Source organism: Daucus carota, chromosome 9 (genome assembly GCF_001625215.2).
Source record: "Daucus carota subsp. sativus chromosome 9, DH1 v3.0, whole genome shotgun sequence".
In the NCBI taxonomy this organism is placed as follows: domain Eukaryota; kingdom Viridiplantae; phylum Streptophyta; class Magnoliopsida; order Apiales; family Apiaceae; genus Daucus; species Daucus carota.
This window is the reverse complement of record NC_030389.2, coordinates 43,329,746-43,453,497: the sequence shown is the minus strand read 5'-3', so window position 1 is coordinate 43,453,497 and position 123,752 is coordinate 43,329,746. Positions and strand designations below refer to the sequence as shown.

The 123,752-nt window shown below is 34.4% G+C and overlaps 12 protein-coding genes, 1 long non-coding RNA gene and 1 other non-coding gene across 29 annotated transcripts in view; 5 read left to right on the top strand and 9 right to left on the bottom strand.

Moving 5' to 3' along the window:
- Positions 1 to 14,874: 14,874 nt before the first annotated feature.
- LOC135149250 (3-ketoacyl-CoA thiolase 2, peroxisomal-like) lies at positions 14,875 to 19,313 on the bottom strand. Of its 7 annotated transcripts, none has more exons than XM_064084376.1 (9): positions 19,207 to 19,313; positions 18,447 to 18,805; positions 18,080 to 18,181; positions 17,321 to 17,388; positions 17,163 to 17,240; positions 17,000 to 17,083; positions 16,692 to 16,901; positions 16,541 to 16,607; positions 14,875 to 15,237 (listed from the first exon to the last, which is right to left on the bottom strand). In XM_064084376.1, exons 3-7 carry the CDS (start codon positions 18,120 to 18,122, stop codon positions 16,806 to 16,808), a joined length of 369 nt encoding a protein of 122 aa, XP_063940446.1. In that variant the 5' UTR covers positions 18,123 to 18,181; positions 18,447 to 18,805; positions 19,207 to 19,313; the 3' UTR covers positions 14,875 to 15,237; positions 16,541 to 16,607; positions 16,692 to 16,805. The 7 variants fall into 7 exon arrangements, 4 of the variants coding, with proteins under 4 accessions (XP_063940446.1, XP_063940448.1, XP_063940447.1 ...); XM_064084378.1 differs by having other exon boundaries at positions 16,736 to 16,901; XM_064084377.1 differs by lacking the exon at positions 14,875 to 15,237 and adding an exon at positions 15,244 to 16,415.
- Positions 19,314 to 31,194: 11,881 nt separating this feature from the next.
- LOC108201693 (protein NLP6) lies at positions 31,195 to 32,827 on the bottom strand. Its single transcript, XM_017369978.2, has 3 exons — positions 32,050 to 32,827; positions 31,750 to 31,902; positions 31,195 to 31,616 (listed from the first exon to the last, which is right to left on the bottom strand). Exons 1-3 carry the CDS (start codon positions 32,432 to 32,434, stop codon positions 31,195 to 31,197), a joined length of 960 nt encoding a protein of 319 aa, XP_017225467.2. The 5' UTR covers positions 32,435 to 32,827.
- Positions 32,828 to 40,168: 7,341 nt separating this feature from the next.
- LOC108202367 (protein SIEVE ELEMENT OCCLUSION B-like) lies at positions 40,169 to 42,840 on the bottom strand. Its single transcript, XM_064084932.1, has 10 exons — positions 42,396 to 42,840; positions 42,086 to 42,297; positions 41,896 to 41,987; positions 41,760 to 41,811; positions 41,590 to 41,658; positions 41,334 to 41,490; positions 41,041 to 41,256; positions 40,736 to 40,965; positions 40,610 to 40,637; positions 40,169 to 40,488 (listed from the first exon to the last, which is right to left on the bottom strand). Exons 7-10 carry the CDS (start codon positions 41,080 to 41,082, stop codon positions 40,390 to 40,392), a joined length of 399 nt encoding a protein of 132 aa, XP_063941002.1. The 5' UTR covers positions 41,083 to 41,256; positions 41,334 to 41,490; positions 41,590 to 41,658; positions 41,760 to 41,811; positions 41,896 to 41,987; positions 42,086 to 42,297; positions 42,396 to 42,840; the 3' UTR covers positions 40,169 to 40,389.
- A 1,222-nt stretch (positions 42,841 to 44,062) lies between these two features.
- LOC108200956 (protein NLP7) lies at positions 44,063 to 47,392 on the top strand. 2 transcript variants are annotated; one of them, XM_064083952.1, is made up of 5 exons: positions 44,063 to 44,638; positions 44,724 to 44,777; positions 44,868 to 45,708; positions 46,308 to 46,565; positions 46,694 to 46,903. In XM_064083952.1, exons 1-5 carry the CDS (start codon positions 44,129 to 44,131, stop codon positions 46,762 to 46,764), a joined length of 1,734 nt encoding a protein of 577 aa, XP_063940022.1. In that variant the 5' UTR covers positions 44,063 to 44,128; the 3' UTR covers positions 46,765 to 46,903. The 2 variants fall into 2 exon arrangements, with proteins under 2 accessions (XP_063940022.1, XP_017224724.2); XM_017369235.2 differs by having other exon boundaries at positions 44,064 to 44,638; positions 46,690 to 47,392.
- A 1,628-nt stretch (positions 47,393 to 49,020) lies between these two features.
- On the bottom strand, positions 49,021 to 52,020 carry LOC108202187 (protein NLP3). Of its 2 annotated transcripts, none has more exons than XM_017370571.2 (6): positions 51,366 to 52,020; positions 51,224 to 51,280; positions 50,539 to 51,133; positions 50,256 to 50,435; positions 49,780 to 50,118; positions 49,021 to 49,643 (listed from the first exon to the last, which is right to left on the bottom strand). In XM_017370571.2, the coding sequence occupies exons 1-6, from the start codon at positions 51,879 to 51,881 to the stop codon at positions 49,159 to 49,161; spliced, it is 2,172 nt and encodes a 723-aa protein (XP_017226060.2). In that variant the 5' UTR covers positions 51,882 to 52,020; the 3' UTR covers positions 49,021 to 49,158. The 2 variants fall into 2 exon arrangements, with proteins under 2 accessions (XP_017226060.2, XP_063940269.1); XM_064084199.1 differs by having other exon boundaries at positions 50,256 to 50,432.
- Positions 52,021 to 57,346: 5,326 nt separating this feature from the next.
- On the top strand, positions 57,347 to 59,779 carry LOC135149727 (uncharacterized). The gene is made up of 2 exons (XR_010287909.1): positions 57,347 to 58,809; positions 59,070 to 59,779. It is a non-coding gene; the product is annotated as an uncharacterized LOC135149727 (long non-coding RNA).
- A 5,055-nt stretch (positions 59,780 to 64,834) lies between these two features.
- Positions 64,835 to 67,967, bottom strand: LOC108202211 (protein NLP7). Of its 2 annotated transcripts, none has more exons than XM_017370605.2 (5): positions 67,341 to 67,967; positions 66,801 to 66,854; positions 65,923 to 66,715; positions 65,621 to 65,776; positions 64,835 to 65,516 (listed from the first exon to the last, which is right to left on the bottom strand). In XM_017370605.2, the coding sequence occupies exons 1-5, from the start codon at positions 67,875 to 67,877 to the stop codon at positions 65,044 to 65,046; spliced, it is 2,013 nt and encodes a 670-aa protein (XP_017226094.1). In that variant the 5' UTR covers positions 67,878 to 67,967; the 3' UTR covers positions 64,835 to 65,043. The 2 variants fall into 2 exon arrangements, with proteins under 2 accessions (XP_017226094.1, XP_017226093.1); XM_017370604.2 differs by having other exon boundaries at positions 65,621 to 65,779; positions 67,341 to 67,966.
- Positions 67,968 to 68,506: 539 nt separating this feature from the next.
- On the bottom strand, positions 68,507 to 71,625 carry LOC108202167 (protein NLP7). Its single transcript, XM_017370551.2, has 5 exons — positions 70,957 to 71,625; positions 70,417 to 70,470; positions 69,539 to 70,331; positions 69,239 to 69,397; positions 68,507 to 69,134 (listed from the first exon to the last, which is right to left on the bottom strand). Exons 1-5 carry the CDS (start codon positions 71,491 to 71,493, stop codon positions 68,662 to 68,664), a joined length of 2,016 nt encoding a protein of 671 aa, XP_017226040.1. The 5' UTR covers positions 71,494 to 71,625; the 3' UTR covers positions 68,507 to 68,661.
- Positions 71,626 to 86,963: 15,338 nt separating this feature from the next.
- LOC108201689 (ethylene-responsive transcription factor ERF057) lies at positions 86,964 to 89,025 on the top strand. Of its 2 annotated transcripts, XM_064085547.1 has the most exons (3): positions 86,964 to 87,421; positions 87,951 to 88,055; positions 88,316 to 89,025. In XM_064085547.1, exons 1-2 carry the CDS (start codon positions 87,007 to 87,009, stop codon positions 87,968 to 87,970), a joined length of 435 nt encoding a protein of 144 aa, XP_063941617.1. In that variant the 5' UTR covers positions 86,964 to 87,006; the 3' UTR covers positions 87,971 to 88,055; positions 88,316 to 89,025. The 2 variants fall into 2 exon arrangements, 1 of the variants encoding a protein (XP_063941617.1); XR_010287908.1 differs by having other exon boundaries at positions 86,964 to 88,055; positions 88,320 to 89,025.
- Positions 89,026 to 91,486: 2,461 nt separating this feature from the next.
- LOC135149726 (protein NLP7-like) lies at positions 91,487 to 92,163 on the bottom strand. The gene is made up of 2 exons (XM_064085546.1): positions 92,064 to 92,163; positions 91,487 to 91,959 (listed from the first exon to the last, which is right to left on the bottom strand). The coding sequence occupies exons 1-2, from the start codon at positions 92,128 to 92,130 to the stop codon at positions 91,487 to 91,489; spliced, it is 540 nt and encodes a 179-aa protein (XP_063941616.1). The 5' UTR covers positions 92,131 to 92,163.
- Positions 92,164 to 98,414: 6,251 nt separating this feature from the next.
- On the top strand, positions 98,415 to 101,531 carry LOC108203139 (omega-hydroxypalmitate O-feruloyl transferase). 4 transcript variants are annotated; one of them, XM_017371898.2, is made up of 4 exons: positions 98,415 to 98,677; positions 98,982 to 99,050; positions 100,198 to 100,611; positions 100,822 to 101,531. In XM_017371898.2, the coding sequence occupies exons 3-4, from the start codon at positions 100,569 to 100,571 to the stop codon at positions 101,244 to 101,246; spliced, it is 468 nt and encodes a 155-aa protein (XP_017227387.1). In that variant the 5' UTR covers positions 98,415 to 98,677; positions 98,982 to 99,050; positions 100,198 to 100,568; the 3' UTR covers positions 101,247 to 101,531. The 4 variants fall into 4 exon arrangements, with proteins under 4 accessions (XP_017227387.1, XP_063940643.1, XP_017227388.1 ...); XM_064084573.1 differs by having other exon boundaries at positions 100,097 to 100,611; XM_017371899.2 differs by lacking the exon at positions 98,982 to 99,050.
- A 6,455-nt stretch (positions 101,532 to 107,986) lies between these two features.
- On the top strand, positions 107,987 to 114,411 carry LOC108200421 (uncharacterized). Of its 2 annotated transcripts, none has more exons than XM_017368560.2 (4): positions 107,987 to 108,707; positions 111,349 to 111,702; positions 113,242 to 113,526; positions 113,649 to 114,411. In XM_017368560.2, the coding sequence occupies exons 1-4, from the start codon at positions 108,197 to 108,199 to the stop codon at positions 114,089 to 114,091; spliced, it is 1,593 nt and encodes a 530-aa protein (XP_017224049.1). In that variant the 5' UTR covers positions 107,987 to 108,196; the 3' UTR covers positions 114,092 to 114,411. The 2 variants fall into 2 exon arrangements, with proteins under 2 accessions (XP_017224049.1, XP_017224048.1); XM_017368559.2 differs by having other exon boundaries at positions 108,012 to 108,707; positions 113,233 to 113,526.
- A 792-nt stretch (positions 114,412 to 115,203) lies between these two features.
- On the bottom strand, positions 115,204 to 118,923 carry LOC108201687 (uncharacterized). 2 transcript variants are annotated; one of them, XM_064084109.1, is made up of 7 exons: positions 118,605 to 118,923; positions 117,821 to 118,487; positions 117,608 to 117,719; positions 116,658 to 116,870; positions 116,232 to 116,507; positions 115,987 to 116,082; positions 115,204 to 115,895 (listed from the first exon to the last, which is right to left on the bottom strand). In XM_064084109.1, exons 4-7 carry the CDS (start codon positions 116,848 to 116,850, stop codon positions 115,450 to 115,452), a joined length of 1,011 nt encoding a protein of 336 aa, XP_063940179.1. In that variant the 5' UTR covers positions 116,851 to 116,870; positions 117,608 to 117,719; positions 117,821 to 118,487; positions 118,605 to 118,923; the 3' UTR covers positions 115,204 to 115,449. The 2 variants fall into 2 exon arrangements, with proteins under 2 accessions (XP_063940179.1, XP_063940180.1); XM_064084110.1 differs by lacking the exon at positions 118,605 to 118,923 and having other exon boundaries at positions 117,821 to 118,573.
- Positions 118,924 to 119,541: 618 nt separating this feature from the next.
- The window catches only part of LOC108201849 (plant-specific TFIIB-related protein PTF2), a 4,263-nt gene continuing 52 nt past the window's right edge, over positions 119,542 to 123,752 (bottom strand). Inside the window, exons 1-2 of the transcript XR_010287313.1 lie at positions 123,657 to 123,752; positions 119,542 to 122,401 (exon numbers count right to left, since the gene is read on the bottom strand). The exon at positions 123,657 to 123,752 is cut by the window's right edge and continues 52 nt beyond it. This is a non-coding gene — a transcript (plant-specific TFIIB-related protein PTF2). The remainder of the gene's footprint in view (positions 122,402 to 123,656) is intronic.

Here is a 123,752-nt window from a genome sequence, read left to right as displayed (position 1 = left end):
TCATCAAACTTCAGCCATACTTCTATTTGAAGCTGTTATATTTCTTTCCGGGGTATGTGTGTTGCTTTTCCCATTTGAAACCAGTGGATGCGAATTGACAGATTGTGTTCCTCCAGAAAAAGATAGCACACAGGCAACGTAATGCCAACTTCTGTAGTTTTATATAGAGAATCAGTAGTCTTTTGCACACATTGCTTCCCATATTTTGAATTGGAAGGAACCATACACACCACACCTACACATATACACCTTAGTCTCTTTTTGCCATGATACATCAATGTGGTTTGTACCAAGTATAGATGTAGCAGAAATTTCTTTGTAAAGTACCTTAGTTGCTTTTACGATATGCATTCATCACAATCTATAGGTTTATAACTTTGATACTCTTTGTTTAAGAAAAATATTTGAAAGAACATAGACCGCATTCATGTCTTGCCTTTGTAAGAATAACAATATCTGCATCTTTTACCGAGTCTTCTTGTGTGTTGGCTGTTTAAGTTTCGCTAGAGGCATCCATGAAGAACGAAAGTCTCTAATAACCTGAGTCACACTACATATGGTTGTTTCATAATCTTCTTATTATTGAATTCATTTTCATGCATTATAAACTGGTTTTCAAAATCGAGGCTTCAGAAAGAGTATATTTCATCACAGATCATTATCACTAATAATTCCTAGCATATTATTAGTTATAATACCAATTACAAGATAACGATATACTCCGCCCATCAATTGATCATAGTTGATCAGTATTACTGTAACTAACAATCTATACGTGTCAAACTTCTCCAACTCTAATATCCTCAAACTCCAAATCCAATGCATATCAACTCGCTTTTAAATCAAACCTGAAAATTGTAAGTAATGAGATATACAGCCCAGCAAGCAGCAAGCAATTAATCGATCCAACTATCCGGGCCAAGTAAGAAGTATACATATATGATAGAACGTATTTTTTTTATACAATAACAATATACGTAACAAATACTTTCAAAACACTTTCATATTCTTATTCGATACAACAATCACATGTAGAACAATAACTTAGAACTCATGATTTATACCACGATCACTACAACCCGGTGATAACGGTCCTTAATTTTGTGAAAACTGTCACTACAACCAGGTGACTCGTTCCTTATTCTTATTCTTGTTTTAACAAACCATTGAATATATCAGAGTTCCAAAATCTACACCGCACATATACGAGAACACAAAACAATTCAAAAAATAATCACTTAGCCCAAATTTATACAATCACATATAAACATATAACACAACATTTCAAAAACACCAGAAAGATCAATCAGAAACTTACCTCAACCCCGAAATCTAATAATTCACATCATTCTAAATCATATATGCAATCCTTGGAAACCAACCAAAATTATCTTTTCCAAAACTCCAAAGCCTCCATGATACACATCTGCCCATACACATTACATGTTTCCGAAAAAGCATGGTTCATCAAAAATGGAGTTATAAGGAATTAGAAATTAAATAAAACATCTACTGATCCAGAATTAAAAGAGAAAAACGGAAATTAAATAAGTTTTGTAATTTTGAGAACAGTTTGAAACATAATCTAAAGAAAAATTGTGAACAAAAGTCGTAGGAAATTGAGAGACTTTTCTGAAACATCAAGAATCATCAAATTCCGATAAAAATTGAATTTACTACGAATTTTACAAGACAACGGACTTGTTTGAATAAAAATCCTACGAATTTTTATTGTAAATCCTAATCATAATCCAACGAATTTTACTAAGACAACGGACTTGTTTGAATAAAAATTCTACGAATTTTTATTGTAAATCCTAATCATAATCCAATTTAATCTTTTTTCATTATTACCGATCAATTAATATTATTCTAGAAAATTACACGACATTACAATTACAATGTTTTTACCTAAAAAGAAAAACAAATAAGAGAGTACCACCATTTTCTTGAACCTGGATAACTCTTAATAGGCAGGGCTATACATTCATGTATCTGCTAGTCACAACTAATCTCAATCCAATCATCTGCCTCATCTTGATAGTCAAGACTGAAACTTTTTTATTCAAGGACACCCAATTCTCCAACTCTTCAATCCCTGAAGAACTAGGTAGTTGAAACCTTACGGTACGAATCACACTATTCATTACTATTTACTTACTATCTTGCAATTTATTGAATTTATTTTATCATGTGTTGTTAATTTAATCCTTGACAAATTCTTTTTTTCTAATATTGTTTCTTGTATTTCGGTAAATCTCATCATCGAAAAATTCTTTTTCATCCACATAATTTTTCGCATCAGTAAATCTTTGCAACCATAAATCTTCTTTTCAATAAAAAAAATTTTGTGCATCGATAAATCTCCTCCCCAACAATTTTTTTCTCCAACAATTTTTTATTTATATCGGTAAATCTCTGAGCCACAAAAAAATTTGTTTCGTTCTTCAAAATTTTCCTTGTGTTGGTAAGTTTCATCCTCAACAAATTCTTCTTATTCAACCAAAAATTTTCTTTTTATGTCGGTGGATTTTCTTCTCGCAAATTTTTTTCTTAGTGTGGCGAAATGGTGGATGCCGAACATTTTATTCATGGGAGCATTATAATTTTTTTGACCGTAAGTATAACAATAATTGTGTAAATGTAATAATTAAAACAGAATGATAAGAATTGAAAGTTTAAAATTAGAAGAAAAAAAACTGAAAACGAAACAGTATAACTAAAACAGAACGATAATGATTAAGATATACCCAATGACAAAGTTTTGGTCGATCTATTCTATTTTCTAAAATATGGTGTCTACACTAGTTATAATTTTCTGTAAGGGAAATTTGTATACAAAATAAAAAAAAAAATTACTACTTTATTTTTATGTTTTATGGGGACATGTGACCCCATGGCCCTATACATGCATCCGCCACGGACTCTTCTTATCTTTTTCTCATAAAGCTCATGCACAAACAAATATTTTCGAACCGACACCGATGTGCTAAGTTTTCAGACTCACTATCACTGAATTGAATTGATGTAGCAAGTTACAAAAATCGTCATCAAAGGTCCAATATTGAGTAAGAGGAAATGAAATCTTTAACCAACCCGGTTTGCATATTCCTGCAACTAACTGATAGGAAAACATTAATATATAATATAAAATAGATTTTTATTATCACTCAACTATTTACTCCTTTAGAAACCTACCACTTAACTTGAGTTCTAATTTTTTTATTTTCTTAGTCACTAACATTAGTTTTGTTTTATATTTTATCTCATTATGTTAAGTTTGACTTATTTTTGTTAGGTATCTTATTCACGCAAACCAGAAAATGAAGAACATGCTACTTAGATTTTGAGCAACCCTGAAGTTGGCGTCGTTCTGGTCATCGAAAATCGTTGGCCAAATCGATTTATGTTTAAATCGTCCCTGATTTTATGATTTTCCGGTACAAATCACTCCATACAAACTTAATAAATCATATCTAGTAACTATAATAACAACTTTTTGACGATTCAGTCGAGTTCAACGAAAAAATTGACAAGCTTAAAATCCAGCAATAACAATATTGATTCAAAACTCAATAAAAATTTGATACATATGAAACCAACAGACTCTATTACACCAATTTATACTAAAAATAATCACTCAATCAGCCAGAAATACGAAAGACACAAGGAGACAAAATATCACAAAATAAATCCATGCAAGCTCAAAATCCAACGATCCGTGTTTTTATAACTTCAAATCATGTAAAGATTAACCAAAATGAAACTTTTACTTAGGTTGAACTTGAAATTTACTCTTACTGATAAAATCAGGTAGAGGGTTTCACAAGATTTGGTTCCATAAATTCTGAATTTGGAATCCAAATTCATCTTCCAAACTCTACTTTGAACTTCAAAAACACTTGATAATTTTTTTTAAAATATAGGTGTTATGGGTTTAATGTTTAGACAAAATTAATGAAATGATTTAAAATGAAAAAGAAACGTAAAGTTTTTTTTAGTAAAGAAATGTAACGTTAATGTCCAAAACTATAAAAATGTAATCTGATGGTAGGTTTCTGAAAAAAATAAGTAATTGAGTGATAAAAAAAACCGATTTCCCCAAATCAAACAATTTGTTTTGTAAGATAAAAGAAGACTATCATGTACAAGTCTTATATAGGTAGTTAGGTCTTATATAGGTATCTCATCCTGTGAAGTAACAATTGATTGGTCAAGTTATAAACAAAATTTGAGTTTAAATTCAAAAGAGAGGAATTGAATTCAGTGAAAGACCTGAATATGTACAAAATATATCGAGTCTTTGAACTTCCTGTTGCGAGTGCAAACTATTTCTATAACCCTGACTCTGTCCATATATAGAGAGGGAAACAGAGAGAAGAACGAATGCCGAAAGTGAGAGCAAAATCTCATGGTGGGTATTCTTCTTCAGAGTAATATTTGATATTAGGACTCATCTCTGCCATCACGTTAAATAGATTGGTGTATATGATGAAACAAAGAAGTCAAAGGTGCAGTTTCTCTATGCACCTAGAATAATCGCGAGGGAATTGTGGGATTGGATGATGACATGATGTTAAATTCTGCCAAGATTTCTTCAGCATGGGATATCTACCAGCAGTTATTAATCGACTTTGGTGTGTCTTATAGCAAAAGTTAGACAACATCAGGAAATGATGAAGTTGAGGCCTATATCATTGTGTAATGTTTTTTTCCGTATTCTGTCAAAAATACTAGCCAATAGATTAGAAGTTTATTTACTGATATCGGATAAATAGAGCGTTTTGTTCAAGGACAGTTATTTACTGATAATGCGTTAACAGCATTTGAAATCAACCACTATATTTAAAGATGAACTCAAGGAGCACAGGGAATTGCAGGATTAAAAAGCAATGTCTCAAAGGCCTATGATAGACTCGAGTGGAGTTCTGTTGAAAATATGTTAAGAAAATTTGGGTTCAATGACAAATGGATAGAGAGAGTTATGGCCTGTGTTAGAAGTTTCATTTATAGTTTTACGTTATGGCCTGTATTAGAAGTAAGCCGATGTTAAAGGCTGGGAAGATCACGTTGCTAAAATCTACATCTCAATCCATTCCAAATTTCTGGATGAATTTATTCGTGCTTCCAGTTGATGTTTCTGACCGGATACAAAAGCAAATGAACAGATTTTGGTGGGGAAATGGAGGTAGCAATAAGGGTACTAGGTAGTTATTATGGGATATACTCTACACTGCAAAGGAAGGCGGGGGCTTTTGAGAACTGCAAAAATTTGATATCGATATGTTACAAAACAGAGATAGCGCTTACAAAAGTTTGATGAAGGTGATTAATTTCCTATGGAGAGCTTTTAGATCCTTCTTACCATTAGCTACGGCCTTGACAGATAAAAGAGTTCAGATCGATGTGAAATGTGCATGGTGTTTGGGTAGTAACGAAGATACACTCCATGTATCATTTGATTGTCCATTTGTGACATCTATGTGGTTAATGCAGCGAATATTTGATAGCTGTACGAGAGATGGATTGTATTGAGTATTTTAAACACTTTGATGATGTAATAGTTGAATTTGTTGCGGACGAGGTAGCTCACTTGCTGTCTAGGCTACTCGTTCTATGTCAGATATGGAGGATGGGTAGGCACTGCTCCTGAGATTATTTCTGATTCTATTGTATTTGGTTTGATTTAATGAAAGCAAGTACTCTTACCTTCAAATAAAATTCCTAATTTAATTTGACATGTTAAATTACAAACAAAAAAAAGAGACTATATTCTGGGGTACTAGAATTGACTAAACAAGATTCACAGGAGCTCTGTGGTACACTGGAAGAGTATCTATGTAGTTCAAATAGTCTCTGTGTAAATTATGGAAATTGCAGGCTCCTCTGTTTCCACGTAACTTTCTATTCTGGATCCACCTAAGAACAGACCTTGCTGAAAAAAAGCAGGGGAAAATCAGATAAACAATGAGCGACGTCCTTGAGCTTGTGGATGGCGAGAAAATGACAAAGGCTAAAGATGCAAGTGAAATGAAGCCAAACAATCTGAGGATGTGGTGTAGTACTGTTGCAAAAGCTGCACTATTATGAGTAGAGCGAAAGTATTGTTCCAAGTCGCATACCAAGCAGAACACGAGGAAACTTGCTATCGCGAAAACCATGGCTCTCGGGTGATCTTGGAATGCAGAATCAGTTCTTGCTTGGTACTTGAGTTGCAAGGCACTGAGGAGGACTGTCACAGCTATCCCCAAAATGCCAACAATCGCGTGATTATTATTTTCTCGGGCTCGTGTGGGGGCTATGTTGATGAATGCAACATTGAGTTGCGTAGAATAGTTGGTGAATATGAATTGGTGAGGAGGAGACATCTGAAAATAGAAACAATAGAATAGGAAGGGAAAAAAAAGGAAGGAAGAGTTGATTTGCAGTTCTGTTTGAAGTACCAGGAGCTTTGCTTCATTTATATACTTGTTTTGCTGACTAAAGTCACTAAACACGCGGAAAAATATTGTATTGCATCTCTGATCTGCTTGTCCCTGTCTGGTTTCTATTAACAAATGCCTCAGGGAATAAATATATTTCAGGAGGTTCATTAAAACCCAAAAATGTAAGGGTTCAAAAAGGTTCAGCTCATGCAAACAACACAAGAAAAAGACAACCACCCACCACTCCACCAGGGACGGACAGGGATATATATAATCTCTGGGGTAGCAGTCCACAGCAATCGATTGCTGCTGTAGACGAATTAAGTAACACTCAATTTCTGGACCGTTGGATGCATATCCAGCGGCGAGGATTATATTAAAATTTTAATATGTCCAGCGCTGGACGGGATTCTCATGTTCAGCCTTAAAAAAGCGCTGGATATGCATCCAACGGGCCAAAAAATAAAACTGTTAGTTTTTTAACCAGTTCCTGGCATACGGCTGCCAGGGATCTGGACCCTACTCTCTGACTCCATTTTACATACTCTTTTATTTCTTATGATTATGATACTAAAATTTGAATTATGTGTAAAAGTGAAACTGTGAAAGGGAATGAGACCAAGGGAGTATACTAGCTCAAATCATCCGATGAAAATTCCTTATAAAAAAAAAATCATCTGAGGAAATTTAATGAATACGTGACATAATTTGAAATTTATTATTTATATCTATTCGATAAGAATGAGCAACTTATAAACACATCTCAGTATGGTTGGAGGCACTTATATATAATATTTCTTTTAAAATTTAGTTTTGTATAAATAGGATCCATGTTTTTTTTTAGACAAAATAAAAAAAATTAAAAATAATATTTATAAAAACCTCTTCTGAGTATATTGAAATGTGTGAAAAAGATCATATTATTCTTAATTATATTCTTAATGATTCAGTATTATTGATTGTCCATAATATTTTACACAAGTAATTCTTTGATAATATATCCAAAATTTATCAAATATTACCAATTAATTTTTTTGATAAAAAATATTGCCAAATTATTGATTATATTTTCTTTTCGAGATTTATATTTATGATATTTTTATATTATAGAAGACAGTAGAAACAATATATATTATTAATAGATTTGATTTCTACAAAAGACCACAAATTGTATCTATGACAGACCGCAAATAATTTTAAAAGATTTTAAAATCATGATTCCCTAATTGATCTTCCATGATAATTTTAAATATTAACCATGTCTTTCAAATTATTTTAAGATATAAATTAAAATATTCTTTCAATTATATGAAATTATGTTTCTGAATTTGTTTTGAGATAGAAATAAAAATATTGTTTAATTTTTTTCTAAAATTGTTGATGTGTGAATTTAAAAATAGTAAAAGGGAGTTAAGTTCTATGTAGTCCACATATTTACTGTAGTACCGTAGACCACATATGTTCTGCAACTATACAATGACATAAAAAACATTGCAAAATGTATGAAACTTGTTATTTTGTGAAATACATTCTATAAATATCACTATTTCATGAAAAATAATGAAAATCATCTATGTTCGACAAGTAGAACACATATGTTTAGTAATATGTAAATATGTTCTGCAAACTTAACATGTTTTGCAGAATAATGTGTTTTTCACTATTTAACTTGTAGAATGTTTAGAACTGTCAAAATTTTTAACAAAATAATGATGTTTATAGAACTTGATTTGCAAAATAACACATTTTGTAATGTTTTTATGTTATTCCATAGTTGCAGAACATACGTGATCTACGGTACTACAGTAAATATGTGGACTACATGAACTTTGTTTTAATAGAAGGACATACTAATTAAGAAATAAATTATATCAATATTAGATCGTGTAAGACGACGCCCAGGGAAATTAGAGGAAAAACAGCCGTGCCCAGTTTGCGGGCAATGCTTCGGAAGTTTACAAAAGGGATAATGTTGAACAAAAATTAAAATCGGAAGTACTAGATTAAAAATCAAACAAATTATATAAATAACAATTAACTTAAAAAAGAGTAAAGAATGTAAAGGGTCATTATATTTTAGATCGATAAATACTTCATGTACAAAATCTTTTACAAAATGAAGTGTCTTAAGTTTTGATTAAATTGAGATTTTGTATATGAATGAATAACATCAATTAAAATATCTCAACTCAATTATTATGTTATTTTAGTACAAAATTTTATAATAATTTTAATACATATCCGTGTAAACTTTACTGAACTAGGAAAGTTCGGAAAGTACAAATAATCGACAGGAATGTCCCAAAATGAAAGGGGTAAAAATTTGGTTCACGCAGAATTATTAAATTACCGCGGCAATCAAAGACAATTCTCAGAAAAGGATTATCATTAAAGAACTTGATTACTTGAATAAAACAGAACAATACAGGGGAATTAAAAACTTCGAAGCCAGAAATTATAGTACAGTACAACAAGAACACATGAAATCTGTTGCTTTCAAATTGGGTTATATATCAAACTGACTACCTATTGCGTAAAAATATCTCATTTTACCCATCCATCTCCTCGGAGACTCGTTTAAGCCACTATAAACAAAATATATATCATTTTACCCACGTTACTATTCAAACCTTTTTACTTAATCATTTATTAAAAATTAACCGTTTGTTTTTTTTACTACAAAACCACTTCGAGTACCTTCATAATTGTCTTTAGTATTTATCAAAATAATTTGGGAATTAATAAAGCAACATAGCTATCTATTAAAAAAAATTAGTTATAAATATATATATTTATGTGATCACCCTGACTATGTTGCTTTAGAAATTCCAAAATTATTTTGATAAATATTAGAGACAATTATGAATGTACTCGAAGTGGTTTTGTAGCAAAAAAATAAAAGATTGATTTTTGATAAATGATTAAGTAAAAAAGTATGAATAGCGATGTGGGTAAAATGATATATATTTGGTTTACAGTGGCTTAAACGAGTCCACGATGAGATGAGTGGTTAAAATGAGATATTTTGACGTAATGAGTGGCCTATTTGATATATAACCCCTTTCAAATTTATGGCAACTTACATGACTGTAAATCATGTGCAACATTGCAGATACACTGGAATACAATCTCTGTTTCTGGGTATATTTTGGCCTAGGATCCCCTGAAGCATCAACATGGCCAAAAAACTCAAGGAGAACATCGTATAAACAACGAGGGACGGCATAATTGAGCTTGTGGAAGTCGAGAATATAACGGAACTTAAAGATGCTAGTGAAATTAAGCCCATTAGTCGAACAATGTGGTGCAGTAATGCTCTAAAAGTTGATGAAAGGCTAGTGCATGAGTTGAAGATTTTGCATGCCAAGCAGGAAGCAAGAAAACTTGCTATAGCGATAGCCATGGTTTTCGGGTGATCTTGAAATGGGGAGCCGCGGGTTGATTGGTACTTGAGCTTCAAGGCGGCTATGAGGACGGAGACAGCTACGCCAATTCTAGCAAGTATAGAATGAGTATCATCATATACTCGAGGTTGCAGGGGTGGTCTGATGATGAATGCATTGTGAACTAGAGTATAATAGCTCAATATGAATTGGGGCAAAAATGAAGACATCGGAGAAGTATGGAAATGAAAAGAAGAGGAGTTGAGTTAAGGAATGAACGAGAATGCTCTCAAATTTATAGGGCAGCTGGAAAGCAGGGATACGCCAATCCCTTGAAGTATCGCGCACTCGATACGCACCGGTGCGGGGGTGCGTCTCGGTGCGCCGCGGTGCGTACGCGGTGCGCCAGGTGGCGTATCCACGCGAAGCACGCGAAGCCAGGTGGCGTATCCACGCGAAGCCAGGTGGCGTATCCACGCGAAGCTCCGATCTCTTCTCTTCCGCAGCGGCTTCTCTTTCTCTTCTCTTTCTCTTCTCTTCCTCCTATCTCTTTCTCCGCCGTAGCACCTTCGCCGACGGCTTTGAGTTGTTTTTGATTCTGCGACTTCTGCCTTGAGTTGTGGACTGGTGTTGTGGCTTATCGTTTTTGTTTGTTAAACAATAGATGTTGATGTGTTTGAGTTGAATGTTATAATATTAACTGGGTGCTGGGTAGTGGAATCTGCCTAACTAATAAGAGCATCTCCAATAGCTTCTTTATATTGCCTTTTAAATTGAAATTTGAGGAGAATGTCATTTTTGCTTGCTCCAACAAGCTCTTAGTTGCTCTTAAATTCACTAAATTTCTCCTCTCTCTCCTCACATTTAAGAGCTACTAGTCACTCTTAACTATTATTTTATAATAAACTTGTAAGCACACATTCTCTCTCCATCCACTTTCTTTTGTACTTTTATGTACATAACTTACTTTTAATAATATAAAATAAAATAAGGAGTGAATATAAGGAGTATTGTTGGAGTTGAACCCATTTTAAATCACTAAGAGCCAATAATTTATATTATATTTAAGAGTGTGTTAGGAGACTATTGGAGATGCTCTAAGACATTAATTACTAAGTACTCTAAGTGATGGTGGGTGTCATGTGCATAAGTTTATTCATTATTTCATTTAGAGGCAGTGGCAGTGCGTACTTGACTTATTTTGTTTAATTTAAATGTTAGTTTTTGCTTTTGCAAAATAAATATATTTATAAATTATATTTTAATTTTTTTTTATATTTGTCGTATCCCCCGCAGCCGTATCCCCATTTTTTGATTTTGGCGAATTCCCGTATCCCCGCACCGCGCACCGGCGCACCCGCACCCGCACCCGCACTCTTGCTTCCTAGTAGGGCAGGGAAGATTTGTACATGACAATGAAGATTCAACAATTCAGCAGTTCAGAAGTTCAAGATTAGTGATTCCTACACAGGTGGGGAAACATTACTCGAAGAAGACATGTCTGGCTTTGATTATTAAAGTCGACAAAAATTTTATTTTGCGATCACAAAAGTTTAAAAAAATTAAGGAAGCATTTGACTAGTGCTCATCATATAGTACCACAGAAATGTGTTGTATAGTAAGCATTGTAACAACTTGTCCACCTAGTTCAAGTGTTCAAGAGTGCAAGAGATCTGATACACTAGTAATCTGTAGGACTCTGGAAAGAGGTGGGCAGGAATCAGGCCCGATCCTGATCCTGAACTTTTCGGGATCTTAGGCCAAAAAATAAATTGAGGACCTTATATTTTTTTTGAAAATATTCAAAATCATCAAATATTTACTCACAAATATTAAAAAAATACAAACAATTTATAAGTCATGATCTAATAACAATCTAGCAATTCATTAGAAATGAGTTCTAAGAGTGTTTTAAGATACAAATCGTTGATGATATCATCGGGAATTAATATTTTCTTGAAGTCCTTTTTTGATTGATAGAATTGCAAGACCATTCAATCATTCTCATGACATTGAGAATTTCAAATAGATTTTTATCTCATTAACTTTGAATAACTTCTTTTCACCAGAAATGAAATGAAGAGCAACTGAGTTAACGAATGAATGAGGATTCGTATTTGTAAGGCCGGGGAGTTCAGAGGATCTCCGTCAGTATATCCGTGGGTTCCCTGAATATATTATAAACAATTCAATTTTTTGTAAGTTATTAGATTATAATGATGTGCAACTCCAACAAACATCTCTATTTGGTGTTCCCTATTTTTATTAAAATTTTAAATTTTAAATTTATTAGTCAGGTAAATAGGATGTGAAAGAATGTAAACGGTGGGAATTCAATGAGGAATTGCTAATTTTTGAGGATGTTAAGATTCTACTGGAGTTGTGTTTTTTATTATATTTCGAAAAATTATAGCTTGAACATTAAATAACTAATCTATTGATTGAGTTTATGGACGTGACTTATGACTTAACATGACATATTTGATAAGCTGGAAGTTTAAAATGAGCCTGTTTGTCCCGGCTTAAAGCTGTTTCCAACTTTGAGCTGAAAAATGTCTGTTTGTTTAATAAGTTAGAAGTCGGCTCAAAGTCAGAAATAAACCAGCAACTGACTTAAGTTGGAGATATTTTTTCAGTGGCATAATTTTTTCAATTTTTTTTTGATAAAAATGACTCTAAGTCATAAATTATTCACAAATCATTTTTTTATTATATTTTTAATAACCCAAAAGTCATTAATAAGTCAAAATTATCCAAACAGATAATTTTAAACTCCCAATTTATCACATAAGTCATAAGTTCAGTCAAACGGGCTCAATGTCTGTTGGAGTAATTTTGACTTATTAACGACTTATGGGTTATTAAAAATATAATATTGAAAATAAAAGTGTTTGATGAGTAAGTTATGACTTATGGGTAACTTTTATAAAAAAAAGTTCAAAAAAATCAAGTCACTAAAAAAAGTATTTCAAACTAAATTCTGAATTTAAGTCAGCTTCTGGCTTATTTCTGAATTTAAGCCGGCTTCTGACTTATTACACAAACAGACATTTTTCAGTTTAAAGTTTGGAAACAGCTTTAAGCAGGAACAATGACAAACAGGCTCTTGTACATGACTATGACTATGAGGATTGAGTTGGTGATTTTTAGAAAATCCAAACAGTTCAACAATTCAGCAGTTCAAAATTCACTTAGATTTGTCGTGGTCCCACCCTGTGATTCCTACACAGATGGTTACGAAAGTAGTCTAGAAATTTTCTTGTGGGAAGAGATATGTCTGGCTTTGATTATTAAAGTTGACAGAATTTTTTTTTGCGACGACAAAAGTTAAGAAATTTGACTAGTGCTTGTCATATAGTACTACAGAAGGTGTTATATAGTTAGTATTGAAACAAGTTGTCCAACTAGTTCAAGTGTTCAAGAGTGCAAGAGATCTGATAGACTTCAACGATGACCAAATAAACAAACTTCTTGTTTTTTAATGCAAGTTAGCGACATTGATACTGCAAAGATGGAGAAAATTGTACAAAGGGAGGAAATTTAGATCACCTCTGGCCTGAGGATGAGGACTGAGGAGCCTCTCTGTGGGCTTACAACAGACTTTGAATCAAAAAGTTTCAGTGTGCATACAATCGGAAGTGATTAATAGCTTCACAACATGCACTAACACTGATAAATTTCTCATTACCAGAAGCCAAAAAAAAAAACTCTGCATTTATATTTAAATTGATGAGTATTTCTTTTTTGCAAGATTATCTTTTGGAAATGGAAGAAAGACATAAGTCTCAAGAAGCAAAGCCTTAAATTAGTACAGAGGTATGCATACAGAAGTACTGAAATTAAGGAGATATGTATACTGCACACAATTGTACAAAATCATCACCAAGTCATCAAAGAAATGAATAGTTCGAACACAAATTTCCTTATAGAAAATAAAGAGAGCTGGTGGCATATGTTATCAAGGTTCATAGCGGTTATATTTAGTTTGCTGATCCTGAGCTGGTGGCATATGTTATCAAGGTTATACATGTAGTTGCACAAGCAATTAAAAGTTAAAGCCTCTCAGTCACATTATCTTCTAATTCTGCAAATCCTGATAAGCCGGGTACTTCAGACCTAATGGTCACACACGCTGATATGTGTGGCCTTTACGGACATTATCTTCTAATTCTGCAAATCCTGATAAGCCGGGTACTTCAGACCTAATGGTCACACACGCTGATATGTGTGGCCTTCACAGTAATCATATTGAAGTCCAGGCTTTTATGGGGAACAACTGAATATATTGCTGGAGACATATTATCTACATTTCCTAACAAATTTAACAGTAAATACTTAGAAACATTTTTATAGCCCTCTTAAGAACTCTGAAGAATGTACCTTCGTGTAAAACACAATTATTTATCAATTTAAATTATAAAAATTTAAAACTCCAAGCAAACAGTCGTGTCCCACTTTAAGTTTTAAACTAGCGTAGAAGCCCGTGCGAGGCACGGGCACTGTTATATAACTGAATATATTTCTGATCAGAAGTTTTGTTCATTTCGATTGTATATTAGTTTTGTGTCAACCTTCTCCTGTATGAAACTATTTGCAAAGAGGGATCATCAATTCATGTCACCATATTGCCGATATTTGTAAAGAGTGTCAAAAAAACAACTCTACTTTAGCATCAAATTAGGTATGTGCATATATTGTATAACACATACATATAGTCAGATTTTGGTGCGGATACATTTCATGTAAATATGAATAACTTATAGCCCAACAGACCTTGTAAAATTTGTTAGTCAAGAACTAAACAAAGAGAAACATACCTAAATACTCAAGAACTGGTAATTCTTTCTGCATAGCAGTACTTCTCTGCAACACACTTACCTGGCTAGAATTTCCTATATAATATCATTGATGAATTGATGAGTAGTGACATAAATTAATATTCCAAAAATAGGTCATGTTTAAGATTCTTAGTTGGGCTAGGCATTCTGTAAAAACCGAACCGAACCGAATTTAAATTCAGTTAACCAAAACCGAAATAGAACAAAAATGCAACCGAACACCAAACCGAAATTAATTCGGTTTTAAAACCGAACCGAAATTCATATTTCGATTCTTACCGAAAACCGAAGTTCAAAACCGAAATTTGACCAAATCTTGAATTACAGAAACAAACACAGAAATTACTTTACAAGTCATGAATACAAATTACTTTACAAGTCATGAATACGATTACTGAATCAGAAAGTTTAAATACATCTTGGCATCACAGTTGCACAGTCTTGTATCTTGCTGAGTGTTAATATTAAGTGTTAATTGCTAATGCTAATGGCTTATGGCTGACTGCAGAAGTGCCCTGATTGCTGAATGCTTGGAGTCTTTGACTGGATGGAGACATACAAGCTATTGGCGCTCCTCTCTGACTGGTGCTGCTGCAAAATGACAAAGGAATACAATAACATATATATGTATTTAAGTGGTGGACCGATAACTACATGGCAAGCTCAGATCATACAGTAACTTAACTTAAATCATTTACAACTTATGGAGTGATGGTGCATGGTTATGCGACTGAGTGCCTGACTGATACTATCCGAAGAAACATGTCAAGTCTTTTTAAAACACTAATGGCCTGAACAATTGCAGGGATGGGAAGATTGAACTTAGCCAACAATATTGTGCAGGGTTTGTCTAGTGTGTGCCCATGGGCACACATTATATATACACTAAATTTGATGAGTTTGGTGGATTTTAGTTGGTGGACTTTGGTGTAAATGCAGGGGGGCCATCCTTATTTATGATTAGATGACCAATAAAAATGCATCAAAATCATAGGAGTTAGTGCTTATTGTGTGCCCATGGGCACACCATAGAAAAACCGTAAAACAAATGGAATCCACGACTCTGTATCATTTCCAGTAAACAAAAAAGAGAAGCTCTTCTGTCCATGTACAATTAATAACAACTGAATTTAAAAAGTATCAAGCATCCTGAATTTTCTAGAATTGAAGTGGACGATGATCAATCACTAGTTCAGAACTATACAACTGCAAGTGCCTCTCAGCAACAGGATGCTATTTCTGATGGAAAGAAAATGAATCCAAATGATTCCCAAAGAAAAGCAAGTTCAAACTCATGGCCAGATACTCAATTATGCTTATTCTCAACTTGAAAGAGAGAAAGCTATCCAGCAGCAAAACAAGAACATGACCTTCTCAGGACGGATTAACATGGCTACCAATACAGAAACAATAAAACGACCCAAGGCATAAGGTTAGAGAACCATATACCAGAAGTACCTCTACTTTGTTCAAACAATATCATGCAGCTTCAAACTGCAAGCTCGATCAAATAATTATTGTACAACTTATGCAGCCTGGGCAGATAATTTTGAAATGCCAACTCAAACTTAATATGTACAGCACAATTACCTCCCAAAGACCTCTAACAATTACAGTAAACAAAAAAAGATACAGAAAATAAAAAGTGTAAAACTGAGAAAACATAGCAGTGAAGTGTAGATTGATTAACCAAACTAATGATACAGTCTTATATATTTTTCAGAGTACCCATCTAATCTACTGCATCATATAGCTTCAAACTGCAAGTGCTAACAGTGGCCAAGGAATAAGTAGTTTGAAGGGTCAGAAAGACAGAATATATCACAGCTTCACATAATCATTTGTATCCAGATTACAAGTAATCAGAAAAAACAAAAACAAATTAAATACTTACGGTGGATGACTTGTTCCAGTCGCTGAAGCTGCTGCAGAACTTGCATCCATGTTCATTTTCTCTAGTGCTGAAAAAAGGAAATACCACTAAATATTCTTAATAAATATAAAGGTGAGCAGTGCAAAAATAATCAAATAATAAATAAATATACCTTCATCTAGTTGTTTCATTTCTTCAGTTATTCAGTTCGGTTACCGGTTAACCAAACCAAATGCTCTCCCCTAGTTACCAGCAGTCGTCGTCCCGTCTTTCTTAAATGAGGGCTTTAGTTCCCAAGATCTGCCACATCTATGTTTGCCCGAATCACATCATCCACAGAGATTGTAACAGGTTTTTCATCCCTATTTTTTATGTCCACGATCTATTAAAACAAAGCATATAGTGAAAACCACAAATTTATATAAACTGCGATGCAGAAAGTACTATGCAGTTGCGGAAACTACAATTGAAGAGGATCACTTTGGTGTGTACATGTACTATCTCATCCTTAAACCTTCCTAAAGCAGCAGCAGCAGCCGCCGAAGCCTTCTTGTGTAAATCAACCTAATGAAGTACATAAAAAAAAGAGGTAACATAATAGAAATATTACTGTAATGTTGAACAGTCAGATCCAGAAAACAACTGCAGCTTGATCCTGATCCAATCTTGTAACTCCATCACGACTTGCAACAGCCATTGGTAGAAGACAGTTTTGCGCCACCTAGTGAATTTAACAGGACTGGTTTTTAGTGAACTGCACATTTTAAAATAACACAAATTTGAGAGAAATATATATTTCACCCTTGAATTGACTGTTCCATCCCAACGCATGGAGTTTATTGTCATGGATTCTAACCCAACACCAATCCCTATTCAAATCATAACATTCAGAGATGTTCGAAAATATAAAGGTTTACATCATAGGCACCAATAAAGATATAAAATAAAATGTCACGCTACCAATGTCATAAAATCCAGCTTTGATAGCTGCAGATCGGATGAACACTGTCTATTTACTGTTTTAATTGGCAAAGTTTCTGCGGAGCCCGGAATTTTATAATAATTAGCAATATTCGGAAAAATTACTTCAACAAATGGAACCCACACAAATGGAGCAGAAGCAAGGATCTCCAATTTTGATCAGGCATACATTTTTTATACGTTATTAATGGAAAATATTGGTTGTTTCAATCTACCTTCAATTGGATAATCATTTTGATCCTTCCTGATTACTATTAGTCTTAGGTGATTTATTTTGGCCCAAACAAGTGTCTTGGTTAATCTTAAATCTTAATGGCTTATCCAGTATGTGATATCAATTAACGACCTCCAGCCTATACTGATCTTTTGTACCACTGTGACTCCTGTGGTACTTGCTATCCCTACCACTCCCTGCTCTACAGTTTGCCGTTTAATTCAGCTTTTATTTTAAAATAAAAATTAATTTGGGAATAGCAGTAATACATAATGAATCAATGCCATGAAAGCTGAAGTCTAATATCATAATTTATATATATTATCACTTCTGAGTGTAACCGAGCAGGTGAAAATTAGATTTACCGTATGTTAAGTGTAATTGATCCTTCTCTAAATATGATGACATCACAGCTGCAGTTTCTGCACTATTGGCATTCCCGTCCTCTCTCCAATCCAGCAGCTTCACTATGATATAAGAATGACGAAGTTTGGTGAGATCTTTCAGATAAATAAATAAAAAGGCACAAAAAGTAATCGTACAAAACAATAGCTAGTTTCAATTTGTCTCAACCACAATGAAAGCCAATTCTCTAAAAAAGAGAACTGATGGATCCAATAGTATTAGAGTAGCTAAAACATATCACAAAGAGAATGTGAGAATGGTAATAAAACACAAGTTAGATAACCAAAAAAAATCACAAATAGATTCTTGAAATGTAACATCTGTTACCTGCAACGTCTGTTTCCTCATAAGTTACCCTATATACAGTACCAGAGCTTTATAGTATTGATTGAAGGAACCTGTTCAAGTGCTTCTCCAACTGAACATCAAATCCTTGAGATCAACTTTGTCTACGCAGAAGATCATCATCTCCTTGCCACTAAGACTTCTTGTCGCTCTATGTATCTTTTAGGCAAAGTTTAGCTCTTCCCCCTATTAAATCAAACCCCAAAGCCACATCTCCATATTCAATTTTCTTATCCTCGCCCTTTTTTTTCCTCTATAAACTTATATTCTTTTTACCAATCAGATGCAAACAAAGCAGCAGCATTCTAGTACAATCAATAGTATAGCATTCAACCCCTATCCTGTGGAAATACTTAGATCATTATATTTGAAGAAGTAAAAATACAGATTAGATCAATCAATTAAACAATACAAAGATATTGACTACCTGATCTTACATACCAATTCTAAAAACTTAAACTTTATCTAACAAAACCTTCAAATTCAACTCAGCTAAAGTCCTTTCACAACAACTATATTTTTGAATTATTTACATTTACGCTCACCAGTGACCACAACATTCTCAAAACAACAAAATTATTTTCATAAAGAAAATCCGCATATACCACTACGAATTTTAACCTTTAGGGCCATTTCGCAAGATTTCAAATGAGAAATAATTGAACAAACATCGGGTCCTAAAGATATATACATAGATATAGATACACGTCACTAAGATAGATTGGAAAGGAGAGAAGATTACCTTTCTAATTGGGTTTGAGACTCTGATATTTAGCTGCGGAAAAAATTTCAGTACATATTATACACACAAGCAGCGGAACTGAAGAGGCGAAACTCAAGAGGCAGGGAGCATATCTAATTAACAACGGGTATGGCAAAGCACGTAATTTTCAAACAAATAAGGGTATTCATGTAATTTCATAGGGATTTTTTTGGCTCAAAATGCCCCTCGTCGCACTATAATATATAGAAGTAGATGTCTGCAATTTTCTATCTCTGTGGCACTTTTCTGCTTCCTTTGGTATAACTTTCTATCTCAGGGCATTATTACAGGTCTTCTCTTTGGAGCTGGTTTATGCATCACAGCAACGTTCACAGTCATCTATATATAAGCTCCCCGGAAGCAAGTCATTATAGAAATTGTATCAGGTTGCAAAAACATTCAAGTTCAATCTTAATCACCGTACCTTCAATGATCAGTGATAGTTTGTGCATGTGCTATTATATGCCTCATGGCAGTTAAACAAACAGGGGTTGGAGCGGCTAGCTGGGTAGGAAGAAATAGAGGAATCTTGTTCTCCCTTGGGGCAATAGAACTGATACATTCCTGCACGTCCTCATCACAACCAGTCATAATCAATTCATTGTCATTTATTAGTACAGTCGACAGAATGGGTCGTAAGTTCTCACTGTTGGCAATGTTCTTTCTCTGTTTCACCTCTTTACTACCATTGGTATTTAATCAACCGCAAGGCATTACAACAGGTCTTCTCTTTGGAGCTCGTATATGCATCACAGCTAACTTTACAGTGGTCTATATATATGCTCCAGAAGTAAGTCATGATAAAATTGTACTAGCTAGTTCTCATAAGATATGCAAGTTCAATCTAAATCTCCGAAACTTCTGTAGTTTTATATAGAGAATCAACAGTCTTTTGTACACATTTACACCTTAGTCTCTTTTTGCCATGATACATCAATCCGTTAGTTTGTACCAAGTATAGATGTAGCAGAAATTTCTTTGTAAAGTACCTTAGTTGCTTTTACGATATGCATTCATCACAATCTAAAGGTTTATAACTTCGATACTCGTTGTTTAAGAAAAATCTTTGCAAGAACATAGACCGTGTGAATAACAATATCTGCGTCTTTTACGAGTCTTATTGTGTGTTGGGCTGTTGGCTGTGTAACTTTCACTAGAGGCATCCATGAAGAACGAAAGTCTCTAATGACCTTAGCCACTCTACATATGTTTGTTTCATAATCTTGTTATTATTACATGAATTCATTTTCATGCATTATAAACTGGTTTTCAAAATTGAAGCTTCAGAAAGAGTATATTTCATCACGGATCATTATCACTAATCATTCCTCGCATATTATTAGTTATAATACCAATTACAAGATAACTATATATTCCGCCCATCAATTGATCATAGTTGATGAGTATTACAATGTTTTTACCCAAAAAGGAAGACAAAAAGAGAGGAAAAAGGAAAACAAAGAAGAGAGGAGCACCATCTTTCTTCAACCTGGATAAACTATTGATAGGCAGGGCCAAGCTTCATTCTGATAGTTGGTTTCTTAAATAATCTCGAAACTCTCATACATTCCTGTACGTCCTCGTCACAAATAATGTCAATACAATCATCCTCGTCATCTTGATACCGAAGACTGAAACTTTTTCTATCCAAGTGCAGCCTCTCAATCACACTATTCTCCAACTCTTCAAGCCCTGATGAACTAGGTAGTTCAAACTTTATGGTATGAACGTCATATGTGACCTTTACCGTCATCATATTAAAGTCTCGGCTTGAATGAGTAACAAGCATTTTAGATTTCTTCAATTGTTTTGATGCAGAGGTCATAGGTTCAACGTCTTCATCATCACCAAGTGACACTTCTATCAGATTATCTACAGTAAAGCCACCAATGAAACATAACTCAGCTTCCATTTTAGCCGAGTGCAAAAAACAAATACATTATACACATTTATTTCTTTATTTAAAAAGTATATAATCCAAGTTTCTACCGTATTATGCTTACCTCTCTCAGCAGCCAATGTCTTCCTCTTTGTTTTGAAGTATTCTTCGGATCTCCTGAGCTGGTGGGAAGCTTCATTTAATGTTCTTACTGACGTTTCCCCTACCGCAGCCTCTTCATAGGAATTTGAATTGCTACTTTCATCAGGACATTTTTCAAACCATTTTGAAGTGCGAGTAAACTCTGAGCCCTCATAGTGAGGAAGAGAACTTTGGGGGTGACCAATTTCAAATGCCGTGGGTTCAGTTTGGATAGAAGAGTTGATAACCTCAAATGATAACACTGGTCCCAGTTTTTCTCTTTCTCTTGGAGCAAGTTTAGTATTTAGAAGAGATTCCCTAACTGTTGTCCATATAGAATTCAACCAGTTGTGAGGATAATCATTATCCGTTTCCTGAGAAGGCAGATAGAACTCGAGTACATAAACTCTTTCTTTTTCATCATCATCATCTTCATCTTTGAACATAATGCTGATATAAATTGTAAAACAAGCAATTGACCCCCAATTTCGTGCATAATGTGCCAACGGGTACTCAGTGATGCTTAATGCTGATATATTCTTGCAGAAAAAAGCTCCATGTGATCCATTTAATGCTGATATATTCTTGCAGAAAAAAGCTCCATGTGATCCATTTCTGTGGCCAAGTAGGCAATCAAAGTTCTTGCGCAAACAAACATCTTTGAACAAAAACCAAGGTGCTAACTTTTCGGAATCACTATCACTGAATTGACTGAATTGACGTGGAATCTTTGCCTCACCGCCTCCAACAAACGATCCAACACCGGGTTTGCATATTGTTGCAACAACTGATAGGAAAATATGAATAAATGATAAAGTCAAACAATTTGATTTGTAAGAAAAAAGAAGAATATCATGTACAAGTCTTACTTGGCGGTCTCTGAAGTTACATCTCAAGCCGCTCCAATCCTGCAAAGAAACAATTGAGTGGGCAAGTTATAAACCAAATTTGAGTTGAGAATCAAAAGAGAGGTAATGGATTCAACGAGAGACCTCTAAAGAGATTTACAGAATGTGTCGAGTGTTACAATGTCCTGGTTGCGGGTGGAAACTATTTCCATAATCCCATCTCCGATAAAGAAACAGAAAGAAGCACGAATGCCGCAAGAGAGAGCAAAATCTCGATGAGGGTATTCTTCTTCAGAGTAATATTTGATGTTAGGACTCATCTCTAAGCTGCGACTCAAGAATACGCGCTCAATCATAATAGGAAAATTGTCAAAGTGAGCCCAGTAACGTATAAGTGCTCTTTGATCTTTTTTATCACAGCCAATAAAACGAGATCTGTTGGTATCAACCGTAAAGTCATAGTGATTTTGATCCCATATTGGCACCCAGAAGAGAACTAGTGATTGCCGCAAACCCCAAGAATTGACAACCTCTTCATCGCTATCAATCTCACTTTCTTCCGCCATTCTGCTCAATAAAACATTAACAACGTGATACTTTTCACGAATTATGGTACAAACTACAAAGGTAGTAATCAAAACACCAGAATTTTCGTAGTCAAGGGCCCAAATACGTATATATGCATGGGTTTTCATTCGCTCGATTCAATCCGATTTTGTTTTGGAAAATTTTTTGAGTAGGCAGGGAATGTTTTAGGACCGTTTAGTTAGGGTAACTGACAAATGGAAAGGGAAACAACATGTTTCATTCCTTTTTTTTATTGTTTGTTTTATGAAATCCGTCCTTCTTTTTCTCTTGTTTTGGTTTAGGTTTACCATTCTGATCCATTCCCCTCCTCTTATTTCTTTTCCCTTTCAAAAATCATTAAGAGGCCGTTTGGTTCGTTCCGGATAAACGGAATGGAATCCAGAAAGGAAAATGCAGAGAAATAAAAGGAATGATCCTGAATTATTTTACCTGTTTGGTTTTGTTGCAGAAACGGAATGAAAATTTGTTTGATTAATTTTATATTCGATTTTTTTAATATTATATAATTTCAAAAGAGTTAAATGTATTCATATCTATAACAAGATAATTTATTTACATTCTAATAAATTAATATGATTTATTTAACCATACTATTAATTTCTTAAAATAAATTAACATGTGAATTATGTCACAATTATATTTAATTTAAAAAACTAAATTAAAATTATTTTTAATTCTTAAAATTACTTTATATGATAATCTTTTATTTTAATTGTTTAAAATATAAATTATAACTCAAAATAGAAAAAAAGTGAGGAAAGGGAATCCAAATACCAAGTTGGGGTGGGGAATGAGCTAAGAGCATTATTGGGTAAACCCACTACTAAAAAGGGTTAATAGGCAAAAAGATCACTGAACTCATGGCCAACTTGCAATTTGGTCACTGAACTCAAAAAGTTTGCAAATGGATCACAAAACTAGATTTAACTTGCAGTCAACTCACTGAACTAATAAAAGGTTGCATTTAGGTCACAGCGCCGTTAAATATGAGTTGACTTTAACGGAATCCGTTAAAAAAATAAAAAAAATCAGTTTTTTAAAAAATTATTAAAACTTAAAAAAAATCTGAAAAATTTGAAAAAACTTTAAAAAATATGAAAAAATGTAAAAACTTTAAAAAAAATCCAAAAATTTTGAAAAAATTTAAAAAATCTCGAAACTCAAAAAATATACCTAATATTTGAAATTAAAAAAATTTCAGAATTTTTTCTAAATTTCCATATATTTTTTGAAGTTTTAAAATTTCAAAAAATTTAGATTTTTTTGAAGTTCTTACATTTTTTCCATATTTTTATAAACTTACATATTTTTTTAAAATTTTCAGATTTTTTTTAAGTTTTCAAAATTTTTCAAAGAAAAATGAAATTTCATATTTGTTTTCAAAGTTTTTTATTATTATTTTTTATATTTTTTAACGGATTCCGTTAAAGTCAACTCATACTTAACGGCGCTGTGACCTAAATGCAACCTTTTATTAGTTCAGTGAGTTGACTGCAAGTTAAATCTAGTTCTGTGATCTATTTGCAAACTTTTTGAGTTCAGTGACCCAATTGCAAGTTGGCCATGAGTTCAGTGATCTTTTTGCCTATTAACCCCCTACTAAAAAAGAGGAAAGGGAATAATGATTTTTACTAAACAAACACGTACAAAGAGAATCAATCAGGCTGATTACCTTTCCCTTTCCTGAATACCCCCAACCAAACGGCCCCTAACATTAAAAAGAAATATGTAAAATATTTTTGAAGATCAAAAATATTTTTGAATTTAGTTTTTACATATTAAAATTAATTTATATGTCAAGATATTTATAAAATTAATGAAATTTTTAAATAATAAATATATCAAATTATAAATGCATATATATTTGACACTTTTGATATTATTTAATATCTAAAAATCAAATATAAGAATAATCATAAAAATTTTCATTTCGTTTCCGGATCAAAACCAAACAGGTAATACAATTCAGCATCATTCCTTTCCTTTCTCTTCGTTTACACATCTAAATTCATTCCGTTTCCTTAACTCGAACCAAACGGTCCTTTAATATGATTTGATTTGATGTTAAAAATATGAGATAATTTTATTCTATTAATATATTACGAGTTAATAAATTATTTTTTTATTAAAAGTATATTATATAATATAAAATATTATCTTTTATCGAAAATAAATTTTCAAATTCTCCCGAGAATTTCCATTTCCCGTTCAGAGATGAGTATCGGAGAGAAAAATAAAATTATATAAAAATTATTATATATCATAATAAACTTTTGCTTTGTGAGCAAAATATATTCCGTAAAATAGACCATAGATATGTATAATCTACATGGCACTTGCAATGACTCGAACACACCCAATATCTTTGGCATTAGTGCTTCATTTCTTTGGTTCTTCTTCTATACATTAAACTAGCATACAAGCCCGTGCGAGGCACGGGGCTCTAGTTTTTGCTGTATTTTAAATAATATTCATATATCATTATATTGTTCTTGTACGGACCTTGAGTTTGTATTATGTTTTAAATAATATCCGTGTGTCATCATATTGTTTCGAGCGTAACTATTACGTTTTACTTTTTGACAAAATATGTAAACATGAAAAATATAATATATGCAACCTAATAGCATTAATAGTAATAATAAGTACTATTCCCTTCATTCCATTTTATATGACCCTTATTCTTTTTTGAGACATATCTAAAATAATGAACTTACTATACTTACTATTTTTAAACACTATTTATCACTATTACACACACTACATCTCTATTTTATACTCTTTTATATTAAATAAACACTATTACACTCACTACTTACCACCACTATTTCAAATCTATTATTAAATTTTGATATATTCCACCACTTTACCCACTTTCCAACTAAATTTACTCTTTTTTACTACTTTTTTCTTAATCTTCGTGAAAGTCAAATAAGGTCACTTAAAATAGGACGAAGGGAGTATATTTTTAAAAAAAATTATAGATCAAAAACTACATTTGAACTGATATTTCTATATTCAAATTCGTTAGGATATAGAGACCATTATCATATTATCTATGTTCAAAATTATATTCGAAATTAATACTGAAATTTTAAATTTTAAATATATAATACCTCATTAAAAGTATCTGTAATTTATTGTTGAAATTATTAAATTATTTCAACTAATATACCATGATTTTGATGAAAACCTATTTTTGATATGGGAATTACGATATCCTAAATCATGATTAAATGAAGATGTGTGGTCCGCGTTGCCCTACATTTATTTCTTCTTTTTTGAGCGTACGTTTGCATAATTGTTAAAGTGATACATGATGGAGCAGATCATCAACACATTCTTTTTAGCACATGTTGCACACATTTTGTATAAATAAAAATTGAAACATATGTTGTACGTAAAAAGACACGTACCTTATTTTATTATAAAAGCATCAATTGAACTACTAACCGTATAATTGCACCCCAAAAATTTCTGGCACCTTTGATGTGTCTTATCCTTTTATTTTTCATATCAATTATATAGTACTTCAATGTATTATATTTTTATTGTTAATTTAAAAATATTAGATGAATATTACTTTGATACAGTATGTTATAACATTATCTCGTTATAAAATTTTACTTTTCTATAATTAGTTTCTTAAGCTTGTCTATTAAGACTTTTAATGATTTTTCATGTAATCGTTATAAAACATATCTCAAACAAATGATTTTATGGAATTTCAAATAGCAAAAAGAGAGTAGATATGAGTTAGGCATCATGAAGTTCATAAGACCATAAAATATTTAGTTCAATTAGTGTATATTTACTTTTTTAACTTTGTGCAAACTCACATTTTTAATATTTTGATACTCGTATTTATTAGGAGTGATCAATGTGGCATATCATGTTCAATTGTTAAAGATCAAGTTATATATTCGATATTTTGAATCATGAAAAAACTATTCTTGTTCTAGTCCCGTTTAATCAGATATTAGTTTCACCGTATCGCGTCAGATTATCCGGTTCAGAATTAATTATATTTTATTAGTTTAATTTGTAAATGATTAATTTAACTGTAGTTTGAATCATTTTATTGAACTGGTATGTTATATATTGGATGATGGCATATTAAAAATTATAGTTTTAAGACTTTAATATATATAACTTATTTCTCTGTGTTATTTTATTTAACAAAGTAAAATTTATAACTCAAATCTTTTTAGTAGTTCTCGTAAACGCGTTTTATTATTATGTGGTTGACTTTTGATTAACAATATAAAATTTCCTTAAATTCACCTTCATATCACAAGTTATAGTATTTCAAATACATATATCATCAAAATTATATCATTTAGATATATTTTCCGACACCAAATTTGATGTATTGTCACTATCATTATATCTATAATTTTTTTAAAAAAAGATTTAGTTACACATCAAATTTTGAATTCATAAGTTTAAAATAAAAAAATATTCTACATAGGAATATTCTTTCAGTCACCTTATTTCGTGTTCTCCAAAATATTTTAATCTCTTTATAAATTGCCTTTTATAATAAAAGAAATTAATATGACATAGCCCATGTTGAAAGCCCATCAATTTTTCCTTTCAAAGATGCTCGCTTAAACCTCAGTTTTTGTGCTTATTTCTCACATTCATGACTTAAAATTTCTATAATCTGAATCATGGCACGAACCCGATTATTCATATTATTTTTAATTTTTAATTTATTTATGTAAATAATTAATTTATAGATATTAATCTATCATGTAAACAATATATGAGACTTAACTGAAATAATAACTCATCTCAAATAAATAAGATATCGAGACGAATATAAATACAAAAGTTTTAAAGTATGTGATTAATGCTTTTGAATAATAAACTAATTGTTTTTGTAGCTCAAGTGGTTTGAGTGATGTATTTGTATTGGAGAGGTCTCGAGTTCAAGCCTCATGAATAACATCTTTTTTTAATATATATGAGAAGATGTTAGGTTCGGAGTTAGGCTCAGGTTCGGAGCTAGGTAATTTATTTGCTCAGGAGGGAGGCTTGACACGAACCTGTTGGGCTACTATATATATAAGTAGATTAACGTGTTTAATTGTTTTCCTCTGCACAATTATCCACATTTCCTAACAAATCAATCATCAATCAATATATATAAAGGAGGATGCGAGCGTCTCTAGGATTGCTCGATTCAGTCTTCTAAATTTTCTTGAATTTCGGAGAGAAAATATAATTATAATTCAAAAAATCAGGTCCAAGAATTCTAAAAGTAATACAATTCTTTTCTTATTTAATTCTAAAGATGATACAGTACTTTTCTTATTTGGTATTTCTTATTAAATTCTAAAGATGATACAATAGTATTATTTCTTATAGAATTCTAACGATGATACAATTCTTTTCTTATTTAGTAATCCTAAAAGAAATAAGATTATATTTATTCAAACTAATAATAATAGATAAAATACAATTTATATTAAGTTATGTAAAGTAATATATGCAATTCTTATTTTCGATAATATATAATATATTGAAGATATGTTTAACGGGAACACGATTGAAAATAACTTTTATGGAATTATAATATTATTTCGTATCAAAATTTATAAAAAAGATTATTTATTAGTATTGTGTTTAAGGGAAGACGGCCCAAATTAATTTTTACCTAAATAATAATATTTTTTTATTAGTATTATGTTTGACGGGAAAGTAGCTAAAACAATATTTTATCTAAATTTATAAAAAATTCATAACGCCGCCGCGAAAAATTATGCTTTTCTTAAATTTCGTAATCCAAAAAGAAATAAGATTATGTTTAAAAAATTAGATTCAAAGATTCCAAAAATTAATACAGTTCTTTTCTTTTTGGATTCTAAAGATAATACAATTTTTTTCTTACTTAGAAATCCTAAGTTGGATTATATTTATTTAAACTAACAATCATATATAAAATACTATTTATATTTAAGATTTGTAGAGTAATACGTACAATTTTTATTTTCAATTTAGTCTCATAATTTTTTTTTTAAATAATAGGAATCATAAAATAAAAATAATTAACAAAAAAAATAGGATATATAAAATAGGAAATATATATTGATTTTATAATAATGTAAATGATTTTTTATTAGTGTTGCGTTTGACGAGCACGGGAGGCTGCCCAAACCAATTTTTATTTAAATAATAATAAATTTTGTAGTATTATGTTTGACGGGAAAGTGGCTAATATAATTTTTTTATTTATGTTATAATATTTGTTTTTTAAAACGGTACCACAGTTCAAAATAATTTTTATCCAATTATAATTGTAATTTAAAAAATCAACTTGAAGGATTCCAAAAGTTAATATAATTCCTTTTTTTTTCGGATTCTAGAGGTAATACAATTTTTTTATTATCTAGGAACGCCAAAAGAAATATGATTATATTTATTTAAACTAATAATCATAGATAAAATACAATTTATATTTAAGATTTGTAAGGTAATACGTACAATTTTTATTTCCGATTTAGTCTTATAATTTTCTTAAATTTTGAATAGAAAATAAAAGATTGTAAAGATAATAATCATTAAAAAACTAATACCAAAAATATTAGAACCATAAAAGAATAATAATTTTAAACTAATAAATAGGAGTCAAAAAATAAAAATAATTAACATATAAAATAATACATATAAAATAGGAATCATATATTGATTTTATTATAATGTTGATTAGTATTGTGTTTGACGGGCACGGGAGGCGGCCCAAACTAATTTTTATCTAAATAATAATAAATTTTCTATTAGTATTATGTTTGACAGGAAAGTGGCAAAAATAATTTTTTATCTATGTTATAGTATATATTTTTGTTAAAACGGGACCACAGTTCAAAATACTTTTTGTCCAATTATAATCTTTAATTTTATCATAATTAGAATAATTTTTATTAGTATGTGTTTGGCAGTAAGGCGACTCAAACTAATATCTAAATTATAATGTTTTGTTATTGGTATTGTGTTTGATAAGAGAGCGGTTCAAACTAATTTTTATCTAAATTATAGTATTTAATTTTATCATAAAAATAATAATTATGGATTAATATTGTCTTTGACGGGAAGGAGGTTCAAACTAATTTTATTATTAGTATTGTGTTTGACATGATGACCACTTAAACAAATTTTTATACCAATTATAATATTTTTCATTTGTGATATGTTTAACGGAAAGATGACTCAAAATAATTTCTATGTTATTATAATACTTATTCATATCAAAATTTATCACGCCGCCGCGAATCGCGGCTTTTTTCACTAGTTTAACAGTAAATACTCTGAAACATTTTCATAGCCAGCCTAAGAAATCTGAAAAATGTACCAGGTAGTATTCCCCATGGTTCATCATCAATTAACATTCTCTTGCTAGCTCGCCACCGTGCAATACCAACACTTCTACATCTGCGGTTGAATTAGATGGACGGACTACAACAATGAAGACGATGAATCAATACACAGTTGTGACTGTAAAACATAAACAGAGTTGATAGTATTTTATGAATTAAGCTGAAAGTTAGAATATAACAATGCTGCATCTTTAAGTGGTATTCCAGTAGGTTCCAGTAAAGATGGTGTAGCTGCTGGTTGAGACCTGCAAAACAATGCCTCACCGAGATTGGTGGGCGTCAAAGCACCTACAGTGGGAGATTAACCGGAGAAAAGAAGCTATAATTGGAAAAGAGAGTAAAGTGGCGGAGAGAGTGTTTACGATAATGTATGGCTGTATAGTGTATATGCATCACAGCAACCTTTTACCTTTACAGTGGTCTATATAGATGCTCCAGAAGTAAGTAATGATAAAATTGTACTAGTTCTCATAAGATATGCAAGTAACAAATTCAATCTTAATCACTGAACATTCACGTAATGCCAACTTCTCTAATTTTATATAGAGAATTAGTAGTCTTTTTGCACACATTGCTTCCCATATTTTGAATGGGAAGGAACACCTACACTACACATTTATTTTACGACAGGTTAATAAATTGTACTAACGAGAAATCAGTTCTTAAATTTGTACTAAAGAGAAATCTTTGCAAGAACGTAGAGCATCAACAAGTCTTCTCGTGTATTGGCTTCTATGAACTAAGCTATATGTGTATCCTTCACTAGAGGCATCCAGGAAGAACAAAAGTCTCTAATGACCTGAGTCACGCTAAATATGCATGCTTGTTTCATAATCTTGTGATTAGATGAATTCATAATTTTGCATTATTAACTGGTTTTCCAAATTTTGAGGCTTCAAAAAGAGATATTTCGCTTCAAAAAGAGATATTTCATATCACTTAATTTTCCTCGCATATTAGTAGTTATAATACCTATTACAAGATAACTATATATTCCACCCATCAATTGATCATCATCGTTGATCAGTACTAAAAAATTTGAACCAAAATATCGTTGATCAGTACTTAAATGTTGTTACCCAAAAAGAAAAACAAAGAAAGGAGCGCCATCTTCCTTCAACCTGGATAACTGTTAATAGGCGGGACCAAGCTTCATTTTGATAGTTGGCTTCTTAAGTGATCTCGAGACTTTCATACATTCTTGTACGTCCTCGTCACAAGTAATGTCAATCCAATCATCCTCGTCATCTTGATACTTGATACTGAAACTTTTTCTATCCAATTGCAGCCTCTTAATCACACTATTCTCCAACTCTTCAAGCCCTGATGAACTAGGTAGTTCAAACCTTATGGTACGAGCATCATATGTGACCTTTACGGTCATCATATTAATGTCCTGACTTATATCAGTAGCAACGCATCTATTTGGCAAGCTAGACGTGGCTAATGAAAAGTCTTTTGCCTCCGATTTACCATCTGTCTTTTGACTCTTGCCAGATTCCCAGCATTCAATATGAACATCTCTACATATGCGCTTGACTGTTGATTGACTCACTAAAACAATGATAACTTCAATAAGATACTAAGTCATACCAATGCAATAAACGTAAACAGTTATTAAATCATTTATAAATATTATAAGAAGCTGGAATATGTTTGTGTAAGAACAAGGTAGAATAAAACTTACAACCAAAGCTCTTTGCTGCATCTTTTAGTGGTCTTCCAAAATGCTTATTAACATTCTCTACAGTACAAGGTATTTTAGATTTCTTCAATTGTTCTGATTCAGGGGTCACAGGTTCAACATCTTCATCATCAGATGACACTTCTACCAGATTATCTATTATAAAGCCACCAAAGTAACATAACTCAGCTCCCAATTTCATCGAGGACAAAAGACATTTACATTATGCACATTTATTTGTTAAAAAAAAAATACCTAATCCAAGTTTCTACTGTATCCCTTTAAACAGATAGTCATGCTTACCTCTCTCAGCAGTCACTTTTTTCCCATTTGTGTTGAAGTATTCTTCAGATCCCCTAGGCTGGGAAGCTTCATTTAATATTCTTATTGACGTTTCCCCTACTGCAGCCTCTTCATAAGATTTTGAATTGCTAATTTGATTAGGACCTTTTTCAAACAATTCTAAAGTGTGAGTAAACTCTGAGCCTTCATTGTGAGGAAGAGAACTTTGGGGGTGACCAACTTCAAATGACTTGGGTTGAGAGTGGGTCGAAGAGTTGATAACCTTGACTAGTAACACTTGTCCTGGTTTTTCTCTCTCTCTTGCAGCGAGCTTACAATTTGGAAGAGATTCCCTAACTTTTGTCCATATACAATTCAACAAAGTTTGAGGGTAATCATTATCCATTTCTTGAGAAGGCAGAAAGAACTCGAGTGCATATTCTCTTCCATATTCTTTTTCTTCTTCTAAAACAAGCAAGTAGATCGTAAAACAAGCAATTGATCCCAAGTTTTTTGCATAATGTGCCAAGTGATATTTAGTAATGCTTAATGCTGATATATTGCTGCAGAAAAAGGCTCCAGCTGATCGATTTGAGACGCCAAGTAGGCGATTGAAGCCCTTGCACAAACAAGCATCTTTGAACTGACACCATGGCGCCAAATTTTCAAAATCCCTACCACTGAATTGATTTAGCGAGTAGTAAAAACCGCCTTTACAGGTCCAGTATTGAGTAAGAGGTAAATGAAAAGTTTGACACACTTCCTCCAATACACGACCCAATACCGGGTTTTCATATTTTTGCAACTGATAGAAAAATACGAAAATATAAAAATCAAACAATTTGTTTCCTAAGAAAAAAAGAAGAATACCATGTACAAGTCTTACATCACTGTCCCGGAAGCTAAAATCCAAGCTGCGCCAATCCTGCAAACCAACGATTAATTGGCCAAGTTATAAACCAAATTTGAGTTCAAAATCAAAAGAGAGGAATCAGATTTATTGAAATACCTTAAAAGATGTACAAAATGACTCGAGTATTCCAACGTCCTGGTTGCGAGTCGAAACTATCTCCATAACCCCAACTCTCCCCGGAGAACAAAGAGGGAAACAGAAAAAAGCACGAATGCCGCAAGTGAGAGCAAAATCTCGGTGTGGGTATTCATCTTTAGAGTAAAAACTAATGTCAGGACTCATCTCTGCCCTCCGGTTCTCGAATACGCGCTCAATTACTCCCTCAGTGCTGCAAATGGGCTCTACTATAATAGCAGAACTGGCGAAGCGAGTCCGGTATCGTAAAAGGGTTCTTTCATCTTCTTCATCACAGCCAATCATGCGAGATATGCTGGCATCAACCGTGAGCTCACTGTGTTCATCCTTGCAGCTTAGCGCCCAGAAGAGAAGCAATGAGTGCCGCAAACCCCGGGAATCGACAAGCTCCACGTCTCTATTAATCTCTCTTTCTTCCCCCATTCTACTCAGTTTACTGCCGCTTCGTTTCCTTTTTCGTGTCGTCTCTTATATATTCACTAGGATGGTGCCCGCTGCCGCGAGCTAAAATGTGAAAATAATTTGTTTTTTCATTTCAATTTTTTGTTAATATAAAATTTTGCAAGAAAAAAAAATATGTTACCATTTTTTTTTTTAAAAGATTTTATAACACATTCTTCAAACATTTATGTTGTTAGAGGCTATAGATTTTGCACCCACCATACACACCATAAAGTTAAAGTTTAAGGTTAGTATTTTTTGTTATTAGGTTGAAAAATATAATATAGTAGAAAAATCTCTATTTCCCAGGATCACAGGGGTGACAATTATAAAACATTAGCTTCTACCAATTGTCATAAATTAATATTATTTTTAGATAACATATAATTCATTTTAAATTATAAGAAATTAAGTTTAACGAATACAGAACTTCTGTCAAAGTTATAAATAAATTGGATATGTAACCGTTTTCAAATTTGATTCGTTTAATGTGTTATGTTAAGAAAAACTTATTAATTTTTTTATGAATAAAATATAATATTATTCAATATTTTGGTCCACACATAGATGTAATGTTTATTGAAATTACGTTACTTTTGTAAGTAAATGAAAGACCGTTCACACAGAATAGATATGTAAAGATTTGATGGCCTTAGATACGTAAAGATTTTGTTAGCATGGATATTTTTTTTACACGTTGGGTATTAATCCCTTTACTGGAAAACAATTGTTTAGATTAATATATGACATGCAATAACCTTTAATGTCGAATAAGCATAAAAAATTGTAGCCTTGTCGCAGCAAAAGATGTTTAAAGTTGCACACAATGTCGCCAAAAGTTTAATACAAATCGTTGTCACGATCATGCACTTAATGACTGCACGCTTTTCACTTGAAACTGGCAAAAGATAGTAAACTCATTGCACTGCTGACTCTTTGCAGACCCCGTCAATACTGGTCTCTCAGCAAGCATTTACATGAAGTGAAATGTTCAATTCTAAGTTCCAAGGTCAAAGGTTGCTATGCAAACTAAATAGACTTATGACATGGTTTTGATCTGTGTTTTGAATAAGGAAATATGAGCCCTTTTGGGTAAATACTAATGACATGGTATTGATATGTTTTGAGCTACCGTTAAAAAGTCTTGTACTAATGAAATTATTTGACTACTATGATTGTGCCCACTACCGCGAGCTTAAATTTTCAAATAATTTTGTTTTGTTAATTCATTTTTCAATAACGTTGGCAAGGTTTTTTTAGATGTTTTGTAAACTGTTAAAAATAAAGTTTTCTTGTTTACTTTTAGCCGCAGGGCCGTTCTATACTTTCTGAGGGCCGTGGGCGTAAAAAGAAAATGAGCTCTAATTTTTTTTGCTTCACTAAATTTGATAAAATATGACCTTGTAGTAATGTAAACTCAAATTTTAGTCAACTTCCGTAAGAAAATAACTATAAAACAATAGATGTAAGAAAAAAGATTAAACAAATGTTTGATGACATTTATCTGTTAGTGCATGATTGATAGTACCATTAGTTTAGTTACGTACATAGTCAATTAGGATAGAATAGCCTTATATATACTAATAACAATACATAAATTATACAAATTTTGGGCCTCTAAACTTTTTGGGCCCTAGGCGTCGCCCTGTTTGCCCTCCCTCTGGGCCGGCCTGCTTTTAGGAAGAGCTTTTTTGTATTATACATTCAATTTTGTGTAATTCATACATGATTTCAATTTGTGTAATATCTTGCCTTATTTTTTTGTAAAGGCCTGTTTTAAGATGTTACACTACTCACTTTCACGCTATATATTAGTATATTGTTATAATTGAGCCTTTCATTTCATCTAATTTTTTTTCTAATTAGATATAATTTTTCATCTAATTAGAAAAAAATACATATAAATTGCAGTTAAAATATAGTCAATTTGATTAATTAAAAGTCAAAAGGGACATCTACTTTGAGACGGGGAATAACCTCAAACTCCTAGAAAGATTGTTACTGTCAGCAACTCCAAAATGTTTCACTTCAAATTCTATAATGGTTATGAAATTCATGTTTTGTTCACTCGGCAAATTGAGAAGATTTCTGGGAATTCTTACTTCATAGGATGATTTTAGTCAAAAAGAGATTGAAATACTTTGTCTTCCACTACATTGTTTCCCGCTCACATAAATCATAATGTATAATTTTTCAAAGTTGAAATTCAAAATAAAATTCATATTTATATATCTCACAAAAAAGTAAAGTTAATATAATAAAATAATATTTTCACAATATTTATCATGATTATATAGAATTATATATATATTTCAAAAAAAATTTATAAGATCATTAAGATGGTATATACCGTACATTTTTATAGACACACTATGTTCTTAAATATTTGTCTTTTGACTTTTGTTAAAGCGTTTTGACTATATAGTTAAAAATATTATTTTTGAATTTTTTTTGAACAAAAATATTATATCAATACTTTTATTGACAAAAAGATATACTTGATAATAACTTCTTTAGCTATGTAGTCAAAGAACCAAAAATGTGTGCTAAAAAATCAAAAGGATAACATAACTACATACTATTTTTTTTAACTAACACATGAATTTTGTTCTCGTTATATTAGAATACATAAGCTAAAATTCTTTTCCAAGATCATCATTTCCTGAATCTATAACTTGATAGTTAACTTAAAGAAGTATTTATTGTTTATAAGTAAAAAATTATTTATGAATAAATAATAACTTTTATTTTAGGTGTTACTTTTTTAATATTTATAAATTATCGGATATAAAAATCTTAGACTCATCCCAGTTTAAATAATCACAAACAAAACCCAAAGTGATCACAACCAAAGAACTAAAAACTTGGGGACAAAACTACATTATAAAGACTAAATTATACAACTAATTCAGCTGATAAAGATAGTGCGGTAACAACTAAGCAACTATTAAAACTGAACATACCTGATTTATATAGAGGGTTGGTACTGATTGGAATGAGACCTAATATGTGGAATATCACCTCATTGACCTTCGATCAAAGTTTAAACTTTGTAAAGTTCTTCTAAAATTATATGGAAAAAATTGCCATGTCTCAGACATGATATTTTAAAATTTGTGCCATGCGTCCCCCCTGGTGGGCGGTGGCAATGCCGCTTTTCAGTTAGTTTTACTACTTGCATAACATATTCTAGTTTTACTACTTGCATAACATATTCTGTTACCACATTGGTCTCTTGACCTTTTTTGCAACAGCCTGAAGTAAGTAACAAAAAGATCTGATAAATTAGAGAACAGAACTACTGACCTAAAACTTGACGAATTCAAAAATGCCTCGACGGACTTATGATTTAGTATCTTAATCTGAGGCATCCAAATGGTGTAAATCATCCCATGCTAGCTATATACCATCACCACCTGCAAGGCTGCAGCAACTTGGGAGCCCAAACTGTGGACCGAACAAACACCATCACCATGCCAAAACTTTATATATAAGAAGAGATACTGGTATTATATCAAGTTTGGTATTTAGCATCACTAAACATGGGCAGAAAAACAATGACGCATATGCAAGTTTAAGCTAAATGCATACACTAACTAAAATTGTCTACAAAAACTGAAGATCTACTTTACAAAGCTAACCATTTATTTGAGCTAGTACTTGTCAAAAAATGATGCATGATGTCCAGTTTTTCCTCCCATTAAAACTGCAAATGAGAAATTAATTACTAAAAGTACCAAACAAAGACACCAATAATAATTTCAAAGTATCCTTAATCACATTGGACATCTGGGCTAGCTCTGTCTACTATAAAACTTTAAAAATTAACCGAGGTAAAAAGATAAACTTCAGCTGCAAATCCTCTAAGTCAGTCCTGGGATTTCACTGCATTCTTGCTGCAGCATCTAAACTTCATTGTGGATATAACAAAGGCAAAAGCTTTCTCTTTTATTTTCTTTTAACAGGTTATCACTTTATGGTTCTTTATCACTGACGGATGTTTAAAAACATGTCACATTTAAACTGATAAAATCTATTAGCCTATCAACTCTATTAGATAAGGCCTGCAGTTAAAGAATAAAAGAAATAACCACAAAAAGAATTAAATATACCTAAAATGGCAATACTGGGATTTGAATCCGAAATTGAATTTGAAATTCGGAAATAAGCAAGAATGGTTGGAGAGAGAGTACAATTTCTTTTGAATATTAGAATGAAATGGAATGGGTGTTTTTTGGGGGAAGCAGCAGCTTCTCTTAGAAGCTCAACAAAATGAGTAAATGTAGTGTAGTCAACACCGTATAAATCTCTTGAGTCAAGTGGTTGTAAACAGAAATAAGCAAGAATGTAGAGGGACATTTTGTAGCCAAAAAGGCAAAAGTTCCTTAAACTCAGCTCGAAAAGTCTCCCTGCAGCAAGCACAAGTTAGACTTGAACCATACACATCAAAAGAACAGTAAACAGAAAGCTGGATTGCAATGCTGAAAAATCACGTACATGAAAATGAAAAAAGCAGTATGCCACATTAAATGTAGAAGTAACAATATGAGGATATCTAGAAAACATCATAATTTATGATGATAATTTTCTTGTACAACTGGAGTGAATTCCTTAACTGTATGCCACATTAAAAGACACGAAAGATTGAAAATGGAATTTCAGTCTGCCTTCAGCGTCATGAGTTTTTGCACCATGTTTTTCATCAAGAACCCTGCCAAGCCGTAGAGTCATGACAATAATTGGACTAACCATCGGTGAAAAAGTAGGTGGGAACACCTGAATGGTTTCTATGTCTTCCCGGAGAAATAAGAATTTCGTCTTATGTCCAAAAAGATCAGAATGAAATCTGATTATTCTTGCAGACAAAAACAGACGACCCTGCATAAAAATGTACAATTGTGTTGCCAATAAATTATAAGAATCATCCATAGAAGAAAACAGAAAATATGAAATGTGCATCATTCATCTTATATAAACAATGGCATACACATTTAGCATTATACATGTCTGGGTATTACTATACAGTCAATGCATCAGTCAACAAATCATTGCATCATCTTCTTACACTTAAACAGAGCAACGCGACTTGTGGCAAAAAAAAAAAAAACAGAGCAACGCGACTACTTCACAATACCTGCAGAGGCATTTTTCGTTTCAATTGACATGTGAAGTCATTGATTAGAAATGCTTCTGTTGGGAGTGTGAATAGTTTTTTTTGAAATGCCAAATTTGTTTGAGGAGACCACAATCTCATCTATTCAATACATGAAGAAAATTAATAGCATAGGCTAATAAAGATGAACATAGTCCTTAATATCTGAAATTTATAGCAGAATATATATATATATATACAGCTCTTCACCTTCTTCCCCACTTCTCTTCCCATCTTACTTAGATAATCTTTAACTACGTCACTACCCCTTGTATCATTCAAGAAAATTCTTGTTTGCAGTTTTGGCTGACATGCCTGAGCCAACTTCCCTTCAACAGGAACCCACACATCAGTTAGTTCTGATATCTTACTCTTTACAAAATTAATTTCAGCATGTCCCAGGGATTTGGATTCATCAAACGGCCCATAGAAATCATAAACATCCGCTCATTCATCGCATCAAATTCAAATACTTCTGCAAAATCACATGGTCCAGCAAAACATCATATTAAAGAAAAAGGTAAATGTCAACCAAATGTAGAATTAAAAACGAAAATTTGCCGAAATTAAAAATGATTTATGCCTTGACATGTATATATTAGGATACTTATAAAATGAACTTGCAAACAGAGTTATCTTGTTAAGTAACAAACACTAATTGTTTGCTAACAATTTAAGTAACACGAAAATATTTGTCAATTAGTAGAGGAATGACTTACGTGACCAAAATCTCCCAGATTAACAACCAAAGCTCCTTCCATAGGCTTAACCGTAATCGAAGTTTTGCCACCATCCCGAGTGGCCTGTAGTTCATAAACCGGCTCCTGAAGCAAAAGGGTAATTGCAGCTGTATCTGTATGTCTTCTGCATCCAAGTGTCAAGTCAGGTTTAGGACACGTGGGATATTAGTTACTGTAATTAACACTTTTTGTTCCATATTCACGCAAGCCTTTGCAATAGTCTCTTTTTCAAGGCCCCTTAGCCTCTGATAACACTTCCAGTAACTTGGTACCTAGCTCCTGTAACTTTTCAATGTATTCTTCTGTGATGGACCTCCATCACTCAAGCTTATCAGGCCATCGGGAGTTGTCCAGACTCCCGACCACTGATTGGGTACGTGAAGTAAGTTACAAACTCACGCCAATCCCCTACCCTGTCACCCTGCATTGTATTGGTTACTTTAATATATCATACTGCAATACTACTATCTAACAATAATTCCTGAGAATGAGCAGTTGATCAAAAGATCAAGATTTTTAGTTCGATTTAATGGTTGCTAGTGTTACTTATCAAACACATTATGTGCAGTTAAAGAGAGCTCAGACAGTCAGACTAAAAATAATTTTTTGTTCATTTGTGGAGTTGGGAAGCTCAGCTGACGGTGCAGACTAAGCTAGTGTGAGTATCATTAATTTAAGCTCAGTCGAGGCTGCAATCACAGTTTATCCTCCTCTGGTTCTGTCATTAATGTGGAACACTGAAATGAGAACTCAAAAGCATTTGCGAACCTAAGAACTTGATTTAAATTAGGAACCTTAACGTGTAATATCTCAATGGTTCTAACAATTAGCTATTACCTATATCACATGTACAAATCAAAGTCTATGATACATTACATTAATTGTATAGTAAATCATAAATGTAGCCCTGTGAACGTAATCATCACAGATACAGTTAAAGAAATAACTGGAATTTGTAGCCCCCTCTGGGACGCTCGTTTTCATCCTGGAATCAGGAGTTTTTCTCCTGACAATTGACATAACTTTGGCACGATGTCTTGCAAGCATTTTATTTTTTCGTTAATTTCCCCCCTTCGGACCTGTATCATATCACTTTCGTCGTCATTAATCAGATCAAGAAGTAGCGCAAATTGGCAACAGACAATAATGTTATAGACCAAAACCAAGGGGAAAAAGTGAAATGTTCTGGAATTTTCTTACCCAGGTCTCTGTTGCCGAGGCCATGTACCTAATCAATCAAACATCAACATTAAAATTTTGACCGATTTAACATGCATGACCAAATTGCAACATATATAATTAATAAAAAAAGCAGAAAAGATATACTCATGACTACTGCCAGGAAGATCAATAACCATAGATGCACAAGCCACAATGCTTATGATGGTCCAGTACACGGCTATTGGGATATGAGCACTGGAAATGACCATCTCTGGAGTGTCCAGGTTAATGTACTGAGATCGGAGGCTCTTAATATCCACAATGCACTTTGTTAGATCAAGCACTGCCTTGATCAGGTTACCAAGTGACTCAAACTTTGGTTTCCAAGATTTGGCCTGTTCCATTATATCTGGAAGTTGTTTGAGGTGTGCTACTCCGTAGATTTATACTGTTCAGAATTAGTAACTAACCAACTTGATGAGATAAGCTATTATCATGTGTATCAGCTTCATGATCTTCCACAGCAAACAACGCTTGATTGACAGTTGTATCCATAGTTGAGAGTCTAGGCTTAACTTTCCGAAAAACGGGGGGTTTGGCCCTCCCTAACAATGGCTGCAATGGAGTGGAGGTGGTTGGCTGCAATGTCCCATCCTTGTTCCAAGACTTCCTTTTGTTACCTTTCCCTGTGAACAACATAGATTCTAATCGTCTTAAATATTCTCCAGCAATACTTATATTCGAAATTGTACAGAATACTCACCATTCAAATCATGTTTAATAATTTGGAATATTTCCTGGAGTGAAGAGCTTTCCGAGAAATTAGGATAACAACAACCACAGTAATACAAAAAAAATACCAGGCGGTAGACAATCAGCAACTGTACAGTGAGTTTGCAATGCAGAAACATGAGAATGTGCTGCAAAATTATATATATCGGATTGAACATGAGTTACTGTTAAACTGCATCAGCAAATAGGACCTCCTTTATAAAGTAGCAACATGTTTAAGAAATTACGATCTGTGTTTTCGGATGAAAGGAGTGCTTGGGTTGGACGATGCACGTTGGCAGAAACATGATTAACATCTGCAAAAATGATGCAATGGGAATGAAAATGAGGTTCTGTAAAATTGCATCACCCATAAAAGGACCTCATTTATAAAGTAGCAACGTGTTTTAGAAATTACACTTGGTGTTTTCGGATGAAAACTTTCCAAGGCTTGGACGATGCACGTTTGCCTACCAAAAAGAGACATTTTTTTTCAGGTCAGAATAATACAATTTTAACAGCATAAATTTGAAGACAAAAATAAGGGGGGAAACCTTGTCAATTAAATTAAAAGACAGAGGAGATCCTGCTACACAATGACTGCATGCAGCAGCTAATTTTTTCTTAGTAGAGACAGGTTTGTTGACTGTCAAGTTTAAAAGAACATAGAGGGAAGAAAGTGTTGAACGAAAAGAACGAAAGATTGAAAATTATGGACTTCTTTGAAAAACAATTATATCATACCTATACCATGAACACTATGCGGAACAGTCCCTTGCGGGTTGAATTAAAATTTCTGTGAAAAACAAAGTTACTGTAAAAAAACGAAAAAAAGTACTCAATATCCCACATATACTTCAAACCTGGTTCTGATTTGCTGCAAAAGATCTTAAGAAGTTACCCCCCCCCCCCCCCCAAGTTTGTAACATCACCCAAAGCTTTCCTTGCTGATTTACCTGATGAGAGAAAAACCAAATTAGTGTGTAATTATAACAAACACTTGGCAGACGTTGTAAAATGAGTAAATCAAAAAAGACATGACTAAATAAATTACCCTTTCGAGGTTGGTTCGAGGAAACCGCAACAGAAGGTAGAGCACATCCATCCTCAAATTGAAGATTCTAATTTAAACAAACGCAAATGATGAAGAAAAGAGTACTTGAGGGGAGCATCATCCCGAACAAAAAATATAAAAACAACTTGGCAAACGATAAACATAAAGGACCTAACCTCAGCCATGAAGATGCAGAGCGCGAGAAGAAAAGCAAATTGTTGTGGATGAATTGGATTGTTTTTGATAAAAGAGGAAAAAAGAAGCTCTGGTATTCAAATTCAAATTCAAACCATGTATCTAACAGATTTGAAGTACATACCAGTGATAAAAAGAGGAATATAAGCTTTGTCCGTGAGTATGATCCGTTGTCCATCAGTTTCACCCGCCATTTTGATGTATATATTAGACCGCATTGTACAATACGCATCTGCTCTGCACGTGGACTACTCTACTGCAGCATGCTCACGTGTAAAAAAACAACTTTTAATGGCAGGATGGTGTAAAAAAAAAAGGGGTGAGGGGCATTGGTGGTCAAAAGCCATGCAAAATGGGAGGAGTAACTATCTATTTATAGATTTTGTGTCCCTTGTGTTCATTGCAAATCATATTATAAATAAATCTATTCTTTATATTTAAATAACAACTTTTAAAGTCTAATACTTTAAAATCTCGTTGATTTCGGAGATTTTAAAAAACATAAAATACATTGAACAATTTCACAAAATTCATCTATTTTATGAAGTTAAAATAAATCCATCATTCATATTCTGGTTTAACATTTAAGTAATCCCAAGTTATATCATCGTATTTTAACGCATAATTTAAAATTATGATTGAATATCGCTAGATTTTGTAATATATAAAAATTTTAAATCTCAAATAAATACCCAATTCTATTTTATTTTCTAAAATCCGAGTTGAATACCCTTGTATTTCATGACTTCCCTTGAATGTATTAACTAAATTTGTCGTTATAATTTTAAGTTAATTTTATAAATAAAAATATGTGTTAATAAAAAAATTAAGGAAATAAATAATTTATATTGAATGAAACAAACAAAATATTAATTAAGGTACTTTTCTAGTGACTTAATTTTTTTAAAAAAAATTTACCCCTAAATCATAAGTTACCCATAATTAATTTTATTTTTATATTTTTAATAACTTTTAAATTATTAATAAATCAAAATTACCGAATCACATATTTTAAACTCTCAATTTATCACATAAATCACGTTAAATCATAAATTATAAACTCAACCAAGATAAGTCATAAATTATAAATTCAACCAAACACCTTCTACTCTTCTAGATGAAACCCGTCACTAGACCTGTGGAACCCGTCACCGCTTTGTTGAAGGTGGGAACGAAACAACTTCGTGTAATTTTGTGGAGGAAAGCTTTGAACAAAATGTTCTACGGTTAATATGAAACACCTCTTCTATATTCATATTAAAAAATTATATTTTTTTATTTAAAAGATCGGTGGCTAAACCGGCCCAAAGAGTCAAAGACTGTATATATGGTAGCGGTCCACAGCCATTAATGGCAGTGGAGCAGTTAAATAACATGTAGTAAAAAATGTTAAAAAAATATGATCCTGACCGCTGGATATCTGACGGCCCAAATCTGTGAGTTTTTTAAATAGTCCTGACATATAACTACCAGGACCCGGACCCATCATTATATCAAAGAAGTCCAAATGCAGAACTAGTTGCCGATCGGTTGATAATATGCAAGCCACCATGGCTGCAAATTCTGCTTATTGCACACAGATCTGGAGCAGACAAAAGTTAGATAATGTCTTGATTCAGATTTGGGAGGCAAGCCGCGAAAAACATCAAGAGGGACGAGAATACTGGGAGCTCAAGGCAAAGAACGAACCATTTTATGTTCTTTCTAGTGATGACGAGGGATTTTCATCGTACAGGATTCACTCTCTAGCTTCTACGGTTACCATAAAAGAAGACGGAGAAGATGACGACGAAGAAACAAGTGTTATTGCCCACGTATTTATGAGTAATAGGCCTGAAATGAGTCCTAAAATTGAATTTTACTCTGTGAATGAGTATTCGCATAAGGATTTTGCGTTGACTTGTGGGATTCGAGCTTCTCTTTGTTTACCTCTCTTTAAAACTGTTAACTTCTCAGGCCGCCCTGATGGGGTTATGGAACTTGTCTCCACTTGTGACCAGGATCTCGAAAAAGTCAAGCTATCTACTCACTTATCCTACTTCTTGAAGGTCTGTGCTTTCCAGTTCCTCTGTTTGGCTTCAGAGTAATGTAGTTCATCACAGTTTCATGTCTAAGTTTCGTTTTTCTTTGCAGAAACTAGGAATGTATTCGTTAGGTGACAATATATACCGCTTCATAAGGACGAATGTGAGCACGGGTTTTGACATGTTAATTCTTTCTTAGGAAAAATATGTTATGGTATAACTGCTGAATTATGTACCATGATTGTGCTAACAGACCCGAAAACATGCAATGCTGGAAATGGATCACTTGTTGGAGGTGATATGTCAAACATTCCGCTTACCTCTTGCTCAATACTGGGTAATTAAAGATGCTAACTTAGGAGGCCTTGAAGTAATGTATCAATCAAGTCACAGAGATTTTGAAAATATAATACCCTGGTGTCAGTTTAAAGATGCTTGTTTGCGGATGGGGTCACATGTAGGTGAAGGTCCTGTTGGCAAGACGTATCTATCCCAAAAATCCTTGTTCTGCAGGGATATAACGGAACTCACTATTACTAATCACCCCTTGGCACATTATGCACAGAACTGCGGGTCAATTGCTTGTTTCACAATATGCTTGTGGAGCCTTTCACCACAATACAGAGAATGTGTACTCGAGTTCTTTCTGCCCTCACAAGAAATGGATAGTTATTACCCTCAAACCTTGTTGAACTCTCTATTGACAACAATGAAGGAAAATCTTCTATTTGATATGGTTGCTTCAGAGGGACAGTTAGGGGAAGTGTTATTAGTTGAGGTTATCAACTCTTCCGGGTATGAACCAGAGACTTTTAAAATAGGTCAGCCTGTGTGTTCGCTTGCAGACCATGAAGATTATGTATTCCAACAAGGTACTGGCAGTTCACAATTGTTGTTTGAAGATGGTACGGTGCAAGATGAGCATGTTCGGGACATAGAGAAGTCCAACGATGTCACTGTTTCATATTTAGATGCAGTGGTCGGAGATATGACAATAGCCACACCTGATATAGTGGAAATAGATAATTCTGCTCTGGAAATCATGCTGGAAGATGCGATAAAGCAGAAAGAGCACACTGTGGTTCCAGAGAGAGGTAACATAACCCTTTCTTTTACAGATCAAACAACATACATGTTGAGGGAGTGTTTGTTTTAGCTTATACTGATAACATAATTTAGTATCTATAAACTATAATCCTCTGTTCTTCAGTTCTAATCTTTTCAAATATTCTTATGATAGTTTCGGACTTAGTTCAAGTTCATTAATAGTACTCCCTCCGTTTCAATTTACATGTCCACTTCTAAGAAAATTTTTTGTTTCAAATTAGTTGTCCACTTCAACTTTCAATGCAAAATCATATTTTAAAATCAATTCTACTCCACATATCTCTTATTTATATTTCCTAGATCAATCTCATTCCACATATTATGGTCATTTAATGCAATTAGTTTGTGAACATCCACTTTTGTTAAACTATGTGATTTTTTGAAAGTGGACATCTAATTTCAAACGGAGGGAGTACAATCAATTTTATTGATTATACTTTATCTCGTTTTATCCTGAGACATGTCGCTAAACACAAAAGGTGCGAGACTTAGTTCAAGTTCACTGAGAGTAAACTAAAGATATTTAACCCTTGTTTTGACTGAAAGTAGAAGCTGGAATTTTGTTTCATTGGTGGCTTCTTTATAGATGACCTAGTGGAACAATCACCTGAAGACAGTGGATATGCTATGACCCCTGGAACTGATCAGCCTTCGAGGCTGGAAGATCTTCTTCAAAAACAAAACGAAGGGATTATGGTGGGCTTGGAAGAAGATGATACAACCGTCCAATTCAAAGAGGATACTTCCGAAAGAGAGAAGCAATTGGGAAGTAAAGATATCACGTTTGAGGGAATTAGTGAGCTTTTCGGAAGACCATTAGAAGATGCAGCAAAGAGCTTTGGTGGTAGGTGTTTCTCTTTCATGTTCTTGCACTTCTTGCAGCTTACATTATTCAGAAACAAAAAAGTTATCTACTATTGAAACATTATTATTGCTGTGCATCTTATTTAGAATGTTCAATATGTTAGTTAGTCGATCGACACTCAAACGCAAGTGTAGAGGTCTTGGTATTAAAGACTGGCGACGAGGCAAGCAAAGCATAAAAGGAAACATGTCATCTGATCTTAGGAGAAGATTAAATGACGATGAACAAGCTGGAAAAAACTTTCATTCGGGTTTGCCTTCCGGGGAAAAAGCACCTGCTGTTGATCATATAAGCCAAACATTGAATGAGGTGACTGTAAGGGCAATGTACAATGGTGTGACTATAAGGTTTGATTTATCTGATTCATCAGGGATTGCAGAGCTAGAAAATAATGTGATCGAGAGGCTGCACTTGGAGAGGGAGAGTTTCAGTATCAAGTACCGAGATGATGAGGACATTTGGATATTGATTGCTTGTGACAAGGACGTGCGGAAATGCATCGAAATCTCACGGTCATTAAAGAGAACATCAATCACGCTGTTGGTTGATCCTCCGATCAATCATCGTAAACAATAGAAGTACATGGTTAAGGACGTCGGAAATGTAATGAAACCTCACGATCATTGCATATTTGTACGACGACTTGCTTGTCGACGGATCCCACCATTATTCTCACTTTTGTTATTTTTAATTAATTCACTCGCATGTTTCTACATTATTTATTCAGGGTCTCCGTGTCCAGCCCATTTGATAACTAATGACCGGGACGGAGGAAGTAACTAATTAAGACTTTGATATTTGTGGTTTATGTGATCTTCAATTTCGTTGCACTGCTAAAGATTTGTATCAGTTAATCAAAGTAATTACAACTTGACAAAGCTTACAACTCAAAAATTCCATACTACATAATGGTTAACCCGAATACCAACACATGGGTTTGAGATTCTGATTCTTATTAACTAGGCTCATTAATCATGAACCAAAAGCCCCCTGATTTAAGATGACATGCTGAATTGTAAACCAAAAACAACTAGGGAACCAGAAGTGACTAAACAAGATTCGCAGGAGCTCTGTGGTACACCGGAAGAGTATCTATGTAGCTCAAATAGTCACTATCCACAAAGTGCGGGTCTGAATTATGAAAATTGCAGGCTCCTCTGTTTCCACGTAACTTTCTATTCTGGATCCAGTGTAGAACCAACCTTGCTGAAAAAAACCCGGGGAAAATCAGATAAACAATGAGCGACGTCCTTGAGCTTGTGGATGGCGAGAAAATGACAAAGGCTAAAGATGCAAGTGAAATGAAACCGAACAATCTGAGGATTTGGTGTAGTACTGTGGCAAAAGCTGCACTATTATGAGTAGAGCGAAAGTATTGTTCCAAGTCGCATACCAAGCAGAAAACAAGGAAACTTGCTATAGCGAAAACCATGGCTCTCGGGTGATCCTGGAATGCAGAATCAGTTCCTGCTTGGTACTTGAGTTGCAAGGCGCTGAGGAGGACTGTAACAGCTATTCCCAAAATGCCAACAATCGCGTGATTATTATTTTCTCGGGCTCGTGTGGGGGCTATGTTGATGAATGCAACATTGAGTTGCATAGAATAGTTGGTGAATATGAATTGGTGAGGAGGAGACATCTGAAAATAGAAACAGTAACTTAAGAAGAAAAAAGAGGAAGAGTTGATTTGTAGGTTTGTTGAAGTACCATGAGCTTTCCTACATTTATATACTTGTTTATGAAAGTCCCTGTCTAGTTTCTGTTAACAAAGGCCTCGGGGACTAAATATATTTGAAGAGGTTCATCGAAAACAAAAAATGAAAGGGTTCAAAAAGGTTCTCAGTTCATACAAGGACCACACAAGAAAAAGCCAAACCACCAAAGACCGACAAGCTATATACTCTCTGGTCCCTTTTACATATTTTTTTATTTTTAGGATTAGTTTAATTTAAGGTATTAAAAGAGATAGTTTGGATTATTAATTTTTTAAATTTTTATCTATAATCTTATTTAATAAAAAGATTCAAGATATAACAATCAAAAATAATTTTTAATATAATTTAAATTAGAGGACTCGTGCATGATGAGCTGGTCTGCATTAGTGTCAAACCATTGTTAAATAGCGTAATGTATAATTTATTCCCAACTATAAATTACACAATTTAATTTAACGGTTTTTCTTATTGTGTACTGCTTTATTTAGTTAGGTTCAAGATTTTAATTAACGGATATTTTTATTTTTATGCATGCGTGACAGCGGGAGGGTCATGATTATTAATTAGATTAAAATTAATAAAAATCCACCTCATCACTTAAAAAGTGGTTTGTCAGTGTCAGCATACTAAAAAATCCGATCAGTTAATTACACTTCATCGGAAACTGCTAAATATTTACCACGCCGAGTGAGAATTCTACGCAAATTTACCTGCGACGATTTATGGATAAACGCTAATGCATCTTCACGTTCATGTAGGCTAAATTACAACAAAGACAGGATTGAAATTACAGTACTGACATACGGAGACAGAGAACCATGAGTTCTTTAGTGTTAGGAGCAAGGTGACATCTGTATTCACTGTGCCTGGGGATTAACACGCGGATCCAGCGACATCTTAATTGTTGTATTGTTTGATGATTTTGATATTTCCACGCATTCCTGCAAGTCTTCGTCGCAGGCAATTGATATCCAGTCACCCTCATCATCTTGATACTTCATGACGAAACTTTCTCTCTCCAAGTGCAGCCTCTCGTTGATATCATCTTCTAATTCTGCAATTGTAAAACCAGGTAGTTCAAATCTTATGGTAGCATCGTAGTATGTTGCCTCTACAATCATCTTCTTCGGGTCTTGCCTTTTATCCGCAGTAGCAACCTTGTTCAGGCATTTATCCTGCATGGAAGAAATGCCTGAACAAGTAAAGTTTCTTCTACTCGGTTCCTTAGCATTCAATCTTTCTCTGAGCTTGGAGGAAATATTGTCATCCGTACTTCTCCTTCCATATTGCCATCTTTTGATACCAAGATCTCTACATTTGCGTTTAAATGTAGATCGACTAACTAGAATAGTGAAAATTGAGATTAGATATTGTATTTAAAAAATTAGTCATTTGTCTGCCACGTCATTTGAGAAAAAAGATGGGAACACAATTTGGAATCAAATAAACTAAAATAAGCATGGTAGAACCGAACTTACTCCCAAATCTCTTTGCTACATCGTCTAGTGGCCTTCCAAGATGCTGACTAAGACTCTCATAACTGAATTTCTTTTCTGCTTGTTTCTCTGTTTCTAATTCATCCTGTAAGCTTGTTTTGCTCACAAATTGGATTGGTCTATCAACATTTTCTGCTCCCACAATAATCCCTTTGTTCTTTATTCGGGAAAAATCTTCTGACAGGATCAGTTTCTGAACTGAAGTATCGACTGTCACTTTTTCTACTTCGACTTCTTGATGAGGTAGTGATATCCTAGTTTGTGAACTAGAACCAGCTGCAGTTGTCTTATCATGTCCAACGTCTTCGAGCAGTTCATCTACTGTGAATCCACCAAGAAAACAAAAATCCGTCTTCCATTTTGGTGGAGTGCAAAAAAGTTTTAAATATTACAAGGACTTGTATATTTGGTATAGTATGCACTTTGATGTTTTTCCTGCACAACTGAGGTTGTATTACCTCTTCTAGCAGCCACAGTGTATTCTCTGTTCCTTATAGCCTCTTCCAGAGTAATCTCCAGGCTGAAATGATTGATCTCCATAGTGTTTGCCTCATCAATAATTTCTTTAGACCTATTAGGTTTAGGAGTGAGAGACTGAGGTTCTATTCGCTTAACAGGTGATTCTTCCAATTCATCTACTGCAAAGCAACAAAATAATTAGTTGGGCTGATATATTTACCAACTAAAAAACAGAAGAAGGCTGGAAAATGTCGAGCTAAACAAATAGGTTAGAGGACTAACAATTGATTACTGCAACGGCATTCTTGTGTGTTTGTTTAAATATTTCCCTGGTTGAAGAAGAGTTGATAACTTCTAATGTTGGCACTTGTCCCAATTCTTCTCCTAAATCAAATGTATAATATGGAAGATGCTCCTTCACTGTTGTCAATAGAGTGTTCGACATGGTTTGAGGGTAATAATTAGACAGTTCTTGAGAAGGCAGAAAGAACTCTAGTACACATTCTTCAAATGGTGGGAAAAAGCTACGCAAGAATATTGTAAAACAAGCAATTGATACACAGCTTCGTGCATAGTGTGCCAAGGGGTAGTTAGTAATGTTGAATTCTGTTATATTCCTGCAAGAAAAGGATTTACGGAATAGACATGTTTTGCCAACAAGGCCTTCACCTATGTTCAAGTGCGTCTGCAAACAAGCATCTTTGAACCTACACAAGGGTGCTAACTCTTCGGAATCTAGATTACTTTTCTGAGACATTACGCTGAGGGCTCCTGAGTTAGGGTTGGTCAGGACCCAGAATTGAGCAAGACGCAAAGGGAATTTTTGACACACCAGTGTCAAGACATGGTCCATTTGCCAGAGTGCAGGATTTAGGTCCTGATACAAAAAGTATATATATGTAGTCAAACAATTGTCTGAACATCTTTGAAGTGTACTAAAAGCTTTTCATGTCAAAGTCTTACTTACATTTTTTCTTAAAAAGTTGAATAATATATAGTCTCTTGATGTATACATCCTCATTTTCTGCAAGTAAAGAATGAAATTGGCATGTAATGAAGAATATTACATTGCTTCAAACACAAAGGAGGAAATGGATTGAATCACACACCTGTACAAAGAAGCATGACTCAAAATACTGCTTGAAGTTTTCAAGATCTTGCTCACAAGTGGAGACAAGTTCAACAACACCCCGGGGGTGGCCAGAACAATCAGCAGTTTTAAATAGAGGGAAACACAAAGAAGGCTGAATCCCACAACTTATAGCAAACTCTCTATGTGGGTATTCATGTAAAGAGTAAAAAGATATGTGAGGAGTCATCTCAGGCCTTTTATACCTGAATACGCGACTAATTACTCCCTCTTGCTGCTTACTCTGTATTATGTAGTCATCTTCTTCATCATCAAGTTGTATTCTATGAGTACAAGAAATGGAGTGCATCCGGTACAATGATAGGCCTCCGACTTCATATGGAAGAATTTCAAATGAATTTTCCGGTATGGTAAGCTCACAGTATCTTCGACCCCCTTCAATAGCCTCGGTGCTTGCTTCCCAGAACTGAATCAGTATGTTCCTTGTAGCCGCATCATTAGCAGTTACCTCATCATGACCGAAATTGATGATCATAATGCTTTGCAGAGCCAAAAGAAATTGATTTGGAGATTCTGCAACTCTTCTTGATATAGAGTTTTATAGGAGTATTAGAACATTTGGACTTGTTCTAAAGTGCGACCTTTCGGCCTAGCAATGTAAAAGGTTCACCAGCATGACATCTTTGTCCTACATACTAATTTATGCAGAATAATGCAACATTGCACAGTGTGCATGGAATTTCTTTTCTTATTTCTCAAGGACAAATTAACCCAAAAAGGGGTGCAACTCAAATATATGAATATCCTGTCTTAGCCGGACTCTTTATTTGGAATTGAGTACCCGTGTCAGACACTAAATACTCTAAGCAGACATTGATAAAGATATTCTATTATATATTTTGGAGGTAAAAAATTGTAAAATCTTCGAATTATTACACGTTGAACACTTTTAACCAAGTCCGAATAACTTAAATATCATCAAAATTATTTATTTATCAAGTATTTAACACAGAGTAAAAATTGACAATCCTCATATTCAAATATTTATAATCCAATTTGTCCTGATTAGGGGATTTTTCTAAAGGAAAAGTTCTACCGGAGGTCATGCATGACCTAAGGTGACTCTTTTTCTCGGAAGACAAAACAACAAATAAAGGAGCTTTATTAAAAGAAAACAGTTCAAAGACCTTAATTTTTATGTCATACAGTGATACAGAACAGGTCAAAATTTTGATGGAAAAGATTCACTACACCTTAACACCAACAAAAGGTGTTCTGGTGTTCAAAAAGCAACATGTCTTGCTTAAAAGGTTCAAGACTTCAAATGACGAATATAAAAACTTTGAATAGCCACTAAGGATGAGCACATGTGATTCGATATGGTTCGATTCATGGACTTAAAAGGTTCAAAGTTCAAAAGATCAGTTGACGGGTGCTGAGATAGGAACACCTTATTGATAATTTGAGTAGTGTTACGTGCACATAATTGTGTACGGAAAATTTGTACATAATGATGTGACAGTTGATAGTTGATGTGGTGGGGTGGTGAGTTTTGATTGAGATGGTTGATGTAAATTCATGCAGTCATTCCAATTAAAACCCACCACATGTACAAAATTTTGTACATAGTTATGTATATCAAGCATTTTTTCTATAATTTTGTCATATAAATTATTATAAATAATCATGTTTAAGTTTAGGAACGAATCTAGAAATTTATTGTTTATATAGTTTGTGTACGGCCAGAGACACAAAATACAGGTTCAGATTTCTACATTTAACTCTTCCACATAAACATAAGAGAATTAGGGTAATAGTAAAGCCTCAAATAACAATTTTGAACTCCTGCTCATGGCGAAAGAACAACTCTGTTCTGCTTCAATTTATTTTACAACTATTCAAACACCATTCAATCATCCATTCTTCTGATCCCAAATTCAGTGCTTCCATGGTCCGATTCATGCGTAGTAGATGTGACTAAAGAACATTCACAGAAGCTCTACGGTACACAAATAGTCACTATAAACAAAATGTGGGGGTGTAAGTGGATCACGACCATGTTGAGAAACAGGCCATCTAAAACTTTAAGGTGTTAGAGGAAGGTCTCAAATGGATTTTATGTTAAATTTCAACATAAACTGTGAAAATTGCGGGCTCCTCTGTTTCTATCTAACTTTCTATTCTGAATCCAGTGCAAAACCGACCTTACTGCAAAAAAGCATAAGAAAATCATATAAAAAATGAGGGACGAAGTCGAGCTTGTGGATGTCGAGAAAATGACAGAGGCCAACGATGCTAGTGAAAGGAAACCAAGCAATCTGAGCAAGTGATGCAATACTATTGCAAAAGCTGAGTTACGACGAGTGGAGCCAAAGTATTGTTCCAAGTCGCATACCAAGCAGAAAAGAAGGAAACTGGCTATAGAGATCGCCATCGCTTTAGGGTGGTCTTGGAATGCAGAATCGGTTCCTGCTTGGTACTTGAGTTGCAAGGCTGTGAGTAGGACTGAAAGAGCTATCCCGAAAATGCCAACAATAGCATGGCTGCCATTTTCGCGTGCTTGTAAGGGTGTTATGTTGATGAATACAACATTAAGTTGCGTAGAATAGTTGCTGAAAATGAATTGTTGAGTTGGAGAAGACATCTGAATATTTATTGAATGAAGAGGAAAAATAGATTGAGAGTTAATTTGAAGTTTTGAGCTCTCCTTGCTTCAATATATAGAGGCAGGGGATTTAACACGCAGAAAAATAAAATATTGTATTATTCGTCTGTCCTTGTCAAGTCTCCGATAACTAAGTAGTTGACTAGTTGGGGTGAGGGTTTGAAATTGTTCTAAAAGGTTCATCTAAAAACAAAAAAGAGAAGGTTTAAAAGGTTCATCAGATTATGCAAGTAGAACTGTAGAAGTGTAGAACAAACAGAAAGGCGTCCCATATGTATTATGCATAGTCACAGATTAGAAGTTCAAACATTGTGTGACCCTATTATATACGATCATATTTCTTTGATCAGATTTTCTAGCGTGTGCTCTTCAATGTACATTAACAATCACTTTTTGATTAAATGAACGATTTCTATTGACTAAAATTTCATTAATAATAATGGCTTCTAAATGCACAAAAATGCATGCACTAAAATCATGACCAATAAAAGCCTCTACTCAGCAAAAAGTAGTTGGTAATGTGTATCCATAAGCACCATTTCGACAAAAAACCCTTCTTTGATTAGATCTATGTGTTTGGTTGGTTTGTATTTGGGGGAGGATTGTAGACTACGATGAGTGAAAATAAAATGTAATATTATGTTGTTTTCGGTTGGAATAAATGAATTTGAAAAAAAAGTAAATGAAATTTAGATTATATTTTCATTTCTTCCCCCTTCCTAGCGTCGTATTAGAGTTCACATCTCTATTTTGAAAGGAATGACATATTCCCTCATATATTCAGTTTGGTCTCAAATTTGATGACAACATTGCACTCATTGCTTAATTCATTGCATTCCATTCTGTTCTATATGACTAAATAGAACATTAGAAGTATGAGAAAATTTTTGTTAAAAATGAGCGAGTGTAAATTTATTTTGATGAAATTCGCTATAGCAGAGATTGGACCATTTATTCTTAAACTAGAGGTTTCACTTTTAATGTAGGATTAAGATTGGAATGGTAAAAAAAATTAAATATTTAATCTAAATTTGAATTTCGTTTCACTAATTTCACTTTTATCCATTCGAATCAAATATAACATTAGAGTTTCTTATACTGATATAAAATGATCACCTAAATAAATTTTGCGATCTCTAAGTTGCGCTCCAACAAATTGGATCGGATGTTATTGTTGGTTATTTTTGAAAAATAGCCTTTCATATTATTATAAACATATTATTTTAATATGACGATAAATAATATAAAATATTATTAAAAATCTTGTTCAACATATATAACCGAAGAAATGGTTGTCTAAAATTATTAATAAAGGTTTACCGCGCGGGAATGCTAAATATTTTACATATTTTCCAAAAAAAAAAAAAAGTTAGGTTGACAATGCTAATATGGGTCATGTTCAAAAGAAAGATAAGCATAGAACACTTACCTTATCTTTAGTATTAGGTACGCAAATGCAACAGAATTTAAGTATAGCTAATAGTTAACATATATGAAAAAGTAAAAAAAAAGTTTGTAATTTTGTACCAGAATCTTCCCCTATTTAAATATTCCAAATTTAATTAAAGTCTAAATCCATATTTAAATAAAGTTTAAATTCATATTCTTAAGGGAAAATAGATTTTTTTTGTCACCTGACTTATTATGTTTTTAAAAACATACCACTCAATTAATTTTTTTTCTTTTTAGTCACCGATGTTAGGTTCAGATTTGATTATTAGCATTATATTAATTCTTTGTACTATTATTTAAATATAATGGTAGTCTTTAATATTTTGATGATTTGTTATATGTCTATCTTTATACATGGTACTTTTATGTACCCAAGATCGTTTATCTTGGATGATAAGAATTTGACACGCATTTTACGGTTTCTAAAAGATGTAGTCTCATAAATTATTTTGTATTTTCTTCCGAATAAAAATTTAGTGTTTGAATTTTTATACATAAAAAGAAAATCTCATAAATCATCGAAGATTAAGTTTTCCTCTCTAGATTTTATCTCATCATTCTATGTTATTATTGCTATATATAAAGATATAAGCATATGTCATATTATCAAAATATCATATACTATCACTGTGTATTAAAAATGCTACAAAAATTATCACAATGCTAATAATCATATCTAAATCTACTTAAGTGACTAAAAACAAATCCAAATCTAACTTTAGTGACTAAAACGAAAAAAAATTAGTTGAGTGACAAGTTTTTAAAAACAAAATAACTTGGGTGACAAAAAAAATCGGGTTAAATGGCGTTTTGGTCACTCAACTGATCGGAAACTTGCAATTGGGTCATCCAACTCAAAAAGCTGTCAGTCACATCATTATACTCTTAAAAATTTTCATTCAGGTCATTGGCCGTTACACTCCGTTAAAAATTTGACGGAAAGCTGACAAAGTATCGTGACTTGGCTTAAATAAATCCACTGTGGCATGTACAGTCAGGTGAAGTTACATTTTGGTCACTCAACTGACTACAAATTTGCAATCGGGTCATCAAACTCAAAAAACTTTCATTTATGTCACTTATCATAATATTCGTTAAAAATAGAAAAAAGAAGGAATTAAAAACTATCAGCACCTTTTTTTTCTCTCTTGAAAATTTTGAAACTTATTAACAAATGAAACAAATACACATACATAAAAACTTAATCTTTTTTTATTTGTTCTCGTATATATCTTGAGGTCATTTTGGAAAAATTTATTAAATTCTTGATGGACTACAATGACCTAAAGATATTATAAAATGACAATAAATTTATAAGTGTGAAGTTTTTCCAAAATGATCATAAGATATATAAAATGATAAGAGATAAACAAAGATTAAGTTTTTGCGGGTGTAACTATTGATTTCATGTATGTGTATTTGTTTCTTTTGTTAATAAGTTTCAAAATTTTCAAGAGAGAAAAAAAAGTGTTGCATGATAACTTTTAATTTTTTTTTTTTCAATTTCTAACGGAAATTATGATAAATGACCTAAATGAAATTTTTTTGTGTTTGATGACCCGATTGCAAGTTTGTAGTCATTTGAGTGACCAAAATGCCACTTCAACTGACTGTACATGCCACAATGGATTTATTTAAGTCAAGTCACGACGCTTAATCAGCTTTCTGTCAAATTTTTAACGGAGTGTAACGGCCAGTGACCTGAATGAAAATTTTTAAGAGTATAATGATGTGACTGACAGTTTTTTGAGTTGGATGACCCAATTGCAAGTTTCCGGTCAGTTGAGTGACCAAAACGTCATTTAACCCGAAAAAAATCTATTTTTCTAAATATTTTTCCAATTCTTAAACACATTATTCTATGAAATTCAAGGTTTCTACGCAAGGTACACTCCGTATTAAGTAATTTCACAGTCCGATTTCCGTTTGTGGCGCTAGTTACATACTATATGGGGTGGGGTCGGATTGCGATTTGCGAAGCCCAATTTTTTCGCAATTAAAGCTCATACCTTGTACGCCTTTTCAGTTTTCAATGTGTCCCCTTTGAGAATTTGTTGAAGAAGTTGAGTTTCGATCCATTTTCTTAAAATTCCAATCGATCCCTTCGATCAAACAATTACTCGACTAGATTGTTGTGTGGCTGATCTGATTGGTTGAATCAACCGCATCTGTCAAATCAACGGAAGCCATGGATGATGATTATAGTTTTATGGTTAAAGCTTTGAACCAAGTGATAGGCAATTCAGGGGAACCAACGTTGACAAGCTCTGCACGAAATAGCAGATACATGGGTGTGAGTAGGACTAGGAGTGAGTACTTTGGGGGCCCATGGGTAGCCAAGATTCGTGATGTCTGTCTTGACACCTATGACACGGAAGAGGAAGCTGCTTTGGCGTTTGATCATGCGGCATTTAGGTTAAGAGGTCGAAATGCTAAGCTTAATTTCCCCAATTGTAGTTCTAAAGGTGAATTAATGTCTCCTGACTGTCCTTTATCAACATTTGAAAAGCTTTTTAAAGGTTGGTCGGATGCTAAGGATTCTGGCAGTGTGTCGTGTTCGGGTGGTTTGGGCAGTTGGCAGAGTAACAAGGAAGAATCTGACATATTTCAATCCCAAGGTGGAGCTCATGCCTTCCAACATTATCCAAATGTGGAACTTGATTGGGATGCTATAATGCACCAAGACCGTGTTGCAGTGGAAAACCAAGGTATTACAAGCCTTGTTTCGGTCTACAGAATGATATTTATAAACATTTCTAGTATGTTATGTTCCCTGTTCAGTATTTTTGATTTACTACTTGAGGACCCAAATATATGATTTATAATTTATTTCCTGTAAATTAGTCTAGTGGTTGAAAAGCAGATGGTGGATGCAATCATCAGCTGGGTGATTACAAAACCTACGAAAAATGTGCAGATAAAATAAATAATGTAATTCTGAACAGTGGTGTGTTTTACTTGATTTTGTATGACGATAATCTAATTGACTCTCTTATCAGTTCAATCTTTGGAGATGTCAAGCTACTTGTCATCTTTCCATAATTGCAAGTCATGGAATAATTTAATTTTAACACTAAAGAGGCAGCACATGATTTTATCCTTTCTCATAATATTGCACGCACTTGAATGCTGCGTGTCAAATGCAATGGTGGAAGGTATGTTTCAACATCAGTCAAGCGAAACATTTTTTTTGTGATGATACCAATATATAGATTATGCTACTTTTCCGACTATATAACAGCTTGTCAGCTCATACCATAAGCAGAAGTTGGTTTTTGTTTAATTTGGTTACTTATTAGTGAGCTTTTCGGAAGACCATTAGAAGATGCAGCAAAGAGCTTTGGTGGTAGGTGTTGCTCTTTCATGTTCTTGCACTTCTTTCAGCTTACATTGTTCAGAAACAAAAAAGTTATCTACTATTGAAACATTATTATAGCTGTGCATCTTATTTAGAATGTTCAACCCAATTAAATCGGGTTACTCATTTTTAAATCCAATTATCTATCGGGTAAAAAAAGATCGGATTGGTTCGGGTGAAATATGATCGGTTTGGGTTGGTTCGGTCGGTTTCACCGATCCGTGTACACCCCTAGTTCAATATGTTAGTTAGTCGATCGACACTCAAACGCAAGTGTAGAGGTCTTGGTATTAAAGACTGGCGACGAGGCAAGCAAAGCATAAAAGGAAACATGTCATCTAATCTTAGGAGAAGATCAAGGGACGATGAACAAGCTGAAAAAAACTTTCATTCGGGTTTGCCTCCCGGAGAAAAAGCACCTGCTGTTGATCATATAAGCCAAACCTTGAATGAGGTGACTGTAAGGGCAATGTACAATGGTGTGACTATAAGGTTTGATTTATCTGATTCATCAGGGATTGCAGAGCTAGAAAATAATGTGATCGAGAGGTTGCACTTGGAGAGGGAGAGTTTCAGTATCAAGTACCAAGATGATGAGGTCATTTGGATATTGATCGCTTGTGACAAGGACGTGCGGAAATGCATCGAAATCTCACGGTCATTAAAGAGAACATCAATCACGCTGTTGGTTGATCCTCCGATCAATCATCATAAACAATAGAAGTACATGGTTAAGGACGTCGGAAATGTAATGAAATCTCACGATCATTGCATATTTGTGCGACGACTTGCTTGTCGATGGATCCCACCATTATTCTCACTTTTGTTGTTTTTAATTATATTCACTCAGCATGTTTCTACATTATTTATTCAGTGTTTGGTCGCCGTGTCCAGCCCATTTGTTAACTAATGACCTGGACGGAGGAAGTAACTAATTAAGACTTTGATATTTGTGGTTTATGTGATCTTCAATTTCGCTGCACTGCTAAAGATTTGTATCAGTTAATCAAAGTAATTACAACTTGACAAAGCCTACAACTCAAAAATTCCATACCACAAAATGGTTAACCCAAATACCAACACATGGGTTTGAGGTTCTGATTCTTGTTAACCGAGCTCATTAATCACGAACCAAAAGCCCCCTCATTTAACGTGACATGCTGAATTGTAAACCAAAAACAACTAGGGAACCAGAAGTGACTAAACAAGATTCGCAGGAGCTCTGCGGTACACTGGAAGAGTATCTATGTAGTTCAAATAGTCACTATCCACAAAGTTCGGGTGTGAATTATCAAAATTGCAGGCTCCTCTGTTTCCACGTAACTTTCTATTCTGGATCCAGTGTAGAACCGACCTTGCTGAAAAAAACCCAGGGAAAATCAGATAAACAATGAGCGACGTCCCTGAGCTTGTGGATGGCGAGAAAATGACGAAGGCTAAAGATGCAAGTGAAACGAAACCAGACAATCTGAGGATGTGGTGCAGTACTGTTGCAAAAGCTGCAGTATTATGAGTAGAGCGAAAGTATTGTTCCAAGTCGCAAACCAAGCAGAAAGCAAGGAAACTAGCTATAGCGAAAACCATGGCTCTCGGGTGATCCTGGAATGCAGAATCGGTTCCTGATTGGTACTTGAGTTGCAAGGCGCTGAGGAGGACTGTAACAGCTATCCCCAAAATGCCAACAATCGCGTGATTATTATTTTCTCGGGCTCGTGTGGGGGCTATGTTGATGAATGCAACATTGAGTTGCATAGCATAGTTGCTGAATATGAATTGGTGAGGAGGAGACATCTGAAAATAGAAACAATAGAATAGGAAGGGGAATAAAAGGAAGGAAGAGTTGATTTGCAGTTCTGTTTGAAGTACCAGGAGCTTTGCTTCATTTATATACTACTTGTTTTAGGGACTATATACGCGGAAAAATATTGTATTGCGTCTCTGATCTGCTTGTCCCTGTCTGGTTTCTATTAACAAAGTCCTCAGGGAATAAATATATTTCAGGAGGTTCATTGAAACCCAAAAATGTAAGGGTTCAAAAAGGTTCAGCTCATGCAAACAACAACACACGAAAAGGACAAACCACCCACCACTCCACCAGGGATATTTCTCTCTGACCCCATTTTACATACTTTTTGATTTCTTACAATACTAAAAGAGATTTTGTGAATACTTTCAAATAAAAATATATAATCTTTGTTTAATTAAAGAATTTCAGAAATAATAATCAAATTTTATTTTATATAATTTGAATTGTGTGTAAAAGCGAAAGGAAATGAGACCAAGGGAGTATAGTAGCTCAAATCATTTGATGAGTTCTTTAAGAAAAAAAAATAATCAGATGAAACTGAATGAATACATTATATGATTCAAAATGTAGCTCAAATCATCTGATGAAGTTCCTTAAGAAAAAAAAATAATCAGATGAAACTGAATGAATACATTATATGATTCAAAATTTATTATTTATATCCTTTCGATAAGAATGAGACACTTATGCACCCATCTCAATATGGTTGGGACTTGAGAGAGACACTTATAAATAATATTTTTAAAAAATTTTTGTTTTGTATAAAAGTATAGGATCCATATTTCTAGATAAAATAGAAAAAATGAAATATATAATTTTTAAATACCTCTTTTGAGTATAGTGGAAAAAAATCAGATATTCTTGCGGGAACGGAGTGAGTATAATTTAATTTAACATTATTTTATTAATGATTTAGTATTATTTAGTGTCCATAATTTTTGCACAAGTAATTCTTTGGTAATATATTCAAATTTATCAAATATTACCAACTAATTGACTATATTTTCTTTTTGATATTTAGATTTTACGATATTTTATATTATAAAATGATAGTGGAAACAATATATATTTTATCATATATAGCAAATAATTTATTTATATTAATAGATTTGATTTCTATGAAAGAATATAAATTTATTATGATAATGGATAATGTTTTGACATTAATAAATTGTTGTTATTTTGAATTTTATAAATAATTTCAAATTATTTTAATGTACTAAGTTCGGTAGAAATTTTGTTACAAAATTTAAAAATTCAATATAAAACATTATAACATTTGTTATAATTATAAATCAAGATTCTATCATATTATAATGAAAGTTTTTTGTAGGATCTCTATAAATTTTAGTTCACGTCGTTAGAAAATTTTTCAACATTTTCAAATAGATATACTTTTATATCTATTTACAAAAAAAATTAACATTATAAAATTTGTTAGAATTATAAATCAATATTCTACCATATTCTAATGATGAATTTCTTGCAGGATCTTTATAAATTTTTGCTCACGTCCTTACAAAATCCTTCAACATTTTCAAGTAGCATTTATATTTATTTACAAAAATAAATTTTGTAAGTTTTGTATACGAAATTCATCTACATATTAAAATTTATTTTATCATCTAAATTTACGTTTCTCACGACTAATTTCTTATACCGTACGTGAACATAAAACATGACATACATATACTATTACTGATTAAAAAAAGAGTAAATCACACTTTGCACTTGTAACTTTGGGGTGTTTTGCGATTTGGTCTCATTGTTTAAAATTTTACAGATTGCACTCATAAGTTTTTAATTTGTAGCGCTTTGCACTCACTTAACACTTTCCATCCAGACCTCTGTTAAATCTAACGGAAAGGAGGGATAGTTTGGGAAAGAACATGCATAAGTGAGGGATATGTGTATTATTCAAAAAATGAGATTTAAATAAAGATTGGTCAAATTTGTATGCGCTGGTTGTCCATTCTTACAGCAAACCACGGGGCAAACAGCAATGAAATAAATTTCCATGATTCTCGAATATCACGTGAGTGTAAATTATAGGATCGTTAGCTAAATTTTATGTGTTTTTATATTTTATTGGTTAAATTTTCAAATTTTCAAACACCTTTATATGATAAAATAGATTTTGAACATTTAATAAATTTGTTTAGTTTTATATATTTTTATTAAATATATGTATTTAATAGATTTTATATATAGGGATATGTAAGAATAAATATAATTTGATGAGAATGTTTTTTTTAAATATAATAAAAATATCTATTTAACATGTTTTATTAGAAAGTATCCATTTAACATGTCTTATTTGAAAGCATCCATTTAGCATGTTGAATCAGTTTTTCATAAATTTTAACAAATATTTAAAGTATCCATTTGTTTCTTTATTTAAATGTGAACACATATTATTAGTTTGAATAATATTTATTATATAGTATAATAAGATATTCATTTATTTACGAATTTGTTTAGAAAAATATTATGATACTGCCGCAATTTGAGGATGTATTAGTGATTTTGGTAATTACTATGATAGTGCTGGAGCACCTATTTTTTGATACATTACCTAAATGTGAGTCTATAAAAGGGTCGTAATTGTTTCTTATATAATTTTATAATGCGTGGTTCGGCATCTTCACATTTATTAAATGTTCAAATTAAATTTATTTTAACAAAAAAAATACATATTATTCTTACATATCTTTATATTCAAAATAAAATAAATATTAAAATATATTTTATAAAATTCTTATAATAGGTGTCTCTGGAATTATTGAACATGTTAGATATGTTGCATATATTATGGCAGGTTTCATATATTTGATTGGCTGTGGGACTCTAATTTAGGTTAAGTCGGTTAGCTTGCTAAACTAATGTAAGGCCCTCTGTTGCATCCATGTTTTCCCAAACTGCCCCTGCCTTCTGTTAGATTTAACGGTGGTTTGGATGGAAAATGTTAAGTGGGTGCAAAGCGTTACAGAATAAAAACTTATGAGTGCAACCTGCAAAATTTTAAACAATGAGACCAAATCGCAAAACACCCCAAAGTTACAGGTGCAAAATGTGATTTACTCTTAAAAAAAAAAAGAAGAGAGACCCGAGGCATATACATAGCCACATAGGTGGACCCGGACATGTGTGAAAGGTTCACCAAGTTTCAACAAGTTATTCATGTACAGCTTAGAGCATCTCTAGCAGTGTTTTCCTTATAAATATTATAAAATATTGAATTCTAGTGATTTAGGACAAGATTTTGTATTTCAACTCCAACAATGATCCTTATAATCCATTCTTTATTATTATTATAATAATAAATTTGGAAAGAGATTGATAAAAGATGGAAGGAAGAGAGAGAAAATAAGTTACAATAAGAGAGAGAAATGATTTTTTTATTAAAGAAATCAAATAAGGCATGGCTAGTGGTGCCTTATTAATAAGGCATGGAAGGAGGATCCTAGTGATTTAAGGTACCTCTAAGACACTGCTGGAGCACTAATTTATGTCACATTCCTTATAATTGGACTTAGGACATGAAATAGTTAGTCATTATTTAACCCACTAAACTTCTCTGCCCGGTCAATGATAAAGTGTTTTAAGAAAACAGGCATTAACAATTCGTCTATTACTGAGGTATAAAGAAGTACTGCCTCCTTATTGAAATACAGAGACGAGAAAGCTTAAAAAAAATAATTTTTTGCTTAAAGCGAAGAAAAATAATTGAAAAAACATAGAAATTTTAATAGAATAATTAGTATTCTCATCTTTCTACTAAAAGCGATTCTACTCATTTACATGTCAAAAAAAGTATAAGCCAAAACAACTTCCACTAAACAAACCGGTGCATCATGCGTGTGAATTTTTAAACACACATTTCTAAATCTTTAATTATACTTAAAATTATAATTTTTAAACAAAATTGAATAAAATATATGATTAATAATTCAAATAAAACAAATTTCAAAAATAATAATTTTACTGTCAAAAATTTAGAAATATGTGCCAAAAAATCGACTTTATATCAAGATGAATTGTACTCCCTCCGTCCCCTTTTACATGTCCATTTTGACTTTTGACTAGTCAAATTGACTATATTTTGTCAGATAATCAAGAAAAATAATAAAAATTATATCATTAGAAAGTATATTTAGTCTACTTTAATATGCAACTTTCATATCTTAAAAAATAATGAGTAGATAATTTGTAATATTTGGTCAAAAATTAGTTAATTTAACTTCTCGAAGAAAAGCATGGACATGTAAAAAGGGACGGAGGGAGTATTATCGTGATCTACATTCCGCCCCACGAAGACAGCAAGCAAATTGTCACAGAAACTCAAGTTTAAGCACATTTTTGTTGGAAAGGGAAAAATAAAAGGGTAGAGAGTACTGAGTAGTACTCATAGGCTTTCAAAGTGCATTGCGATTAAGAGGCGGATCAAGCAACAATTTGATAGTCGTTTCCTTCAAAGATCTCGAGATTTCAATACATTCTCGCACATCCTTGTCACAAGCAATCAAAACCAAATCACCCTCCTCATCTTGATACTTGATGGTGAAATTATTTCTCCCCAAATGCAGCCTCTCAATCACATTATTTTCCAACTCTGCAATTCCTGATAAATCAGGTAGTTTAAACCTTATTGTAACATCCTTATAAGTTGCCTTTACAGTCATCTTATTCAAGTCTTGGCTAGAATGCGCAACAACTGTTTCATTCACAGCTGCCATGCTGGTACTACCAAAATTTCTTCTACCTGGTTGCTCCTGATTTATTCCTTTTCCGAGCCTAGATGAAAAGTTACCCTTCATTCTTCTCTTCCCGGATTGCCACCTCTTGATACCGAGCCCTCTACATATGCGCTTGAATGTGGATCGGCTAACTAAAATGTTTAATATTAAAATGAATACACAACAATGCTTAGGCAATGAATGTTTTAGGAATAATGTAAGTTGAAAGATAGAAGTACAGTAGAATATAACCTACCTCCAAAGCTCTTTGCTGCATCATTGAGTGGTCTTCCGAAATGCTTACTAACATTCTCGAGGTTCATATCTTCTTTATTATTTAAAGCATAGTTCACATCTTCATTAGTGAGAGCATAAGCAATATTTTCAAGAGGTGATTCTTGAACACTTTCATCTGCTGCAAAGCCAATGTAGTCGAGTACAGATAATTAAGGTGTACATTTCATACATATTGATCTAGTGAAGAAATGTCGGACAAATTACACAAAGTTAGAAAAACTAAAACAAAATGATCTTAACAAATAAGTAAAAAAGACAAACCGTGAATGGTCTCTGGGACAATATTGGGTCTACTTGTTGAGGTTTCCCCAGAGGCAATTTCTTCGTAAGAATTTATGGTTGAGTTACTCTCTTCTATGTTCATAACATTCCCATCTTGCACAGCACCGTCTTTAAACAACGAAGGCAAAACGAAAGGGAATTGATGGGATGCATCCCCTTCATTATTTAATCCTTCCTGAGGAGGAAGAGAGCTCTGGGGTTCACCTATTTTCAAATACTCAGGCTTATCATGTGTAGAAGATTTTATGACTTCAACTGATAGCACTTGTCCTAGTTGTTCTCCGGAAGCAACCATATAATCCGGAAGATGTTCCTTCATTGTTTCCATTAGAGAGTTCAGCAAGGTTCGGGGGTCATAACTATCCATCTCCTGAGAAGGTAGAAAAAGTTCTAGTACATATTCTCTATACCAGGGCTTAAAGCTGCACAAGCATATAGTAAAACAAGGAATTGGCCTGCAGTTTGGTGCATAGTGTGCTAAAGGGTAATTAGTAATGCTCAATTCTTTTATATCCCTGCAGAGGAAGGATTTGTGGGATAGATATGACTTGCCAACAAGGCCTTCATCTATATACAAACCTATATTCTTGCAAGCGTTTTTGAATTGAAGCCAGGGAGTTACATTGGGGAAGTCAATGTTGCCTTCTTGATTCACTACGCCCAGATCTCGGACATTAACGTCCCCAACCTCCCAGTACTGAGCAAGAGGTAGAGGGTATTTCTGACACACCACCGTTAACAAGTGATCCATTTCCACATTGCGCCTTAAATACTGAAATTAAACAGTAGATATATAATTAAACTGACGTCTAACGAATTCGTTTTGCAAGAAAACTTCATCAGCTTAAAAGACTTACATGCCTTCTTGGGTCACAGTATAATTGGTCGATCATCAAATTCATTTTGGTTCCCTGTAAGGAAAAAAGAAATTTGGCCTATAAAGAACTACATTATAATGGATCAAAAAGGGGAATGGTACCCAAAGTGCTAGGGGGACTAAAATGATTCTCAAATGTAACTGTATTCTTTCAATTACCCTGTTTGGATATTCTAATCCGTACTTTTAAGAGTTGCGACAGCCTACTTAAAAACATTATTTTTGAAAAAAAATGAGCTGTATATCAATGGGGTGTTGTCCTCATTATCACAATATCCATCATTAATCATTAATGTCTAAAATATCATTATCCTAAAAAACGCTACATCATTCAGCGTTTCCGATATTTACCAAAAACGCAATGCTACACGATCTAGCGTACTAGATTATCCATCGTTACTGACTGATATATATTTGGGGTCATTTTCCCCAACTATGTTATTTTGGCATTATCCGTGTGTTATTTTCTTATAATTAATGGGGCTGACCGGAAAGGTTTCAAGGAATCTAATTTACTTACTCGGAAAACAAAAGCTTCGTAGTATCTGCAATAGTTCCTGAAGCTTTTGAGTTGATCGGTAGAAGTAGAGACAAATTCAAGAACTCCACCAGGGGACTCATAAGAAAAGATATCTTGGTAAATCGGTACACACAGAGAAGATCGAATCCCACAACTTAAAGCAAAATCTCTATGCGGGTACTCTTGTAAAGAGTAACAAGAAATGTCAGGACTCATTTCAGGCCTTTGGTTCTTGAATACACGGCTAATAACACCTTCTTGCTTCTGACCCTCTACTTCATTGACTTCATCCGGCATAATCGTATGAGCAACCGAGTGCATCCTGTACGATGCAAGTCCTCCATCATCATCATCGGAAACAATATAGAATGGTTCATTTTGAGTTGAAAGCTCGCAGTAATCTTCGCCCTCTTCATTGGTCTTGTAGCTTAAAACCCACATCTGTATCAGCGACTTGCTCACATATTCTGGTTTTCTAAGGCGTGCATAGTTACTACATTCCTTGTCTCTGTCGCGAATAATAAAACCTATAACCATGGTGAATTGCAATATACAAATATACTGATTCAGGAACTCTGCAATTTTTCTTGGTTTCGAGTTTATCTGTTGCAATATATAGGCTTATTCAATCCTAGACCATCTTTCCTTGCAATTCAATAGCTTTAGGTAACATGCATTTGCTTCCAAAGAAAATAATAAATAGGTAAGTTGCCATTTTTTAATTATACACCCTCCACGCCGAAGGCCTTTATCTGTGTAGTTGCCCAGTAATCTCTCCAGTCTCCACTGGTCCTCCTTTATATAATATTCCATCTGTCCCCCTCAATCTTCAATATACTTGTATAAAGCAGAAGCTACGGCGTTTGGGTGGCGTAACTGCGATAACTTTATTCAATTTTTCAAATCTTTCTAGAATTTCTGTAATATAAAAATCACAAATTAATTTTTTAATTTTGTATATATTGAAAGATAATTTCAAAACTATCTTTTTCGGTATTCGAAGAAAGTTTCAAAATTATCATTTTTGGTTTCGAAATTATTTGAAGAAGAAAGTTTCAAAACTACATTTTCCGGTATTGAAAGAAAGTTTCAAAATTAATTTTTTTCCGTTTCAAAATTGTTGGAAGGCGGTTTCAAATCACAACTCAATATGTGTGTGACTTGTATTTCAAAAACAGAGGGATACTGTATACTGTGATGTACACTGCGAGTCTGCGACCACACGAAGACAGCAAGCGAATTGTCACAAAACTTCAAGTTTAAGCACATTTTTGTTGGAAAAGCCAAAAAATAAAAGGGAGAGAGTAGTACTCATATGCTTTCAAAGTGCATTGTGATTAAGAGGCAGATCAAGCAACAATTTGATTGTCGTTTCCTTCAAAGATCTTGAGATTTCAATACATTCTCGGGCATCCTTGTCACAGGCAATTAAAACCAAATCACCGTCCTCATCTTGATACTTGATGGTGAAATTATTTCTCTCCAAGTGCAGCCTCTCAATCACATTATTTTCCAACTCTGCAATTCCTGGTAAATCAGGTAGTTTAAACCTTATTGTAATATCCTTGTAAGTTGCCTTTACAATCATCTTATTCAAGTCTTGGCTAGGATGAGCAACAACTGTATCATTCACTGCTGCCATGCTGGTACTACCAAAATTTCTTCTACCTGGTTGCTCCTGATTTATTCCTTTTCCGAGCCTAGATGAAAAGTTACCATTCATTCTTCTCTTCCCGGATTGCCACCTCTTGATACCGAGCCCTCTACATATGCGCTTGAATGTGGATCGGCTAACTAAAATGTTCAATATCAAAATAAATACACAACAATGCTTAGGCAATGAATGTTTTGGGAATAATGTAAGTTGAAAGATAGAAGTACAGTAGAATATAACCTACCTCCAAAGCTCTTTGCTGCATCATTGAGTGGTCTTCCGAAATGCTTACTAACATTCTCGAGGTTCATGTCTTCTTTATTATTTAGAGCATAGTTCACATCTTCATTAGTGAGAGCATAAGCAATATTATTAACAGGTGATTCTTGAACACTTTCATCTGCTGCAAAGCCAATGTAGTCGAGTACAGATAATTAAGGTGTACAATTCATACATATTAATCTAGTGAAGAAATGCCGAACAAATTACACAGTTAGAAACACTAAAACTAAATGATCTTAACAAATAAGTGAAAAAGACAAACCGTGAATGGTGTCTGCGACGATATTGGGTCTACTTGTTGAGGTTTCCCCAGTGGCAATTTCTTCGTAAGAATTCATAGTTGAGTCGGTCTCTTCTATGTTCTGAACATTCCCATCTTGCACAGCTCCGCCTTTAAACAACGAATGCAAACTTAAAGGGAATTGATGGGATGCATTCCCTTCATTTCTTGACCCTTCCTGAGGAGGAAGAGAGCTCTGGGGTTCACCTATTTTCAAATACTCGGGCTTATCATGTGCAGAAGATTTTATGACTTCAACTGATAACACTTGTCCTAGTTTTTCTCCAGAAGCAACCATATAATCCGGAAGATGTTCCTTCATTGTTTCCATTAGAGAGTTCAACAAGGTTCGAGGGTCATAACTATCCATCTCCTGAGAGGGTAGAAAAAGTTCTAGTACATATTCTCTGTACCGCGGCTTAAAGCTGCACAAGCATATAGTAAAACAAGGAATTGGCCTGCAGTTTGGTGCATAGTGTGCTAAAGGGTAAGTAGTAATGCTGAATTCTTTTATATCCCTGCAGAGGAAGGATTTGTGGGACAGATATGACTTGCCAACAAGGCCTTGATCTATATACAAACCTATATTTTTGCAAGCGTTTTTGAATTGAAGCCAGGGAGTTACGTTGGGGAAGTCAATGTTGCTTTCTTGATTCACTACGCCTAGATCTCGGACATTAACATCCCTGACCTCCCAGTACTGAGCAAGAGGTATAGGGTATTTCTGACACACCACCGTTAACAAGTGATCCATTTCCACATTGCGCCTTAAATACTGAAATTAAACCGTAGATATATAATTAAACTGACGTCTAACGAATTCGTTTTGCAAGAAAACTTCATCAGCTCAAAAGACTTACAAGCCTTCTTGGGTCACAGTATATCTGGTCGATCATCAAATACATTTTGGTTCCCTGTAAGAAAAAAAGAAATTTGGCCTATAAAGAAATACAGTATTATGGATCAAAAAGGGGAATGGTACCCAAAGTGCTAGGGGGACTAAAATGATTCTCAAATGTAACTGTATTCTTTCAATTACCCTGTTTGGAGATTCTAATCCGTACTTTTAAGAGTTGCGACAGCCTACTTAAAATTATTATTTTTGAAAAAAAAAAAGCTATATATCAATAGGGTGTTGTCCTCATTATCACAATATTCATCATTAATCATTAATGTCTAAAATATCATTATCCTATAAAACGCTACATCATTCAGCGTTTCCGATATATACCAAAAACGCAGCGCTACACGATCTAGCCTACTAGATTATCCATCGTTACTAACTTATATATATTTGGGGTCATTTTTCCCAACTATGTTATTTGGGCATTATCCGTGTGTTATTTTCTTATAACTAATGGGGCTGACCGGAAAGGTTTCAAGGAGTCTAATTTACTTACTCGGAAAACAAAAGCTTCGTAGTATCTGCAAGAGTTCCTGAAGTTTTCGAGTTGATCGGCAGAAGTAGAGACAAATTCAAGAACTCCACCAGGGCACTCATAAGAATAGATATATTGGTATATCGGTACACACAGAGAAGATCGAATCCCACAACTTAAAGCAAAATCTCTATGCGGGTACTCTTGTAAAGAGTAACAAGAAATGTCAGGACTCATTTCAGGCCTTTTGTTCCTCAGTACACGGCTAATAACACCTTCTTGCTTCTGACCCTCTACTTTATTGACTTCATCCGGCATAATCTTATGAGTAACCGAGTGCATCCTGTACGATGCAAGTCCTCCATCATCATCATCGGAAACAATATAGAATGGTTCATTTTGAGTTGAAAGCTCGCAGTAATCTTCGCCCTCTTCATTGGTCTTGTAGCTTAAAACCCACATCTGTATCAGCGACTTGCTCACATATTCTGGTTTTCTAAGGCGTGCATAGTTACTACATTCCTCGTCTCTGTCGCGAATAATAAAACCTATAACCATGGTGAATTGCAATATACAAATATACTGATTCAGGAACTCTGCAATTTTTCTTGGTTTCAAGTTTATCTGTTGCGATATATAGGCTTATTCATTTGTAGACCATCTTTCCTTGCAATTCAATAGCTTTAGGTAACATGCATTTGCTTCAAAAGAAAATAATAAATAGGTAAGTTGACATTTTTTATTGTACACCCTCCACGCCGAAGGCCTCTTTATCTGTGTAGTTGCCCAGTAATCTCTCCACTGGTCCTCCTTTATATAATAAAAGTAATCATAATAATAACAATAGTAAAATAGGGTTGCGTTTAAGAGAAAACCAATTATTAAAATAGAACCATAGAACCACTAAAGTTCTGCTATGGAAACCTCGTTGTGGGTGTTCAAAAATAACTTTAAGATATAATATATAAGCACGACACTTTTTGCATGTGCTGTAGAACCTTATTAATACGAGAAGGTTCCCAATAAAATAATATATAGTCCCAAATATTAAAATTGAAAGTAAACGGAATAGGGTATCTAATCACTGATTAGAGGGAACGAATATAGAAAATCAATTCAATATTCCTTCAATGTTAGATTTGGAGCGCTTGTGTTGTCTTGTTACGTAAATAACACTGTAGCCCGTGCCAGGCACGGACATGTTTTCATTCTCATAGATGTCGTGTGACGCACATTTATTTTTACATCATGATTGGCCTTGCTGTTGAGGGTTGCATATATGTGTACACATCATAGGATGAACAAGTGTGATTTGATATGGTTCAATACGTGTGTTTAAGAGGTTTAAAAGTTCAGCATTTCAGTGCCCGCCTTGCCGGATACTGAAATAGAAGTGTTTTGGCATGCGTATGTTAACATATAAGTTATTGTCTGTATATCGCGTGTACTGCCACAGTCCACAGATACAAGCAAACTTCAGATTTTTAACACTGAACTCTTCTACACAAACATAAGAGGATTACTCTAATCAGGGACAGAACCAGAAATATTTTCCGGGGGGCGAAATTTTACTAAAAAAATTTTAAGGACAAAATACTACAAAATCATGAGTTTTGGGGATACTACAAATTATGAATTTTAATCATATAAATTGATTATATATAAGGGCTCGGGGAAGGTTTTGGGGGGACCAAGACCACCCCATACCCCCCTTCCCTCCGTCCCTGACTGTAATAGTAAAGCCTCGAATAACAATTTTGAACTCCTGTTGAGCAGGGTGAAAGAACAACTTTGTTCTGCTTCAATTTATTCTACAACTATATATTCAAATACCATTCAATCATCCATTCTCTTGATCCCAAATTCAGTGCTTCCATTCCATAGTCCGATTCATGCATAGTAAATGTGGGGGTGTAAGTGGATAACAGAGCTATGATACCATGTTGGAAACCGATCCATCTGAAATCTTAGGTTGTGTTCACTTGGAGTGAATGGAATGAAGGGAGAATGGAATGAATTTTGTACTAAAAAATGGTGTTGATCAAAGAAAATGTATACAACTTTCATTCCTTCAATCATTCCATTCATACTATTTTAACTATAATTCTAACCCACATGTTTTGGAAGGAATGCTCATTCCATTTCTACATCATGTTTTCTTACAATCTTTCTCACAAGAAATTTGAATACATTCATGTTTTGTCACTATTATCTCATACTTTCTTCCTTCTCCTTAAAACTTCTATATAACTTTTCATTCCATTCTCCCCTCATTCCATTCCATCCAAGTGAACACAGCCTTAAGGTGTTAGAAGAAGGCCCCAAATGGATCTTATACTATATTTCAATATAAACTGTGAAAATTGCAGGCTCCTCTGTTTCTATCTAACTTTCTATTCTGAATCCAATGCAAAACCGACCTTACTGCAAAAAAGCATAAGAAAATCATATAAAAAATGAGTGACGAAGTCGAGCTTGTGGATGTCGAAAAAATGACAGAGGCCAACGATGCTAGTGAAAGGAAACCAAGCAATCTGAGCAAGTGATGCAATACTATTGCAAAAGCTGAGTTACAACGAGTGGGGCCAAAGTATTGTTCCAAGTCGCATACCAAGCAGAAAAGAAGGAAACTTGCTATAGCGATCGCCATCGCTATAGGGTGGTCTTGGAATGCAGAATCTGTTCCTGCTTGGTACTTGAGTTGCAAGGCTGTGAGGAGGACTGAAACAGCTATGCCGAAAATGCCAACAATAGAATGGTTGCCATTTTCGCGTGCTTGTGAGGGTGTTATGTTGATGAATGCGACATTAAGTTGCGTAGAATAGTTGCTGAAAATGAATTGTTGAGCTGGAGAAGACATCTGGTATTTATTGAATGAAGAAGAAAAAATAGAATGAGAGTTAATTTGAAGTTTTGAGCTCTCCTTGCTTCAATAATTATAGCTCATACTCTTATACTTTTCAACATGTGGCCTTTGAGAATTTGTTGAAGAAGCTGAATTTCGATCCATTTCCTTGAAAATCCAATCGATCCATTCGATCATACAATTAGTTGACTAGAGAGTTGTGTGGCTGATCTGATTGGTTGAATCAATCGCATCTGTCAAATCAACGGAAGCCATGGATGAAGATGTGAGTATTATGGTTAAAGCTTTGAACCTAGTGATAGGCAATTCAGGGGAACTGTTAGGAATCAATAATTTTTGATGATAACATAAACATTTTTTAACATGTCTTACTTAGAATCTTTATCAAATTTCAGTTGTAATTGTTACATTTCTTGTCTTTGGGAATTATCAACGGATGGGTAGAATAGGATGGCTAATTGTAAATATCCAATGCCATGTAATTTTATCTAAGTGAAGGATATTCAACTGATGAGATGTAACTGTTCAACTGATGAAGACTGGATGATGTTTCAACTGATGAAAATCAAGCATTCAACTGAAGACAAAGTGTTCGACGGATGATGCTGAGGAATTTAACTGATGAGACTGGAACAGCATTCAACTGATGGAGTTTGTAATTCATTCAACTGATGAGCCAGGCATTCAACTGATAAAGTCAAGAGCAGTTGAAAGCAACCAGAACTTTCAACTGATGAAGCAAAGAGCAGTTGAAAGTGACTAGAGCTTAAGTCTGACAAATCACATGGATCGAATTACACTAAAATAGACATGGAAGCCTAATTAGGAAAATAAAGAAGAAGCAGAAACATACTTATCTCATGCAGTGCAATCTGGATCAAATCAAGGTGATGGTCAAAGATGAAGACATCTCAGAAAGCATGCATAAGACAAAGTTGTGCAGCATTGTTTTTAGATTAGAGTGCATTTTGTAATCTAGCTAAAAGCTTTGTAAAACTTGGAGTATATAACCAAGTTAGTAGCATCAGTTGAACTTGTTCAAATTACTTGAGAGAAAAATCTGAGAGTTAGAACTTGTTTGAGTGATGAACCAGCAGCTGTGCGAATTGTAAAACAATCCACAGATTCTTCTATATAAAATCTCACGGGTGGATCATTCAATCCACCCGTATTTTTAATACTTGGTGTTTTTCTGTTTATTGTGTTCTTAGTGTATTGTTCTTGAATCTTTTAAATTTGTAAAAGATTGTATTCAACCCCCCCCCCCCCCCTTCTACAATCTTTCTCATAGTTGGTGTAAAATAACAATTGGTATCAGAGCGAGGTTCCCAACAAACAGGGAAAAAGATCAACACTGCTAGAGAAAGATGGGAAAGAAGGATGCTGGAGTGAAGATTCCTGTCCTTGACAAAGACAACTATTTTCACTGGAAAGTGAGAATGCATCTGCATCTGTTGTCCATTGATGAAAGCTATGTGAACTGTATTGAAAAAGGACCTCATGTCCCCATGAAGGTCTGCACAAGTATTGGAGCTGATGGTGAAGACATGGTAGGTAAGATGATCCCAAAACCTATCCATGAATATTCTCAAGAAGATACTGAAGAAGTGCACAAGGACAAGAAAACCATGAATCTTCTGTTCAATGGTTTGGATCAAGAAATGATTGATAGTGTTATTAGCTGCACAAGTGCCAAAGAAGTTTGGGACACCATCAGAACCATCTGTGAAGGGAATGAGCAAGTGAGAGAGAACAAGATGCAGCTTCTGATTCAACAATATGAGTCATTCCATTTCAAGGCTGGTGAAAGTTTGAGTGATACATTTAACAGATTTCAAAAACTGTTAAATGGTCTAAAGCTCTTTGGTAGAGTATATCAAGTTAAGGATTCAAACTTGAAATTCTTAAGAGCTCTTCCTAAAGAATGGAAGCCCATGACAGTCTCTCTCAAAAATACACAAGAGTTTAAAGACTATACTCTAGAGAGACTGTATGGAACCTTAAAAACTTATGAGCTTGAAATGGAGCAAGATGAAGAGATTGAGAAAAGCCAAAAGAAAGGGCATTCATCTGTGGCTCTATTTGCATCTCTGGAGGATACTGTCAAGGACAAGGGAAAGTCTCAAGTTGAAGAAACTGAGAAGTTGGTCAAAGAGGAGAGCTCAGAGTCAAGCAAAGGAAGAAGAAAGGAGAAAGAAGTAGCTGATTCTGGTGAAGAAAGTGATGGAATTGATGAACATCTAGCCTTCCTGTCAAGAAGATTCTCCAAACTAAAATTCAAAAAGAATTTTAATTCTGCAAAATCTTTTAAAGGCAATCCCAAGTCTGATAGAAGCATGGTAGACAGATCAAAATTCAAGTGCTTCAACTGTGGGAATGCAGGTCACTTTGCAAATGAGTGCAGAAAGCCTAAAGTTGAGAAGAAGTCAAGTGAAAACATTGACTACAAAAAGAAATATTATGAACTTCTCAAACAAAAGGAAAGAGCATTCATCACAAAGGATGATTGGGCAGCTGGAGATGATTCTGATGAAGAGGAGGAGTTTGTCAATCTAGCTCTAATGGCCAACTCCACAGATCAAGAAGAGAACACTGGAAGCAGTAGTCAGGTATTCACTACAAACTTAGTTGAGTTAACTAAGGATGAATGCAATGCTACTATTAATGAAATGTCTACAGAATTATATCATTTGCATGTTTCTTTAAAATCTCTTACTAAGGAAAATAGTAGAATTAAGGAAGCTAACACCTTTCTTAGTGATAGAAACAGTGCCTTAGAAGCTCAATTTATTGAGTTTGAGAAGCTGAAAATTGAGTGTCAGACAGCCAAGGATGATCTCTTGGTTGTTCTGAAAAGAGAAGAGATCATAAGAAAGCAGCTTGATAAGGAACAAGAGATTATTGCCAAATGGAAATCTGGTAGGGATGTTTCCACCAATATCATCAACATGCAAGGTAGAGAGACCTTTGTAGAGAATGAGTGGAAGAGGAATAAGAAAGTGCTTGAGAAATCTGGGAGCAGTTCAGGTGATGAGAATACTGATGATGATCATCAGTTGAAGAACAAAGTCTCAACTGATGAGAGTCATCAGTTGAACAAAAGCTCATCAGTTGACAAGAGTGTTCTCAAGAAGCTTAACAAGAAATATGGTCCTGTTAAAAAGAATTTTGTTAAAGGTGAGAATAGTTCTTCTGAGACCAGTGATAGTGTTAATAACACTCTTCATTCTAGTAACAAGAACAAGAAGAAGTTGGATACTAGTGAGCATAAATCTGAGGAGACTAAAAAGAAGAAAGGAAATAGAAATGGCAAAATAGGAGTTAACAAGCACACCAATTACACTCCCAATGCTAGTGCTCTTAGGAAAACCTGCAGTAAGTGTGGTAGTGTAAATCATTTATCTGCTAATTGTAAAACTGTGGTTGCTCCTAATTTATCTTTGCCTATTCCTATGACATCTGTTCCTCACATGAATTTATCTGCTATGAATATGATGCCTGGTTTATTGCCTCACAATCCTTACTCTCAGCCTAACATGCCATATATGTTCACTCCTTACTTCAATGCCTTTAACATGCCTCAATTTCATTCAAATTTGCATGGAATGAACAATTTATGCATGTCTCAAAGGCCTGTGTTTGAAAACAGAGTTGATGTTCCAATTTCTCAACCAAAACCAAAGATTGAACCAATTCAATCCAAGGAAAAGGTTGAGAAAGTGGAAAAGGCTGCTAAGACTAACAAATCTGGACCCAAAGCAATTTGGGTACCAAAATCAACTTGATCTGTTTGTGAAATGTGTGCAGGGAAACCACAAGAAGAATTTGTGGTACTTGGATAGTGGATGCTCCAGGCACACATGACTGGTGATTCCTCCCTGCTCACAAAGTTTGTGGAGAAAGCTGGCCCTAGCATTACCTTTGGAGATGACAGCAAAGGATATACTATGGGATATGGCTTGATTGCAAAAGAGAATGTCATCATTGATGAAGTTGCATTGGTGTCTGGTCTTAAGCACAACTTGCTTAGCATCAATCAGCTCTGTGACAAAGGTTACAAAGTTAATTTCACTCCTGCAGCCTGTGTTGTCACCAAAGAAGATGACAACAGTGTGGTTCTGATTGGACAAAGGAAAGGAAATGTGTATGTAGCTGACTTCAATTCTGTAAAGTCTGAATCTATCACTTGCCTTCTCAGCAAAGCAAGCTCAGATGACAGTTGGCTATGGCATAAGAGATTGTCTCATCTAAATTTCAAAACCCTGAATGAGTTAGTAAAGAAGGACTTGGTAAGAGGTCTACCCAAGCTGGAATTCTCCAAAGATGGATTATGTGGAGCCTGTCAGCTAGGAAAGCAAAAGAGAAGCTCTTTCAAAAGCAAAACTCTTTCATCAATTGTGAAGCCCCTTCAGCTCTTGCATATGGATTTGTTTGGACTAGTCAACATCATGTCTATTTCAAAGAAGAAATATTGCCTAGTGATTGTTGATGATTTTTCAAAATTCACTTGGACTTTCTTCCTGCATTCTAAGGATGAAGCTGGGAAAATCATCATCAATCATATCAAGGCATTAAACAACAATCCAGATGTCAAAGTTGGAAGGATAAGAAGTGACAATGGAACAGAATTCAAGAACTCTGTGATGAAAGAATTTTGTGAAGAAGAGGAAATTATTCATGAGTTCTCTGCACCAAGAACTCCACAACAAAATGGTGTTGTTGAAAGGAAGAATAGAACTCTTATTGAGGCTGCAAGAACCATGATTAATGAAGCTCAACTTCCAACCTATTTTTGGGCTGAAGCTGTGAACACTGCTTGTTTCACTCAAAACATTTCACTAATTACCAAACCTCATAATCTAACTCCCTTTCAACTCTTCAAAGGAAAGAAGCCAACAATTAGCTTTCTTCATGTATTTGGATGCAAGTGTTATGTTCTAAGAAATCAAGGTGAAAATCTTGGAAAATTTGAGGCCAAGGCAGATGAAGCTATTTTTGTTGGATACTCTGATGGAAAATCATTTAGAGTATATAATCTGAGAACCAACATTGTTATGGAATCAATCCATGTGGTTTTTGATGATAAGAAGATTCAAGGATTCTCAGATGAAGGATTTCATGATAATCTCAGATTTGAAAATGAAGGTGAAGGTGATCTGTATGACAGTGATGATGATGATGACATTATTCAAAATGTTGGAATTAATCCTGGAATTAATATTCCAACTGATGACCCTCTGGTGCAAGAAACAACTGCAATTGGAAATTCAACTGAAGCATCAGTTGAAACTACATTGGAGGGATCAGTTGAAACACCTCAAGGATCATCAGTTGAAAGAATGTCTCAAAGTTTCAATCAGTCTAGAAATAATGAGATGTCAAATTTAGGGGGAGCTTTCCAACATGGAAACCTGAACTTCAATAATGAAGCCACATCATCAAGACAATCACTTCCACCACAAAGAAAGTGGACAAGGGATCACCCTTTTGAGCTAATTATTGGAGATGCAAATGCATCTGTACAAACAAGAAGAGCAACTCAAGATGAGTGTTTGTACAGTGCATTCCTTTCACAGGATGAACCTAAAGTCATAGAAGATGCTCTCAAAGATGCTGATTGGGTTCTTGCTATGCAAGAAGAATTAAATCAATTTGAGAGAAACAATGTATGGAAGCTGGTACCCAAACCTAAAAACAGAACTATTGTAGGAACAAGGTGGGTATTCAGAAACAAGGTGGATGAGAATGGAGTTGTCACCAGAAACAAGGCAAGGCTTGTTGCTAAAGGATACTCTCAATCTGAAGGAATTGATTTTGATGAGACCTTTGCACCAGTTGCAAGACTGGAAGCAATAAGAATCTTCCTGGCCTATGCTGCTCATGCAAACTTTAAAGTTTATCAAATGGATGTCAAGAGTGCTTTTCTAAATGGTGAACTGGAAGAGGAGGTATATGTCTGTCAGCCTCCTGGTTTTGAAGATCCAGAATTTCCAGAGTATGTTTACTTTTTATTAAAAGCACTCTATGGACTAAAGCAAGCACCAAGGGCATGGTATGACACTCTGTCTCAATTCTTGTTAGACAATCATTTTTCCAGAGGAACTGTGGATAAAACACTATTTTACAGAAATGTAAATGGTGCCTTTATTCTGGTTCAAATTTATGTAGATGATATAATCTTTGGTTCTACAGATGAGAAACTTTGCAAGAAGTTTGCTAATCTAATGAAAAGTCAGTATGAAATGAGCATGATGGGAGAGCTCACCTACTTTCTTGGTTTACAAGTTAAACAAGTAAAGGAAGGTATATTCATAAATCAAACTAAGTACATTTATGATCTACTTAAAAAGTTTGATTTATTGGATTGCAAAGAAGCTAAAACTCCCATGCCAACAGCCACCAAATTAGAGTTAAGTCCTAATGAGAAATCTGTGGACATCTCTAATTATAGAGGCATGGTTGGTTCTCTTTTATATTTGACAGCTAGTAGACCAGATATTATGTTTTCTACATGCCTCTGTGCTAGATTTCAATCTGATCCTAAAGAATCACATCTTATTGCTATAAAAAGAATATTCAGATATCTTAAGGGAACACCAAATCTTGGTATTTGGTACCCTAAAGACTCTGGATTTGATCTTATTGGATATTCAGATGCTGATTTTGCAGGATGCAAAATTGATAGAAAAAGTACAACAGGCACCTGTCAATTTCTTGGTGACAGATTGATTTCTTGGTTTAGCAAAAAGCAAAACTCTGTATCAACCTCTACAGCTGAGGCTGAGTACATTGCAGCTGGAAGCTGTTGTGCACAATTATTGTGGATGAGAAATCAATTACTTGATTATGGATTAAATCTCTCAAAAATCCCAATATTTTGTGACAACACCAGTGCTATTGCTATAACTGAAAATCCAGTACAACACTCAAGAACCAAGCACATTGACATCAAATACCACTTCATAAGAGAACATGTGATGGCTGGTACTGTTGAAATGCATTTTGTTCCAAGTGAAGAACAGATTGCAGATATTTTCACAAAGCCTCTTGATGAATCCACATTCACAAGGTTGGTAAGTAAATTAGGTATGTTAAATTTCTCCTAATTTAGAGTGAATTTTTCTGTAATTTGGCAGCCAGAATTTGATTAATTTTGATTTATCAAAATTGAATTAGTTATAATTCTGGATAAAGTCTATAATATTTCAACTGATGAACTAGTGAAATTGTTTCAACTGATGTTTGAAACAATATCCTCTTGTTTTGTTTTTCATTCAACTGATGACACCAGTTGAAGACGCTTTCAACTGATCTTCATCAGTTGACTAGGAAGTTTAAAGAGGCGCTTATTTCATCCGTTGAAAGTATTATCAGATCTGAGCCGTTGAAATTTCTTTTGTCTCTCTCCTACTTTATACACACGATCGTGTGTGTAATTTTTGTAGAGATAAATAAGAGTAATTTCTTCTCAACGGTAATTTCTCAGCCAATCACAGCAATTTTCTGAGAAAGTATTTAAGTGTTTTAATCTATTTTCATTTCTTTTCATCTCACTCTTTTGAATTCTCAAAGCTCTCTTCTCTCTCTGTGCAAAAACAAGTTCTAATTTCTCTTCAAGCTTTCTCTGTAACTGCAATGGCACCAATGAAGAAGTATACTGCACCAAGTGGGTTTATTTATGAGAAGAACAACTTTGCGTCATTTGTGGATACCAAGGCTGTGGAGGAGAAGGAGTATCACAGGATGATGGAGTTCATCAAGTCAAGCCAGCTCTCTTATGCAATGACTGAAGCTCCTACCATCTACCATGCAATAGTGGAGGAGATGTGGACCTCTGCAGAGTTTAATAGTGAGAATGAAACTCTAACTTTCTCTATTAAAAATGAAACTCATTCTGTTAATGCTGATATTATGAAAGCATGCTTTAAGATTCCTGAAGATACTGTTTTATCTTTGCCTAGTGATGTTCAATTGGTTAATTTACTTTATGCCATGAATTATGTTTTACCAACTGATGCCTTAGGTAAAATAGAAAGAAGGGGTCTTAGGAGAGAATGGAGTTATTTATGTGATGCATTTATTAAAGCATTTTCTGGTAAAATTAGTAATTTCAATGCTCTTACTTCCCAGATTTTACAAATGCTTTACATGTACCTGACTAATGAATATTTCAACTTTGGTGGTTTGATGATCCAAGAAATTGGGGAGAAACTAGGTGATAAAACTGATAGACCTAGGAATATTTATTATGTCAGATTTCTTATGATGCTAGCTAATCATCTCAATGATAAGCTAGTTATTACTAACAAGGAAGCCAAGCTTCCCAGTTTTGTGCAGGAAAAGAGAGTCTTTAAAGACCTCTTTAGGATGAATTTATACCCCTCCTTGGAGGTGGTGTACCTGCCAACAATGGAGGCTGGAAAGCACAAAGAGGTACATGGCTTTCCTACTACTCTTTCTCAACCCTCACCTTCTTTGCTTTCTGCCATCAGGGCTGTTGAAGAGGCCCATCAACAGTCCACACAAGTGGCAAAACCTTCTAAAAACAAGTCTTCTAAACCAACCTCAGATGCCTCCCAAAAGACATCTGTTATAAAATCCAAGAAACACAAACCTGAGGGGAGTGTGATTGGAGGTTGTGAGGGGGAGGGAAAAGGTGAACATAAAAGAAGCCCTAAGAATAAGGATGGAGAGATGTGTGTTGACCAGCCTGACCACTCTGCAGTCTCCCAAAAGACTGTAGATGTTAATATGGAATTAAACTCATCCCTAGCAGCATCCTCCCAAAAGGATGTTGCTATTGAAAATAGTCCTCAACCAGGGACACAGTCAAAAAGGGGGAGGGACACCACTTCTTCACCAATAAAAGCTTATGGGAGAAAGAAGCTGAGAAGTGAAAAACTGAAGCACTCTGCACACACACAGACATCCATTCTGGATTTTATGCCTTTAACTTCTCAAAGTCAGATTGATGTGACTCCAATAAATGTGGAGTCACAGCCCCCTTCTTCATCTCAACCAATCACTCATATTTATGATCTTACCATCTCTACTCCTCAAACACAATCCCCAACCTCTTCTGTGGATGTGGAATTAATTCACACCACACTTGTAAATTCTCCATCTTTGGATTTCATGGAGAAGCCCCCATCTGAGATTGATCATCATCATTTTGATGATTTGTTGGATCTTTCTCTTCCATTTCCTTCTTCTGTGACAGTGTGTTCTGTGGATTTTCCTTTAAAATCAATCACCACAGACTCAACTATCACAGCCTCTAAACCTATTTCTTCATTTTCTTCAACTGATCTCCCTCATCAGTTGACAAGTGTTTGTCCTTCAACTGATCTGCTTAACAGCTCTCATCAGTTGAATGCCTCCTCTACTAATGTTTCAACTGATGTCTCTCATCAGTTGACAGCTGCTGCTACTTCAATTACTTTACCTCTTTCTACAGCAGTTGATCACATGGTAGCACAAACACTTTTAGGATTGAGTGGAGTGAGCTATGGAGTGGAGAGGCAGCCTAGTGAGCTGGCAAAAGGAGAGGGTGTGGAGAGTCTGGCATTTTCTTCTAGCCAGGAAAAAGGAGAGGATAAGAGTGACCCTTTAGTAAGGGTAAGTGAGGGAGAGGTGAGTTGTGTGGTGAGCCAAGGGGAGCCCTTGATGCAAGAAAAGAGAGAAATTGAGAGAAATGCAGGTGTCAATGAAGGGTTTAGTGAACAAGAGTTTCAAGCTGAATACAGATCCATATTGGATAGTGTTTCACTAGACCCTGAGACTTTTACTCATGGGATGTCCTCTATTCAAGAATTTGCCAGATTGGACAATCAAGCAGCTGAGAGGCACCTCAATCTGATTCACACTACATCTTCTATGCTTAGAGCAAAGGAGGCATTTACAGCTCTGTCTGCCAATGCTGGAGATGATTTTCATTATGATGATAGTGATGAAGACCTCAATGATGCTCTTGAGGAATCCCTTGTTGCACAACCTTCAACTTCTCTTCCTTCATGGCTCTCCATGCAGTCTGCCAATGCAACTGTTGTTAGCATGGAGCTGGAAAGGCAAGTCTCCACCATTCTTCAATCACAACCTGGAAGCTCATCATCCTCTCCAGCCATCTCTGCCACCATTGCCAGTCAAGCTCTGGACAATCTCAAGCTTCACAAATATCAATCTCTCCATTTTCAGCATGAGATAGAGCATCTCAATTCTCTTATTGCCTCTGTCAAGACTGATCTGACCAAGCAAATTGATGAAAAGCTTCCAGCTAAGGTCAAATCAGCTCTTTCTGCATCTGAGCAAAAACAACTCCAATTGGAAAAGCAAGTGGAAGCTCTGGAAGGAAATGTCTATATATTAAATTCTAGAATGGATGAGATGTTGCAGCATCAAAGAATTCAGACTGGACTTCTTCAACATCTTCTACTTGCCTCTGGTGTTTCACTTCCCAGTCCAACCCCTACACTTGCTGCTAACAGAAAGGGGGAGAAAGAATTACCAACTCCTGCAGAATTGATCAGTCAAATTCCTCCTCCTTTCCACACTGAAAGGGAAAAGCAGAAGATTGCAAGGATGAAAGAATTGGACTCTATTGCAAAGAGAGTGGCTCAACTGGGCAAGAAATCATCTACATCTTCTACAGCCACCACAGCTCAAATTTCTTTTCCAACCACAACCACAATTCTCAGGGTGATTACAACTGAGATTGTCATCCCTTCCAAGACAGAAAAGGGTGAGCCATCATTTTATAATGAGTTCAAGCCCATTTTGTTTCCAAACAATTGTGGTTACTCCAAGCCTGGAAAAGACTCAAGCTCAATCTACTTTCCACTAGCCAGGCCTGACAAATTGAGTACAAGCTTTTGGGCCAAGAGATCAAAAGTTACAAAGACTGTGCAGATGTGGCTTTAAAAGCTCATTTTGCCATCATCTACAGAGAAGGCCAGAAGCTGTTTATTGGAACTGGCCATCCTCACTACTCATTTGCAAAAGCCGAAGAGGTGGCCAGAGAATGTGAAAAAGAGGAGTTTGAATCCCAACTCTCTTTGAATCAAATAGAGGTTGATGAAAGGTATGCTATTGAGCTGGAAGAGGAGTTGGCAGCTGAGCTTCTAAATGAGAAAAGATTGCCTCTTGAATCTTCTCCAAAGAAAAAGAGAGTCAAATCTAAGACTAAGATGCCTGAGGCAGCCAAGAGAAGAGAAGAAGTGCCAGAAAAGCCTATCTCAAAGCCTTCTTCTCCAATCAAGGATACCACAGTAGTACATCCAGATGTCAACTTCCATGATGAGCCAATAATGCCAAAGGAGGAGCCAATTGACTTGGAAGATATCCCAATTCCAGCTTTTCTTGTTCAAGAATCTTCTAAGCCAAAGAAGAAAGTCAAGTCTGTGGCTAAGAGGATGGCTAACCCTCCTAAACCTCCAAAAGAACCTGAAAATCCTGATGACTATCTCATCATTGCTAACATTGAAGAAATTTCTGAGTTGGATCTGGAGCTGGATGGTCTTCAAGAAGTAAGAGGAATAGAAGCAACTTCAAAGTTACCTGAAAGATTGGTATTCTCTTACAAAAACAAGGGTGATGTCATCTGGCCTCTTCACAGAGTTCTAAATTCTGAGGGATTCAGTTCTCTAACAAAAATATATGGATCTATGAAGAGGACTGGAGGATTTACACCACCTGCAAAGCAAATGGTACTAAAGAGAATCCTTGAGATCAGGAAGGAATGGAACTCAGATGCTAGTCTACAAAGAAGGCTGAAAATTCCCTACACTGGAAAGAAAATTCATCATGAACCTACTCCAGTCATGGAATTTAGGGACAATCAAGGTGTTAGGAGATTTTTCAGACCTAAAGATCAACTCAAGGTTGCTAGCTTGAATACTCTGAAGACTCTCCAATCCAAGCTCAACAGACAAGATAGTGATGAAGAATGGTTGTACAGGATCTTTCAGAAGCAGATTAATATTCTTGAAGAAAAACTTAAGTCCAGAAGAAGAAGATCTTCTAGGAACAAGTAACTGCTCAGTCTAGAGGAGCATAATCATCTGTAATCTTTTCTAACTCTTGTATTTAAATTCTGCATTTTATTTTATTAATGTTTTGTTATCATCAAGTGTAGAATTTATGTCTGCATCTTCTCCAGTCATAAATTGGGGGAGATTGTTAGGAATCAATAATTTTTGATGATAACATAAACATTTTGTAACATGTCTTACTTAGAATCTTTATCAAATTTCAGTTGTAATTGTTACATTTCTTGTCTTTGGGAATTATCAACGGATGGGTAGAATAGGATGGCTAATTGTAAATATCCAATGCCATGTAATTTTATCTAAGTGAAGGATATTCAACTGATGAGATGTAACTGTTCAACTGACGAAGACTGGATGATGTTTCAACTGATGAAAATCAAGCATTCAACTGAAGACAAAGTGTTCGACGGATGATGCTGAGGAATTCAACTGATGAGACTGGAACAGCATTCAACTGATGGAGTTTGTAATTCATTCAACTGATGAGCCAGGCATTCAACTGATAAAGTCAAGAGCAGTTGAAAGCAACCAGAACTTTCAACTGATGAAGCAAAGAGCAGTTGAAAGTGACTAGAGCTTAAGTCTGACAAATCACATGGATCGAATTACACTAAAATAGACATGGAAGCCTAATTAGGAAAATAAAGAAGAAGCAGAAACATACTTATCTCATGCAGTGCAATCTGGATCAAATCAAGGTGATGGTCAAAGATGAAGACATCTCAGAAAGCATGCATAAGACAAAGTTGTGCAGCATTGTTTTTAGATTAGAGTGCATTTTGAAATCTAGCTAAAAGCTTTGTAAAACTTGGAGTATATAACCAAGTTAGTAGCATCAGTTGAACTTGTTCAAATTACTTGAGAGAAAAATCTGAGAGTTAGAACTTGTTTGAGTGATGAACCAGCAGCTGTGCGAATTGTAAAACAATCCACAGATTCTTCTATATAAAATCTCACGGGTGGATCATTCAATCCACCCGTATTTTTAATACTTGGTGTTTTTCTGTTTATTGTGTTCTTAGTGTATTGTTCTTGAATCTTTTAAATTTGTAAAAGATTGTATTCAACCCCCCCCCTTCTACAATCTTTCTCATAGTTGGTGTAAAATAACAGGAACCATGGATACCACGGTCGACAAGCTCTGCACCAAAAAGCAAATACATGAGTGTGAGTAGGAGTGAGTTCTATGGGGGGCCATGGGTAGCCAAGATTCGTGATGTCTATCTAGGCACCTATGACACGGAAGAGGAAGCTGCTTTGGCGTTTGATCATGCGGCATTTAGGTTAAGAGGTCGAAATGCTAAACTGAATCTCCCCAATTGTAGTTCTAAAGGTGAATTAATGTCTCCTGACCGTCCTTTATCAACATTTGAAAAGCTTTTCAAAGGTTGGTCGGATGCTAAGGATTCTGGCAGTGTGTCGTGTTCGGGTGGTTTGGGCAGTTTGCAGAGTAACAAGGAAGAATCTGACATATTTCAATCCCAAGGTGGAGCTCATGCCTTCCAACATTATCCAAATGTGGAACTTGATTGGGATGCTATAATGCACCAAGACCGTGTTGCGGTGGAAAACCAAGGTATTACAAGCCTTGTTTCGGTCTACAGAATGATATTTATAAACATTTCTAGTATGTTATGTTCCCTGTTCAGTATTTTTGATTTACTACTTGAGGACCCAAATATATGATTTATAATTTATTTCCTGTAAATTAGTCTAGTGGTTGAAAAGCAGATGGTGGATGCAATCATCAGCTGGGTGATTACAAAACCTACGAAAAATGTGCAGATAAGAAAAATAATGTGATTCTGAACAATGGTGTGTTTTACTTGATTCTGTATGACGATAATCTAATTGACTCTCTTATCAGTTCAATCTTTGGAGATGCCTAGCTACTTGTCATCTTTCCATAATTGCAAGTCATGGAATAATTTAGTTTTAACACTAAAGAGGCACCACATGATTTTATCCTTTTTCATAATATTGCACGCACTTGAATGCTTCGTGTCAGATACAATGGTGAAAGATATGTTTCAACATCAGTCAAGTGAAACATTTTTGTGTGATGCCAATATATAGATTATCCTACTTTTCCGACTATATAACAGCTTTTCAGCTCATACCATAAGCAGAAGTTGGTTTTTGTTTAATTTGGTTACTTATTAGTGAGCTTTTCGGAAGACCATTAGAAGATGCAGCAAAGAGCTTTGGTGGTAGGTGTTGCTCTTTCATGTTCTTGCACTTCTTTCAGCTTACATTGTTCAGAAACAAAAAAGTTATCTACTGTTGAAACATTATTATAGCTGTGCATCTTATTTAGAATGTTCAACCCAATTAAATCGGGTTACTCATTTTTAAATCCAATTATCTATCGGGTAAAAAAAGATCGGATTGGTTCGGGTGAAATATGATCGGTTTGGGTTGGTTCGGTCGGTTTCACCGATCCGTGTACACCCCTAGTTCAATATGTTAGTTAGTCGATCGACACTCAAACGCAAGTGTAGAGGTCTTGGTATTAAAGACTGGCGACGAGGCAAGCAAAGCATAAAAGGAAACATGTCATCTAATCTTAGGAGAATATTAAGTGACGATGAACAAGCTGGAAAAAACTTTTATTCGGGTTTGCCTCCCGGGGAAAAAGCACCTGCTGTTGATCAGATAAGCCAAACCTTGAATGAGGTGACTGTAAGGGCAATGTACAATGGTGTGACTATAAGGTTTGATTTATCTGATTCATCAGGGATTGCAGAATTAGAAAATAATGTGATCGAGAGGCTTCACTTGGACAGGGAGAGTTTCAGTATCAAGTACCAAGATGATGAGGACATTTGGATCTTGATCGCTTGTGACAAGGACGTACGGAAATGCATCGAAATCTCACGATCATTAAAGAAAACATCAATCACGCTGTTGGTTGATCCTCCGATCAATCATCATAAACAATAGAAGTACATGGTTAAGGACGTCGGAAATGTAATGAAATCTCACGATCATTGCATATTTGTGCGACGACTTGCTTGTCGATGGATCCCACCATTATTCTCACTTTTGTTGTTTTTAATTATATTCACTCAGCATGTTTCTACATTATTTATTCAGTGTTTGGTCGCCGTGTCCAGCCCATTTGTTAACTAATGACCTGGACGGAGGAAGTAACTAATTAAGACTTTGATATTTGTGGTTTATGTGATCTTCAATTTCGCTGCACTGCTAAAGATTTGTATCAGTTAATCAAAGTAATTACAACTTGACAAAGCCTACAACTCAAAAATTCCATACCACAAAATGGTTAACCCAAATACCAACACATGGGTTTGAGGTTCTGATTCTTGTTAACCGAGCTCATTAATCACCAACCAAAAGCCCCCTCATTTAACGTGACATGCTGAATTGTAAACCAAAAACAACTAGGGAACCAGAAGTGACTAAACAAGATTCTCAGGAGCTCTGCGGTACACTGAAAGAGTATCTATGTAGTTCAAATAGTCACTGTGTAAATTATGGAAATTGCAGGCTCCTCCGTTTCCACGTAACTTTCTATTCTGGATCCAGTGAAGAACCGACCTTGCTGAAAAAAACCCGGGGAAAATCAGATAAACAATGAGCGACGTCCTTGAGCTTGTGGATGGCGAGAAAATGACAAAGGCCAAAGATGCAAGTGAAATGAAACCAGACAATCTGAGGATGTGGTGTAGTACTGTTGCAAAAGCTGCACTATTATGAGTAGAGCGAAAGTATTGTTCCAAGTCGCATACCAAGCAGAAAACAAGGAAACTTGCTATAGCGAAAACCATGGCTCTGGGGTGATCTTGGAATGCAGAATCAGTTCCTGCTTGGTACTTGAGTTGCAAGGCGCTGAGGAGGACTGTAACAGCTATTCCCAAAATGCCAACAATCGCGTGATTATTATTTTCTCGGGCTCGTGTGGGGGCTATGTTGATTAATGCAACATTGAATTGCATAGAATAGTTGGTGAGTATGAATTGGTGAGGAGGAGACATCTGAAAATAGAAACAATAGAATAGGAAGGGAAAAAAAAAGGAAGGAAGAGTTGATTTGCAGTTCTGTTGAAGTACCAGGATCTCTGCTTCATTTATATACTTGTTTTGCTGACTAAACACGCGGAAAAGACACACACAAGAAAAAGACAAAGTACCCACCAGGGGTGGTGGGATATTATATACTCTCTGGCCCCATTTTTACAGACTTTTTGATTTCTTACACTTACTTTTTGATGCTAAAAGAGATTTTGTGAATACTTTTAAATAATAATATATAATCTTTGTTTAATTTATTAATATTAATAGATTTGATTTCTACGAAAGAATATAAATTTGTTATGATAATGGATTATGTTTTGACATTAATAAATTGTTGTTATTTTGAATTTTATAAATAATTTCAAATTATTTTAATGTACTAAGTTCGGTAGAAATTTTGTTACAAAATTTAAAATTTCAATATAAAACATTATAAAATTTGTTAGAATTATAAATCAAGATTCTATCATATACTAATGATGAGTTTCTTGTAGGATCTCCATAAATTTTAGCTCACGTCGTTAGAAAATCCTTCAACATTTTCAAATAGCATTTATATCTATTTACAAAAAAAAATTAACATTACAAAATTTGTTAGAATTATAAATCAAGATTCTATCATATTCTAATAATGAGTTTCTTGTAGGATCTCTATAAATTTTAGCTCACATCGTTAGAAAATCCTTTAACATTTTCAAATAGCATTTATATTTATTTACAAAAATAAATTTTGTAAGTCTTATATACGTTTATATTATTATCTAAATTTTACGTCTCTCACAACTAATTTCTTTTACCGTAAACATGACATATATACTGATTAAATAAAAGAGAGAGACCCGGGGCATATACATAGCCACATAGGTGGACCCGGACATGTGTGAAAGGTTCACCAAGGATCACACGAATAGGAAGGTTCAACAAGTTATTCATGTACTACAGCTTAGAGACTAGGAAGTTTCTGTGGTTAGTCATTATTTAACCCACTAAACTTCTCTGCCCGGTCAATGATAAAGTGTTTTTAGAAAACAGGCATTAACAATTCGTCTATTACTGAGGTATAACGAAGTACTGCCTCCTTGTTGAAATACAGCGACCGTGCGGAGAAGTTTAAAAAAAGTAATTTTTTGCTTAAAACAAAGAAAAATATTTGAAAAAAAATAGAAATTCTAATAGAATAATAAGAATTCTCATCTTTTTAAAAGTGATTCTACTAATTTACAGGTCAAAAAAAGTATAAGCCAAAACAACTTCCACTAAACAAACCGGTGCATAATGCGTGTGAACTTTTTGACACACATTTCTAAATCTTTAATTATACTTAAAATTATAATTTTTTAAACAAAATTGAATAAAATATATGATTAATAATTCAAATAAAACAAATTTCAAAAATAATAATTTTACTGTCAAAAGATTTAGAAATATATACCAAAAAATGGACTTTATATCGAGACTTTATATCAAGATGAATTGTATTACCGTGATCTACATTCCGCCACACGAAGACAGCAAGCAAATTGTCACAGAAACTCAAGTTTAAGCACATTTTTGTTGGAAAAGGGAAAAAATGGAAGAGAGTACTGAGTAGTACTCATATGCTTTCAAAGTGCATTGTGATTAAGAGGCAGATCAAGCAACAATTTGACTGTCGTTTCCTTCAAAGATCTCGAGATTTCAATACATTCTCGCACATCCTTGTCACAGGCAATCAAAACCAAGTCACCCTCCTCGTCTTGATACTTGATGGTGAAATTATTTCTCTTCAAATGCAGCCTCTCAATCACATTATTTTCCAACTCTGCAATTCCTGATAAATCAGGTAGTTTAAACCTTATTGCAACATCCTTATAAGTTGCCTTTACAATCATCTTATTCAAGTCTTGGCTAGAATGCACAACAACTGTTTCATTCACAGCTGCCATGCTGGTGCTACCAAAATTTCTTCTACCTGGTTGCTCCTGATTTATTCCTTTTCCGAGCCTAGATGAAAAGTTACCATTCATTCTTCTCTTCCCGGATTGCCACCTCTTGATACCGAGCCCTCTACATATGCGCTTGAATGTGGATCGGCTAACTAAAATGTTCAATATCAAAATAAATACACAACAATGCTTAGGCAATGAATGTTTTGGGAATAATGTAAGTTGAAAGATAGAAGTACAGTAGAATATAACCTACCTCCAAAGCTCTTTGCTGCATCATTGAGTGGTCTTCCGAAATGCTTACTAACATTCTCGAGGTTCATGTCGTCTTTATTATTTAGAGCATAGTTCACATCTTCATTAGTGAGAGCATAAGCAATATTATTAACAGGTGATTCTTGAACACTTTCATCTGCTGCAAAGCCAATGTAGTCGAGTACAGATAATTAAGGTGTACAATTCATACATATTAATCTAGTGAAGAAATGCCGAACAAATTACACAGTTAGAAACACTAAAACTAAATTTCTTCGTAAGAATTCATGGTTGAGTCGGTCTCTTCTATGTTCTTGCACTTCTTTCAGCTTTCATTATTCAAAAAAAAGTTATTTTCTGTTGAACCATTATTATAGCTGTGCATCTTATTTAGAATGTTCAATATGTTAGTTAGTCGATCGACACTCAAACGCAAGTGTAGAGGTCTTGGTATTAATGACTGGCGACGAGGCAAGAAAAGCATAAAAGGAAACATGTCATCTAATCTTAGGAGAAGATCAAGTGACGATGAACAAGCTGGAAAAAACTTTCATTCGGGTTTGCCTCCCGGGGAAAAAGCACCTGCTGTTGATCAGATAAGCCAAACCTTGAATGAGGTGACTGTAAGGGCAATGTTCAATGGTGTGACTATAAGGTTTGATTTATCTGATTCATCAGGGATTGCAGAGTTAGAAAATAATGTGATCGAGAGGCTGCACTTGGAGAGGGAGAGTTTCAGTATTAAGTACCGAGATGATGAGGACATTTGGATCTTGATCGCTTGTGACAAGGACGTGCGGAAATGCATCGAAATCTCACGATCATTGAAGAAAACATCAATCATGTTGTTGGTTGAGCCTCCGATCAATCATCGTAAACAATAGAAGTACATGGTTCAAGGACGTCGGAAATGTAACGAAATCTCACGATCATTGCATATTTGTGCGACGAGTTGCTTGTCGACGGATCCCACCATTATTCTCACTTATGTTATTTTTAATTATATTCACTGGCATGTTTCCACATTATTTATTCAGTGTTTGGTCTCCGTGTCCAGCCCATTTGATAACTAATGACCGCGACGGAGGAAGTAACTAATTAAGACTTTGATATTTGTGGTTTATGTGATCTTCAATTTCGTTGCACTGCTAAAGATTTGTATCAGTTAATCAAAGTAATTACAACTTGACAAAGCCTACAACTCAAAAATTCCGTACCACAAAATGGTTAACCCAAATACCAACACATGAGTTTGAGGTTCTGATTCTTGTTAACCGGGCTCATTAATCATGAGCCAAAAGCCCCCTGATTTAAGCTGACATGCTGAATTGTAAACCAAAAACAACTAGGGGACCAGAAGTGACTAAACAAGATTCTCAGGAGCTCTGCGGTACACTGGAAGAGTATCTACGTAGTTCAAATAGTCCCTATCCACAAGGTGCGGGTGTGAATTATCAAAATTGCAGGCTCCTCTGTTTCCACGTAAATTTCTATTCTGGATCCAGTGAATAACCGACCTTGCTGAAAAAAACCCGGGGAAAATCAGATAAACAATGAGCGACGTCCTTGAGCTTGTGGATGGCGAGAAAATGACAAAGGCTAAAGAGGCTAGTGAAATAAAACCAAACAATCTGAGGATGTGGTGCAGTACTGTTGCAAAAGCTGCATTATTTATGAGTAGAGCGAAAGTATTGTTCCAAGTCGCATACCAAGCAGAAAACAAGGAAACTAGCTATAGCGAAAACCATGGCTCTCGGGTGATCCTGGAATGCAGAACCGGTTCCTGCTTGGTACTTGAGTTGCAAGGCGCTGAGGAGGACTGTAACAGCTATCCCCAAAATGCCAACAATCGCGTGATTATTATTTTCTCGGGCTCGTGTGGGGGCTATGTTGATGAATGCAACATTGAGTTGCATAGAATAGTTGCTGAGTATGAATTGGTGAGGAGACATCTGAAAATAGAAACAGTAACTTAAGAAGAAAAAAGAGGCAGAGTTGATTTGCAGGTTTGTTGAAGTACCATGAGCTTTCCTACATTTATATACTTGTTTATGAAAAATACTGTATTGCATCTGTCATCCAAGTCCCTGTCTAGTTTCTGTTAACTAAGGGGCCGTTTGAGTAAGCTTAAAAGAAGTGACTTTTCGCTTAAACTAGAGAAGTGGAGCAGAAGTGAGAAGTAAATAAGTGAATAAAATATTTGGAAAAGAAGCAGAAGCTGTTACACAAACGGGTCAAGAAAAGCAAAAGCCAGAAGCTGCTTCTACTGAATATATTTGAAGAGGTTCATGGAAAACAAAAAATGAAAGGGTTCAAAAAGGTTCTCAGTTCATGCAAGGACCACACAAGAAAAAGCCAAACCACCAAAGACCGACAAGCTATATACTCTCTGGTCCCTTTTACATATTTTTTGATTTTTACAATTAGTTTAATTTAAGGTATTAAAAGAGATAGTTTGGATTATTATTTTTTAAATTTTTATCTATAATCTTATTTAATAAAAATATTCAAGATATAACAATCAAAAATAATTTTTAATATAATTTAAATTAGAGGACTCGTGAATGATGAGCTGGCCTGCATTAGTGTCAAACCATTGTTAAATAGCGTAATGTATAATTTATTCCCAACTATAAATTACACAATTTAATTTAATGGTTTTTCTTATTGTGTACTGCTTTATTTAGTTAGGTTCAAGATTTTGATTAACGGATATTTTTATGCATGCGTGACAGCGAGAGGGTCATGATTATTAATAAGATTAAAATTAATAAAAATCCACCTCATCACTTAAAAAGTGGTTTGTCAGTGTGTCAGCACACTAAAAAATCGGATCAGTTAATTACACTTCATCATAAACGGCTAAATATTTACCACGCCTAAAGAATTCCACTCAAATTTACCTGCGACGATTGATGGATAAACACTAATGCATCTACACGTTGATGTAGGTTAAATTACAACATAGACAGGATTGAAATTACAGTACTGATATACGGAGACAGAGGAGACAGAGAACCGTGACTTCTTTAGTGTTAGGAGCAAGGTGACATCTGTATTCACTGTGCCTGGGGATTAATACGTGGATCCAGCGACATCTTAATTGTTGTATTGTTTGATGATTTTGATATTTCCACGCATTCCTGCAAGTCCTCGTCGCAGGCAATTGATATCCAGTCACCCTCATCATCTTCATACTTGATGACGAAACTTTGCCTCTCCAAGTGCAGCCTCTCGTTGATATTATCTTCTAATTCTGCAATTGTAAAACCAGGTAGTTCAAATCTTATGGTAGCATCGTAGTATGTTGCCTCTACAATCATCTTCTTCGGGTCTTGCCTTTTATCTGCAGTAGCAACCTTGTTCAGGCATTTATCCTGCACGGAAGAAATGCCTGAACAAGTATATCTTCTTTTACTCGGTTCCTTGGCATTCAATCTTTCTCTGAGCTTGGAGGAAACATTGTCATCCGTACTTCTCCTTCCATATTGCCATCTTTTGATACCAAGATCTCTACATTTGCGTTTAAATGTAGATCGACTGACTAAGATAGTGAAAATTGAGATTAGATATTGTATTTAAAAAAGGAAATGCTAGGTACCAAAAAGTGTTTCCAAATCTAGTTGACAATGTTTGATTGGTTCAACTCACAGTAATAATAATATGGGATCTTGTACGCACAACAACCATCCAATTAAAATTAGTCATAGGTCTGCCACGTCATTTAGGAAAAAAATTTGGAATCAAATAAACTAAAATAAGCATGGTAGAAGGGAACTTACTCCCAAATCTCTTTGCTACATCGTCTAGTGGCCTTCCAAAATGCTGACTAAGACTCTCATAACTGAATTTCTTTTCTGCTTGTTTCTCTGTTTCTAATTCATCCTGTAAGCTTGTTTTGCTCACGAATTGGATTGGTCTATCAACATTTTCTGCTCCCACAATAATCCCTTTGTTTTTTATTCGGAAGACATCTTCTGTCAGGATCAGTTTCTGAACTGAAGTATCGGCTGTCAGTTTTTCTTCTTCGACTTCTTGATGAGGTAGTGATATCCTGGTTTGTGAACTAGAACCCACTGCAGTTGTCTTATCATGTCCAACGTCTTCGAGCAGTTCATCTACTGTGAATCCACCAAGAAAACAAAAATCCGTCTTCCATTTTGGTGGAGTGCAAAAAATTTATAAATTTTACAAGGACTTGTATATTTGGTAAAGTATGCACTTTGAAGTTTTTCCTGCACAACTGAGGTTGTATTACCTCTTCTAGCAGCCACAGTGTATTCTCTGTTCCTTATAGCCTCTTCCAGAGTAATCTCCAGGCTGAAATGATTGATCTCCATAGTGTTTGCCTCATCAATAATTTCTTTAGACCTATTAGGTTTGGGAGTGAGAGACTGAGGTTCTATCAGCTTAACAGATGATTCTTCCAATTCATCTACTGCAAAGCAACAAAATAATTAGTTGGGCTGATATATTTACCAAATAAAAAACAGAAGAAGGCTGGAACATGTCGAGCTAAACAAATAGGTAAAAGGACTAACAATTGATTACTGCAACAGCATTCTTGTGTGTTCGTTTAAATATTTCCCTGGTTGAAGAAGAGTTGATAACTTCTAATGTTGGCACTTCTCCCAATTCTTCTCCTAAATCAAATGTATAATATGGAAGATGCTCCTTCACTGTTGTCAATAGAGAGTTCGACATGGTTTGAGGGTAATAATTAGACAGTTCTTGAGAAGGCAGAAAGAACTCTAGTACACATTCTCCAAATGGTGGGAAAAAGCTACGCAAGAATATTGTAAAACAAGCAATTGATACACAGCTTCGTGCATAGTGTGCCAAGGGGTAGTTAGTAATGTTGAATTTTTTAATATTCCTGCAAGAAAAGGATTTACGGAATAGACATGTTTTGCCAACAAGGCCTTCACCTATGTTCAAGTGCGTCTGCAAACAAGCATCTTTGAACCTACACAAGGGTGCCAACTCTTCGGAATCTAGATTACTTTTCTGAGACATTACGCTGAGGGCTCCTAATTTAGGGTTGGTCAGGACCCAGAATTGAGCAAGATGCAAAGGGAATTTTTGACACACCAGTGTCAAGACATGGTCCATTTGCCAGAGTGCAGGATTTAGGTCCTGATACAAAAAGTATATATATGTAGTCAAACAATTGTCTGAACATATTTGAAGTGTACTAAAAGCTTTTCATGTCAAAGTCTTACTTACATTTTTTCTTAAAAACTTGAATAATATATAGTCTCTTGATGTATACATCCTCATTTTCTGCAAGTAAAGAATGAAATTGGCATGTAATGAAGAATATTACATTGCTTCAAACACAAAGGAGGAAATGGATTGAATCACACACCTGTACAAAGAAGCATGACTCGAAATACTGCTTGAAGTTTTCAAGGTCTTGCTCACAAGTGGAGACAAGTTCAACAACACCCCGGGGGTGGCCAGAACAATCAGCAGTTTTAAATAGAGGGAAACACAAAGAAGGCTGAATCCCACAACTTAAAGCAAACTCTCTATGTGGGTATTCATGTAAAGAGTAAAAAGATATGTGAGGAGTCATCTCAGGCCTTTTATACCTGAATACGCGACTAATTACTCCCTCTTGCTGCTTACTCTGTATTATGTAGTCATCTTCTTCATCATCAAGTTGTATTCTATGAGTACAAGAAATGGAGTGCATCCGGTACAATGATAGGCCTCCGACTTCATATGGAAGAATTTCAAATGAATTTTCTGGTATGGTAAGCTCACAGTATCTTCGCCCCCCTTCAGTAGCCTCGGTGCTTGCTTCCCAGAACTGAATCAGTATGTTCCTTGTAGCCGCATCATTAGCAGTTACCTCATCATGACCAAAATTGATGATCATAATGCTTTGCAGAGCCAAAAGAAATTGATTTGGAGATTCTGCAACTCTTCTTGATATAGAGTTTTATAGGAGTATCAGAACATTTGGACTTGTTCTAAAGTGCGACCTTTCGGCCTAGCAATGTAAAAGGTTCACCAGCATGACATCTTTGTCCTACATACTAATTTATGCAGAATAATGCAACATTGCACAATGTGCATGGAATTTCTTTTCTTATTTCTCAAGGACAAATTAACCCAAAAAGGGGTGCAACTCAAATATATGAATATCCTGTCTTAGCTAGACTCTTTATTTGGGATTGAGTACCGTGTCCGACACTAAATACCCTAAGCATACATTGATAAAGATATTCTATTATATATTTTGGATGTAAAAAATTGTAAAATCTTCAAATTATTAGTGACATTCAGACACGTTGAACACTTTTAACCAAGTCCGAATAACTTAATGCCCTGTTTGGTAACATGGATTTGATTTCAAATCCAAGATTTGTGCAAATCTCTTGTTTGGCAAATTTTAAAAATTCAGAATTTGGATTTGTTCAATTCCATCCAAACTTAAACACAAGTCAAAATAGAATAATTTGAAATGCCATTCCAAAACATGTCATTTGAAATAAAAAAACTAAACGCACACTCCAGCTCCTCCTTCCCGATCCACTCTGCTGCTCGCTCCTCTTCTCCCCTGCTTTCACGCTGCTGCTCGCTCCGGCCATCCTTCCGTCTCCGAAGGTGCAATTCTCCCTCTCTCCACCTCTCTCTCTCCCTCTCCCTCTCCCTCTCGCTCCCTCTCGCTCCCTTTCTGCCTCTCTCTCTCTCCCTCTCTCTCCCCCTCTCTCTCTCTTCCTATCGCCCTCTCTGTATCTCTCTTTCTCCTTGTCTCTCTTGCCAGTATTGGATTATATTGTTATCAATTTGTTGCTTAATTTGATATTTATATGTATATATGTGCGTGTAATTGATTTCAGTGCTCTGATTTTTGTAATTAGGGTTTAACCTTCTGTATATAATCTGTGTGTATATGTATATTGTCCAGAACTGCTAGATGGCAGGTGATTTGAATTCTATCACAAAGACCTAATCTGTTGCCTATACAGTAGACGAGGTAAAATCAGGTTTGGGTGTTATATATTGTAAAAATTTGAATTAGTTGAGGAGTAATGATTCTCAATTATAGCCTACTCACTAGGTGCGTGCCTCGATATAATATTTCGGGTACACATTTCCGATTTGTACACATTTCGCTCAGACTATCTGCTACTGTAACATACACTGTATTCACATAAATACGTCCATCTCTCCATGTTATATAGACCCCTCTCAATTATCATTTCACTGCTAGCTTAAGTGTTTGCGTAATGGCAAAACGACTAAAGCTTCGCATCTCCAGAGCAATTACATCTTCCTTCCAGTCCTGCCATTCCAAAGACCCTTCCGTTTCGAATACAATCCAATACTGGCAAATCTAGAAACATGAAAGTTGTGCTTTTGGTCAGTTTAATTAGGAATTTGAGCTATAGAACTAGTTACAATCCAAGGAGTCTCAGTACACGCAAACCTTACCTTTAGTCTCATAAATAAAGAGCACTTTGGAAATAAATGAAGGAATAATATAGAGAAATATATACTAATTAAATGAGCACTAACCCTCTTCCGCATGAATTCGATTTCAGCAAATAGAAGTTCATTTTGCAGTTTATATATTCTGAATCAGTACTTCAACAAGTAATTCTTATTAGGAAATAATCAGCATATTCTATGAATGTATAAGGACCTTTTTGGAGCGGACTCTGCAAAGTCCATTCTGTAGTTTAGTTTCCAGGCCTTTAAGATCCTTGGCTGGCAAAGACCCCAGGGCTTCGCCCATCAGATGCCTGTATTATATGCAGATGTTTTGAATTCTAAATCTAGAACTGTATAATTAGGTCGTTTTGTAACCTTCTTCCTGAATTTGAAGTTTTTTCTAAGTATATAATTTAGACTTATATTATAAATAATATGTTGAGACCTGTGGTATTTCTGTTGCGACTTTGTGCTTAAAGATTTATGATTTAATAAAAAACCTGTGAAAGTGAATTGAATAATTTTTAGAAGTCTGCCTATGTGTCTGCCTATGATTTATGATTTCACTGCTCTCATTTTTGTGATTAGGGTTTAACTTTGTGTATATAATCTGTGTAGTTGTCATTTTAAATTTCTGCTCTCATTTTAAAATTTTAAATTTGTGTATATAATCTGTGAAAACATGGAAGAAACAACATATATGCAAGAGGTTGAAGAAGAGCTAGAAGCTATGGAAGCAATTGATGTGGAAGATAAAGAAGAGGATTTCATCTCAACTGCTCGATCTACCAATGAGTGGACTGAATTTAGAGATCAACTTGCCAAAACAATGTTTGAAGAATATCTAGTAGGAGGGACTGGAGTTCTATGACTTTTATACATTTTTTCTATGTGGTTCTGTGGGTTGTCATGTTAAAGTGCAGCACGATTTTCGCTTGCATTTATAATGGATTCATTTGATTGAGAAATGCCAGCATTCTTTCTATTTATTTACATACATACAGCTCATAATCTAAAGTGTGAGGGTCTGGTGTACTTGATCCTAAACACTTGAATCAGAATGTTACTGGCCTCTTCTGCTGGGAAGTCATCATCTGATTCAGGTATACTTTTTTGTTCAAAGATAAGGTAGAATCTTTTCTGAATTTTGATTGTGATATTAACTTGTAATTCGAAACTGTTTATTGGGTTTTTGTTTTTATCAAAATCTTGGAAATTTATGAAAGATGGAAACTCCTATACTTGCTCCATGTTTTAATCTTTCTGCTTTCTCAGTCTTTTTCCTCATGCTAAAGTCTTTATGCACATTCCAGAATACTATTACTTGTCGAATCTCGATCAGAATATTGCTTCAATAATTCAGACAGTGTATTGTTTTAAGCCTGATGGTGACAAGAAGAACACAGAAGGTGTTGGACTTGTTATAAGAGAATCTGAGATGGTTTACAAAGCATTCAACTTCGATCAAGAGAAGCTAATGAGGTTAAAGAAGTTGATCATGGAAGACGGGACCATCAAGAACTGCTCCACATTTGTGGCCCTCACGGCCTTGGTGTGGCGGGCAAGAACTGAAGCTCTTCAGATGAAACCAGACCAACAACTCAAGCTATTATTTGTTGTTGACGGAAGATCAAGATTGGTGAATCCTCCCTTGCCGAAGGGCTATTTTGGGAACGGGATTGTGCTAGCGTGTAGTGTGAGTAATGCCGGAGATTTGGTGAACAAGCCATTGTGCTAGCGTGTAGTGTGAGTAATGCCGGAGATTTGGTGAACAAGCCATTGTGCTAGCGTGTAGTGTGAGTAACGCCGGATTGTGCTAGCATTTCAGATATAATTTCAGGTTTCTGCAGTATAGTTATCAGTGCTTGATTAGCATTTTTGTGTTAAGGTTGAGATTCTTGAATTTGGTATTTTTGTTTGATCAATTATACATGTCTCTGTGAAGTTTTTGTATTTTTGTTTGAATTTTATCTTAGACTTTATTTGTAATTTTGAATGAGATTAAATATCTATCTTCATGTATCGCCAACTTCAAAATATTATTTAGATAAATATTCAAGTACGCATTTGTGATTAAATTTGGAGTTATGATTAAGTTTTTACGTAAAAATTTGTTTAAATTTCAAATTCAGCTTTTGAAATACTAAGATATCCCAAACAGTGGATTTGGATTTCAAATCCAGGATTTGAAATTCTAATATTCCCAAACAATGGATTTGGATTTCAAATTCTGGATTTCAAATTCTGGATTTGAAATCCTACATTTCAAATGAAATCCATGTTTCCAAACAGTACCTAAATATCATCAAAATTATTTATTTATCAAGTATTTAACACAGAGTAAAAATTGACAATCCTCATATTCAAATATTTATAATCCAATTTGTCCTGATTAGGGATTTTTCTAAAGGAAAAGTTCTACCGGAGGTCATGCATGACCTAAGGTGACTCTTTTTCTCGGAAGACAAAACAACAAATAAAGGAGCTTTATTAAAAGAAAACAGTTCAAAGACCTTAATTTTTATGTCATACAGTGATACAGAACAGGTCAAAATTTTGATGGAAAAGATTCACTACACCTTAACACCAACAAAAGGTGTTCTGGTGTTCAAAAAGCAACATGTCTTGCTTAAAAGGTTCAAGACTTCAAATGACGAATATAAAAACTTTGAATAGCCACTAAGGATGAGCACATGTGATTCGATACGGTTCGATTCATGGACTTAAAAGGTTCAAAGTTCAAAGGATCAGTTGTCGGGTGCTGAGATAGGAACACCTTATTGATTATTTGAGTAGTGTTACGTGCACATAGTTGTGTACGGAAAATTTGTACATAATGATGATGTGACAGTTGATAGTTGATGTGGTGGGGTGGTGAGTTTTGATTGGGATGGTTAATGTAAATCCATGCGGTCATTCCAATTAAAACCCACCACATGTTCAAAATTTTGTACATAGTTATGTATATCAAGCATTTTTTCTATAATTTTGTCATATATATTATTATAAATAATCATGTTTAAGTTTAGGAACGAATCTAGAAATTTATTGTTTATATAGTTTGTGTACGGCCAGAGACACAAAATACAGGTTCAGATTTCTACATTTAACTCTTCCACATAAACATAAGAGAATTAGGGTAATAGTAAAGCCTCAAATAACAATTTTGAACTCCTGCTCATGGCGAAAGAACAACTCTGTTATGCTTCAATTTATTTTACAACTATTCAAACACCATTCAATCATCCATTCTTCTGATCCCAAATTCAGTGCTTCCATGGTCCGATTCATGCGTAGTAGATGTGACTAAAGAACATTCACAGAAGCTCTACGGTACACAAATTAGTCACTATAAACAAAATGTGGGGGTGCAAGTGGATCACGACCATGTTGAGAAACAGTCCATCTAAAACTTTAAGGTGTTAGAGGAAGGTCCCAAATGGATTTTATGTTATATTTCAACATAAATTGTGAAAATTGCAGGCTCCTCTGTTTCTATCTAACTTTCTATTCTGAATCCAGTGCAAACCTGACCTTACTGCAAAAAAGCATAAGAAAATCAGATAAAAAATGAGTGACGAAGTCGAGCTTGTGGATGTCGAGAAAATGACAGAGGCCAACGATGCTAGTGAAAGGAAACCAAGCAATCTGAGCAAGTGATGCAATACTATTGCAAAAGCTGAGTTACGACGAGTGGAGCCAAAGTATTGTTCCAAGTCGCATACCAAGCAGAAAAGAAGGAAACTGGCTATAGCGATCGCCATCGCTATAGGGTGATCCTGGAATGCAGAATCGGTTCCTGCTTGGTACTTGAGTTGCAAGGCTGTGAGGAGGACTGAAAGAGCTATTCCGAAAATGCCAACAATAGCATGGTTGCCATTTTCGCGTGCTTGTGAGGGTGTTATGTTGATGAATGCAACATTAAGTTGCGTAGAATAGTTGCTGAAAATGAATTGTGGAGCTGGAGAAGACATCTGAATATTTATTGAATGAAGAGGAAAAATAGAATGAGAGTTAATTTGAAGTTTTGAGCTCTCCTTGCTAGAATATATACGGATAGAGGCAGGGGAATGGGGATTTAAACACGCAGAAAAAAATAAAATATTGTACTATTTGTCTGTCCCTTTCTAGTCTCCGATAACAAAGTAGTTGGGGTGAGGGTTTGAAATTGTTCTGAAAGGTTCATCCAAAAACAAAAAAGAGAAGGTTTAAAAGGTTCATCAGATTATGCAAATAGAACTGTAGAAGTATACACGATCATATTTCTTTGATTATAAGAAATCTCGTCTTTATCAGTTGGTATGAATGAATTTGAAAAAAATGAAATGAAATTGAAATATTATAAATAATTGTTCAAAAATTACATTTCTTTCCACGTTTGATCCGTTATTCCCTCATAGCGGATTATAAAAATTATATTAATGATTTAATATAAATATTTATAATATAAAATAAATTTGCGGCAGCTTATAAAAATTATATTAATGATTCAAAATTAATATTAATAGAATAAAATAATTTTATATTTTAAACATCTCGATGCAATACCAATATTAATATATAAAATTACAAAATCGGACTATAATTCATGAGTGAAAAAATGAAAATAAAAATTTGCATGTAATTAACGATTCAAAGCACAACAAATCTTAATTTTGATTGTGTTTAACATAGGTGCGTAAAAGTTAAAAGATATTGAGATAAAACTTTGAAACCATCCCTAATTTTAATAGGGATAAACATTATGTTCTAGTTGTACGAACATGAATCATTTCGGGACACATGAACTCCAATCCATGCACGGGTTTATTAGTGATTCCTTCCTTTTTTGGATTGATTGTCTGCAAAAACATCAATTTAAATCCATAAGATCTCGGTCTATAACTACCCTTGCAACAACCTTTATTTATATTGTATATACAGTTTCACTTAAAAGGTGCTTGAACCGAACAAACAGATATTGTGAAAGTATTGCATGAATAATCTTTTCATGTATACAAAGTAAACCATATAAAAATTAACAATAACAAACATATCCGATGAACAAAACAAATATTATAAAAAAATAAAGAACAAACATATATCACTCACAGTTAATCTATTAACTTTTTCATCTATCAATATCATGTCAAGACTATATTGTTCTCCCGTGTTTGAATTTGTCGACTACCACATCCGACAAACTCTTACTCTTATTAGCCAATCATCTCTATCGTCATTCAAAACATCTAGCATAGTGTAACTCATTATGGTATTAGATTTAGATTTTGAAAAAGGTAGGTCTGAAACTTTCTTCCAATATATCCGAAACTAAAAAAGGCAATTTTTATTTTTGATACTTTTTCATCCAAAAATTCCAGAAAATTAGAAAAATAGAATGGAGCTCTTTCAGAGTCGCCACCTAAACGCCCCATGATTCTCCTTCATATAAGTATATTGATTTGCTCTCAAATTTCATAACATTTTTGTACTATTCATTTCTTTTGTTTAAAAACTCCCCTACCTCTTATATTTTCTCGTATTTGCTTAATTCATTGTATTCCATTTTATTCGCTACAATAAAATAGAACCACTAAAAGTATGAGAAAAGTTTTGCTAAGAGTGAGTGAAAATAAAATTATTTTAATGAGAATCGCTATACAGTAATAGAGATTGGACCATTCATTCTTAAACAGGAGGTGTCACCTTTAAATATAGGGATAAGGATTGGAATTAGGGTTAAAAATGGGGTGGAGAAAATGGGGAACCCGCCCCGACCTGTCCCGAATGGGGCAGATCCGCCCCGCTAATATGGGGAATGGGGTAGCGACGGGGAATGATTTTTTGCCCCGCCAAAATATGGGGCAAGTATGGTATTTGTTGAATCCCCGCGGGGATTCCCCGCCCCGCATATATTTAATATAAATAAATAATTATATTTAATATGATATATTCATTATATTTAATATTATTATTTTATAATACACAAAAGTATAATATACAATGTATAACATGTCTCTTTGATTTCTATTATATTTAATTTTTTGCTTTTAATATTCATGTCTGGTATTTTTTTATTAAAATCTGAAAAAAAATTACTAAATATTAAAGTAATTATATAAAGTGTAATATTATAGCAGCGGGGCGAGGCGGGGCGATATTATATTAAATCCCCGATGGGGCGGGGATGGGGATTAAAAATAAATCCCCGCGGGGAATGGGGCGGGGACGGGGTAGGAAAAATATATATGGGGCGGGGCTGGGAAATGAAGTCCCCGCCCCGAACCCGCCCCATTTTTAACCCTAATTGGAATGGTAAAAGAAGTAATTTTTTTAAATAAATAATTCAAATTTAAATTTTGTTTCACTATTTTTACATTTATCCATTCCAATCGAATACAACATTTTGTGATCTCTAAAGTGCGCAACAAATTGGATCAGATGTTATTGTTGGTTATTTTTGAAAGTTAGCTTTTCATGTTATTATAAAAATATTATATTGATATGATCATAAATAATATAAGATTTTATTTAAAAACTTTTTCAACATATATAACCGATAAAAAGATTGTCTAAAGATTTTACATATTTTTTAAGAAAAAATGTATTGATACTACGATTATAAGTTAAAAGTTGGGAAGGGTTAAAAATGATTTAATTATTTTAACTATCAGCAGAAAGATGCTTTTGCAGAATACCTCCCTATTTCTAATAAAAAGTTGTTTATTGAAACAACTTTTGCATTCACATGATTTCAAATGGTTCATTCTTCATAATAAGATCAGACATATTGAAAAGGTTCATCAGTTTATTCAAGTAAGGACACAGCAATGCCTTTGTTTGTAGGAAAAAAAAAAGGGGCACAGCAATGCCAAATCGTCAGTTTTCTTTTTGGTCTTTTGGATGATTGCATCATACACACTGCTCCCCGTCTCATGTTATAAGTTAAACGTAAATTAATTATTTGTCTCATGTTATAAACAGTCTCGATATATTAATCGGAAATAGATAAAAAAAAGGGGAGTAATTAATAAAGAATATTCATAGTATTTGTATATCTAGATTCAGACTCCATAGTAGTTTCACTTTATATGTTCAGACTTGCAAAGATTGATTTCGGTTCGTTTAGAAAGTGGTATTTGTTAAAAGGTTCAGAAGTTCATCTGTTTAACTTTAATAAGTCTATAACCGTAACGAGGTTTCTTCGGACTGTTCAGTCATTCTCTCATCTCATGCCCGAGCATTTGTCCGCAGCGACGAAGAAGTTTACAGCAAGTACTCCCTGTCCATGCTTGCGTCTATTTATTATTTTAAATTAATAATGTGAAATGCTCGGTGTTTAAAAAATCGACGGTTAATTACCAATTGACTGATGCTCGAACAGATTCTATCTCAATTAAGCGTTAAACGAGTTGAAATTCATTTTTCTCCAAAAATCGGTTAAAGATCGGGTTGTCAAAAATTAGTTAATTATAAAAAAATGTTAAAAATAAAAGTTTTAGTTTTTTGTATTTTAATTAAAATATTTAAGCATACATATATTATTTTTTGTTAACGATATGCACTATACATACAATATAGGTAATATTTATATAAATATATATTATTTTGACTTTATTAAATTTAGGTTCGAATTTAATGAAATTCACAAAATATTGGAGTATTGAATCTAAATTTGGATAAATATATTTTTATCGAACTTTTGTTTTAAAGTATTTGTAAACACGTGGAAATATGCATATTATCAACATAATCATTATAATTAAAAGGTTGAATAATTATTTTTATAAATAAAAGGACACTATTTTCTATAATATGATTTATAAGCATAACAATAATGCTAAAGATGTTTAAATTTGAAATATTTTAATTATTAATTAATAATTATATTTGAAATTACTTATAAATAATAAATTGTATATAAATCAAATAATTAAAAATATTATTTATAATTAGAAAAAAAATTATGATTGGTGCTGTAATATTTCAGCATAATATTTGCGCTTCTTGCGCTGGTTGCAGATACTAGGTGGGGTCGGTTTGCGAATCCCTAGTTTTGGGTAGTAGAGCGAGTCCAATAGGTTACCTATCTCATTATTATTTATAAATAATATAAAATAATGAGTGTTAGTGTTTCTTATTGATTTATAAATAATATAAAATAATGAGTGTTAGTGTTTCTTAATGATTTAGGTAATCTATTTTTAGTATCAACCCTAATAGTAATCCTTATATTTGTTCTCTTAAAATTATTTTGATAATAAATTTGAGGGAGAGAAGGGGATTTAGGTAATCTATTTTTAGTATCAACCCTAATAGTAATCCTTATATTTGTTCTCTTAAAATTATTTTGATAATAAATTTGAGGGAGAGAAGGGGAAAAGGAGAGAATAGACAAAGAAAGAAAGAGAGAGAGGATTATTTTATTCATAAATATTAAATAGGTAATTGTTCGGGGTTACTTATAAAAAATAAGTAATGGTTTTTCTAAATGTGAGTAAGCACATCATATATCATATAAATAATAACATGCTCTTAACCTGATACACTTCAACAGGTGCCCTTTGAGATTTTGTTGAAGAACTTGAATTTTGATCCATTTTCTTAAAAATCTAATCGATCCATTCGATCAAACAATTAGTTGAGTAGAGAGTTGTGTGGATGATCTGATTGGTTGAATCAATCTCATCCGTCAAATCATCGGAAGCCATGGATGATTCTGTGACTAGTATGATTAGAGCTTTGTACGAAGTGGTATATGTCAAATCAGTATGCCGATATATGGGAGTGAGTAAGGATTCCTTTGGGGGATGGGAAGCCAAGATTCGTGGTGTCTCTATTGGCAACTTTGACACGGAAGAGGAAGCTGCTTTGGCGTTTGATCATGCGGCATTTAGGTTAAGAGGTCGAAATGCTAAGCTTAATTTTCCCAATTATAGTGCTAAAGGTGAATTAATGTCTCCTGACCGTCCTTTAACATCACACGAAAAGCGTGTTGAAAGAGGTGCAGATGCTATGGATTTTGGAAGTGGGTTGTGTGTGGGCGCTGATACAGGGGAGCTTCTGGCGCAGAGTAACAAGTTTATTGCACCGGAAGAGAATGAGGAAGCTAACATGTTTCAGGCCCAAGATGGAGCTCATGCCTTCCAACAGTGTCCAAATGTGGAATTTGATTGGGATGCTATAACGCCCCAAGAAGGGGTTGCAGTGGGAAACCAAGGTATTATAAGCCTTTTTAATAAACATTTTTTCTATTTTATATTTTTATGGTGCCATTTTAGTATGTTTGATTTACAAGTGTTTCGGGTTGCGCGACTCTTATAAACCCCCAAATTAGAATATGCTGGAGAACCCTAATTTATAATTTAAAATTGGAAAATGCTAGGTACCCCAAAAATTGTTCGTAATTTCCCCCCCAAATCCTAGTTGGCAATATTTGATTGGTTTCACTCACATTAATTAATTATAATGGGAGCTCATGTATGCACATAAACCACCTAATTAAAATCAGCCATTGTTCGCCACATCATTTGGTAAAAGAATTTGGGACAAGATTTGGGGTGCGTAGCATTACTCTTTAAAAATTTCCCATAATCCAGTCCAGTAGTTTAAAAGCAGATGGTGAAGCCAATCATCAGCTGAGTGATTATAAAACCTATGAAAGATGTGCATTTAATTGAATTTTTATCAATTCACTTAGATGAAAATCTGAATGACTCTCCCATCAGTTCAATCTTTGGAGATGGCATGCTACTTGTCACGTTTTCAGAATTGCAAGTCATGGAATAATTTAATTTAACACTAAAGACTTAAAGAGGCACCACATGATTCCATCTCTACTCATAATATTGCACATACTTAGTGCTGCGTGTCAAATACAATGGTGGAAAGGTATGTTTCAATGTTAGTCAAGGAAACATTTTTGTGTGATATCATAGATTCTATACTTTTCTGACTATGACAGCTTGTCAGCTCATACCATAAACAGAAGTTGGTTTTTGTTTCATTCGGTTACTTATTAGTTGATGAACCAGCTAGTCAAGGTGTTGGATATGCATTTAATACTGTATTTTTAGTCTTTGTATATTACTGCAGCAAATAGAAATATTAGTATAGAACAGAGATGGGTAACATAAATTTGCTTTGATCACGAAGCTGAGAAATTCGTAGGCTTTCCCTGTATCAGAGGTATGAGGTCTGCATGTCTCACATGGGTGATGTGTTGACCAAGGCTCAAAGTCGTTGGAAGTTTGGTGAGTAAGATCTAGAGCCCCATGCATGATCTAATCTATGTCAGCTTTTGGTGGGCAGGTGTCAATGTGTTGGTTGCATGCGGACACTTGGACGGGTGACTAAGAACTAGGCCTTAGGTCTCGGAGAAGACTCCTTGTTGCTTAGGATGGATTGGATCATCTCTGATTGTAGGTAGGGTGGTAGACAGGAGATGAGGTCGTCCAAGACCAAATACTGTCCGCGAGTTCTAGGTGCATTCGAGCATGTTTGCATGAGTTGGGCTTATTTCAGTTGTTCCTTCATGTGGACTTGAGTCGCTTTATTGACCACTTGGCAGCCTATTTTATATTAGGGGTTATTTGGTAACCGGAAAAAAGATAGTTCCACCATTTAAGTTATAAATTAAATATACATAGAGGAAACATCAATAGAAGGGATGAATATCCTGAAATGGGTCTTATATTTAGGGCTTCTAGGGGAATTCTGGAGAACCAGTGGACGATGAGTTTCCACAAAAAGCTTCTTATAACATGTTCTTGCGCTTTTATCTCATTTTGCTTACATCATAAATTAGTTATTATGATTTAATTGTTGAAGAAATTCTATCTCTTGTAGGTTTTGAATATTTAATTGTTATAAAGTCAGTCCAAGTAATGCTTATGTATAGATTTGAAGCTACCTTTTATGAAGTAGCTGTAAAGTATGAACTGCTTGATGCATCAGGAATCGCAGAGTGACATATTATTGGTTATGTTACAAAATGGACGGAGACAAAATGAACAAGTATGGAGGTTGATGGAGTTTCAATGTTTGTGACATTATTTATCAGTGACAATTAAAATGTTAATTGATTTATTTGTCATGTGCAGTTTAAATATGATTCCTCACTTATTCTTTCTCCATCCTATATGAATTCAAATTATAATGCATATATGCCGTTATTTGCTTACTATGTCTGGTTATGTGTATAATTGTAGTTTCTACTTTTTAGACTTCTATATACAGATCACTACTTTAGTCATATTCTAAGCTTAGACTATTGCTCCTGATGCCTATCACGTGTTAATTCTCGTTAGTCTAATGATACTAGTACGTTTCCTCGTGTGAAGTCCATGTGTAGCATGGTTTGCAGGACTGCCATCGAAAAACCCTTAAAACAATATGGGAACAATATAGAACCTTGGAAGCCCAATTGGTTAGGATCTATTATGACTGAATCATGCTTCGTGGAATCAGATTTTCTGTTACACGGGGACTCGTAAGAATATCCCAAAACCCTAGTTACACCTTTCGTCACTTATCCTGTTGACTCTGATTCAGTATGCAGCACATTAGTCATAATGTAGTCCACCCATGCATGTGACTATAATATGGATATATTGTATATGTATATTGGTCGGTTTCCTCTCATGTTATTATATTCGTGGGTTTCATTTTCATATGATGATGGGGCATGGCTCCATAACACAAAGTAGTTTGCTGAACTTAAACACTTTTAAGTGTGCTCATCCACTCATCCACTCTTCTTCACTGTTTCTGTTTTGTTATTTTGGTCTTGCATGGATAAATAGATAACAGCTCGGAATGTAAATGGAAGTTGGTTTTTACTTAGTTTATCGATTTTGCAGGAGATGCAGTTAAAGAATTGTATGGTCAAGATGATTGGTATGCTATATATGCTGAAACTCAGTCTTCAAATTTTCAAACTGAAAAATCACCACCTCATCAAGAAACCATGGAAATTGAAGAAGACCGATTGATGTTGGATCATTCGCATCAGCTACCAATAGTGGAAGATTCTATGCACATAAAGGGGCTTATTGTGGGTGCAGAAAAAGTTGACTCCTACATTCATGTTTCACATAAAACATGCATAGCGGAAACATCAAAAGAAGGGAAACCATCTGAAAACGAGTATAGTTATGATATTCGAAGCTCGCATTTTGGCGGACTACGGGATGATGTAACAAACCTTTTTAATGGTATGTTTTCCGACCTTGTTCTTGTTCTTGCCATATTATATAAACCAGTTATGATATTATTGTTGTAGGTATACTTATTTTATAGTTGTATATCTTTTTCTACATGTTTAATGGTTTTAGTTAGCCGATCGAAATTTAAACGCATATGTCGAGATGATGGTATTAAAAGGTGGCGATCCTGCAAGAAGAAGCTGGACAGTCGGCGTTCATCTAAGCTTGTGAGAGTTAGTGATGAGGACCCAGGAGAACAGATTCTTATATTTAGGGCTTCTAGGGGAGTTTTGGAGAACCAGTGGATGATGAGCTTTCACAAAAAGCTTCGTATAACATGTTCTTGCGCTTCTATCTCATTTTGCTTAAATCATAAACCAGTTATGATGTTTTTGACAAATATGGCTTATAGCACCTGGGGCGACAGAGGATAAGCTCTTAACCACTTGAGCTATCCAACCGTGCTCAAACCAGTTATGATTTAATTGTTAACATTTTTTTATCTCTTGTAGGTTTTGAATATTTATTGGTTATAAAGTCAGTCCAATTAATGCATATGTATAGATTATAACATTAAAAGGCAGAAATCTGGCAAGATAAGAGTAGGCAGTAACAGTTCCTGCAAGCTTATGAGAGTACATATTGAGGGTACAATACTGCTGTTGTTGCTCACACAAACCAAGACAAGAAATTAGTTCATTTGAAGCTACCTTTTTATGGAGTAGCTGTAAAGTATGAACTCCTTGATGCCTCAGGAATTGCAGAGTGAAAATATGTTATTGGTTATTATATAAAATGGGCAGAGACAAATTTGTTATTTAGCATAAAGGTTGATCGAGTTTCAGTGTTTGTGACATTAATCATCATCAACAATTAAAATGTTAATTGATTTATTTGTCATATGCAGTTTAAAATACAAATGATCACTTTTTCTTTCTCCATTTTATATGCATTCAAATTATTATGAATATATGCCGTTATTTGCTATCTCTGTCTGGTTATAAGCATAATTGTAGTTTCTAGACTTCTATATACAGATCACTACTATGGTCATATTCTAAGTCTAGACTGGTGCTCCTGATGCCTATCACATGTTAATTCTCATTTGGCCCAATTGGTTAGGATCTGTTATGACTGTTTGAGAATCATTTTTCGTGGAATCAGATTTTCTGTTACATGTGGACCCGTAAGTATATCCCAACACCCTAGTTACACCTTTCGTCACTTATCGTGATGATTCTGATACAGTATGCAGCACATTAGTCATAATGTAGTCCACTCATGAATGTAAGAATGATATGGATATAGTGTATATGTCTATTGGTTATTTTTTCTCTTATGTTATTGTACTTGTGGGTTTCATATGATGATACGAGGCATGGGTTTTATAACACAAAGTAGTTTGCTGAACTTCTTAAACACTTATAAGTGTGCTCTCCTCTCTTCTTCACTGTTTTTGTTTTGTTATTTTGGTATTGCATGGATAAATAAATAACAGCTCGGAATGTAAATGAAAGTTGGTTTTTACTTCATTTATAGATTTTGCAGGGGATGCAGCTCAAGAATTGCATGTTCAAGATGGGTATGCGACGAATGCTGAAACTCAGTCTTCAAATTTTCGAACTGAAAAATCACCACCTCATCAACACACCATGCACAAATATGGGCTTGTTGTGGGTGCAGAAAAAGTTGACTCCTGCAATCATGTTTTACATAAAACATGCATAGAGGAAACATCAAAAGAAGGGAAACCATCTGAAAACGAGTATAGTTATGATATTCTAAGCGCGCATTTTGGTAAACTACAGGATGATGTAGCGAAGCATTTTAATGGTATGTTTTTCTGACCTTGTTCTTGTGCTTGCTCATATTATGTAAACCAGTAATGAAATTATTGTTGTAGAAATACTTATTCCATAGTTGTGTATTTTTTCCTACATGTTTACTGGTTTTAGTTAGCCGATCGAAATTCAAGCGCATATGTCGAGACAATGGTATTAAAAGGTGGCGGTCTCACAAGAAGAAGCTGGACAGCCGGCGTTCATCTAAGCTTGGGAGAGTTAGTGATGAGGACCCGAGTAGAACAGATTCTTATTGTCCAGGAATCCCCCCTCTGCAAGATACAGATATGATAACTGTGAAGGCAACTTATAACGAAGTTGCTATAAAATTTGAATTGCTCGATTCATCAAGAATGGTAGACTTGGAAGATAGTGTGATTGAGAGGCTGAAAGTGGAGAGAGACACATTTAGCATCAAGTATCAAGATGATGAGGGTGATTGGGTGTTGATTGCTTGTGACAAGGATCTGCAGAATTGTATAAAAACCTCAAGGTTATCAGAAAAGACAACTATTAAGATGCTGGTAGATCGGCCTATCAAACACTACGCATCTTGAAGCCACTGGGAAATTTGCATTCACATAATTGCATTTGTAGCCACTGGGTATGTTGTTCTTTTGTCAAGTCTCCAATAGTAGACTAGGTTTGGGACTGGTAGACAAATACAAGGTTTGTAACTTAGTTCTTGCTTGGTAAGAGTTATCAACGAATTATATACCAATTTGAGTAGATTTATGGTACATCTTACTCGTACTGTATATGGTTCGGGCCAAGGAAAAACATAATGGCCGTTTGGCTAAACTTTTTTTTTGATTTCACAAATAAGGATTTATTTGTGAAAAAAAGTACATGAAATTAAATACCTCTTTAGCTCTTACCAGTCAATTCTATAAAGTTTTCTTTTTGGGATGTCCCATCATTTCTATACATTTCCAAAATAGCAACTTTTTATAATATAAAACACTATTACACCCACTATATTCTTCCACTATCTCTATTCTATAATAATAAAAATAGGGTTTGTCTAGTGTGTGCCCAAGGGCACATGCTAAGCACTAACATTTATAAAATTGAAGGGATTTGATTGGTGTGGTTGTTGTAAATGCAAGGGGGGTCATCATTATTAAAGAGTGTAAGCCAATCAAAATCTCCCAAATTTATAAGTTTTAGTGCTTAGTGTGTGCCCTTGGGCACACCATAGAAAAACCGATAAAAATAATATTACACCTACTACTTTCCTCCACTATCTCAAATCTATTATTAAAAAAATATATAGGTCCCGCCACTTTATCCACTTTTCATTTAACTTTAATCATTTCTTACGTTTTTTCTTGGTTTCCGTGTCCAATCCCAATGTATATAAATGTATATAATTCATTGGGACGGAGGGAATATATCCAAAACAATTATAAAATTATGCATTTCCTAAAAGAATAAGACCTTAAATTTTTTTAGTCAAACAGACCCATTATTTTGTCAACAGTATAAATATATTTTGGATCCAGAAAAAATATATATTGGATCCGGAAAAAAATATTGCTTCAGTGACTTGTCACTTCATCGATTGTCGCTTGAGGTTCAAGGCTTCAAGCCCATTAGAAATTTATTTTAAGTATCCAGCTTGAATATCATAATATTTTTAAACTTTCAAATTTACTTATAATTCATCTCACTGTGCAAAAAAATAATTATAACACCAAAATTATAAATCGACTATGTGCTCAAAAAATAAAAAATCTCAAAAATTACAGCAAACATTGGACTTGGAGTTATGCTACAAGTCTGGGGCATCTATTGGCTATTGCTATGGTCTGTAATATGAGAGATGTCATACTGTTGTAGAAAAGGCAGCAAGCAGATCATATAAATATCTCTCGGAGGGGAAAAAAATGGGTGTCATCTGCTTTGAAGGAGCTTAATGATTAGCAGTCTGGCTAACCAACATATTAATAGTTGTTTTCTTCCATAATCTTGACATTTTCATACAGTACTGCACATCCTCGTCACAAGTAATTAGAACCCAATGACCGCCATCATCTTCGTACTTGATACTGAAACTCTGTTTATCCAAGTGCAGCCTCTTAATCACATTGTCTTCTAACTCTGATATTCCTGATAGTTCAGGCAGTTCAAACCTTATAATGAGGTCGTTATACATCACCTTTACATCCATCGTATTCAAGACCCGGGTTGTATGGGAAATAACAGGTTGATCTTGCACATGAGGCATGTTTGTAGAATACCCATTGTTTAGTCTTTGCTTGTGCTTTGAAGAACTGTTGCTACCCATCTTTCTCTTGCCATATTGCCACCTTTTAATACCAACATCTCTGCACCTCCTTTTAAATTCAGATCGACTAACTACAATAGTGAACATATAAAACAAGTTACAGAGCTTAACTAATGCAATAACATTGATATTTTATAATGGAAATGTCACAATAAAAATTACCACCAAATATCTCTCTTGCTTCATCTAGTGATTTCCCAAAATGCTGGCTAAGACTCTCTTTGCTAATGGTAGGTGGCGCTTCTTGCAATTTATCCACTGCAAAGCAACCAAGCAGATATTTGACCATTAAAGGAGCACAGGCATGATATGAAATATCGAGCAAAACATATAGGTAGAAAGACCAACAATGAATGTCCTCAGAATATTGTCAGGTGTATAACTTGACGTTTCGCCTTTGGCAATACCTTTATGTGAGTTAATGATTGGGGTACTCTTTTGCATCTCCAAAACTTGTTCCTCTTGTTCAGTGCCATCCTCACACCGTTGCAAATTGCAGGGAAGTTGAGTGGATGCATCTCCTTCATTTTCTAACACCATCTTTTTCATATTGACTTGTTGAGGCAACGATTTCATGGTTTGCAAACTGGAAGGCTGAGATGCAGTAATCATAGCATGTCCCACGTCTTCATACCTCGCAGCATACTCAAAGTCATCAGCAGCTGATTCTTCTATGGGTTCATCTACAGTAAATCCACCAATGAAATAAAAATCCAGCTTCCAGTTTAGTCATATGCAAATAATGTAATATATTCATGTGCAGTTGCGCGCTTGTGTATTAAGCTCAATATGCACGTTTGTAGTTTATTCCAGAAATTAAGTGGCAGTGTTACCCCTTTCAACCGCCACAGCATGCTCTTTAACAATCTCTTCAGAAGTTCCTCCCAAAGCAGAATGATGAGTCTTCATGGCTCCGTCCCTGCCCCGAAGTTCGCTTATGACAGTATTTCTCTCATCTTCTAAGATTTTTACAGATTTTGTTGGTTGGGAAGTGACGGACCGAGGTTCAATTGACTTGCTGGGCATATGTTGTTCCAATTCATCCACTGCAAAGCAGACAAATATACAGTTTTGCAGACAATTTACTAGATAGAAAACAAAATGAACTTGGGAGATTTTGAGCAGAACAAGAACCCCGGCGTGGGGGCAATATACCAGGATACATAAATTCGACAAATATGATTCAGGATTAAGAGGATAGGATATATATATACAAAATACTACATGCATATATATGATGTGAAGATGTCATATATGAAACTTCATTAACAGAATTAAGAGTTTCCTTCCAGTCAAACCAAATAGTCAAAGATACAAGTCAATATCTAAAACACAACGAATTAAACCTTCATCAGTTTTTTATTAAGAAGTACCCTTTATTTTTTATCCAAACTGTTACTCCCTCCGTCCCCATGAGTTATATACATTGGGGGACGGGGATGCGGCACGGACTTTAATGCTCCTGTAAAGTATAGTTCTATAACTTATTTTTAAGATTTTTCTTTTCTGTATAAAAGTTTGAATGTTATATTTTTATTCAGAAGACGAAAATTTTAAAAATAAGTTATAGAACCATATTTTATAAGAGCATTGAAGTGCGTGTCGGACAGTGAAAATTTTAAAAATTGAAGTTATGATATAAAATTTTTATGTATATACACTTAAAATTCCATAGGCCACCAATACAAATAGTTATACGACATTCATGTACTTAAAATTTTAGAGGATATTGAATGTGAAGAGAACTGTTATCTATTTATTCCCTAAAAGAATGGTTATTTACCTTTCTAAGAAGGGACGGTATACCCCTCATCTCCAACTATTACTTAAGATCTCCTCAGCTGCTGGGATGTGAGAGACCGAGGTTCATTACAATTAATAGGCGATTTCATCCACTGTCAAAGAACCAAATAAACAGATCAACAAATAATCACCCAAGTAAAGAACAAAATATAGTTGAAAATGTCCAGAAGAACAAATAGGTTCAAGGACATACAAGAAATTATATGCTCGACACCTTCGGGTGTCCTTTTAGACGTTGCGGTTATGGAAATTTCTTCATATAAATAAATATTTGTGGCGCACTTTTGTATCTCCAGAACAACATCTGCTTGTCCCAGTTGTTCTCCATCTGCTGCAGCAAGCATAACATCTCAAAGAAATTTCATAATTGTTGCCCATATAGAATTCTAACAAGTTTTGAGGGTAATTATTATTCTTTCCGCCTTCTCAGTAAATGGATAATGATTACCCTCAAAACTTGTTGACTTCTATATGAGCAACAATTAGGGAATTTCTTCCAAATGTTATGCTTGCTGTAGATGGAGAAAAACTAGGACAAGTACAATCCGTCAAGGTTATCAACTCTTCAGAGTAATATTTGATGTAATGACTCATCTCTGCCCTCCTGTTCTTATATACGCACTCAATTACTCCCTTGTGAATGCAACCGTTATTTGATAGTCTAATAGTACAAACCCTCCCCCTTTTCTCTGCTCTGAATTTCAAACCCTTTTAGCCATAGCTTCTCCGCTATAATTATACCACGTCACCTGCCTGTGCTTGCTTACTGGGCTAGGTTAGTCTTCCTCACTCTTCCGGGCTGAGGCCCAACAACTTCTTTTTCTTCTTCGTCTCGTCTCTTGTATTTTCATTTTGTCAACCTAATTACTCAAAACGTTTTCACATTACAAATTATATAGTAAATCTATTCTTTATATTTTTATAGATTATATTTTTTATTGTGAATTATTGTGTAGTATTGGGTAAATATTGTTTACCATAAAATATCCAGGTTAAGCTTTAGTATGCTGCAATACATGTGATCCATGCCATATTCCACCACTCTCTCCAGCTGGCATTCCATTACTCTCCAGCTGGCATGACAAACTTTATATTCAGTCATTGTATATAATCATCACTAAGCAAGACTAGCAGTTAGTGATACAAAATACACATTGATTCTGGTTGCAGAAAGATTGTTAGATTTCATTAGATAAGAATGCACAAGCATATTTGGGGTCCAAAAGGCGATCCTTAATGTATGGGTGAACATTTCTCACTTCTCAGATATAGTTTTTCAACTTGAGGAAAATCAACCTACATGTGTCAAGCAAAAGGATCAAAACATAATCTATTTGTAATATTTCAATAATAAGGTATGCAACAATGTGCAAGGAGAACACAAGTGAATATTAAAAAAGTACAATATATACTATCATTTTATATATTTATATTTAAGTTCAAATGCTAAAGACTTAACCTCGGAAATTCTTAGGGTAGAGTAGAAGAGATCAAGGGGAATCTTTTTGATCCCAATATCTAGATAATCGAAGAATAGACTTTGCTCCAGCAAGCTTCATATGGGCCTTATCAACTGAACTGGAAAATGGAAAGAAGATACTAGTTTATAATGAGGAACCTTACAACCCATGAAAAAGCACAAACCACAAAGGGAACAAGCTCACTTAAGGAGCATCAACCAATCCATTGAACTGCCTCTTTCCATCCTTCTTTGCAGTCTTTACATCATTTGCAAGACGGGTTCTAGCATAATCCAAGGAATAGACAGAGCAATGACAAAGAACTAATCCTTTGCTAATCTAAATTGGCCTCTATTACATGGCTATATATATAATGATGTGACATTAAATCAAACACTTAGCAGACACTAGCCATATGTATTTTAAGAACAACTACGAAATCGGTCAGAACAAATAAACAACTCAATGAAACATTATTTCTTTTAGGAATTCTGTCAAACACCTTATCTGTTATCACAAAGCTCATATAATTTTCACAACTCAAACCATAACTTCTTCAACTAGGGCACAAATTCCTAAGATAACTCATTATGTAACTTTGCAAACTTCGGATGAATAAGAGATGTTACCAGCTAATGAATCCCTGGGTCAGACAATTCATCAAATATATAAGCTGCAGCACCCAATCAACACACTAACCCTCGGAAGAAAACACAGAGTTAAAAATCTTGGGTTAGAACCGAAGGCTCTGATACCTGTTGACAAGCATAATACTTATTTATCAATATGTTAGAGATAGAACAGAGACGAAGAAAAACGGAAAGAATTTATTAATCGGCTACATTATGAATTAACCTTACCGCTGAAATGAAACCTGTGGGACTTTATATATAGTCCAATATAGATTTTACCGCAATGACAAAACTACCCTTATATTTTATTCCTCAATACTTACCGTAAGAATTAAGATGCATGAGTAGATCATCAATTCCATGACGAACCTGGCATCTCTAACAGGCAAGTAGCTCTTAACTAAAGTTTTACAGGCAAAGATCCGCATAAGAAAATGTTCAGGGTCCATGAATAAAAATATTTCCAGCCTGTGAAGGGAGGGAGGGGAGAGTCTAACCAGGAGTCCTTGCAGCTGCAGCTATGGGAGGAACATAATAGCAATTCTGCCGAAATGCAGAAAATAACATTCTTATAAACAATGTCTAGACTTTGCAAATAATCTGACACAAGGAATCACAATAACTGGTGGGAAAGACTAAAATTTTCTGTATGGTATAATAGCTCGATTGGTATAAAAGCCAGGAAGACAAACAAGGCCAATCAACCTGTAATAGACGAGGTTCCATGCCACTAAAAGTCTTTGCATCATGACAGAATAAGATAATCAAGATCCCTGGATCTACTAATGGTACTACCAACAATGTCAGTTACCTTAATTACGGGCAAGTGATCAACAGATTGAGAGCTAAAACTACTACGATAAGTTATATTATATTAGTCTAAGCACAATCTCCGGTTATATTTATATCTTATAATTTCACTCAATGCTCATCATCAAAAAAAAACATGTTCATGTATCAATCTCCGATTACAAATAAAAGATGAATCCATCTATCGCCAGCATAATCTCTTCCAGGATGTCTCACTGCAGCTGAATATACCTGCGTACAGTTGAGATCATTCAAAACAACCTGAGTTAAAAACATGCAAGTCCATCAAGGTTTTGTAATACCCCTTCTCTATTTCTTCTTCCTTCACCTGATGCAGAAGAAGAGTTTCAATTATAAGATCTTCCCAATCAACATCTACATGTCGTTTCTTTTTCTTCTTCTCCTTTTTAGCAGTTGTTGAAAGGCAATGGCTGTACCCAGCATGTAAACCAGCATTCGATGGAAACATGATGTTTTTAATGCGTGCCTTAGCCGCCTCAATCTTATCTCTTCTCATCTGGTATGTCAAGCATCCATTAACGAATGCTGGAGGCATCACATCCATTCCTACATCTTTCTCCAATATCTTCTTGAGAGAGAGTTTTTTGCTGAGTTCTGACTTGCCTTTCCACCAGTCTGTACAGTCAAGGTAGTTGTCATGTCTCTTCCTTCTCTTTCTATTTTCCTTTCCAAACTCCGATGTGGAACGAAAATCAGAAACCTCTTCCATGCACTTGGAATAAATCATTTTCAAGCATTCAGGTGAAATATTAAACTTATCCAGATTAGCATAATCCAGACTAGGTGATTGTTCTTGCTCAGTATTGTGTGAAAAAAAATCATCCCCCTCACAAGACCTATATGAATCAATCATGTTATCTGATCTTTCCTGCAAACAATCACTCAAAAAATAAGCAATGTCAAATCCCACATTATCTGAATTTTTTATCTGTTTTAGACCATTACCCATCGACTTCATTTCCATATATTGAATGACATATGGTGCAAATTTCACAATATTCTTTATATTAACATCTTTTCCCCATGGCAACACTCTTGCAACCTCCACAAGCCTCTCTAACAACTCCTTGTACCTCAATCGACAAGTGACAGCAGGCACATTCAATTCACTAGCCAAATCCTCAATTTTAACATTTAACTGATTTAACTGTCCAATAAATACCAACACTGACACTACAACCTGCACTGGCCTTCTCCCCGTTGTCACAAACCACTTTATTAAACACTGCACCAAAAACACCCCCTGTTTTAACATCACCTCCTTTTTCTCAGCTTCAATGCAGCTAAAGCTCGGGCTATTTCTAAGTGTAGTTTCATACAAATAAACAATATCAAATTCAGGCAACTTCAAGTCAAGAAAACTAACAACTCGATTAACCATTCTTCCTAACTCATAAGTATCAGTGTATCACAGCAGACTACAGCAGCCACATCCGTCATCGGCAGAAGGTTCCCATTTTTCCTCCGAACAACATAAGCACAAGCACCAACAAATATACTAAACCAATCACCTTGACCATACTCACCTTCAGTAATAGTCACAATCATTTTTTTAACCTCATCTATCGATGAAACAGAAAAATTCAATTTGAACAAAATATCATCAATAAGAACCCCAGCTTTATATATTTTGCTTTCTTTATACGAATAATTATTGCCAGAGCCTGATGTGCCAGTGCGGACATATGTGCCAGCCGGGCCACTAATACCACCAACATGGGCCTGAAAATTGTTGTAATCCTGAACAACAGCACATGATGTGCAGATTAAATTTTCAGAAACTTCATCAGTGACCAGAGACCGTTCGCCGCAAGATTGGCATCGTGCAGACAACTCCATTAGCTTGGGTCTCTGATTGGTAGACAAATGATTTAAAGTATTAGATATATACACATATATGTAATGTGAAGGAGAGAAAATCCATAATTAGGAAGAAAATTAAGAGCTCACAAGTAAAACCCCAAGTTCATCCCAGGTCACTCAAACTTATGTCGTCAAACAATACAATAAAATAGTTAATAATGAACACTTGAACAGAGTCCATCATGCAGACTGGATTGGAATTAAGCTTAAAAGCTGCATAAACATTAGAGTTCAAACAAAACTAAACATCTGCATAAATATTCAATTTAAACAAAATTTCACAAACACCAACACAAGTCATTGAGTCACTCGAACTTGGGTCAACAAACAATACCTTGAAATCATTAAAGCAGTAAATGCAATCCATAATGTAAACCAGACACAAAATATTCTTTATAGCCGCATAAGAATTCAAAACTTAAACAAAACTACAAAAACAATAACACAAATCTTCAGACCTTCAATTGCACATGAACTCTAATACTCCATATAACTAAATCTAGTTCTATCAAGGGCATCACAAAAAATCACATAGACCTCCAATTGAACATATACTCAAAACATCACATTTATTGAATCTACTGAAATTTTCTTCACTAGTTAGACCATGTTTCACAAAATATATATCCTAAAAGTACCCTTTTGCAAATCATAACATTAACTTCTATGTACTTAACACAACAAGTAGTACTGCAAATTATCAAATAAAATCAAGAAACAAACAATCAAATTTTCTAATCCAGTAGCTAATCAGTAATCGAAATCACCACTATCAAGCTATCATATACCATCAAGAACCCACAATAACATTAAAAAACAATTTTTTAGCAAATAGGTAATAAATTAATCGAAACTTGGAGAGATTAACGAGTCCTACTCATAGCTTTATATGATAATATTAACACATATTCGTGCACATGTTTCTCAATATATTTATTAAAAGTACCCTTTTGCAAATCATAACACTAAATTATATTTAAATGTACTTAACAAAACAATCAGTACTGCAAATTGTCAAATCAAGAAACAATGTAATTTTCTGGTCTAGCAGCTAATCAGTATTCAAAATCACCACTATCAAGCTATATTACAGTATCAAGACCCACAAAAACATCCAAATACGACAGTTTAAGCAAATGGGTAACAAAAAAATCCAAACTTGGAGAGATTAACAATGCTTATCGCAGCATTATAAGATTATATTAGCATATGTGTGTGTGTGCATAATTATGTATGAAATTACCTAGAAAAAGTGAGTGAAGAGCATATAATAGGGCAAGAGGCAAAAGAGGGATGAAGGAGAGCAGCTTGGTTCTTAGGGCGGAAAACTGTGTGTAAA

Excerpts from the sequence above, each read along its gene's own strand:
- LOC135149250 (XM_064084376.1), bottom strand. The coding sequence starts at position 18,122 with ATGTCATCATATTTAGAGAAGGATCAATTACACTTAACATACG. Across the intron at positions 17,389-18,079 it reads TCAATTACACTTAACATACG|GGATTGGTGTTGGGTTAGAA; the intron begins GTAAATCTAATT and ends TGATTTGAATAG. Across the intron at positions 16,902-16,999 it reads TAGTACATGTACACACCAAA|ATCGTGGACATAAAAAATAG; the intron begins GTGATCCTCTTC and ends TTGTTTTAATAG.
- LOC108201693 (XM_017369978.2), bottom strand. The coding sequence starts at position 32,434 with ATGGATAATGATTACCCTCAAACTTTGTTGAATTGTATATGGACAAAA. Across the intron at positions 31,903-32,049 it reads AAAAGTGACTGCTGAGAGAG|ATAATCTGGTAGAAGTGTCA; the intron begins GTAAGCATGACT and ends GCTTTATAATAG. Across the intron at positions 31,617-31,749 it reads TGCAGCAAAGAGCTTTGGTT|TGAGTCAATCAACAGTCAAG; the intron begins GTAAGTTTTATT and ends TCATTGTTTTAG.
- LOC108202367 (XM_064084932.1), bottom strand. The coding sequence starts at position 41,082 with ATGAAGCTGATACACATGATAATAGCTTATCTCATCAAGTTG. Across the intron at positions 40,966-41,040 it reads TAGCTTATCTCATCAAGTTG|GCCAAATCTTGGAAACCAAA; the intron begins GTTAGTTACTAA and ends ATAATGGAACAG. Across the intron at positions 40,489-40,609 it reads CCTCGGCAACAGAGACCTGG|GTCCGAAGGGGGGAAATTAA; the intron begins GTAAGAAAATTC and ends GATATGATACAG.
- LOC108200956 (XM_017369235.2), top strand. The coding sequence starts at position 44,129 with ATGCAAGCCACCATGGCTGCAAATTCTGCTTATTGCACACAGATCTGG. Across the intron at positions 44,639-44,723 it reads ACTTATCCTACTTCTTGAAG|AAACTAGGAATGTATTCGTT; the intron begins GTCTGTGCTTTC and ends TTTTCTTTGCAG. Across the intron at positions 44,778-44,867 it reads ACCGCTTCATAAGGACGAAT|ACCCGAAAACATGCAATGCT; the intron begins GTGAGCACGGGT and ends TTGTGCTAACAG.
- LOC108202187 (XM_017370571.2), bottom strand. The coding sequence starts at position 51,881 with ATGATCATCAATTTCGGTCATGATGAGGTAACTGCTAATGATGCGGCT. Across the intron at positions 51,281-51,365 it reads AGTCATGCTTCTTTGTACAG|AAAATGAGGATGTATACATC; the intron begins GTGTGTGATTCA and ends CTTTACTTGCAG. Across the intron at positions 50,436-50,538 it reads TGCCGTTGCAGTAATCAATT|TAGATGAATTGGAAGAATCA; the intron begins GTTAGTCCTCTA and ends GTTGCTTTGCAG.
- LOC108202211 (XM_017370604.2), bottom strand. The coding sequence starts at position 67,877 with ATGGTTATAGGTTTTATTATTCGCGACAGAGACAAGGAATGTAGTAAC. Across the intron at positions 66,855-67,340 it reads ACGAAGCTTTTGTTTTCCGA|GGAACCAAAATGAATTTGAT; the intron begins GTAAGTAAATTA and ends TTTTCCTTACAG. Across the intron at positions 65,780-65,922 it reads TGTCCCAGAGACCATTCACG|CAGATGAAAGTGTTCAAGAA; the intron begins GTTTGTCTTTTT and ends TTGGCTTTGCAG.
- LOC108202167 (XM_017370551.2), bottom strand. The coding sequence starts at position 71,493 with ATGGTTATAGGTTTTATTATTCGCGACAGAGACGAGGAATGTAGTAAC. Across the intron at positions 70,471-70,956 it reads ACGAAGCTTTTGTTTTCCGA|GGAACCAAAATGTATTTGAT; the intron begins GTAAGTAAATTA and ends TTTTTCTTACAG. Across the intron at positions 69,398-69,538 it reads CGTCGCAGACACCATTCACG|CAGATGAAAGTGTTCAAGAA; the intron begins GTTTGTCTTTTT and ends TTGGCTTTGCAG.
- LOC108201689 (XM_064085547.1), top strand. The coding sequence starts at position 87,007 with ATGAGTGTGAGTAGGAGTGAGTTCTATGGGGGGCCATGGGTAGCCAAG. Across the intron at positions 87,422-87,950 it reads TGTTGCGGTGGAAAACCAAG|CTTTTCAGCTCATACCATAA; the intron begins GTATTACAAGCC and ends ACTATATAACAG.
- LOC135149726 (XM_064085546.1), bottom strand. The coding sequence starts at position 92,130 with ATGAACCTCGAGAATGTTAGTAAGCATTTCGGAAGACCACTCAATGAT. Across the intron at positions 91,960-92,063 it reads TGCAGCAAAGAGCTTTGGAG|TTAGCCGATCCACATTCAAG; the intron begins GTAGGTTATATT and ends TGAACATTTTAG.
- LOC108203139 (XM_017371899.2), top strand. The coding sequence starts at position 100,569 with ATGTTACTGGCCTCTTCTGCTGGGAAGTCATCATCTGATTCAG. Across the intron at positions 100,612-100,821 it reads GAAGTCATCATCTGATTCAG|AATACTATTACTTGTCGAAT; the intron begins GTATACTTTTTT and ends TGCACATTCCAG.
- LOC108200421 (XM_017368559.2), top strand. The coding sequence starts at position 108,197 with ATGGATGATTCTGTGACTAGTATGATTAGAGCTTTGTACGAAGTGGTA. Across the intron at positions 108,708-111,348 it reads GGTTGCAGTGGGAAACCAAG|GAGATGCAGTTAAAGAATTG; the intron begins GTATTATAAGCC and ends TCGATTTTGCAG. Across the intron at positions 111,703-113,232 it reads TGTAACAAACCTTTTTAATG|ATTTTGCAGGGGATGCAGCT; the intron begins GTATGTTTTCCG and ends CTTCATTTATAG.
- LOC108201687 (XM_064084109.1), bottom strand. The coding sequence starts at position 116,850 with ATGCCCAGCAAGTCAATTGAACCTCGGTCCGTCACTTCCCAACCAACA. Across the intron at positions 116,508-116,657 it reads TGCTGTGGCGGTTGAAAGGG|ATGAACCCATAGAAGAATCA; the intron begins GTAACACTGCCA and ends GATTTACTGTAG. Across the intron at positions 116,083-116,231 it reads AATCATTAACTCACATAAAG|TGGATAAATTGCAAGAAGCG; the intron begins GTATTGCCAAAG and ends GTTGCTTTGCAG.